Genomic DNA, 144179 nt, shown 5'->3' on the forward strand with positions numbered 1-144179 from the left:
CAGGCTCCAACTGGGCAGATTCTGGTAACCTTTGGAGAGGGGCACAAATACAGGAGGGCCTAGGCATATAATTCTCAATTTAAGCCTGCTAAAACAAGGCAACTAAGGGCAGAACTAAGGGCCTTTTCTTCTAGTGAATAGTTATCTTTCTTCCTGATGTATAAATGACATATAACACCATTTAAGTCTAAGGTATACAATACGTTGGTTTAATACATTTATATGTTGCAATATAAATAGGTGTATGATAGGGCTGTTAGCACTAATATATCTTGTCACATAATTGTCATTTTTGTGGTGAAACAAGATCTAGTCTCTTAGCAGTTTTGAAGTTTATAATATAGTATTGTATGCTGTACATTAGATCTCTAGGGCCTATTTATCTACTAGTTCCAAGTTTGTGCTCTTTAATATCTCCAACCTCCCACTTCCTCCCCACTCCAGCCTCTGGTAGCCACCATTTTACTGTTTTTATGAGTTTGGCTTTGTTTTTTGTTTGTTTAATTTTTTTTTAATAGAGGCATGTTTTATTTATTTATTTGTTTGTTTGTTTTGTTTATACATACACTGGGTACAGTCAGAAGCACGGGAGGGTGAGAGAATTCACCAGAGCCAGACCAGGGAGCAGAGCAGGCAGAAGGACCAAGGTACACTGCTGAGGGGAGCAGCAGGCTGCAGGAGAGGTCTGCGCGCCATGCGGGACCCTCCTCCAGTGGCCAGGGAGCAGCCAGGGATGGAACCGGCACCGCAGAGGCAGAGGCTGCGGGCAGCTTCGCAACCCAGCGCTCAACCGCTGCGCCGCCGGGGAGGCCCGAGTTTGGCTTTGTTTAGACTCCACTGTAAGTGATATTACATAGTATTTGTATTTCTTCCTCTGACATCTCTCTCTGCATGGTGCCCTCAATGTCCATCTATGTTGTCACAAATGGCAGGATTTCCTTCTTTCTCTTGGCTGAATAATAACCGTCTGTATACCACAACTTCTTTATCCATTCACATACAGATGAACTCTAAGGGTGTTTACATAGCATGGCTATTGTGAAAAAATGCTGCAATAAACATAGGAGTGCATATATTTCTTCAATACCCTGTTTTTATTTCATTTGGATATATAGCTAGAGGTGAAGTTTAAAGTTCCTTAAATTTTTAAGGAACCTCCATACTGTTTTCCATGTTCCAAACTAATTTACATTTCCAGCAGCAGAGCACAGAGTCCCTTTATCCTCTCATCCTTACCAATACTTCTCTCTTCTTAATGATAATCATTCTAACAGGTATTTCACTGGGGTTTTCATTTGCATTTCTCTGGTGATTAGTGATGTTATCATTTCATGTACCTGTTGGCCATTTGGAGGTCTTTGGTGTCTATTTAATTCCTCTGGTTTTTTTTTTTAATTTTTTTTTAGAGGCATGCTTTATTTATTTATTTATTTGTTTGTTTGTTTTGTTTATACATGCACTGGGTACAGTCAGAAGCGCGCGGGAGGGTGAGAGAATTCACCAGAGCCAGAGCGGGGAGCAGAGCAGGCAGAAGGACCGAAGTACACTGCCGAGGGGAGCAGCGGGCGGCAGGAGAGGTCTGCGCGCCATTGTGGGATCCTCCTCCTGTGGCCAGGGAGCAGCTGGGGATCGAACCAGCACAGCAGAGGCCGCGGGCAGCTTCGCAACCCAGCGCTCAACCGCTGCGCCACCGGAGAGGCCCTCCTCTATCTGTTTTTTAGTCAAATTATTTGTTTTTATTATTGAGTTAGGAGTTCTTTGTATATTTTGGAAATGAACCCCTTATTCAATATATTCCAATATTATCTCCCATTCCATAGGTAGCTTTTAAATTTTTGATTAATTCTTTTGCTATACAGAAACTTTTAGTTTGACATAGTCCCACTTGTTGATTTTGGCTTTTGTTGCTTGTAGTTTGGATGTCATATCCAAAATATTATTGTACCAGCGAGCTTGTTCCCTATATTTTCTTCTAGAAAATTCTCTTAACAGGTCTTGTGTTTAAATCTTTATTCCACGTTCAATTAATTTTTGTGAATAGTGTAAGAGTCCAATTTAATTTTTCTGAATATGGTTATCCAGTTTCCCTAACACCATTTGTTGAAGAGACAACAAAAGAACACTCATTGGTTTTCTTGGCAAATACAAGTTGGCTATATAAATAGGAGCTTATTTCTGGGCTCTCTATGCTGCTCTGTTGGTTTATATGTCAGTTTTTATGCCATTATCAATAGTTTCTATTTCTAAAGCTTTGAAGTATAATTTAAAATCAGGATGTCATAGCTCTCCTGCCTGCCTATGACTATGCAGATGCCTCCCTTTCTCCTTTTCCTAATAAACCTGTTCTTTTAAAATGCAGTAAAATAAAATAAAATCAGGATGCATGCACCCTTTGGATTTATTGGCCTTTTTGATGATTGCTTTGGTTGTCAGCGTTCTTTTGTGGTTCCACACAGACTTTAGGAATGTTTTTTCTACTTTTGTGAAAAATATAATTGGAATTTTCATATGAATTACATTTACTCTATAGATGACTTTGGTAGTATGCATACAATATTAATTCTTCTGGCCCATAAACATAGTTTATCCATTACTTATGACTTCAAGGTGTTATAGTTTCCATTGTACAGAACTTTTCACTTCCTTGGTGACATTTATTTATAAGAATTTTATTGGTTTGGATGCTATTGTGAATAGGATAGTTTTATTTTTCATATATTCCATTGTTAGTTTATAGAAACAGATTCTGTTTGTGGATTTTTATATCCTACAACTTTTAGCCTGTGTATCCTTACTGCTGAAGTGAGTTTGCCATAGGCAACATATAGTTGGATCTTTCTTTTTTTCTTCTTAAATCCATTTAGCCACAATAGACTCTTAGCTATATAAGAACTTACTAATGCCATCTTATTATTTTCAGGTTGTTTTGTATTTCAATTGTTTCTTTTCCCTCTTTCTGTCTACCTTTGTAAATTGGTGATTTTTCATGGTGGTATGATTTCCTCATTCCTTTTATTTTGTGATGCTATTCTAGTTTTTTGCTGTGGAGTATGAGACTTACATAAAAGATCTCAGATAAAATATCCATTAAAGTTCAGTTGCTATCATTAATCATCTACAAAAATCTTCAACTTTCTGCTACCCTCTCCTCCTTTTATATTGGTGATGTCATCATTTACCTCTTTCATGATTTTTCCCCTTCCCCCCTTTTACAATTTAACTCTATTGTTATGCATCAACAAATTATAGCAGTTACAATTATTCTTAATATTTTAACTATATTATGAAGTAACTATAGTTAAGGGGCAACAAAAGTCCTACTACAGTATTACAGTTTAAAGACTATGTTTACTTTGCCAGTGTGTTCTATACTTTCCCATATTTTTATGTCACTGGTTAGCATCTTTTCATTTCAGCTTAAAGAAGCAATTGGGATTTATTGCAGGCATACAAAACTGGCTCAACATTTAAAAACTAATTAATGTAATTCATTACATCAACAGGCTGAAAAAAATCACATGATCATATCAACAGGTGTAGAAAATTCATTTAACAAAATTCAACTCAAGATAAAAACTCAGTAAACTAGGACAAGAGGGGAACTTCAACTAGATAAATAGTATCTACAAAAAACCAACAGCTAACATCATACTTATAGTGAGAAACATGAAGCTTTCCCACCAAATTCCAGCTATAAGGCAAGGTGACCCTTCTCACCACTGTCTTTCAACAATGTACTGTAAATACTAGCTAATGTAATATGACAAGGAAAGGAAATAAAAGGTATACAAATTGGAAAGGAAGAAGTGAACTGCAGAGAGATTATCTATGTAGAAAATCGGAGTACAGAAACAATAGAAAACCTCAAGAACCTAATAACTGGGCCTCCCCGGTGACGCAGCGGTTGAGCTCTGGGTTGCGAAACTGCGCGCGGCCTCTGCGGCGCCGGTTCGATCCCCGGCTGCTCCCCGGCCACCAGAGGAGGGTCCCACATGGTGTGCAGACCTCTCCTGCCGCCCGCTGCTCCCCTCAGCAGTGTACTTCGGTCCTTCTGCCTGCTCTGCTCCCCGCTCTGGCTCTGGTGAATTCTCTCACCCTCCCGCGCTTCTGACTGTACCCAGTGCATGTATAAACAAAAACAAACAAACAAACCAGCAAACAAATAAATAAAGCATGCCTCTATAAAAAAAAAAAAAAAAAAGAACCTAATAACTAATTATAGCAAAGTTAAAGGATAAAAAGTTAACATACAAAAGTCAATTGTTTTCCTATATGTCATCAATAAACAAGTTGAATTTTAAGTTGAAATTAGCATTTGAATTTGAAATGCTAACCATTTGCAATAGCAAGTCCCCAAATATAATATTTAGGTATAAGTCTAAAAAATATATACAAGATGAACAGATGAAAAATTACAAAACTAATGAATGAAATCAAAGAACTACATAAATTCCATGTTCACAGACAGGAAGGCTCAATATATTCAATACATCACTTCTTCCCACCTACACCTATGGAATCAGTGCAATCCCAATCAAAATTCCAACAAGTTATCTTGTGGATACCATCAAACTAATACTAAAGTTTATATAAAGAAGCAAAAATCACAGAACAGCCAATACAATACTGATAAAGAACTGGAGAACTGAAAATGTCCAACTTCAGGATTTACTATATAGTTATCCAGACAGTATGGCATTGGCAAAAGGATAAACAAACAGATCAATTGAACAGAACAGAAAACCCATAAGTAGTCCCATATAAATATAGCCAACTGATCAACACATAAATATAACAAAAGCAACACAACAGAACAAAGTCTTTCAACAAATGGTTCTGGAAGAACTGAATATTCACATGCAAAAAATGAATCTAGACCAGGTCTTACAACCTTCACCAAAAATTAACTCAAAGTAGATCAGAATTAAATATAAGATACACAACCATAAAATTCCTAGACAATAATATAAAAGAAAACCTAAATAACCTTGGGTGTGGCGGTGGCTTTTTAGATACAACACCAAAGGCACAATCCATTAAAGAAACAATTGATGAACTAGACATCATTAAAATTAAAAATTGCTTTGTTAACAACAATGTGAAAAGAATAAGAAGATAAGCCACAGACTGGAAGAAAATATTTGCAAAAGCCACATCCAGCAAAGGACTGTTATTCAAAATACACAAAGAACACTTAAAACAATAGGAAAACAAAGAACAAACATATGTCATCACATATCTGCCAATACCAAGAGTGAATCCTAATGTAAGCTATGGACTTTGAGTGATTATGGTATCTCAATATAGGTTCACTGAGTGTAACAAAAGTACCAGTTTGGTGGGGATGTTGATAATGGGAGCTACACATGTATGGGGGTAAGAGGTACATGAGAAATCTCTATACCTTCTTTTAATTTTGCTGTGAATCTAAAAGTGCTCTTGAAAAATAAAGAGAAAGAAATTTAAATGATTACTGCCAACTAACTTTTACATAAAAGCAGTAGAGAAGGAAGAAATGAATAAAAAAAAAATACATGACATAGAAAACAAAACCCACCTATCAAAACAGTAAAATTTAAATTCCACTCAAACAAATGTAACAAACGATAAAATTCTTAGTAGTAAATTTAATGAATATAGTACCAGACCTGAACACTGAAAACTACAAACATGGTTGAAATTTTCAAAGAACTAAATAGTTTCCAAATTCATACACTAGAAGACTCAAAATTGTTAAGATGACAATTCACTCCAAATTGATCTGCAGATTCAACAAAATTCCTATCAAAATACCAACTGCTTTATTTTGTAGAAACTAACTAACTATAAGTATGGTCATGTAGATGAATGGAACAGAAGTGAGAATCTAGAAATAGACCCTTACATGTATAGTCAATTCATATTTTATGAAAGCAACAAAGCATTTAAGCGGGGAAAGGTCAGCCTTCTCAACAAATGGTGCTAAGACAGTTGGATAACCATATATAAAAAGATGAATTTAGACCCTTCACAGCATATATAGAAATTAAAATGGATTTCAAATCTAAACATAAGAAATAAGATTTTAAAAATTTGAGAAACTCCTCCCCTTCCTTTGCTTAGGCACAGTTTCTAGATGACACCAAAAGCATGACCCCTAAAATTTTTAAATGATAAATTGGACTTAAAATTTAAAACTTGTTTCAAGAAACACAATAAACATTGAGAGAAAAATCATCACAAATCTGATATACAGACTCATTCAAAATGTACAAAGAATTCCTACAACTCAATAATTAAAAAAAGAAACCACTTTAAAAACAGGTTAAAAAAAAACCTAAAGAAACACAAATGTATATAAACACATGAAAAGATATACAACATTAGAAAAATGCAAATTAAAACTACGATGTAGCATATCTTTGCATCTACTGAATAACTATAATAAAAGATAGACAATAATACAGTGATGATGAGGAGAAACTAATATTCACACATTATTGTGGGAATATAATAAATGACACATTTACAGTTGAGGTGATGGAAATATGCTAAAACAGAATTGTAGTGTTGCTTACATACTCTGTAAAAAAATTATCAGTAAAGTTGTTAAATAGAAAAACTAAATTTTCACTTTAAAACACTGGGACAAGTTAGACAATTCCATGAGGGGACAAGTTAGACAATTCCATGAGGACACAACTAGATAAACAATGTGAAGCATTCTGTAAAACAAATAACTTATAAAAACAAAATGGAGACTATTCTAAAATGAAAGACTAAAGATATACAACTGCCAGCATAAAGCACCAATCTTGATTAAGTTCTGCACCACAGAAACAAAGTGACTGGGGAAGACTGAATTTAGACTGAATATCAGTCTCTGTATGAGCTACTGATTTTGTTTTTAGATAATGAAAATTTTCTGTGATAATGATAATGTTTGTTTGTAGAATATCTTCATTCTTAGGAGATACATGCTGAAAAAATTAGGGAGGAACTACCAAGATGTCTGCAACATACTTTCAAATGATTTAGCAAAAATAAATGTGTATGTATTTATAAAAATAAGGGGTAATAGGTTAATCTAGTTGAAAGGTATTCAAAGAGTTCATTTTACCTCTTCAAAGCTTTCTTTAGGGTTGAAATTTTATTAAATAAGAAGTGGGGAAAACACAATTATATTCCTGTATATATACCAAGAACATTTTTAAGATATAATTCATGATAGCATCCAAATATATCATATACCTGAAGAGTATGTACACATACACACATCCTAGTTGTGTTGTATATTCCTAAGAATGGAAAGTCTTTACAATAAACACTGTTTGGACACTCTCATACCATATGCCAAAGGCAGTTCAGGTTCATAGGATGAAATCTGAATATGAGAAGGAAAACTATAAAACTATAAAGAACAAAATGTCAACTACAGTCATTCCCTGGAGAGAGAATATTTTTTTAATGAAATATAAAACATGCTAACCATAAAGGAAAATTTGATATATTTGAACATATTAAAATTAAGCCACAAATTGGGAAGTTTTGTAATAGAACTCATGAGTATCCAGTATATGTGTGTGTATATATATATGTATGTGTGTTGCATATATATAAATATACACATATACAAATATATATATCCTGAAAATTAATGAGAAATATGGACAAGAGACTTTAACACATAATATACTCACCTAAGATGATATTCAAATAGCAAATACATATGAAAGGTATCCAGTTTCATTTGACGTAAGGAAAATACTAATTAAAACATGAGATAATATTATATACCAACAGATTGCTCAAAATTAAAAGTCCAATACACCCTTGAGGGAATGTAAATCAGTCACAAGACTGGGAAAGAGTTTGGCAGGACCTAGCAAAGTTGAATCTAACAAAACTGGTACCTTTGTAGTTCTACTCTTAGGTATATGTCTCTTAGGTATTTTAAAAGAAAATGCATACTCACTCACTTACAAAATATCCAAAGCAGCACTATTTGTAATATCCCCAAACTGGAAATTCAGATGTCCAGAATCAGATGTATAAATTGCTGTATAGTCATTCAATGAAATAAGCAAACTACAGTTACATATTAACTATAAGTGAATCTTATAATGTTGACCAAAAGAAACAAGTCTTAGAAGTATACAATATAACTTGATTTATAGAAATTTCAAGAATAGGAGCTAAATTTTATGTTTACAGATGTATCTACGGGAAATAAAACTACCAAGAGCAAGAAATGAAGAGTAGGGATGGTCTTTAAGAGGAGAGAAGGGATTTGTGAGGTGGAGAATTGTGGGAGTACTTCTGATATGTAAAAGATAGATTATTCTATTTCTTTACTTGGGTGGTTACATGTATACTCATTTTATGACTATTTAAAATATATAAGTGCATATATGTCTGTGTATACAATGTTCCAAGTATTATCTATATAGCCCACATGAAAATATATAAATGGCCAGTAATGTGAAAAGACATTCAACCTCACTAATAATTAGGAAAGTGAAAATTAAAAACAGTGATCACCTATCAGGATTTACCTAAAATGTAAAAGACTGACAATATCCACTTTTGCCAGGGTTGCAGGTAAATAGGCATTTTCATATGCTGTCAGTAGGAAAGTAAATTAATAAAACCTCTTTGAAGGCACCATATAGAAATATGTCATGCATATGTCTTGTGAAATCAATTACAATTTTAAATATACAAATGAAATACTAGCATATGTACTCAAAACGTATGTACAAAGATGTTTACCGTTCACTACAGTGTTGTTTGCAATAGTGAAAAAAATGTATAAATTGTCAGTAAGGGAGTATTTATGTAAAGAATTATAATCCATACAAGGGAATAGTATGCAGCTATGAAAATTAAAATTTTTATGAACTGACAAGGAAATCTGTCAAATAGTAAGTGAACAAAAAAGTCACAGAACATATACATAGCATAATCCTGTTTTTAAAATATAAATATGTACATATATTTATATAGAGAAATTGTGGAAAAGATAACAAATTTATAGTTTAACCTGTTAGCAGTGATTGCCTCTGGCACACAGGGTGTTGAAGGGAGAAGCTGGGTAAAAAGGACACTTTCACATCTTAGTCTATATACACACATGTTCTATGAGTCTTCTGTAAGAACATATCCATGAACTACTTGTGTATTTTTAACAGGTGGTAATAACAAAACAACTGGATTGCTATTTATTCCATTCCAATGAGAACAACCTAATACATTTGGAAATAACTTGCTTTCAAAGCTAATTCTTTTGTTCCTGGAGGGCCTCTAGTTGTGTTATGGGCAGTCAGCCATCAACTGATGAATGCTGTATAGGATACTAAGTGACTTGGTCCATCTGTAGGCTTGCTCCTGAAAATATTTGCATACATTCTCATATTCTGGCTCATAGGCAATAGCAGTAATGTTTTCCCAAAGCACTTTGCTAAAGTAAATAAATTCTGATGCTACACATCAAATCACAACCATAGCAAAGTGTAGATGTGGCTGTCAAGATGCATGTTTAGATCCAAATTAGTAATCATATCCTTGACAAGTGACTTTTAGAATAAGTAGTTTGTATTTAGATTCACAAGGAAGAATCTAGATCCCACTAAATCACATGGTAGAGCTTTTTCTTTCTTCTTCCCTCCCCTGGTTCCATGATAGTCCTTCCAAACCAAACAATTTCATGTCAAAGTGGGAAAGCTGATCATGAGTTATTTGGAATTGGTAGTGAGTAAAAATGAAAAGTACTATCAGTATAATTACGAAGGAAAATCCAACTACATGCATACATTTTGGTGTGTATTTTATTTTTGATTGGAATCATAGCCATGAATGAAAATTGCCAAAGTATCCTTTACTCTTTTGAAAGGGAGGCCATTGCCTTGCCGAGTCAGAAGAAAGCAAAACTAAGCCAGTAATTCTAGAGGCAGAAGTTCCTGTTTCCATATACACACTGACAAAAGAAGGGTTGTCTAGGAAATGCCTTTTGATTGATGAACAGAGGAGGATCTATACACGTTAAATACAAATGGAAACACATCAGCACACGCAAGTCATTAGCCTGGTGCTCTGGCATCCACTGGCATGCATTTTTTCCCAAAGGATCTCTTATTCAGTGGTGTCAGTACTAGGTCTCATTATGCTTCTTGTCAGCAAATACCTTTTTTATTCCAGAATGGAAAACAAGCTAGGAATTAAATACATCCAATATTGATGCTTTATTTCCATAAGTCACCAATAAGAGAATGAATTTAATTTTAATACATTTATTTTATGTGATTCTTAATAAAACACTTTCAAAACATTCTGTACATTTCAAGCCACTCAGAACCGCATTACATTCTATAAATGTGATTTGTTGGGATGAGGTGCCAAGATGTTTCTGTACAAAGATGTACAATATGTACAGTCACTATAAGTGCAAGCTGTGCAAAGCAGTCTAGAACACTAATTCATGCCAAGGCTTAGAAAACATTTCAACACGTAAGACTAAAGCTTGAAACTGCGTTGTGTTTTTTTTTTTCCTGGGCAAACAATTACTTTATAAACAAATATATGTATATGTCATATAGAAAGAATAGTTTGACTCCTCAGCTCAGTCAGCACCATGCAGCTGACTGGACACATTACAGGACTGCTTTCCTAGCCTCTTCAGGGCGCCATTTTGCCACACTAAATGGTCGTCTCATCATTGAGCTGCTGCTGCAGCCACATTTGGCTGTACCACAGCAACACTAGGAGATTTAAATTTGGGGAGATAAAGGCCAAACTTGTTTTCAATGCCCGCAAAAGTGGCTGTGGCAAGTCTGTATCCACCAATGTGATCGGGGTTGGCAGGAGGAAGATCAGCAATGCGTGACTTAGGTGTTGGTTCTGAGCCAGAGGGTTTGCTGTTGATAGGAAAAAAACCATGGTTAGTGTGCTCAAGGCTGATGAGGATGGCACACGACTGAACATTTTCAGTCATGTGCCACAAAGAAGGGTGTTTGTCCAACCATTTCCTTGTCATCTATGCTGCATTAGTCATGATTTATAGCTGTTTGGGGAAAGCAATATATTCACACATTTGATTTAGAAGAGAAATGACCTCAATTTCAATGTTCACGTACATACATAAATAGAACAACAGAAAAAAGATTAGAAGAAAATACACTCAAATATCAATGTCCTCTGGGAAAAAGGATTATGATTTTCTATTTTCAAAAATTTCTACACTCTGCATAAATCATTAGAAGTTTGTATTTTTTAATTTTACATAAACTATAAAAAATTTAAATAGTAGACTCACGAAGTTATTAGTAAAAATTATATAAAGGGAAATAGATTCAGTATACTTTTATAAAATGTGAAAACATAGGAAAGCCTGGAATTCTTTTGTGGGGGCGGGGAGGATGATTTATTTATTTATTTATTTATTTATTTATTTGTTTGTTTGTTTGTTTGTTTGTTTGCTTAGAAAAGAAAAGCCCAGAATTCTAAGACTGCTATTCTAAGTTTCTTTAAGTCCCTTGGCTCAGCAGCAAATTCCCCTACTTGGTCTCTGAGTGGAAAAGGGTTTCACAGGTTTATGAAGTAAGGCTCAAATATGGGACTTTTGCTGAAAGGCTGATTATTGCTTGCTTTGGGTACAACCTTTCCCACCGAGCAAATTCAATAAGTAATTCTTCTCTCCAGCACAAGATTAAGTCCTAAGCTTCAATCTTGAAGAGACCTGCATCTCACCAGTGATTACATCCATGAGCATAACCTCTCTTTGAATCTTTTTTCTTTTTGCGATAAATTAACTTTCAGAATATCTGTATCTATCTAATAATAAATTATAATGAATATCAAAATCTGGGAGGTGTGAAAGGGCTTGATTAAGTCTTTGAAAGCTCACAAAACTGTTACTAATACAAATTTACATTACTTCTGTTGAAGGGGCCATTTAATAATCTCCACAATAGGACCTAAATCCATTACATCAAAAAGGACAATTATTCACTTAACATTTTAACTTTCTGCTTCCCTAAACTTTACCCAAGTGGCCACTTGGGTAAATACCACATGTACATGATGTCACCCTGTCTTACTAACTCTGAGGTTTCTCAAGTTCACTATTTGTTTCAAATGCATTGGTCTGTAAGAGTTCCAAAGGAGCATTTGTAGGCCAAACAAAGACTTGTTTTGGTTTGGGTGTTTTCCTTAGATAAGAGTTGAACTGCAATACTTACAGGCCTCCAAAATCAAGATAAAACCACCGCTGAAGAAGTTCATAGGTGACCAAAGTAACACCAAACTGGGGAGAGGATCGAAACACACGAGCTGCAAAAGGCAGACGGAGCAAGAGGGAGTACTTAACACCAGGATGACTGTAGCAAAGACAACCAGCAAGTAACAGGAGCAGGACCTAACGCCAGCCAATCATTCCATATGTCCCCAACCCCTACCTGCAGTCCCTTTCCAGAATGCTGAGGGCCCTTCTTCTCGGAGTATCTTCCTGAAACAGTCAATGACACCATTGTATGTAGTCTGTCCAGCGCGTGCGGCCACTTGCAGTCTTGTCTTGATGACGTCAGCAGGGGTCACCAGAGATGCAGCAGGCACACCTTTCCGGAGAAAGGCACATTTAATTTACCCAAAGCACCTGATTAAAGATAGAACTACTAACATCTAACAACACAATTAGCAACTGTAACTGCTTTAATTGAGAGCTTCTTAAGTAGATGCCTGGGCACTAATGGAAAATAGGATATATGTATCGATTAGCTGCGATAGTGTAATCAAGGCAAAATTCTTGTTTTTCTCTCTGAATTAGGAAAATCATTCTACACTGCATGATTCCAAGGAACTGTGAAGAAACAAAAGGACAGCAGTATGAGGATGATCCCCAAGTGTTCCCCTCTAGGTTTCAATTATTTTACATCCTTTTTTGTTTGTTTTTTACGTAAGATTTTCATGTGTAGTAAGAAATGGAGATCCTATCAATTGGATGGGCTAGTAAATGTATCTGACACAAAACTAGTTTCATTTTGTTTTGTTTTCTGACTCTTGTCACCTTACTGTGTGAGATGACTCTCAATACTAATATCCACTCGCCTGTATGAGGAGCTGACTTGAGAGTTGACTGTGATGCCTTTCACACATGCTCATATGACAGAAGTCATTACCACTAGAGCCGAGACCAGCCTACGGCTAAGGAACAACAGGGGAAGGGATCATCAAAAGACCGTATCATCCTTTCCCTGAGCCCAAGCTCCCTGGGGTCATGTTGAGATTGATAGGCAGCAGGGCACACAGACCATTTCACAACCACACCTTTTACTTATAAAGCAAAACAGGGAACAAAAGAGCAACATAACCACCCCTGGGGGAAGAAATTCAATTTGGTCTGAATATCACTGAATGATCACTAGGCAGATGGAGGCTTGTGGACTTGTGGGGGGCTCTGTTAGAGAATGATACAAATACCTCCCCTCCACAGGACTCTGCACCTTATTCAGATGAAACTAGGTAAATTGCCTGCCTTCCTATGTTCTGAATTCTCAATGTTCTCAGTGCCTGCCAACAAAGCTTCTTTACTGGTAAAAATTAGAAAATTCATCTCTTATTCCAAAAACTGACAGCAAATATCTGTAAACAAGAAGTTGTTGATACAGTTCTTTAAGAATGTTTACTTGATTCCATCAACCACTGGCAAAATGCCCACCCATGAATGTTCTTTGGCTGTTTTTGGTTGCCACTGGAAAATGCAGAGAAAAGGTTGGAAGGAAAATCTGCTGGTCCCCATGTAAAACTAGGAGACCTTGGTGAGTACCAGAAAGGGGCTGGATGAGCACTCAGTGCCAAGACAGAGCAGATAACTTTGCTGGTTTTCAAATGTGCAGTGGACTGAAGTTACAATAACTAGAGGACAAGGATTTGCTGAAGCTCGACCAAATAAGGGCAGTTAGCTCCCAGGGAGAGTTTCTTAATCATCACAAGTCACTCCTTGTCTTCATAGGTGAGAACAATTACATGGTTCACCCCAGACCCTCAGGGTCAAAGGCTCCTCCCATACATCCTCTCCACAACACACACACACACACACACACACACACAGTGAGCGTCTGTTATTACTATGGTCACCATGGAGGGAAGGCTAAGATGATGCTCCTGCCCTCGAAGAGCTCTCTGCTGAGTACAGAAGATCAGACAACAACCATTAATAAAAGACAGGAAGTATATGAACCAGAAGAGATGCCAATTGAGTTCAGGATGGTTTGTTGGGGAAGTATTGCTTACTTTGAATTAATGAGGATGACAGTAGAAGGAACAGGGGCAGCTTCATGAAAAAATTTCAATTTTAACTGAAATTGTAGAGTCCAACATACAGAAATAGAAGGGCATGCGAGACCTGTGCATCAGCACAAGGTGCAACAAAGCAACTGATTTGATGAAGGACTTTTCCACCTTAACCTTAGCTTGGCTGCACTCAAGGTTTCGGGGGCACAGGGGGCTAAGAAACACGTTAATGATGAAAGCCCAATTTAGATGGGCAGATCTAATTTGGCTCTGAGTTGCTAAGCTGCATTAAGCTGTTTATCCACATTATGCAAATGTAATTAACTCTCATCAGAATTACAGCACATCCCACAAAGGAGAAAAGGCAATCATATTTAAGCTAAGTCTGATACAAACAATAACCCTTCTAGAAATAAAGGGGTAAGTACAGAGAACTTCTATACTTCTTAAAGAGAATGGGGGTAGGATTCTTTCAGTTTAAGAAAAAATTGTAGTTACCTGCCATGGCTCCAGCTGTAAGGAGATTTAAACCTCCCACACGTCCATTTTCATCAGCCAGAAGTAGTTTGCAATGAGCATAAACAGGAAAATAGATTGCAGAGAAGGGAATGTCTCGGAGGAAACACGCTTTGGCACCCTGTCACACAGTGAGGAAATAGTGTAAAACATTTGTGTAAACAGGGTATGAATGCCCAAGAGAGATCCAGATGGTGAGTCTGAGGTGTCCCTCAAGCAGCAGTGGACTGACATGGACGGGAAAGGGGGAGGACTGTGGGGTACAGGAAACAGACATGGCTCAATGCTAGAGAAAAGCTGGTGGATCCTGGAGAGTAAGTTCTGACAACTAAGAATTTTTTGGCACTTTCACTGTAGATGAAGTTTTTTAGGTTAATAAAAATTCAACTCTCAAACCTCCAGGTTGTTCTATTTGGTTTTGATGGATATGGAGAGGGAAGTGGGGAGGGAGACAAAGATGGGAATAGAAATCAAACCCCAAGATTAACAGCTTGATTTCAAGCAACCATTAAAGGCAGCCCCAAAACTTAAACTACCAATCCAATGCAGACCAGCTTAGAACCCCTGAAGTGCCAAGTAGAAGTTATATGGTCAAAGCAGTAGAAAAGGAAAGTGATTATTTGGCAAGGGGGGAGATCCTCCTCATTCCCTGTGTCCTAAATAGCAGAGGATCCAGGGGAACCCAGCCAAAATATTTCAGCAGACAGTTGGCACGGGAGTAGAAAATTACCCAGGACAGCCAGTCTCAGTGAGTGAGGTGGCAATGAGCGCTGTCCTCAGTTTGGGCAGTGGCCCACACTATTCTACCGCCCAGGGCTTTACTAGACAATATACCCCAATTTTGGCATTTGTTTCCCTAAGAGTTTTCTGTTTTTAAAAGACAAACTCAAACATTAGAAAAACAAAAACAAAACCCCAGGGACTCTCTGAAGAATGAAATGGAAAAGAATATTAATAAATTCACCTCTCCAAGGGATTTCCAAAAAACGATGGAAACTGGGGAAGGGAATGTCTACAAAACTCTCTCAAGCTCAGCATCACTGGTTTACTGGTCTCCTAAGAGCTCAGGAGCTGCGTAATTCTAATCTAGAGAATTTCTAATTTCTAATTTGCAGTTACAGAAGCCAATTTACACATTTATACAGTGATGGATCTATAAATATCAGATGCTGTGGGAACACAGTTGCCTATAGCAGCTAAATTTACGTATTCTCCCCTTACACCAGACCAAAGAATGGAAAGAAAAAACTCTTCCTTGTTTAAGAAAAATAATAGCTTCTGCTCCATTACATCTGATCTGTAATGATGGGAGTAAGTATACCTGCAGGGAAGGAATCTGTTGACTGGCATTTTGCTAAAGTACAGTACACTGTTTTTTCTATTTTTTTTTTTTTCCTTAAATGGAATTCATTATTGACAAATCCCACCACTTAACTTCTTAAAGATCTGAATCCTACCAAACTCTACTACTGTTTCACTGTGGTCAAATTATTAAGACAAAGAGAAGCTCCTACTGGGAAGATAACAATAGAGATAACAGACTCAAAATAAACATAAGATTATTTTGAAGTCCTAAACTAGCCCAAAGAAAAAAAACCAAAGAAACTTTTCCCCAAACCTGCCACCATATAAAAGGCTGTGAGCCTAAAGCCAGCAGGTCTGTGGTGCTGGCCTCCCTGCCGGCAGCTTCATAAAAGCCTGAGATGACAACTAGAAGGCATGTTTGCGCATCCCACTGCCTCTAATAGAAGTGTCCTGGTTTTTTCTTTTTTGTTTGATTTTCTATTCCAGGGACTACCCTGCTGGACAAGATTGCTTTTCCATTTGGGGTGGGAGAAGTGTGGTTTCCACATTCTTTCACATTTCTGTTGAGTATATTACAACCTCTCTACTGAGATAACTGGAGAGAATCTACTGACCTTGTACAGACCAAAAAGTCCCAAGTCCCGCAGCACATTCAGGGCACTGACCCTGGGCCCTGTGGTGATCTCTCCAGCTACCTGAAGGCGAATCTTTACTATCTCCAGTGGGTTAGTAAAGATGACCTGAGAGCCGCCAGCCTGCAGGAAAGGGAGAAGAGACAAAAGCAGGTTTCTGTATCAGAGCCGGTAGTTTAAGCAAGAAACATTCAGAGAGGCCTCCACAGGTACCACTTTACATGAGAGCCTGATGCTTTGTCCAGTGCTGGAGGGGCTCACAGGATGGTCCCAAACTCTATGCCTGGATTTACTTCTATATGAAATGTCAAGAGATTTTCACACACTAATGTTTCCAGGGTCAACCCAGCCATATCCAAAATGGTAAAACTATAAACTCACTTGAAAAATAAAAGTGAAGCCAGATGTAGCAATGGGGAGGGCCTAATGAAAATTTAGAAGATGGTAGAAGACTGGTCTATATCTTTTAAGCTGAAGCTAAATTTCAGATGTACGGTGGTATCTTTGCTATGCTAAGCAACTATTTTCTTTAGCTCAGCCACCTGCTTTGGCCTCCTTGGATTGTATAGCAGCAACTGACACACCTTTGCCTCACAGATAGACCAGAAGTCACAAGGGGGAAGTTTCCTCTGCTTCAAATTCTAAAATGTAATTCTGAGCAAAACTCCAAAACAGATACACAGTTACACCCACACAAAAGGGCAGAATTCAGAATGGCAATTTCAGTATCATTTCAAGCAAAACCAGAAAAACTCTCTGAGACAGAACTGAGAAATGGAACATCTCGTTACCCTGAGTTGAACCCCACAGCCATCAGTGAGTGACAGAGATTTGAATTTGGATAATGGGAGTGTATTTTCTTTTCTTTTTTTTCTTTCTTTTTTTTTTTTTTTAAAGATCCATCCACTTATGCACACAAGAACTGGGGTACAGGCCAGAGATAGGGGGTGGGGTGAGAGGATCCACCAGAGACAGAGTAGGGTACAGAACAGGCAGACTGACTGAAATACACTGCTGAGGGGAGCAGCGGGCAAGACAGGAGAGGTCTGCCTCACCATGTGGGTTTTTCTCCCTGGCCGGGGATCGAACTCGTGCTGCAGAGGCTGTGGATTGCTTCATAGTGCGGTGTTTAACCCCTTCCGCCACCAGGGAGACCCATGGGAGTGTATTTTCATCTAAAATTTGTTAACTAGTAGAGGAGCAAAAAAGAATGCTTAACCAAACTACTACCAAACCTCTTGTTTAAATAATGGCTGCAAAGACTATCTTTAGGAAAATATGCGTTATGTGCTTAACTAAAGCAGATTTAAAAGAAAAAAAAGGAATAAAACCACATATTTTCATTATAATTTTCAAAATTTGCCACCACCAGATGTCAGGCCCTGGCTGCTACTCATTAAATGTGGACACTATGTTTAAATCAATAGAACGTTGAATCATTAGTACATAGAGCAGGAGTATCCCAGCCCTCAGCCCCTGCCTCCCAGCCCTCCTCTCACAGACTGCTTTGGAAATAATTGTCAGTTCATTGAGATTTATACTCTTTTACCAATTCTTATCTTTTTGAGTATACAAATAATAAATTCTCTATTAAAACTGTACAAATAAGAGAAGGAAATGACTACATTTTAAAATACACTGTCCCAACAGTGCATTGAACATAACTATAAAATTTTATATATATAATCTGAAAAGTGAACATGTAAACAGCTATGACACTATGACAAGGCATACATCTATGAGCCTGTTGCAACCTGTGTACTGTACTATATTTGAAGGAGGAAAACTCCCAGCAATTGCATAATCTATATTTGCTTTAAAATGAATGTATATTTTTAAAAAACTTAATAATAGGCCTTAGGATATGCAAACACTATATCAGAAACACTGAATAATTTTAGAAAAAATACAGATTGCTGCTTAATTTGTCTTAAACTTTGGAGGAAACATACATGGCAAATACTTTTTTAAAGTCTGAGGTTGGCCACAACCTCATACATACTGGGGACAAGGAAAGGAAGAAAGAAAAACTGCAATTAATTTAATCACTCAGGTAAAAAATCTAGTGACACAGGATTATAACGTTCTCATAGCCTTAACTGAGTATTTCCTCTCTGAAACACTCATTTTCCCTCAACAGTAAGACTCTACTAACTAGAGTTGTTATCATTAATAATAGCTTTTCACAGGGAAAAAAATATTGCTTACATTACATATAATCATTACATATATAGGATTTCAGAAGTATTAACTTGGGAAATAAAACATTGTAATTTTCCAATTAAAATACATGCATTTTTACAAATATGGTAATTTTGTCATTTACGTATATGTGATAGATGTGATTTCTATATTTCTTTTTCCCCTGCTACCATCCTTTATATCCCTTTGACCCTTTCTCCCTCCCCTACCCTTAACTTCAGAAATCTCACTCCATTTATTAGTGTCGGCTAGTTTTTGTAAGTATTTTGTTTTTTCAAATTGTCCTCCATATATATGTTCAATATTTGTCTTTTGACATTCTGACTTGCTTTCCTGCCCATAAGTCCCTTGAAACACCTTCCATTTTGCTGTAAATAACAACATTTTATCTTTCCTTAGGGCTTTATAGTGGATATACCACCTTTTCCTGATCCAATCTTCTATGAGTAGGCAGTGATGTTGTTTCCATGGACTGGCTATTGTAAACAATGTTGCAATAAACATTGCAGAGCATGTAATTTTTTTAGTTATTTCATGTTCTTTGGATAGTTGCTCAGAGTGGGATTACTGGATCATATGACATTTCCATTTTTAATTTTTTAAGGTAAATCCAGACCACTTTCCATAATGGCTGCACCAGCTTTCATTCCCACCAACACATCCTCTCCAGCAGTTATTGTTAGAGTTTTTTTTAGTATGTGCCATCTCACAAGTGTGAGATGGTATCTCATTGTGGTTTTAACCCGTATCTCCCTTATTAAAAGCCATGATGAACATTTTCTATGTCTCTGCTGGCCTTCTGGATATTCTCTCTTTTAGTGAATTGTCTTGTTCAGATATGCTATCCATTTATTTCATTGGATTGCTTTTCTATTGTTAACTATACATTTTTTCTACATCTTGAATATTAACCCTTTGTCAGTTGTTGTGATGTGAAAGTATTTTCTTCTTTTATGCAGTAGGATGTCTTTTTAATATGCCATATTTTCTTTCACTATATATATTTTTTTAATTTCAGACAATCCCAATTGTTTAGCTTTGCTTTTATTTCCCTTGCTATAGGGGTTGAGTCTCCAAAAATATCTTTATCACTGATGTCATAAATAGTATCACCAACATTTTCTTCTACATATTTTACTGTTGCAGGTCTTATATCTAAGTCTTCAACCCATTTTAAATTTAATTTGGGGGGGCATGGAGGCGGAGAGTGATCCAACTTCATTCTTTTACATGTGGCCATTTAGATTTCCTAAAATCATTTGTTAAAGAGGTTCTCCTTTTCCCACTGTATGTCTATGGCTCTTTTACCTAGAATTAAGTGTTAGCATATATATACACATACACACACAGACACAAACAGACTTATTTCTGGCCTTTTGTTTTTTGGGTTTTTTAAAGATTTATTTATTTATGCATACAAGAGCTGGGGTATAGGCCAGAGATGCAGGGGGGTGAGAGGATTCACCAGAGACAGAGTGGGGAACAGAACAGGCAGACTGACTGAAATATACTGCTGAGGGGAGCAGCAGGCAAGCCAGGAGAGGTCTGCTGCAACATGTGGGTTGCTCCCTGGCCAGCCAGGGATCGAACTCATGCTGCAGAGGCTGCAGATTGCTTCATAGTGCGATGCATAATCCCTTGTGCCACCAGGGAAGCCCTATTTCTGGACTTTTGATTCTGTTCCATTGATCTATGTATCTATATTTATGCCAATACCACAATGTTTTAATTAGTGTTGCCTTATAGTATAAAGTCAAGTAACATAATGCCTGTTTCTTTTTTTCCTCAGGATTGCTTATGCTGTTCTAGATCTTTTTTTTTTTTTTTTAAGATTTATTTATTTATACAAGCACTGGGTACAGTCAGAAGCGCGGGAGGGTGAGAGAATTCACCAGAGCCAGAGCGGGGAGCAGAGCAGGCAGAAGGACCGAAGTACACTGCTGAGGGGAGCAGCGGGCGGCAGGAGAGATCTGCCCACCATGTGGGACCCTCCTCCGGTGGCCGGGGAGCAGCCGGGGATCGAACCGGCGCTGCAGAGTCTGCGGGCAGCTTCGCAACCCAGCGCTCAACCGCTGTGCCACCGGGGAGGCCCGCTGTTCTAGATCTTTTATGCTTGCTATTATTTTAAAAGCAACAAAATTAAACAAAAAACTTAAAATTCTCACAGGACTCCCTGGTGGTGCAGGGGTTAAAGACACAGTACTATCAAGCGATCACATAAATAAATAAATCTATGCATAAATAAATAAATAGTAGATCTGCCTGTTCTGCTCCTCACTCTCTCTGGTGAATCCTCTCACCCCCTGGCACCTCTGGCTTACACCCCAGTGTAAGCCAAATAAATAAATAAATCTTATATGTACATAAGATTTATTTATTTATACATAAATCTTTGTATGTACATAAGTAGATAAGCATAAATAAATAAAACTTAAAAATAAAAAAACTTTAAATTCCCAATAAGGATATATATAGTTAAACAAAAACAATTATGATGCTCCTTATTTTTTTTTAAAGATTATTTATGCATACAAGAACTGGGATACAGGCCAGCGGTACGAAGGGTGAGAGGATTCACCAGAGACAGAGTGGGGAGCAGAATAGGCAGACGTACTGAAATACATTGCTGAGGGGAGCAGCAGGTGAGCCAGGAGAGGTCTGCTGCGCCATGTGGGTGGTTCCCTGGCCAAGGATCAAACTCGTGTTGCAGAGGCTGTGGATAGCTTCATAGTACTGTGCTTAACCCCTTGTGCCACCAGGGAGGCCCTGATGCTCTTTATTAAGCAATAAGATTAGGTTATAAGTTCATACCAATGTGACATAAACTGAACATAAAATATTAGTTATCCACTCATGACAAATATGTCAATATTTCCCTAAGTTTAACAAAATCAGAATGGCTGAGAGATGAAAACATTGGTAGCCTCCTGAAAAGAAAAATAAGTAACTAAGAAAAAGAATTTCAAAGCATATCCCATGTACCTTTTAAATTATGAATCATATGAATGGACTTATCTACTTAAAAACCAAAAAAAAAAAACACACATGAAAAAACAAGATATAAAACTGGTCTCAGAAATAGTGGCTTCTTTATATAGACTAGTTTCTCTCTCACACATTCTTCCCCATGGTAATTTTGGTAATTTATATACTTTAAATGCATTTTTAAAAACTAGTTAGCACTATATATCTGTGGATTCAAAAATTTTAAAAGGCTTATCTACATACAAACATAAAAAAAAAAACAAACTACACTAATCAATATGGCCAGTGATTTGAAAAAAATAGACATCAAGATATATACAATTTCAAGTTAAGTCACAATGATACACAGCTGCACAATCTTAAACACTGTCTAATTTGACATCTTGTTGCTGTTTGTACTAATGCTTATATTAGATAACATACCATCCCATACAATACTTTTGGTGAATTTTTCACTCACCAAATCTATAAAATTAGTCTCTAACCTGCTAAATTGTCCTCTTCAAATCTGCTGATTGTTTTATTTTTATTTTTTTATTATTTAAATTTTATTTTTATATTCCCCATACAATTACAACCCCCTTATTTTGACCCCTGCTGATTGTTTTAAAGGAAGGCATACATAAATATGGAAATTGACTTACATACTTTCATTTTCTAATATTGTCATTTGTTGGTTTCAGAACTGAATGACAAAAGATACAATAAAAGAAAGTAATCTCATTTTGAGTGAGGGTTACCATATACAACAGAAATTGAAAAACTTTCCCTTAATCTTGGTCACAGATATATTTTTTTAATAAGAATAAACCAAGTAAGGCTGACAACAAAAGTTAGGGGGAAAAAAGGATGTGACATTGAGTGTGCCCGAGGCCAAAGGGCTGCACACAGGATTAGGCCTGTTCAACCTCCTGCCCTCAAAATCCTACCCCAGGGGCAGAATACACAAAGAGACTTGTGCCAAGTCCCTGTTTTCCTCCTTCTTTGATCTGTGGTCTCCTATTTTTTGAAGCTATTTCCCTCCAACCACAAAATGTTCAACCTGAACAATTCATTATAAAGTCTTCCCTTATAGAGAGTGATGAAACTCTAACTTCAACTTGGGCCACATCAATTTTTTGAACAAATGTACAAATACATGCACTAAAAATAACCAAACTAATAAAAATTATAGAATTAGTACCGATTCAAGAGGCAATGACTATGTCACACACACCATTAACCAAACATTCTTACATATTTTATAAAGCAATAAAAAAATGCCATGTTTCTTTTAAAACAGCCTCAGGCTGATAGTTTATTCACTTTTTTTCTTTTTTTTTGTGGGATCCTCGCCAGCGGCCCAGCGCTCAACCGCTGAGCCACCAGGGGAGGCCCAGGTTGATAGTTTGAAAGGAATGAACTGCAAATTTTTCATTGCTAAGTGATGACCTATGCCAAAATGTGAGAGCATGTGAACAGATACACCAAGCGGAGTTAAGGGAAGAGTCAAAATCCCTGCATACGTGTCTTAATGCTCTTTTTTTTTTTTTTTAAAGATTTATTTTTATTTTATTTATTTATTTATACAAGCACTGGGTACAGTCAGAAGTGCGGGAGGGTGAGAGAATTCACCAGAGCCAGAGCAGGGAACAGAACAGGTAGAAGGACTGGAGTACACTGCTGAGGGGAGCAGCGGGCGGCAGGAGAGGTCTGCGCGCCATGTGGGACCCTCCTTCCAGTGGCCGGGAGCAGCTGGGGATCGAACCGGCGCTGCAGAGGCTGCAGGCAGCTTCGCAACCCAGCGCTCAATCGCTGCGCCACCGGGGAGGCCCCTTAATGCACTTTTAACATAAATGTGTAAGAACTTTTAACTTGTGTGCATATTTATACAAGCCTCATGTGTGTACATGTAAGTATGTAAGCTTAAAGTTAGGACCATGCTGATTCCTGGGAACAGAATTGGAGAAATTATTTATAAATGACTCGTTAGAGATGTGCAAACTCATCTTGCTGATGAAGACATGGCATAGTGAACTAGTTAGTTACAGATCTTGGCTCTCAGGATTAGTAAATCTTCCAACTATATGGGTGCACCTATATTGGTGAAGGGTGCTAAGAAAAAAAGGAGGAAATTTATAAAGGTACTCACACAGGCATTTATCCAGCTTCTCTGCAGGAACTTTATAGGCCAGTAGATAATAAAATGACATATTCAAAATACTCAAAGAGAAAAGCTACCAGCCAAGGATACTATATCTTACAAAACTTTCTTTCAACTATGAGAGAGAAATAAAGACTTTCCAGACAAACAGTTGCTGAAAGGGTTTGTCAATAATAGTCCTCACTACAAGAAATGTTGAAAGGAGCACTCCTATCTAAATCAAAAAGAACAAAGTTGACAAAAAATTGAACAAGGAAATAAATAGAATCAAAAAACTAAAGACAGGGCCACCCTGGTGGCACAAGGGTTAAAAGACAGCGCTATCAAGCTACTGCCAGCTACTACAGCATGAGTTTGATCCCGGGCTGGCCAGGGAGCTAACCCACATGGCATGGCAAACCTCTCCTATCTCGCCCACTGCTCCCCTCAGCAGTGTATTTCAGTACATCTGCCTGTTCTGCTCCCCATTCTCTCTGGTGAATCCTCTCACCCCCCTGCACCTCTGGCTCTGGTTCTTGTATACATAAATAAATAAATCTTTAAATTAAAAAAAAAAAAACTAAAGTCAACATGGCAGCAGCAAACTCTCACACATCAATAACTATCCTTGATGTAAATGACCTAAGTTCACCAATCAAAAAGCATATAGTCTTTGGTAGGATCAGAAAACAAATCCAACTTTCTACTGTCTCCTGGAGACAGTATTACAAATGGAAATTAAATAATTAATGGAACAGAAAGCACGTCTTAGAAGATTTCTGGTAAACATATGCATGTACTAAGGCGAAACTTAATTAGAGAACTTTTTAACCAAATTGAAACTGAAACCAATGAAAAAGAAAAACTATGATTTTCAGTTTCTCTCATCAAAAGAGATGAGGTAAAGGAAGAAGGGAAAGTATATTTTTGACCGTCTGTCTAAGCAAAAGTCTTATTCTATGTCCATTATTTGTTGTTCATGAAAAAAAAGAAAGCCAAAAAGGTTTACTTCCTGAGAACCCAATTGGGCAGCCACGTAAACATGCGCACATGTGCACATACACACGCAATCCCAAGTCACCTCTTCCATAAGAACTTTGGTTGCAGAAAAGTGAGGACCCAGGTATGTGCCAGGCTGACAAATCTCATCAAGAAGAAGTCAGGGCAGCCCCAGTCTCTGACCTTCAAGGCATCTTCTCTGAATTAAAAGCTGCAAAGGTCATTAACCTCATCACTTCAGGATCCAAAAGCACCCGAGGAGGGTTTAGCCAAGACTGTCAGCCAATTCAACTAGAAGTTATTAAGGTTTTCAGAAACAAAATGGACTAATTAAATCTCAAGTAAATAAAATATTACCAAATGTGAAATGAACACCACAAATAAAATTAGTTGAGCTACAAACTGAGATTTCAGAATTGGTCTAAATCCAATATTCTGTTCACATTAAAGACAAAAATCTTTGTGCTTTAAAGTTATTATGACGTGGATCTCTGTATCAAAATTGTCAATATCTTCAATATAGTTATGGTTGCTTGCTCTATCTTCTGGTCCTTAAGGAAGGAATATTATAATTATATCACAATGACTGACTCAGTCCTACACCTAAAATATAAGGGTCTGACTAGTCAGTCATATCACATTTTTAAAGGTTCCAGTAAGCTACTCTACCCACTACCCTATTTCCTGTGATACTTACAAATCAAAATTAGAATTTTAAGGAGTATGGAATATTTCAGGACCTTCTAAGAGACCAAGCAGAAAAATATACTACCTCTTTTCTGTACTCAAAACCAGCTGAATTATGCAATGAAATTTAAAAACTATTTCATATGACTGCTGAGAAAATTTGCTTAGAATCCCTTGAGTTCAGGGGTAATGCCTCCCAGGTATTGTATCTAATGTGCAAAAGGCTTAGAGTTACATATATTTGCCACAAGAAACATCCAGGATTACTACTTACACAACCTCCAGCAAGGATTTCTGCAAAAAGTGGAATGGAGCCATCTCTTCGCGTAAATTTGTCCCGTACAAAATCATTAACCTAATTAGAAAGACAACATTACTCAATCAGAATTCCCAACCAGTTTGCCAAGTCAGTAAAATGTTCGTCTAATAATAAAATTTAAAATTTTCAAATGTCTACAAACATATTTTAAATTTTACAAATGCCTCGATAAGTGTGCCAATCTTGATGGCATCAGTTTTAATATTTTGGTTTAATGAAAATCTAAACAAATGGAATAAATTCAATAAAAAAGAAACTTACAGTCAGTTTAATGGCCTTTTCTGGAGCAACCCCTATAAGTTGTGGAATCAGACCTAGGTAAATGGAGAAAATCATTAGCAATTTAGATGTACTAGACATGAATACTCAGGCCCAATAAGGAAAGGTTTTCTCCATATTATTTACCCATCAAACATTTTAGGGTTTTCATTAAAATAAGAAAATGTATTATCCTAAAAACTGTGTAGGTATGTAATTATTATTTATGTCAATATAAAGTTATGATTTCTTGAGGCTATAAATTCTTTTTGTAACCATGCTTCCTATAAAGCCTAGTCATCCCACATCTTTCAAAAAGTACAGGAGGAAGGAACAGAACCGTTGGTGTTTTCTCTTCCTGAAACACTGCCAATAGATAGCAATGTAACCAAATCCCCTCCCTTTACGACCAGCATACAAACATACATCAACACTTCAGAGAAGCCAATGCTGTATGCATGGAAAAGTTCTGCAAGCAAGGTATTAAGCAGACCCAGATTTTGCCACAGATGATGCTACCGATGTAATAATATACAGGTGGGTAGGTTATCATAGAATACTAACTCCTATAATTTTCTCTTTAGAGAAACCTAGAATTCACTATTCATTTATTTATTTATTTAAAAGGAAATCAAAACTGCAAAGAAAAATGCAGCTTTAAGTAGCAGTTAATGGTATCTTCTACAAGCAAAAAATATGCCTATTGTATTCTTATTTACTAATACATGTCAAATTTAAGACATGTCAAAAGCACCCTATAAAACAAAGGAAATCATTTCTAGAAAGTTAAATTTCCCAGGCTGGATGCAAACTGGAAAAGAAAAAATAAATAAACAATTCAACATCTGTAAATATTCACAGGACTCAGCTTTCTAAAGCATACAGATTATCCAAATTGATAGCATACATTTTTTGCATACCTTTTTAAAAGATGCTAACAATAAACATGTTAGAGCCTTTAAATCACCCAGCCAAGGGGAGCCATGTATGTGTTTACAAGCGCACTGCTGATCTAAGCCTACTTTGAGGATACTACTGAGTGATTTTCTATGAGTTGAGAGCCAGCAAGAAATCATACATACAGGCTACTGTCAGTCAAACTGAATTATCAATGACAAACACAAATCCACACACACCTTTAATGGGTAGCAGACTGATTCAAAGAATAAATCAGCAGATGGCAGTCTTAACTTTCTAACCTTCATGATTATCAGGTCCTATTACTTTTAATCTAATTCCCATACAACCATGTCAGCATGTGTATTTGTTTTACAACTTGCCTCAGTAAGGCTCGTGGAATTTTAATAAAGTACTGACTTATGTCATTTTATCATTATTGCCTGCAAAGAAATTTAGGCTAATCTGTCAACAATTTTGTCAATCATCTGACAGAATAATGGACCAGTTCTAAGCAATATATGACAATCTCAATAATCATAGTGTTCACATACAGGACTCCTACAATCTTCTTCCTAATACAAGAGTCTCTCATTTAAAGAACTGATTTTATCAGTTTGCATCCTGAATAAAACTAACGATTCCCCTGCTCTTTCCACTCCCAACTTGCTATATTGAACCCATTTTATTAACATGAAATTTGAAATGATTTCATGTAGGCATTCATCCATTGAGAAGGTTAAACTATGCCAGTATATATCTAGGTTTGTTCTAATAGAGGGGATTTTCTTTAAAAGTATACCAAGGAGGAGGAAAGGACATTATTCAACAAAGAAAGATGAAGATGTCAAGGAAAAAAGAAAAACCTTAGCACCACTCAACCCTCAGATTCACTATTAAATAAAATCTAAATGTGCTGTGTTTTTTTTTTTTAAAGATCTATTTATTTATGCACACAAGAGCTGGGGTACAGGCCAGAGGTGTCAGGGGTGAGAGGATTCAGCAAAGACAGAGTGGGGAACAGAACAGGCAGATCAACTGAAGTACACCGCTGAGGGGAACAGTGGGCGAGTCAGAAGAGGTCTGCTGTGCCATGTGGTATCTCCCTGGCTGAGGATCAAACTCGTGCTTCAGTAGCTGTGTGGACAGCTTCACAGGTTGTGTCCTAACCCCTTGCACCACCAGGGAGGCCCCTAAATGTGCAGGGTTTAATACAGCTTTAAACTAGTATTCAGAAACATGGATCTGCAGCCTGGACAATGGAGTATATGCCATACAGCTGAAATTTACATAGGCTGGAGATCAACAGTTGAACAAAATAAACTACACTTATTCTTGGGATCAGGGTATTTGAGACTAGATTGAATTCAGAATACACTCTTTTATATATAAAATGCCAAAATGAATAGCCACATGACCCTCTCCTTCAAATATAAGTGTATCAGAACTACATTTTTCACTTGAATATCTGCACATTTTGCCAACCAGCTATGTTTTTTCTCCTATCCATGAGCATAAAGCTTTGTTCAGACCCAGTCTTTCCTTCCCAGGAAGAAATTCTAAGCCAAACAGTTCAACAGAGCTCAGAATGAGCTAGGGATAACTGTGAGTGCAAACAAACAAGTACAGTAAATTACATAAATGCTCTGGACTTGTGCATGTAGAGAGTATTTTCAAAGAATTCCAAGTGGCGCCCAAAGGGATTAAAAAATTAATCTCTCTCCCAAAAGGAAACCCTAAATTCTAATGTGAAAACATGTACATGAAAGTCATTCCCTCTTGAAAAGACAAGTTCCTACAAAGCCCAAGCGGGCGGGGAAAATCCTACATGGGGCTGCTGCCTCTGACGCCGACAGCTCTGTGCTCAGGCTAGAGTCAGTGGTAACATTTCCTGCAAAAGAAAATCTCTTTGCTTTCACTCAGTGCCTCTACACTAGGAAGGAAAGGAGCAAGAATGAGACTTGGAATCCAAAGGTTTTCTTTTTCCTTTCTTTCTTTCCTTTTTTTAAAATTTCAGGTGACTAACTAAAAAAGATGTATGAATAGATGTCTAGGAAGAGAAAAAACATTTGATATTCCTAAACTCACCTTCAAGTGGCAGCCTAGCTTCTATTTCAGAAAGTGTTGTATCCTCTCTAATTCTTTGAGAAAAGAAGCTTTGTTTCTTAGCTGTAGTCCTTGTATTCCACCTGCAAACATGTATGTGCCTTAGTTTGTAGGAGCATGGTGACCACAGAACCTTGTTGGGACAAAAGGATTTGTATTCCAAGAAATATAAACAGCAGGAAGAGGAAAATGAAGAGCTTGTTTGAAGACTAATACTGCTAGTTACCAGCAACAAATGTTAAAAGAGAGACAAGTATCACAAGAAAAAAAAAATAAGAAGAAACAACCCTAGGTGAACAGACAGGCTATATATTGATTTTTATAGTGAGAGTTAAAAATCTTCTGTTGATGAGAGAAAAATCACTAATTTCAGCAGCTGAGATTTGCTTACTCACCCCGGTAGAGTCCAAAGAAGCCCTCATAACGCAAGACTTTCTTAAAACAGTCAAAGCTGTTTTTGTACATCAGCTCCCCCACAACAGAGCCAGTGCCACGCTGGTTTTGCATGCGAGTCTTCACCAGATCTATAGGATATACTGCAGTGGCTCCCACAGCTACAATAGAACAATTTTTAGGCTTAAAAGAGAGCACAATTAAATGGAGAATTATCAAAACAACGAATCTCATCTCAAAGAAGATAATACTAGTCTCAGAAAAAAAAAAAAGACTGTTGTTATTTCCCCTTCTCCCATACTCAGCTTTAGAATGACAGGCTAACAACCATTGGGATCCACAAACACAGCTGTTTTGGGAACAACTATGGTGTATTTTCAACTCATCACCAACATTACATAATCAGCACTCAATTTTCTATAAATTAAACCATTATATATGGTATTTCTTTACATTTCTCAGTAAACATCTTCATGTTATATCCATTAATCCTTACAATGACTATAGAGGTATACATATATATGACTATAATTTTTAAATTTAATTTAAAAGAACATTTTGGTAAATTAATCTTAGCGACAACCATAATTTTGGAAACAAATCTCAACATGACCCTACCTTTGTGTATATAATTTGGTTAAAGCAGAAAAAAAAAGACTAGGGTTTAAAATTCATGGGCTAAAAAATTTATAACATGATCTAGAGTATTCTATTTCAACTACTGAAGACCAAGACATGCTTTGCAACTTCTAAAACTGATACTGAAAAGAAAAAATAAATTGTTTCATCAGTCAGACTTGTTTTGAAAAATCATAAATATTTTAATCACAACTGCTAGGTTGTTCTCAAAAAAAGCAGATTCTACACATTTTCTATAGAGAGTATTTAAGCGAGGAGAAAAAAAAAGACTCTCAAATTCTGGCCAGGAACAGGGAGGGGAGGAGGATTTTATCACATAAACTACAAGCCTGGATATTCTCGAACTACAAGCAGAAAAGCAAAAGCAAATCACTTTGCGAGGTTGTTTTATTTGATAAGGTTATAGGATTTGTACCCCAAATCTTGATTTCCTACCTGTCCTTACCCCCAATTCCATAAATCAGTCTTGTTCTCCATTTCTTCATATTGGCTTTAACCAGTATAATTAAGTTGAGTGCAGCACTACACCCAAGACTTTCAGATTATTACAGAGGTTTTGTCCTGAAGACAGACTGGAGCCAGAGGGGCCACGGCTGTGCTATGACAAGTCCTCTGATCATAGGTGAAAATAAAGAACACTTCAGAAAGCCCTGCAGCAGTGACCCACGGGAACAATGAACTGCACCTTTGCTGATCTGTCCCAGTCTAGTGAGGTAATATTACACTGAGACAAGCTTGAAACAGCACATAGACATGTCACTCACCTCCAGCAACCGAGCCCAGAGTGAATCTATAAGCAGACTCGGCAATCTGGAGCCAGACAGGCCTGCCTACACCATGAGATTGCTGTGGGGAAGAAAAAGAAACATGTAAGAAATTTTGGAAAAGCATATAGTAAGTGAAAAATGCCGCAATTTGGTTATTTTAAGATTGTAAGATAGCTAGCTAGTTTAAAAATTATTTTTTAAAAACCATACACAGCCAAATTGTCACAGAGCGCCTCCCACTCCCATTTTTTTTATAGGCTTATTAACACCTCATTTATCTGCTACTATTTGGGAATACACTATCAATCTATAGAAGTGAATCTTTCAGGAAAATAAACATTTCAGGTATAAAATTCTTTCCCCTTCTTTAACTTAAATTTTTTATATCCTTCTAAAATGTACAAAAGCTATCTTAATTCTTATTATAAATCAGAGAATACTGATTACAATGCACCATCTCTAGTGACTCAAAGTCACCAAATTCATATGTCTGTCAGTTACTGCTTGGAGAGTTAATGCAATTGAGCAATCTTCCCATGTCTGACAACTATTACATCTTTAACCAACAGACTCCAATTTGATTTTGCCACCTCTCATCTATTAGGACTGCAGAAACAACATACCTACGATTATTAGAATTTCATGTAAAACAAAGTCAAGGGCTTATAATCAATAAGGTAAAAGCATATATTACATCCAAAATGGTAATTAACATAGGGAAAACCATCATAAGAAAAAAGCAGAAAATTATACATAGTAGGACTTATTCATGATCTTGTAGGGAATACATTATTCCTATCAATGAGTTAGCCCAAGCAACTGAGTCATCTGTCAATTTTGGTCTATATGCTATAACAAGATCACCATTTAGTTTGAGATTGATATTTTTACTAGAAATCTAAATAGGAAAGTCTGGGATATTTTAGCAAAACCTTGAGTATAAGTCTAATTTTGATTCATTCACAGAACAGCAAAAGAATGTGCCATCCAAAGAGATAACTACTTTTTGTACAGTTTATTAGTAGCAGTGTAATAATACTAATTTTAGATTGCTTAGAGACTTGCTCTTTCCCAAAGATGAAAGTACTTTACCAACCACTCAGGACCTGGGCCCTCATGCAGCCTCAGCATCTGATGTGTTTCAGCCTTCTACAAATAAACGCCCCTGTGAGACCATCAGAAGAACGCTGACTCAGCAATGCCACCAACGGTTAGACTGCACCATATTCATTTGTCAGACAGTCCAGTGTACATAAAAAGGTAAGATGACCATACTATGAACAGGACAGGTGACTTTACAAAGGTCTCACTGTGAGCAGAGGAATAAGCAGATAGTCCTGATCTCGTCATTGCATTCTCCATTATTCTTTAAGTCAAAAATCTCCACTAATTATTACTGAACACTCCAGGCAAATATTCTAAGTATCTAACCCCAGTATTTGATTTTACTTATAAATTATATGCATATTCCCCTATAGTCATCTATATAAAAATCTAAGTAATACATACTATAAAATTACATATAATATACATTTTAAATGTAGACAAAAACTTATAAAAGAATGAGGTGGAATGAAATGGATTTTTAATTTTGTTTCATTTATTAATGTAGAAGCATTTTTGGTATCATCTTATTAAAGTATTATATTGACTGGCTATGCTTCAGTTAGTTTTTTTAATGTTGATTAAACACAGTGAGGTTAACTAGTTAACTCTGATACTGCTTCAAAAACAAAATAGTTGAAAACATAAACACAATCTGTACCATCAAGGGAAAGATGATGCTAACATATTTTGAACAAATTCAAATCATGGCATTTTGGCCTGGGTTTACAAGCCTTTTAAAGTTATTGTGGCTGTTATGTTACCTATTAAACACATAGCATATTATTTTTAACTTCTAAAAACATGCATAAATTTTTTTTTTCAGAAATTGGAGCTCCTGGATCACAAAACTGGATGAAAATAAATCTCATTCGTATGAGTTTATTTTTAATCATGTCTCCTTTCAAATTCTTTAATTAATTCACAAAACGAAAAGGCTATGATTCCACATAAGAATCAGGTAACCATTAATTAATTCCCTTATTCACCTAAAAGGTTTCTCCTGTGTTCAACCACATATATTTTCTTTATACACTCTGCCTTTAAATAATGTTTATAAGTCCTACAAAATCTTATGAAAACTGAAGGATTATACTATGCTTTAATTCTTAGCTAAAAACATCTCTAACTATAAATACCTAAATGCCTTTTGAAAGAAAGGTCACCTCCACCCTCATTAAGTAGCAGTTATAAAACAAAACATACAATATATGGTTACTAAGGGGTTTGGTTTTTCTTTTTTTAGGCTTAGCTATCACTTTAACTTATGGTTCACTTGTATTCAGGTATGTAAATTAATGTAATTAATGCTATGGATTTCGCTTCATGAATATTCATAAGCAGAATGCTACTGTAGCTGTCATCTCTATTAATGACTGTGTACTGAATTTCTAGCATTTAGCCTGAAAGAAAATACTCAGCACTAAGAAGATCGCCTACCGTGAGTAAATGGGGCCAAAGGAAAAGGCACTCTTTCCCTTAAGGTTATGATTATGATCATGAAGGTGATATTTAACAAGATTAATTAAGTGTTTTTCAAAGCAAAACAAGAGTTGAGAGCCTTAAATGATTTTTAACCTGCTCCTTAAGCATATGTGTAAGATAGGAAATGATAGGAGTAAAACAGTAACTTTAAAATTAAAATAATAAAATTAAAAAGTACCCCATCCTATAAATGAAAATTAGATAAGGCAAGATCATGTCAGTTAACAAGTCAAGCAATCTACCCAAACCCAGCTGCCTCATGTAACATGCCAAACCAATAAAGAGAACTGCCTCTTCCAAATGGCACAATATCAATGGAAAGAAAAGAAGGAAGGAAAAGCAGAAATCTTATATTGAGCATAGAAGGAAAAGAAAAAAAAAAAGGCTAGATTTTATACCAACTAAAATATATGATTAGAATGACAAAATAAGGCTAGGAAAAATAAAATTCTTATGTCTATAGATCACATCTAAGAATTTAATATGCCTGGATTTGAATTTAATTTTTTTATTGAAATAACAAACATTCTAACCTTCAGGTGTGCATCATAATAAATCACTGTCTATATATACAACATTAAGTTCATTAGTAAAAGTAAGTCCCTTTACCATAAAAACATAACAGAGCCATTGAATCAGGCAAATCATCTTCCAGTCTGTCTTAAGAATTCAGAGCAATACCAAAATACACCGTCTTCCTAAGAACTAAGAAATCTGAGGGTACTGCATATGCAGATCACCAAAGAGTACAAAAACAATTTTCAGATATGGTCTCTGATAAAATTGCTAGGGATAAGAGAGGCAGGTGAAATGAAAAGTATGAGCAGCTGAAAAGCTAAGAAAGGAGGAAATGAATTGGGATTTTAAAATCAGGTTTTTAATAAGCTAAGTGAAATATTTACCAATAACAAATACTACAGATAGTCCCAGGGAAAGTTATATTAATAGATATGTGACACTTTAATGCCATTCTTCCAACTTCAGAAACAAATTTTCGTAACTATATAATAAAAAATTTATAATTAAATTCGGTAAGAGTCTTTTAAATATTTGAATGTCTCAAGTTTTTAATAATTTTATTAAAAGCCAACTGATTAGAGTAAATCCATCCATTTTTTTAAGGAGAACTTAACAATGGAAATAAACTTTGATGGCAGCAGATTAAGGTTTTTCTCACTAAAGTAGCTAAATTGCGATGAGTTACAGATATATTTTAACCTGCAAGATATTTTATTACACACCAAGCAAAGTATTACCACAATATGTAGATATAAAAACAATTATTTTCTTTTTTCAATTTACTTCAACCTGACTACAGAAGTTAATTTATTATGTAAAGTAGAATTGGAAATCCTAATTTGTTTTAGAGGGAGAATTACCATCCTTTGGAGCTCAAGTAGAAGAAAGATTTACTACCAAAACTTCCCAAAGTGAACTATACTTACATACCATGGTTTTCAACAGCATGTCTGGCTGTTCACCAACATAGCAGCAGTGAAGAAAACGTTGGGCTCCTTCTATAGCAGGCCCAATTAGCTTTTTTCTTTTTGTAAAGTTTTTTTTTATTTATTTATGCATACAAGAACTGGGGTACAGACCAGAGGTGTGGGGGGGTGAGAGAATTCAGCAGACGCAGAGTGGGGAACAGAACAGGCTGAAATACACTGCTGAGGGGAGCAGCAGGAGAGACAGGAGAGGTTGCATGTGGGTTGCTCCCTGGCCGGCTGGGGATCAAACTCGAGCTGCACAGGCTGCGGACAGCTTCACAGTGCGGTGCTTAACCCCTTGCTCCACCAGGGAAGCCCAGTTAGCCTTTTTCTATTGTCTCCCATTTTCTTTCTCCTATTCTCTTACCCCCAATATTCATGCCTTCCCCATGTGTCCTAGCCTCAAAGGGCATCAGTCTCCTAAAGAATCATGAAGGACACAGGCCTCATATCTATTAGAGCAGAGAAATACCAGGAGAACAATGACAAGCCCTCCTAACCCTCACCCTACCACACACAAAGTCGTGTGATCATTTGTTAAAACTGAAGTTTCCTTTAAGCACTACGGAAACAGGGATTTCTGCTTAAAGCAAGATTTTTTTTTTAATTGTCCCATTCCACTTTTCCTACCAACATATTTATTTTCCTACCAAGATATTATTTGGAAATAAGAAAATGGGACTGCATTAACTATTTATAGGGCTCAGAACCTATTTTTCAATCATCTATAATATTAAAAAAATAGTATTTTATCAAAATGTAATAGTAGCCAAGGTTTTCTTTCTGATTCATTAATTAGACAGTTTTTCTTTTTTATTGTTGCGATCTGTAAGACACAACCTCAGTGAAATATTTTTATTTCATTACAGGAATGTTTTGTATTTTAAAAACCCTATAAATATCAATTTAATGGTACAAAGTGAACTTAAATGTGACTAAACAATGAAAGGAAAAGACCGCTTGTTTTAGGGGGAAGTAAGCCAAGTATGTTTGCACACTTAATTTCCTTACCTTAATAAAGTAAAGGCAAAAAAATAAAAAAATAAAAAAACCATAAATCTATTTACCCTATAAAAATACTATATGAGGGTAGGGATAACAGTAGCTCTATAAAAGTAATTTTTGAGTCAAGTAAAATCTGTTTCTGGAAAGTAGTTCTAAATTTTCATAAAATTCAGAAGCTCGAGGCTGTCATGTACAAACTATTTCAGCATTTTTGAAAGTGATTCTATTTATGAGACTCCTACCTGTCTCTGAAGTTCTGCCAAGTTGTAAGGTAAGGCCCCCTCGGCCAACGGAGCTATTCTCTCAATATCTGCCAAAGTCAAGCGGCTTCAGGCAAAAATATGAGAAAGAAAGAACTGTTAGACACTTAACAAACTTTATAACAGATCATCTTTCTTCAGAGAAGAGGGAGAATTATGGTTTAAAAGAAGTATTTTTTTATTTATCACACACCTCATTTTAGTGAGAAAAAGTATCTTTAGACCCTATTTGCCACAACAAAAAATAAGGCTCCTGAAAAATAATATGGAAGACACAAATTTAAGATTCCAATGCTATTCAAATGAAGAAATCATTCTTGCTAGAAGCAAAGCATAGATTTTGACAGTTCATCCAACTAAATGTAGTCTCTTGTATTTTATGTATGCTGAATGTATTTAATATACCTTAAGAAGGCTAAATACAAAGCTGATAATATTTGTTGCCTTCTGTTTTACCCTAAACTTGCATTTTGAACCATGTGAACATACTACTTTTCCCAAAAATTTTTATTTAAAAGTAAATACATTCCATGAACCAGTTAGCAGCTCACTTCAGATCCAGTTTGAAAAGAACCTTTGGAAAGCATTTATTATCATGAAGGAGACTCAAAAAACCTGCTAAAAATGTGAATTCTAGAAGGATGAGACATGGCCTGTTATTTCAAGTCAATCACCAAAGACAGATCTGTATGTTTAATATTATCTCCAGCTCAACAATTCATTATAAAACATATACAATAGTGTAAATCAACAATAAATAAAATAAATGTAGATCAATAAATTAAAATTTGCAGATGGAAACAAGTCTCTAGCATGAAGGCAATAAATTACCCATGTATAGCTTCTATAGTTCTCATTTCTAGGGTTAAAATTTTTTCAGATATTCCTATATTCAAAAACTACTACATACAACTGAAAAAAAATCTAATCACTTAATAAGTCATAAATCCCCTAACCCACAGATCCTGTTAGGTACCCACAGATTAGAGTTTTTCTTTTGGATTTGCACAAGATCGCCAATTAAATACGTGATATGTACTTTGGCTGTTTAATCTATAAAATAGAGGCATAAAACATCTGAGTTTGTCTGTGATGGTAACTATGATGATAAGATTACAGGCATATTTCAAGAAAATGATACTTTCCAAAACAAAATAGTTTATACATTTAGTAAAATGATCATTCACGATGAACCAAAGAGTGCCAGTTTATTTTATAAATTTTGGAAAATTTCCACAAATCTTTAAAAATTTGTGCCACTTCTAGAAAATCCTGACTGAATTAATTTTTTTTAAAGTTTTTTTTTTCTTTCTTTTATAGAGGCATGTTTTATTTATTTATTTGTTTGTTTGTTTTGTTTATACACGCACTGGGTACAGTCAGAAGCGCGGGAGGGTGAGAGAATTCACCAGAGCCAGAGCGGGGAGCAGAGCAGGCAGAAGGACCGAAGTACACTGCTGAGGGGAGCAGCGGGCGGCAGGAGAGGTCTGCGCACCATGTGGGACCCTCCTCTGGTGGCCGGGGAGCAGCCGGGGATCGAACCGGCGCTGCAGAGGCCGCGGGCAGCTTCGCAACCCAGCGCTCAACCTCTGCGCCACCGGGGAGGTCCTGAATTAATTTTTTAAAGATTTATTTTATTTATTTATGCATACAAGAAATAAAATTAATTAATTAATTAATTAATTTATTTATTTATTTATGGGGTGCAGGCCAGAGGTGTGGGGGATAAGAGGATTCACCAGTGACAGAGTGGGGAGGAGAACAGGCAGATCTACTGAAATACACTGCTGAGGGGAGCAGTGGGCAAGACAGGATCTTCTGTGCCATGTGGCTTAGCTTCCTGTCCTGGGATCGAACTTATGCCACAGTGGCTGGCAATAGCTTAATAGCACTAGCACTTAATCCCTGCACTACTAGGGAGGCCCTTGACTGAATTAATTTTTACTTCTTATCATTTCCATCCCCTTCTCTCTCACTTTTCCCCTTTTCCCTATTTCCCTCTCATGAATCTTAACCCTTTATTTTTACCTCTCTCCTTCTCTCTCTTCTCTCCCTTGCTCTTCCACTTCTTTCTGTTCTTTCCTCTCCTGAGCTTTCCCTCACCTCTCCCTCCACCACCTCCCACTCAAACTGTCACCATGTCTCATATTATCCTCTGTCTCTTCCTCCCTGTTTCACATATCTTCCTGTCTCTTGGAATCGATATATGTAAACTTTTGATGAGATGAACTGAAAGCACACCACTGCTTCACACATGTTAAAAGAACTTTCCTATAATAGATATGATGAAAAATTATTGCAATAGTTACCCTGTAGCATTATACAAATCTGCGAGCTGGTATAGAATATCTATTTCTAGTGGGGTGACTTGTCCATAGCGTATAGCACTCTGGGCAAATTCCTCTGTAAGAGAAAGAAAATATTTTAAAATCTTAAAAGATTCTGAATATACAACAACCTTCTATCTTAACCAACTATAATCTGAAAGCTAAAGACATTTTAGTATTATTTAAAAAATTTACAAACGAATACCTAAATTCAACTGTATAATAACTATGAACTTCTGAAGGCTAGTAAAATAAAATCTTACAATAATAAAACAGCAATAACAGATAAATTAACTTCAGAAAGGTAAAACAATCTCCTTAGAATCATCTCTTATCCTGTTTATTCACTTTGGTCTCCAGAGTTACAAGATAAAAGAATTGGCTATTCTCCAGTCATCTAAAACATAGTACTACAATTCAGTAAATGAGTAGGCTTGCCCATCTTTCTGTGGCAATTCCTTCCTAGTACAAACAAGCTGCTGCCGGAGTGCCACTGACCTGTTTGACAGACTGGGCCAAGGTTCTTTTCAAAACTGTCAAAGCCACTTCTCTATTCCTGACCTCAGCATTCCATTAAATCCACCTGGATTTTTGGAGACCATTATGGTCCAAGTGAAGCATATACGTAGACATGGTAACATACTTTCTAGATTTGGCTTTTGTGTGGTAAATTTAACCCAATACCTTAAATGAAAAATGTGAAAATGCTGAGGTTCAAAGTAATATATATAATTTTTATATCTTACCCTTTGTGACTTCAACATCTTTCCTTGTGCCAGCTAGAGTGCTATATATCTTACGAACAAGCTCCATGTTATTCAGTAAGGAGTTAAATGCATTGAAGTAGGAGAAGCTAACCTGGTGTGAGATACTTCCTCCAGCTGCCTAGGAAATGACAACATAAAAAGGTAAAAACAAAAACAAAAACAAAAACCACAAAAGACACACTTATGGACCACTTTTTTCAAAGAGTCAAAGTCTTCATTCTTAAAATAATTAACAACCTGCCCATAAACACAAGGAAAGCATCGTACTGAAACACTCAGAGCATTTAATGCCCTCAGGGAAGTCTATGTAATTTAGATTTTAAGGAAGAAAGCAACATCTGGAAGTTGGACTTTATGGTTCATCTACATATAAGGTCAGAAACAACAAAAGTAATTATCACAGATCAAAAACAATGGTTATTTAAACAGGATTTTCAAGACCCTCAACTACAGAACTCCCACTAGTTCTGGTATAAGAAACCAAACATTAACGTACAATATAAGAATCATTTCTAAAACTTGTTTTTTTTTTCCCATTACATACATAGAAAAGCCAGTGGTAAATTAAAATTTTAAAACTATTACACTGTCAGCTTTCCTAATGCTTTCTTTTTTTTTTTTTTCCCTTAACACTTTTTTAAGGCCATTGTTATAATCAAGACATTTGATAGTCCATGTTGGGCTCAATCTATATCATGAAAGTTACAATTACCAAAACTAAAAAAACTGAAGATTAAATCTAGGAAGGATTTATTCACCATAAAGTAAAAGTATGGAACAGTACATAAAGGGTTCTCTTGTGCCTGAGGAGAGATGGGGAGCAATGTGGCCTTTATTTCCATTTGGAAATACATTCATAGAAAATATTTTTAATAGTTTACAAAAAACTAACTTCCAGGAGTCACAGGAACCCATATGATTAAAAACATTCTCTATTAAAAATTCAAACAGATGCTTATGGAAATACCAGTGTGACAACCTTAATCATAAAAGTCTATTAAAAATAGTATAGATGATAATGGGCAAATGAACCCACTCCCAAACCCCTCAAATATGTGATTTAACTCAAGAGTAGGTGACATTTGCATTACCCTGAATTTGGATACCAGTGACCCAAAAGCAAGATTCAAATTATTTAATACATTCGTCCAAGAATTGAAATGGCATTTGATAAATTGAGGCTATAATAGGTCTACCTAACCCACTTGGAAAAGATTAAGTGGATCCCCCTCACTCTAAGGTAGTGTGAGAATCTTTCCCTCTAGGATTTGTCTTTTCTTCTTCCCTCTCTCCCTCCCTCTCTCCCTTTCCTTTTCTCTTTTATACTTTTGGCCTAAATATAAGGTGAGGGTAGGGGAGTGGGAGATGGGTGACAAGGAGGTGAAATGTATAGGAGAAAGTGACATGCTCCATGTTCAAATTCACCAAAGAAAAAGAACAGAAGTTGATCTTTCTACCCCAGTCTAAATCAGGGATAATGATCTTCAGCTGAAACAACAAAAGCACTCATTGGCTTCCCTCCATTTAAAACAAGCAGCAATCAAAAACTTATACATAAGTACAGCGCATAAACAAGAAGACTGGTAAGTGAGGCAAGTTTCACCACTCTTTGTGAGGAAGTGGATGACATCAGTTTGCTATTGGTCCAGATGATTACTTTATAGAGATTAGCAGTTTGACAGAACACAAAACTGTGTCTGGTCCATGCAGACTGAATGCACAAATGAAGGACAGAGAGAGGAGTGAGCCACCAAGACTGATGCCCACATATTACCTCCCTACCTTCTGCCATGGCCATGGTTATTAAAACACTGCAGAGGCCAGTGACGAACCCTCTAGCAAATAGCACCCTGCAGGGAACAAAGGAAGGAGCCATCCTTAACAAGGCTTTGGGAGCCTGATTGGGCAGAAAGAGGTCAAGGTGAAAGCAGGACTGTCTGGGAGAGGCAATGCCCAACCTTGCCTAAAAACTTCCTTGTTTCCTTTAATTGGACTCTAAAAATGGAAATAAACAACTTGGAAATAATTGAGAACAAGATAGTGGCTCATACAAAAGCTATGATCTGGGCAAGAACTGTTTACCATCACCCCCACCTCTCTTACACCTATTTACCTTCTACCAACAAAGCATAAAGTTAGAATAGTTGAGAGTCTGACGGGTCCAGGGAAGCAATCCAGAACCCAAGAGTACAAAAAATTTAAGGAAATACTCAAAGTTGAATTACTTGCTTTTTACTTACTGAAACTAAGTTCTCCTCCACAAAAGGAGTAAGCATGTGAGACCGAATGGTAACCATTATGTCACTGAAATCCAGACCAGAAATCATGCCACTTTTGCTTTTGTCTTTCAGTGCAAAGGCTTGTCTTGCATGTTCTAATTGTAGCTCCTAGAGGAAAAAGTTAGAAATAGGATTTTAGATAGGTTAAAGCACAAACCCAAGTGCATTTTGTAGAAATGGAAGACATCATTCCCCTACATGCACTCACTACAGAAATGAACAGTGTTCTGCTCTGAATTTACAACAAAACTTTTCTTTTTAAAAAGCATGTGTTGAGGGCCTCCCTGGTGGCACAAGGCGTTAAGCACTGCACTATGAAGCAATCCGCAGCCTCTGCAGCACGAGTTAGATCCCTGGCCGGCCAGGGAGCTACCCACATGGCGCAGCAGACCTCTCCTGTCTCGCCCCCTGCTCCTCTCAGCAGTGTATTTCAGTCAGTCTGCCTGTTCTGTTCCCCACTGTCTCTGGTAAGTCCTCTCACCCGCTGCACCTCTGGTCTGTACCTCAGCTCTTATATGCATAAGTAAATAAATCTTTAAAAATAAATAAATAAATAAAAAGCATGTGTTGGGCCTCCCCAGTGGCGCAGCAGGTTGAGTGCAGCGCTGTGGAACTGTTCCCAGCCTCTGCAGCACGGGTTCGATTCCCGGCTGGCCAGGGAAATACCCACATGGCAAAACAGACCTCTCCTGTCTCACCCGCTGCTCCCCTCAGCAGGGCATTCAGTCCACCTGCCTGTTCTGCTCCCACTCTGTCTCTGGTGAATCCTCTCACCCTCCCACACCTCTGGCCTATACCCCAACTATTGTATAAATAAAACAAAATCTTAAAAAAAATTAAAAACATTTATTTTCAACTTTTTAATTTTGAAAGTCTGCCCCCTACCCTCTCCAACAGAGAACACTTTTAAACAATTTTTTTAAATGAACCCAGTAAGAAACTCTACTGACTGGTAAGTGAAATATTTAGCAATTCTAACATCAAAATGATAAATAGCTAATGAATAACTAGTATTCGACTATTGCTCTGATTTGGGGTACGGTTACTCATAAGCTGTAAAACATTCAGAATATCTGAACTTCAGAACTACTAGGTATCCAAAATTTGTAACAAGAAACATCAATAAAAATAACAAAGTAGACCTCCGTGGTGGCACAGGGGTTGAAGTCTCAGCTATCAACCTAGCTCCAGTCTCTGGAACATGAGTTTGATCCCTGGCCAGGCAGAAACCCACATGGTGCAGGAGACCTTTCCTGTCTCTCTCGCTGCTTCCCTCAGAACATCTGCCTGTTCTGCTGCCCAGTGTCTCTGGTGAATCCTCTCATGCCCTGGCACCTCTGGCTTACACCCCAATTCTTGTATGCATAAATAAATAAAAATAAATCTTTTTTAAAAAGTGTCATTAATACCATAAGTACTGTGCAAAAGTCAAAATTAGGGAATTTCTGCCCTGGAAACCCAAGACATAATCCAAACTAACATTTTACAACATAATTATGGCACCATTGGATGCAATTTTCACACAATTTGCAACCTTGGAAATAATATTCATATCTAATAGTGTATTATAAATACTATTGATTTGTATTGCAATTTTCACTAATATTTATCAAAGCCTACAATTCAAAGTTGCTTTGCCTTTTTCTGATATTTAAAAGTTTTTAATAGAAGCCTTACATTTTATTAATTTATTTATATTTTCCTATGAATTTTGTGCCATCTCAATGGTAATTCAAACTATTTAGTAAGTGTTTGTTTCTATTTAAACTATAATTTGTTTTATATGACTTTTCTGTATTTGTGTGATAGTAAACAATAATACACATTTTGAAAAGTTGTTTTCTTTTTCTTAGCAGGTTGATAGGTCAGAAACAATTATACTAAATCTTTCAGTAGTCTTAATGGAAAAAATTAAGTGATAACATTGAGGAAATCAGCTAAACAGTTTAACATCTATCATCCAACATCTAAACATTTGGATCTTCTTGCAAAAAGAGCAATGGAAATAGAAACACTATACTCAAGTTGAAAATATGTGTGACATAAGAGTACAAAAATAAACAAGCAGCATGATTTGACAAAGCTTTCTCTTCCCCTTCTACTTTTTTTTTAAATTTCAGCTTTATTAGGTTATAATTGAAAAGTCAAATTGTAATATATTAAAAGTATACATGACTTTATAGGCACACTGTGAAATGATTCCCACCATCAAGTAAATTAACACATTATCACCTCACATATTTAATATTTAATCTTTTTTTAAGAGAACACTTAAAGTTTTACTATCAGGAAATATCAATTATACACAAAAATATTATCAACATAGTCAACATTAGATATTTACACTTTATTTATCTTACAACTGAAAGTTTGGACCCTTCTTCCAGACTGTCACAATAACCACCCTCACCCACCAACCACACACACACACACACACACACACACACACACACACCATACACTCACACAGCCCTAGCAACCACTGTTTTGTTTCAATGTGGTCAACTTTTTGTTGTTAGATTATACATACAAGTTCATCTATATTATTGTAGATGGCAGAATTTCCTTCCTTTTTTGGAATGACTATTTCATTATATATGCACAATAAGTATTATATATATATTATATGTAATATATATAAATAAATAAATATATATATTTATATATAATGACATTTTCTTTGTCCATTCATTTGCTGGAGGACAATTAGTTAGTTTCTATACCACAGCTATTGTGATAATGCTGTAATATACATGGGTATACAGATTTATCTTTAAGATAGTGACTTTGTTTCTTCTGGACACATACCCAGAAGTAAGATTGCTGGATCACATGGTAGCTCTATTTTTAATTTCTTGAGGAACCTCCATGTCATTCACCATGGTGATTGTCCAATTTACATTCCCACCAAGAGGGTACAAGAGTTTCCTTTTCTCTACAATCTTGCCAGCATATATGGTCTTTCTCATAATAGAACAAGTGTGAGATGCTCTGTCACTTTTGATTTGCTATCCACTGATGACTGGTGATGGTAAGCACCTTTTCACGTACCTGCTGGTCAACTGTATATCTTCTTTGGAAAAATGTCTATACAAAGTCCCTTGTCTATTTTTCAATTGGGTTATTTCCTTTTGTTATTAACTTGTATAAATTCTTTGTATATTTTGGATAATAACCCTTATCTGATATAAGATTTGTAAATATTTTCTTCCATTCCATTACCTTTTCATTTTGTTAATGGTTTCCTTTGCTGTATAGAAGTATTTTTTTAGTTGCGTGTACTTCAACTCATACATTTTTGGTTTGGTTACCTTTGCCTTGGATATCAAATCCAAAAAATCATTGCCAAGACCAATGTCAAGGAGCTCACCTGCAGTTTTCTTTTAGGGTTTTAACATTTCAAGTCTTACATCAAGTTTTAATCGACATTGAGTTGGTTTTTTTGTATATGGTATAAAAGAAGAGTCCAGTTTCATTCTTTGAATGTGGATATCTAACTTCCCCAATTTATTGAGGAGATTACTATTGTCCCCATTATTTATTCTTGTATTTTATGTTGAAAATTGACCACACACGTATGTGTGAATTTATTTCTGGACTCTCTTTTGTTCAATTGACCTGTGTGTCTCTTTTTATGACAATACAACACTGTCTTGAATACTACCACTTTGTAATATAGTTTGAAATCAGGAAGTGCAAGACTGCTTTAGCTATTCAAGGTCTTTTGTAGTTCTAATATTTTTAGGATTTTAGAATTTTCCTTTTAATCTTTGTGGAAAATGTCACTTGAATTATGCTAGGAATTACAATGAAGATGTAGATTGCTTTGGAGAGTGTGAACATTTTAACAGTATTAATTCTTCCAATCTATAAACGTGGAATATCTTCTCAATTACCTGTGTCTTCTTCAATTTATTTTTATTAATGTTCTGTGGCTTTTACTGAACAGACCTTTCACCATCTTGGTTATATTTATCCCTAAGTATTTTTTTAATGTTATTGTAAATGGGATTTTTTTCCCTAATTTCTCTTCCTAACAGTTGTTTGTTAATTTAAGAAATGCAACAGATTTTCATATATTATTTTCTAGCCTCCAAATTTACAGAATTTATTAGTTCTAATAGTTTATTTTTGTGGAGTCTTTAGGCTTCCTTATATATAATACATTATCTGCAAGCAGGTACAATTTTACTTGTTCATTCCAATATAGATGTTGCCTTTTTGCTCTGGCTAGGGCTTCTAGTACTTTCTAACAAAGAGGCAAAAGCAGGTGGTGATCTTTATTATTGATCTTAGAGGGAAAGCTTAGTTTTTCATTGCTGAATATATTAGGTGTAGATTTGTTGTGTATGGCCACTATGTTGAACTATGTTTCATCTATACATAATTTGTTAAGAATTTTTATCACGAATTTTTCAAATGTTTTTCTGCATTTATATCCATTGAGAGGATGAAGATTTTTATACTTCATTTTGTTAACGTGGTATGTCATATTTCATTATTTGCATATATTGAACCATCTTTGCATGCCAGGAATAAATCCCACTTGATCACGGTATCTGATCCTTTTATTGTATTATTGAATTTGGCTTGCTAATATTTTGTTGAGTATTTTTGCATCTATGTTCATCAGGAATATTGGCCATAAACAAACCCTAGAAATCTATATAACCCAGCAATTCCAATAATTCCATTTACATGAAATATCCAGAAAATGTAAATCCATAGAGACAAAAGCAGATTGGCAGTTGTCAGGGGCTGGGGAGAGGCAGAAATAGGAGTGACTGTTCAGTGGGTATAGGGTTTTCTTTTGAGATAGTGAAATGGTTTTAGAATTATATAGAGGTGGTGGTTGCACAACACTGAATGAACTAAAAATTGTACATTTTTAAGTGGTTAATTCTGTGTTATGTGGATTTTACTTTAATTTTTTTTAAAAAGAGAGCTAGAGAATTCCAAGAAAATGAAATTAATATAATATTCATGGTGTTTTAAACATTAAGACAAGATTTTTATAACTGAGGCAGTTTAAGAATAAATCACAGCTTAATATATAGAAAACTAAACAAATAGAAATCTAGAAACTCTAATCATTTTAGTCACACATGACATTTATAAAATTATAGTCATTCACATATGATTACTGATAAAACTGAATCATGACATAACTATGGAGAAGGGGAGACAGATAATGTCCTAGTCTGTGGTAGAAAAGGAAAGTGAAAGAGCCAGTTCTAATCCTCAATTCAGTTCAAATTCAATCAAAAATATCTAAGGATTAAAATGTAAAAGTATGAGCAAAAGTTTATTACGTAAAGCTATGGATGTAAACACTGAAAGAAACAATTGAGAGTTTAAAGAAGTTGTCTCCGGGAGCAGAAAATGAAAAATGAGGTGAAATACCACAGGGATTCCTTTATTTTTGTATTAAACAATACATACAACTAGAAGAGAAGGAGGTGGAAGAGGATGGATTGTACTTACAATAGTTATAAAATGTAAGCTCACCTGGAGAAACTGTGTGAATTCTGTGTAGTTAAGATGCTTCTTCCGATTGTGCCCAAAATGTAAGCGGATAAATTCACAGTCCCAGTTAAAAGGGATATGATGATGAATAATAGTCTGTCCAAAAATTTCTTTGACATTTTCTTAAAAGGGAAAACAAAAATAAATAAATTATATCTGGAATAAGTAGTTTAGTCCACTGCAATGTTCCTACAGAAAGAAATTAAGAGAAATTTTAAAAGTCAAGATTATCTGCTTCTATTAACTGCAAATTTTTTGGTGCCCAGAAACCCATGCACAGGAACACAATTGATAAAATATAATTTTACACTTAAGATTGTGTACCATTACATATAAGGCCATGAGATTCTTAATTTTTCTTGATTTAATTTTAATTAGGAAGTGATTAATATTTTGCACTATAAATGGCTGCTACTTTGCATTTCAGTATAAAATCAATAGTGTTTTCCCGGTTCCTCAAGGAGTCGAATTAAGCCCTTTATCAGAAGCATGAATACCTAAATTACAGTATAATGCAATATTTGTCATACTAAGTATGGTTTGATTGAGACTTGATTATTACATTCACACTAGCCTGAATATGTCTATTGAAGATAGGTATAAGAAATACTACCAAAAGCATATCATTAGCTCAGCAGCAAGCACCTTATTAAAAGCTTCTGATATTGTCAAAAATATGGTCTTGACACAAAGCTTCAAAATTCCCATAAAAACATGATTATTAGTCTCAACTATTAAAATATTTTAAGATAAGTGAAATTAGTGATTCACTTTTAAATAAAGGACTAAACACAGCATACTAACTTTTAGATAGGAACTAGTCACACAGTAAAATAATACAACCAAAACCCTCTGACAGCTTGTCTTCATGCACTAACAATGTCATTCACTTTCTTACACAGTTCTACACTTACTATAAAAGTCAAGTCACAAATGACTGGTACTTTAACAAGCATAGACTGGATAGACTAATTTAGAAGCTCATGCCAAAAAAAAAAAAAAATCATTAACAAAGTTAAGAAAGCAGGAAGCCTATTTTACTGATATCTTAAGAACAAAATTATTTTCAAATTTAAGCCAATTGTATTAGTAAAAGGGTTTACCATCATTAGCTACCAATTATACTAGAGAGTTAGTAAATTAAAATTTAATGTTTCATAATCTCCTGCAACTAATTCTAATTTCTGCAAATTCTTTGAATAAGATACAAATCTCACAATGTAAATGGCTTAATGGATTCCCTCTAGTTTTATATACCTTTTTTACTTGCTAAAAGCATTGTTGGGGTAGAGAGAGGGGGGCAATGTTAGAATCCTGAACTGGCAATCCTACCAGTCTGGACTCAATACAATATCTAAATAGGTCACAGCAATCAGGTAAGTAGGAAGAAGGCATTGGATGTCACTGGGGAGATGGGATTCTCACTTTACTTTCAAATGGAATGTAGCATTTATTTCTTGCCTAAAGTAGCAATAGTGTTTCCAGGTTTTAAAATCATGTCAAATTATTATCACCTACCATAAACACAAAATAAATATATGGGGTTTTGTTTCTACTAACAAAGAATTGACTCAATAGCAATTCATGTGACCCTGATCAATACAAAAAGACACTTAAATAAGCAAGTTGTGAAATATGTTAAAGTTTACAAGATAATTGAAATTATAAGGGTTGCAAAAAGTCTTTCAAACTAAAAATGTTAAGGCAGCTCAGCAAAGATTTTTTTAGGATCCTTCTAATATAATCAATTAGCTGTTTCTATTCCCAAATTAATTAAATTGATTTCTTATTTTTAACACCTAGCAAACAAAGTGTTAAATAAAGGAAACATGAAGACATTATGGAAAGTAGAATAGGGTACCTTAACTTACTATAAATCCAGTTAAAATTAATTATTAAAGGGAAAAATTTAATTCAAGGATAACCTTTTTTTTAATGTTCACAACTCTCTCTTATTTGATGAGATGTATATATATATTGCTTGCTAGAGAAGTTTTATATAATGGTGAATCAAAAATCCCCTTTATATGATCAGAAAACAGCAGAATCTTAAGGGTCAAACTATATCAAATAAATCAAAGATCCAAAGGCTTTCAAACAATGAAAATTTAATTTATGAAAGTTGTTTTCTGTCACAAAAAAATAATTATAAACTAAAATTATAGTATATAATTTATATTCATAAAAATAGCTCTAATAAAAATTTTAGCTAAAATCCTATATTTTGTAAACTCCCTAGCAACCTTCAAATAAGATCACAGAACATCTCTGAAACACTTAAAATGATGGCCAAATTACTCATAGTATCCTACACAAATATTAATTGTCTTTTCCCATGAGTATTTATTTGTACATTGTCTATTCTTCCATTGTGGTCATTTGGCCATTTTTTAATATGGTGTATTATGACATTATCATGTGCTGTGGTTTATTAACTGCCCCGACACCTTTAATTATTTTAACCATGTCACAGGCTACAACTTGAGTTACTAGGACTAACAAAATTTCAAACCTACTTTGGCACCTCTTGATATAATTCCACTTCCCTTCTGTTATTACTTCCACTATCAACTGCCGAAGGCAAATTCAGGAAGCTAACAGAAATAATTAGTACAACTATTGTTTTGAAATTCAATTCATAATTACCACTTTGCTTTTACCAGGATGTGCTTATGAAGGAAAAAAAAAATGAACAAAAGCTCCAGAACTGGAGAGTTTATACTTGTGTGAGACAATAGCTCACATAACTGATGTACTCTTTGTCTTATCTGACTTTATCAGTTTTGCATCACAGAAAAGGGAAGACCAACAATCTCAAATATACCCAATCCATCTAACAAACTGCATAGTAAATTTTCCCTTTTTCCCCTCAGAGAGAATCCCGTCTTTCCAGTGGCAAACAAGGGTGCTTAGTTGTTCACAGCACTCTGTAGAGTGTTATTTCAGTGGCCATAATTTGGGCCTGGATGATAGGGATATGACAGTCACATTATTGGCAGCATATGATCTAGTGTTTTATCCTAGGTTGGCATTGCTAAAGGAAATAGGAATCCATTTGTTTTCTGACATATAGAAAACAATACACAACTTTTTTACTTCCTGCAGAGCATGGGCTTAGGAAAGAAATGGTTTATAATTCCTTTGAAAAGGGAATTGGGGTCAGATACAAAAGTAGCCTGTCATTATCTTCTCTTTGCTCAAGGGAGAGGAGCACATAGATTTGTCAGGAGGGTAGGTAATAGCGATAACTGTGATTAAAATGTTCAGATTATAACCTTAGTCAGTTAAGCTGTATCAGTCACTTATGATGATTGGACTAGACGAAATACACACTGAAGCATGTACATTACATAAATTTGTCTTAACAGAGGTTTTAATTTCCCAGTGGCCCACAGTGTGTCTCCCCATCTCATCCACCCTCATCCCTCCCCTAGTCCTTATGGGAGCTTCCTACTGGTCTTGTTCACCTTTCTGCAGTACAAAATTACCTCTGACCGGGGCTGGCACTCTTCTCCAAGACTGCCGCCATGCCTGTTCCATGAATGAGCCTGGAAGGAGCTGCTGTACCAACGGTGTGGCCAGAGAACTCCTCCTGTAGGTATACAAGCCATCAGCCCTGTGACACAGCCCACCTACCATCAGCCCAACGACATCCTGATTCCAAGGATTCCAGCCCAGCAGGAGCCACTGCTTCCAACTTACAGGCTTGAGACCAAACATTTTTATTGTCAGGGGAAAAAAAATCCTTAATAGCTGAGATTCACCAGCACTGTTCTTTAAAGTGAAGTCAGAGAAGCTTTAGAAGGACTCCCATCATGAACAATAAATATCCTTGTGTATAACTGAACAAAAACAATGGCGAGACTTAAGGAAGTAAAGAGTTTTTCAGTGGAGGAAAACTTGGGGGGAAAGAGAGGAACAACTAAGAGACCAAAAAAAGAAAACAAAGGAAAACAAACAACAACAACAAAAAGATCAACAACAGGAACTTGCAGAGGAAGTCCCAACCAACATAGCATGTAGACTCAGTTCCAGACTTCTAGGTTCTACCTCCAGGTAGGTCTTTAGTTCCTGAATGACCTCCTCTGTTTTTCATAAGTATTTCTAATAAGCCTTTACCTACCTCCAGAAGGGACTACTGTACAGTCAGTCAATAGGTAGTCCTGCTGCCAAATAAATACAAAGATCCATTTCTCAGGAAAGATGAGTTTACATTTAAAGATAATCTGTGACTACATTAGCTATATGTTTCAAAAGCCCATCACCATAAAAACTAGTAATGCCATATTCATTTATTTTTTTTAACCTCAAACACTAAGCTACTCAAGTAGCCATATTAATATAACCTTCTCTGCAATATCTGAAAATTCTTCCTGATTTAATTTTTACCCAGGTGAAGCGCTAACCAGATTAAACTAAGTATTTTTTAGCATTAGAATTTCATATTATACCATGTCCATAGCTTCATTTCCACTGAAGAAGGTGTAACATTTTTCACATTTAGATCAATCTAATGTGCCTAAAACACCCAACAGTCTTCCCTTTAGGGAAAAAAATCTACCTTACAGGCACAAAAGGAACACATTTTTTATTGGCAGTACACTCTGATGATCACACAGTACAAAATCAAAAGCAATTCCTACTTTTTGAGGGTTCTACAGTCAGGGGGTAAAGGTGTACCCTTAAAAAAGTTACTTTTAGAGAGTTCCCATTCCTACGCATACACTTTGGGACACAACATTGATAAAATTTCAATGGAAAACTTACAATGTATTTAACACTTTATATTCATTTATTAGTTAGTAGACTTTGATGGAACTTTTTTAGAATGATTACATCTCTGTTAAAGCAACAAGCTTTTTTTTTTAATTTGGAGCAAACGCATGGCAGCTATTGACAACACAATGTAGAATATAGCTGTACTTTACAATCTCAACTAATTTTACTGAGCAGAATATCCAGTACACTAGTGAGTAGTATTGAAACCAAAGCAAGTTTATACTGTTTCTAACATACACCACTCATGCAAGGGCCTCTACAAGGCTCATGCCACCAAGTAGTAACAGATATACAGCCATTAAATAATTATCCACAGCATGCATTAGAAGTTTTATTACGGGACTAGTAAAGAGGAAACAATTATCCAAAGGCTTTATTCACTCTTTTAAAAACTCCAAAACTCTCTCCTGAGCTTGTACATTCTGAAATGAATTACCAAGTTCTCAATGTAAGTCCTCTTCCCTAGAGTAGAGACACTTCTAACAATAAAAAAAATAAAACTTATCCAGCACTCAAGTACAAGTAAATGTTACTGCTATTTATATAAACACTTGCAAAGATGCAGACAATTTAAGTATATAATTTCATGTGTATAAAAAGGATACCTTTTATAAAAAAAGCACAGATGAGAACAATATATACAAGTACACAGAAAACATTATCAATATAGTCCATGAGGGACTATACCAAAGAGGGACACCGATGGCATAATAATCTCTCCCCACTCCAGTACACCTTGCATCCAACATTCTCTCCTACTTTTCTCTTCTGATGTATACAAGAGAAAACTATACTTAAATAAGCTTCAAACTAGAAAACATAAGACCATTTGGGAAAAAGGATTTAGAGTTAGAACGGAACTAAGATTTCCTCTTACCTAAACGTGTATGCACATACACAAGTACAATTCATTATTTGTAAGTGGGTACAAACATGAAAACTGACCTTTATCACTGATCCAAAATCTTATAAAAATAAACTCCAAGTTAATTATTTCCTTATGCTGAAATTCTATAGTCTTGAATACAAGGTAAAATTTCTAAGAAGATCTTAGAAATCTTGGTAAGTAGCATTTGTTACATTTCAATGATTTTCCTATTTTCTTGAGAATGTAAAATTAAACATCCAATCCTTCATTATGATTTTCATTCTGGTTAATAAAATTTGTCTAAAAATGGAATCTCGAAACTGGGAAGATAAGGTAGGAAGGAGAATAGGTCAAGGTTCCCAGGAATCAGGTAAGCAACATCAAGAGAACCATCCATCTGGCCTGGACTCCAGGAACAATGTCAAAAGCGGGTAGAGCTTTATCTCATAAGAATCTTCCTATCTCTAGATTATGAGGAAGAGTGAAAGCAGGATTCTGCATGGTTTATATGTTCTTTAGTTCATTCTGGATGCTATAAAAGCTAAATCTGATTTCTATGCTTTTTAAATCCCAATTATATTTTCTTGAAATCCTAACTCATAAATGACATTCTGAGGGAAAATCTACAAAATGATGAAGCTGGGATCAAATAACTACTAGCTCACATCTGCATGAAATAATAAGGTATACATAAACCACTCAGCTTCTTCCTACATCAGTTTAAACTACTCATCAACAATGGCATGAGTCTCTAATGTTAGTCTGTTGGATGAACTGACTTGAGTGATTTATTTTTTAAAAAACAGGGAAAAATCAATCAAATGGAGTGGACACAAGAATAATGATGCCAAGATAGGGGGGGACAAAATAAATTACCATTTGTTTTTGGGAAATCCAATTCTGAAACAATGAGCACGTGACAGAAGCACCAGGATACTGTCTCTAACCCAGATATTTGTATCAAGTTATTTCCCACTCATTTCTACATATTTGGAAATAAAACATGTAAGCATGTGTGATATCTATGGGAAAAAATGCAGCATTACTAATTGTACAGATTCAATGCTGAATGATGAGATGATAAAGGTTCTATGCTTTAAATTATAGAATCTAGGTGCTTCTGAGGGAAGTCAACATTCTTTAGGAGACAGAGTAGGCAGAGCTTGCTCCAAAGCAGGAAGAATGCCAAGATAAATAAAGAAACCTAAAGGACTCCGCATAGGTATTTATTTGGGAAAATCTTCTCATACAGAAGACAGCTGGGTCAGTGGCAGAAGGAAGGTAATGATCAATACCAAGTTAGAACATGTGTCCAATAAGATCACTACTGGTTCTTCAAGTACCAGTACCTTCTCATCATTCTTACCACAGCAGTGATACTTCTTCCTTCAGGTTTAGCTAAAGGATATTTGTTTTAGAATTCTACAGTGAATATTTAGCTCTGTGGCTCAGAAAAAGCCTGATTTTCAAGAATTTCTCTACCACGCATTGATGCCAATTCACAGGATAAAAGGGGCCCACATTCAGCTTTATAAGTGAAAAATTTCTAGAATCTGTTCCACAACAATATGAATATATTTGACACTATTGAACTGTACACTCAAAAATGGTTAAGATGGTAAGTTGTTTGTTATGTGTTGTTTTACCACAATAAAAAAATACAAGTATTTTAATTTAAAAAGAAGGAGGAAGGCTCAAGGTCCTTGAAAAGAATTTGTCTTTTCAATTAAATACATTGTTTTTATTGAAAAGCCTGTTGCAGGAAAAATTAGCTGATACATTTACTAAACACAAATTCACTTCTGCAAACACATATCTTTAAAAAATTACTATGTGGCTACAGTTGGAAATCTAATTTATTGGCTTATTAGACATCCACAATGTGATAGACTATATGCCAAGAGAATTTCTACATCCAACTCAGATGGCAATTTTAATATTTTAGTCTTTTGTTTCCTAAAACCAAAAACCTAAAATAGAGGTTCATAGAGTACTAGAATTATTATTGCCTTAACTCACTCCTTTATCCTATTCTTGGTGTTACAAAGTTCATGGTAGCAATTTTCCACAAGATGCTACAGAGAAGCTCTGAACTCTACCCAAAAACTCTTAAAGAATGAGACGAATACTCCATGTTGTTCATGCTGTTTCATAAAGAGTTTTGTCCAGGCTGGCCCCAAACAAGAAAATTTTACACCACCTAGTTTAGGAATGTGTAAATGACTCAATGAACTGAAGGATCAGCATTCCTAGATTCCTTCATTTTGGCAAGAATCTAATGCTTTAAAGAAAATAAAACCACTTTACCTGTGCAAATCCTTTTAGGAAATTAATACTTCACTTATTGACTAGGTCCTAAGTAAGGTCATAAATAATAATATATTCAGTTATTAGATTTAGTAGTTATAGACTGGAACAGCCTCACTAACTTCACTTATCACTTAAAATCTTTTTTTTTCCTTACCAAATGTCACCTCTCCATTTCCACTCTTGTCAAACAATTGGAAAGCCACTATGAACATGGAATCTGGAGCACATAAAACAGATTCAAATGCCAAAAACTCTTGATAGGAGATCAACCTGGAATAAAATGTAAAATGTGACTAGCTGAAAAAGAAAGGGGAAACATCATTTAACTTGCCTTTACATATGAGCTGTAGTTCAGGATAACCAATTAATTGAGGTGACATTTTTCTTTGTAAAGGTATTCCAGATAATAAAGAAAGAAGGAACAAGAGAATTAAGAGTATTACCCTTAAGTGAACCCCTAAGAGATTAATGAGCCTGAGCAATAATCAAATAAGCCCTAATATCACAAGAGAACTAGACAGAGTAATTAAACCTGAATCTGATCAGGTCTCTAGATTAGAGTTTCTCAATCTTGGGACTACTGAATATAAAGACTGTTCATTCTTTTTGGTGGGAGCCTCCTGCACATTGTATCATGTTTAGCATCATTCCTGTCCTCTACCCATGAGATGCCAATAGTATCCACCATATTGAAAACCACTGTTCTAATCTAATCATCAATTTACAGAAAATGCAAAGGACAAAGGAAAATGTAGGGAACTACAAAGAAAACATACTACAGTTACCAAAAAATAATTTTTAAAGACCTAAATGACATAGCAATTAATTACAATATACAGATCTTATTTGGATTCCAATTCAAAGTAAAACAAAAAAATTTTAACTTATTAGAAAATCAGGAAATGTAAATACTGATATAAACATACATACTTGATGGTCTTAATAAATTTCTGTTTATGTATTTTTTTAATCATTATACAGATATTAGGGCAGTAAAAACAGTTATAATATACTGGGTATCACAATGATCATCCCTAAAAAGCAACAAGTAGTACATAGTTTTAATCTGTGAACTAAACTAAATAGTATGGTATGATCTGAAAGTATGAGAATGAGTAACATAGAGTACTAAATGAGGGAAGGAGTTACAAAAGATCTTTATTTCTACACTACATATTTCTGACATACTTGAAATTCTTATAAAATGAATTATTTCTTGAATATAAGAATGACTTAAAGAATAAAAATAGAAAGTTGCTGGGCTAATTATGAGTTTTTAAAATACCCACAATATCCTGTTTTTTTCCAAATCAAATCCTAGGAATTAGACAGCAAAAATACAATTGCCCTGAAATATAGAATGTGTAGCTTTAAAACACATTTCAAGCCCTGTAGTAAAACTTCTTGTAGTTATTTGAAGTCAAAAACTTTTTCCTTAACTAGCAAAGGTCATAAACTGTCCACTGGCAGACTGAATTTGGCCCACAGATGTGTTCTCTTTGGCATACGAAGTATTACTTCTTAACCTCATTCTCTGCCAACATTAGGAAATCATAAGACTTCAACTAAATATCCAGTTTCTGGCTTCTCTTGATAAACTGTGAACTGGGGAAAAACTAGGTTTCTGTTTCCAAGAAGCATCAGCACCCAAAGATCACGAACTGGAGTAAAGAAACCACTGCTTAGTACACACTTTAAGAGTTTGTTTTCTTTTAATGAGGATGAAGGGGCACTTTCACTTTTGAACCACACCTGCTCTCTGACATTTTATGAAGAATACATATCCACTTTATAATTTTGATGTATTGAATAATTATGACTTTTTTTTTAAATCTTGTACTTAGTTCCTTTCCATTCATTGAATGGAAACTAACCGCAAAACATTAATACCTAAATTTTACAATTTTTAAAACTGCCAATATTTCTGCATAAAGAGCTCTCTATATGCATGGAGAATATTAAAGGAAAACACTTGTGAAAAAGCTAAAGATAGGAAAACTATAGTTCCCCACATTGTAGGAGAACAGAGCCTCTAGATGAAATTTTGACTAGAGTTAAATATAGAAACTCCAGTACTAGAAGTTAGTTTCAAACAAGCAACTGTCTAAATATTTGAGATCAGATCACACAATAATAGTTCCTAAGATCTGTATTCACTGCATAAAATCATTTCACTTTCCCTTATACAACCAGAACTTCAAAGTTTAAGCCACAATCTCACAAATACTTGGTGAATAGATGGTTTTTACTCTTAGACAACCCATCATGCTATTTATATCATACAATACTGCTTCTATGTGACTCTCCACAGAAAGTACCTGTATCAAAACACTCTTATTGTACTATTTATTGGAAAAAAGAGACTGCGTAAGAGGAGAAAGAGGGAAGTTTCCATACTAAGAAAACATGTCAGGGGGTGGCACAACACAAAAGGGTATGGTATTAAACCATTCCAAACCTACTTTTCCCATACACTTATCTAAATTATTTAAACTTGTTTATACTACCTCTAATTCAGATTTGATCTTGGGTAATTATAAACAATATTATAATCATATTCATGGTAATAGAAATAATTTTTAAAGTCTCCTTATTTCCTACTTTTTCATAGGAGCACCTCAACAGGTAGGAGAAAGTACCTGCATCCTCCTGGAAGTCAGGGGATGTCTCTTGAGAGTCACAGAGCAAGGCAAAATTCTTCCTAATTCATACAAATGTCACATTCACTCCATCATAGTCATATTTGATTTTAATATAAATATGGTATGCTTTTTCTCCTTTAAGTAAACTGACACTCTAGTAAGATGTACCTTGTTATTTCTGTTACTGCACACACCCAGGCTAAAAATATCTCCAAGACGGAGAATCACAAGCCTACAGGATACAGTCAATGTGTAGCACACAAGGGACCAGCTCCACTCCAACCACAGCTCCAACAGCAGCAAAGCTATGCACAGCCACACCGAGTATTTGCAAACCCCTCCCCATACACACACTGCCACTGTTCAAAACACACACTGGTACTTTATGCCACTGTTGTTCCTCTTTCCTAGAATTTTCCTCCCTACTTGTCCAACTACCGGAAGCTCCTACTAGTCTTGTGAGAGCTTACTCAAGCACCACCTCTATGATACTCCTGTCCTAACCACCTAAAACAGTTAATCATGCTTTCTTAGGTGCCCGCTGTACATTTTATATACTTCTGTGATAGAACCTGGATTCAGAAGCATTATTTTTTTGTTTTTCTTTGCTTACTCATCCTTTCTCACTAGGTCATGAGCGCCTTCTTAAGGCCAGGGATCCTATTTTATTAATGTTTATATTTCTAAGGTCCAATAGTACCTGGCAATAGTGTTATTCAGTAAATATTTGTAAATGAATAGACAGATAAATTGTTATTCATTAAATAGTTGTAAATGAGTAGACAGATAAATGAAAAAATACCACTCTTTAAATTCTTCTCTGATTTAATTTTCTTCATAGAATTTATAACAAGTTTTAATTTGCTTTTTAGTTTTGTTTCTGTGAATTCATTCACTGAAGTAGTTCAAACACTTAGAACAGTACCTAAAATATACTACATACTCAATGTTTACTGAATGACTTAATGAAAGAAATACACTTCATTGGGCCTCCCCTGGTGGCACAGGCGGTTAAGCGCTGTGCTTTGAAGCTATCCACAGCCTCTGCAGCTCAAGTTCAATCCCAGCCAGCCAGTGAGGGTCCCACATGGCACAGCAGACCTCTCCTGTCTCGCCCGGTGCTCCCCTTAGCAGTGTATTTCATCTGTCTGTCTGTTCTGTTCCCCACTCTGTCTCCGGTGAATACTCTCACCGTCCCGCGCATCTGGCCTGTACCCCGGTTCTTGTGTAAATGAATAAATAAATCTTAAAAAAAAAAAAAAAAAGAAATACACTTCATTATCTGAAAACTATTCTACTCAAATTATTTAATATGATATATGATTTTTCTCATGTAACTTATAAAAGAAATACATGTCAGTATCATTGATAATAGCAATAAATAACAGTTTTTATAAACTTCTAAGAAAAAAAAACAGGTTATTAAGATTACAGTGCTAGATGGTCATAGGTAACTTATGGTTCTTCTATTTTAAATAAGATATTCAGAACATTAATTATCAAAAAATGTATAAAGGCTTTTACCCATCCTTGGTTTGATCAGCGACTCCTGCCAAGAGCTGCACAATCTTCGGGTTGCTATTTGGATCATTATATAGTCCAAGATAGCGCTGGACAAAGTCTTCAGGGGTCATATAATGTTCTCCATCGACCTCAGTACTGGCATACTAAAAAACAAGTAAAAAATGAAATTATTCTGTATCTTTTTGCAGCTTATGTTTTGTGAAAAGATAAATGAAAAGCCAGTGTCAAGATCAAAGTAAGGATAATAAATGCAGAATTTTTCTATAGACAGTGAAACAACAAAACTCCAGGGCCTGATTTGAGAACACTGGTAAAATATGCTATCACATGTATGAACCTTAAAAACATTATAAGCTAAAGAAGCCAGACACAAATGGCTACATATTGTATGATTCCACTTAGGTGAAATGTCCATAATGGGCAAATCTATAGTGACAGAAAGTAGAAGAGTAGTTGGCAGGAGCTGGGAGGAAGGGGGAGGATGGAGAGTAATTACTGTAAGGTAGATGGGATTTTTCTCTTTGGGGATAATGAACATGGTCCAGAAGTAGTGGTGATGGTAACAGAACACTGAAAACACTGAAATGCATACTTGAAAATGGTTTAGATGGTGAATTTTATCTCAATTAAATATATATGAGAAGTGTGTGTGCATGTATATACACTAAGAAAAGGTAAAGAAAAGTGAAAGGGCAGCTAAGGTAACCAAGACCTGAAAGTGAGAAAATATTCTGCCTCTCAGAGGCATACTGCCCATAGGAATAGGGGGGAAACACAGGGCCAGCCAAACCATAAGAGTGTAATGAATGAGAAGAGCATAACAAACAAGACCTTCTAAAATAGGTATTGATTCCAAGTTCTAGTAGCTAGAAAAAAAACACCAAAAATATTCTACCAGTTATGTCAACAATTTTTAAAAGCAAAGTAATACCTGCCTAACAAGTAAATGCCTTATTATTAAAGGGTTTACATATTATGGCATGACCAAACATAAACAACCAAAGTGCTCCTCTTTGGGATGCAATTTAGCAACTTCAGTCATCAAATAGCAACATGAGAAATTTTCCCAAAATTGAAGAACACATGGGCGACTTGTGCCTAGCACAATATATTAAAACAAGCAAAACAAAATCCACAACAGGACCTGGCCCATTATCATAAAATTACAAAATATTAAAATAAAGAAAAACAGGTCACCTATAAATAATTTTGAATCTCGGGCATCATGCTCCTCAACAGAAACACTGGAAGCTTGAAAGGAAGTTCTTGAAAATTTTGAGAGAAATGATTTCCAAACTAGACCTCTAAAATGAATCAAACTGGGGCCTCCCTGGTGGCGTAAGGAGTTAAGCACCGCACTACGAAGCAATCGCAGTCTCTGTAGCACGAGTTTGATCCCCAGCCAGCCAGGGAGCAACCCACATGGTGCAGCAGGACTCTCCTGTCTCACCCTCTGCTCCCCTCAGCAGTGTATTTCAGTCATTCCTCCTGTTCTGTTCCCCACTCTGTCTCTGGTGAATCCTCTCACCCCCCAAACCTCTGGCCTGTACCCCAGTTCATGTATGCATACATATTTATTTATTTAAATAAATAAATCTTTTTTAAAAAAATGAATCAGACTTTCAAAAAATTGTCAGGGTAGGTTAAAGAACTTTGAGATACACATGTTCTCAACATTTTTTTCTATTTGTACCCTTTCTCAGAAAGCTAGAGAAGAATTTACTCCATGAAAAAGAGAGCATGAACCAATAGGAAGATACAGGATCTAGGAAACAGAGGCTCCAGCCCAGGAAAGTAGCCAAGGGAACTCCCGAGATAATTGTGTTGCAGGCCTCTGGGGTAGCTAGTCGGGGCTGGGCAGACAGAGGACTCCAGGAAGGAAAACCATTGGGGAAATAGAATGTCGGGTTATGCAAGGCATTTGGCTTATATGGAAAGTAACACTGGGAGGAGTTTAAAACTTGGCTTATATGTCACCTTCTCAATGAGACCTACACCCTTTTACCGTATTTGGAATTACAACTCATGTCTATATTTGTATTCCCAATGCTTTTATTCTCCTCTTCTCCCCATGGGACCTATCACATTCTAATATATATTTTACTGATTGAAATATTTATTGTCTACCTCCCAGCTAGATTGTGTCACAAGGAAAAAAATCTTTGTATTGTTTACTGATGTATTTAAAGCACCAAAAATAATACCTGGCACAAAGTATTTACTTAGCAAATGTTTGCTAAATTAATGAACTGGTAATGGATATACAAATAAGCAAATGAAAAGATAGGTAATTTTTTTTTTTTTAAATAGAGGCATGTTTTATTTATTTATTTATTTGTTTGTTTTGTTTTGTTTATACATGCACTGGGTACAGTCAGAAGCGTGGGAGGGTGAGAGAATTCACCAGAGCCAGAGCGGGGAGAAGAGCAGGCAGAAGGACCGAAGTACACTGCTGAGGGGAGCAGCGGGCGGCAGGAGAGGTCTGCGCGCCATGTGGGACCCTCCTCCGGTGGCCGGGCAGCAACCGGGGATCGAACCGGCGCCGCAGAGGCCACGGGCAGCTTCGCAACCCAGCGCTCAACCGCTGCACCACTGGGGAGGCCCAAAATAGGTAATTTTTAACTATAAAAAGTAAATTTTGAAAAAGCACTTTTGTTATACAAAAACAGTAAACACTATCATAATATACACAACCTGGCTCAAAATAAACATATAATTATAATGTATTAATTTAATAACAATTATAAATATAATGAGAATGGAAGGAGGAGAAAGGGGGAACAAGTACAGTATAAGGAAACTAAGGCTTCATCAGCTACTTTAGAAGAAAGTCAATAATGTCTGGAAACAACAGTACAGAATTCTGGAGGTAAATAACCAAAATATTAGCTAAAAGTTGTTAAGTGGTTGCTTCTGACAAACAAGACAAAGACAATATGGATCTGAGCAAAGGACCACTGGTTTGCTTTTTGGTTAAATATTTTAATGTTTTCCTTTGTAAATGTGACTACTATACCAACCTACCAGCTGTCTCAACAAGGAGAGAATTAAATTAAAAATGTTTCCTTTGTTGTATTCTGAGAAACACCACAGAGACTATCACAGTAAGTACTCTATGCACCTACAATAAAAAGTAACTCAATGTGGACTGTGAATCCTTAGAGAACTCCATTCTTGTCCCAGGCCTCTAGATATTTCATATATTGACAAAGTAAAGACTAAATAATCTTTAAAGTTTAAAAAAATGGATATGCAAACACAGGGTTAAGAAAAGAATAAACTGTATGGTATTAAATCTAAAAGTGAGTGGATTCTACCTGCCAATTGTTTCTTCTCTTCCTTGTTCTTCAATGTATGACATAATCTGACATGTTTTACCAAAATCACAAAACCACCAGAGTTAAAAATTGAGAAAGGCACAAAGGAAGCTTCCAGTCTTCCTGAAGTCTACTACAATTGGAAAGAGGGATCAACACAGGGAAGTATAAAAATAAAATTTAAAAGAGACTGACTAGAATATGAATACCAAACAATGGCATGCAAAATGTAGTATGAAAACCAAAAAACGAGTGATTCATTCTAAAAAAAAGGTGGGATAAGATGGAATGGGGGTAAGATGAAGAAAATTATATTCACAATAGATCTTGGAAGTAAATTTCAATTTCAACTTCAAATGGAGAGAAAACGTTTTTCAGATTTAAAAAAAGGATAATGTGAACAAATACAGAAATAAGGAAACACATTTTTTATTCTTTTTTGGTGGGTGGAGTTAACTTAAGAGAGAAATGGTAATAAAGAAGTTATACAAAGATGTGTAGAAGGTGAAGCTGAAAAGACAGTTTGAGACCAGATGGTGGAAGACTCTGAATGCTAAACTGTGGGCTGTGGAATACCATTAAAAATTTCAGCAAAGGAGAAAGATACCATTTGATCTGTGCTCTCCCTGGTGACAAGGTGAAATATGGATGGGAAAAGAGAAAAATTGGGGGCAGGAAGACCAAGCAGTGGCTGCTACAAAGATCTAGAGAGGTTGAGGCCTGAATCCAGGCAGTAGAAAAGGGACAGAAAGAAAATGATAATTTTTACCAACTGTTAATGGCTTTCTATTTTACTGTTTATTATTTTAATAGTGTTATAGTCATACCATTCAAAATTCAGAAGCTACGAAAGGATACACAGAGAAGTCTTCCTCCCACCTCTGTCTCCCAGTCACTTAATTCCCTTCCCCACTCCAAAGGCAATCAATTTTTTGCATATGCTTCCAGAGATGTTACATATAACAAACAAATTTTATTTAAGTATATTTAACTTATATATAATTTATAAGTGGATTCTATCAATTTCTGCAAGTTGCATCTTCTCTTTCTCATTCTTCAATGTATGAGTCTGTTTTACCTATATCTATAGACACACAATGAAATAGACAAATAAGGGCCTCCCCGGTGGTGCAGCGGTTGACTGTACCCAGCGCTCGTATAAATAAATAAATAAATAAATAAATAAATCTTTAAAAAAAAAAAAGACAAATAATGTGTGAATATTCTTATCTATTTCTCTTTTTTTTACACAAATAATGACAGACTGATTACACTGTTCTTCAAATCTTGCATTTTTCAAATTTGGTCCTTTTGAAAAGCAATTTGGCAACATATAAGTACATATACCCAAATACACATACATATATAAAGAGCCATTAAAAATACTACATACTTTGACAAGGAATTCTGGGCCTGACTTCTATGAGAAAATTTTTAATAGGGAACTAAACACAAAATACTAAATAAGAAAATATAAGATATGGGTTATGATGATCCTTGTTCTCTCTTTTCACAATTGCTTGAGTGATAATTTAAGTAGCAGATGACAATTTTCAAAACAGGAATAAAATTCTGAAAACATTTCAGAGTTAGTATAAACAAAATTTGGCAATTCTTGTCCAAAGCTTGTCCATTCTTTTTGCCACAGAGGTATTTAATGGATTTGATTGCCATACTACCACTATGCACACACATACACACACACACACACAGAGTGTAAGTATACTGTACCTACTGAATCACCAGTTTTTCACAACATTCTTGCCTTTAAAATGATCAGGAAATAGAGCAGCCTTAGCACAAATCACCAAGGACACAGCAGCCAACAAGGAAGACAAATGCTTTTGTTGACATGTACTGGAACAGGCTTTGCCAGTATCTGGGGTGTTATAAATGATGCCAGAGAATCACTTACCCTGGGGTATTTTACTAATGTTTTCCCCAGCTCTCTTAGACTATTTTAACTGAAAGATAAAGTGTATAGCTCAGAGGGAAAAAGCACAATTCTCAGCCACACAGAGTCAATAGTTGACTTCTACAGGAGACAGTTAACTAATTAACTCATTAAATTAAAGACAATTACTTGGCAATGTCACTGAGCCTGGTGCCTGAACAGACAAAGCAGATGAGGGAGTTTAAAACTGAAACTACAATCTACCCATGGTTAGTAAAGATGCTGAAACATTTTATGTGCTATGTTCACCAAAAAAAGCAGATGCCTCAAAAACTGGTGATATATTTAAAACTAAAGTTTTTAAAATGCTACTAAAATAAAAATGATACATTTATTTTAAACACTTTTAATGCAGCATATTTTAATTGACTGAATAGTTTAAAAAGACAAAAAAAAAGTAAATATGGCTTCGAGTAGCACATAAATCAAGAAGTAAGAAAAGGTAAATGTTCTTATTGAAAGCTTCTCTTTCTACTATTGAAAATGAATTGTGTGTTTGCACTAAAAATAATAAATAACAACTTAAAACAAGGTTTTGGGTCTCCCAGGCTAAAATTTTTATTTCTCAGGTAACTTAGTTGTACCATAATATTCTTTCAATTTTGTTCTTACCAGAGGGTGAGTTAAAGTGACTTTAAATGAAATTAACCAAATATCACATCCATACTCCAAATAAGTTTAGAGTTAATCACTTGACATTTCAAAGATGTTTCTTAAGCACTTGCAAATCCCTCTGGGCAAGGAGTCAAGGACACATGAAAGACACAGACAAGAAGTAGCTGACAGTATCTGAACAAAAATGGGTGGTCTATTTCTTGACTACACTTTTTCCTAAACCAAATTCAAGTATTTGAATGTAAAAGTGCATATCACTTTCCACGTCTTTCTAGATATTGCTAGAAATATTAAAGTTTACATTGTCTACAGTTCACATGTGTTTCAAAAAGCCTTGACATTATGTACCTTAAGAAATAAAATAGATGTTATGAAAGATTAAAATCTTTATACATTTAATCAATATTATTGCTGGTAAAAGATGGTAGGGTTTCATATACAATAAACGTTGTACTTATACTGAACTACCTCTAGCTTCAAGTAAGAATATCATATCATCTAGAAATGTTTGCCTATCTTTTCAACAGATCAACTTATCAAGACTCACTTGACTGGAGTAAATTAGATAGTAGTAACTCCTTTGCAATTTACTAAATTTAACCTTAAGTAAACTTTAGCACGTGTGCAATATACCACACAAGTCCATCACAAAGTAGATTTATTTACATATAAACCTAAACTTCCATTGAGTAAGGGGGGAAAAAAAGGTCAACTTAAACTTTAATGACATAAGGAGTAAAAAACCCAAAAAGTCCAAATGATAAATGCTACCTATTTTTTTTTTTAAGATTTATTTTATTTATACAAGAGCCGGGTACAGGCCAGATGCGCAGGAGGGTGAGAAGATTCACCAGAGACAGAGCAGGGAACAGAACAGGCAGACTGACGAAATACACTGCTGAGGGGAGCAGCGGGCAAGACAGGAGAGATCTGCTCGCCATGTGGGTTGCTCCGAGGCCGGTGGGGATCAACCAGCACTGCAGAGGCTGCGGACAGCTTCACAGTGCTGCACTCAACCGCCTGCGCCACCAGGGAGGCCCAATGCTACCTATTTAAATGGTTTAAGTTCAAAACAGATTCTTTGATGTTTTATATTTGTAGAAGATTTTTCAGAGATTATAAAGGAAAATTCTGATCTCCTGTGACCAGAAAGCTGTCCACTTATAAAAATTATAGTGCATCAAGATAAAGGATTTTATTTTTAAGCATTCACACCAAAACCAAACTAATATACTTGTGGCACTACTTTTTAAGCCAAAAATTTGTTAAAATCAAATATTTGAGGTTATTTTTTCATTCACTTACAAATATTTATTAAAGAACTATGACTGCAGAATTGAGGCTCCTGGAGGGGTCATGTGGGGAGTGAGAAGCAAAAGGGGTAGGGGGCTCAATGCACTATGGTGGAGGATTATTGGTGCTTTAATGGTGGGTGTGGTGTGGTTAGTTACATCAGCAGACTAGTGAACCTAGACAGCTGAAAGGTATGCAGTGTTGTAAACCAATGTTTCCTCAATTAAAAAAAAAAAAAAAGACAAATACTTGGTTGTTCCATGTATCTCAAAAAAGTACAATTACGAACCAACTGTGTGCTGTGTACTACCTCTGGTGCTAGGGATGCAGAGATCAATAAAACATAGTTCCTACCCTCAAATAACTCAGAGATACAGCATGATGGACATGAAGCCAGTGTCAGAAAACAGGTACTATATTTCCTGTGCCACTAACTAGTTGAGCAAAGCACACAGCTTATCCAAGCCTTTATCTAACAAGAAGCAGAGGAAGACAGCTGTCCTATTATGAGGGTGGAAAAATGAGATCTTGAACACCAACATACTTGGAAATTGTAACACTAATGCATATTGAAATAGGTTATTCCACTCAGAAAAGCACAGGATCTCAGTTTCCCTCCTTGCATATTCAATTTTTCTGCTTTTGCCCAACCATGAAGGAGTGGTTGTTCTAACTCTTCATCTTTCTCCAAACTAAGGTTTCCTTGGAGTTAACTTCTATTCTTGGTTTTACCAAGAGAGCGGCCCTAACTGGTCTAGGCAGCTTCCCCTCTGCTTTTCCCACATGTGGCTGTAATATGAGTCAAAACAAACTGTTCCTCCATGACTTTGTTCTAACTGAAAAGAACTGACATTTTCAGATCTTAACATCATTTCAATTTCAGTAACTCAAATGACAATGTCACAAAGTTTGGTAACTAAGATATCACACTGAGTATTTCCTTTATAGAAAAATGAATTACATGAACAATAGAAGAGGAGGACATGTACCAAGGTAAAAGCTGAACATGAGAAGTTAATTCTCTTGCTGTCCTTCACTACTACTGCTATTACTCCTAATAGAAACCAAATTTAGTCAGGAACGCATGCCCTTTCACTACACAAGCACTGTGCATAGTGAACTGAGACTACAAAAGATCTGACACACAAACCCTGTCACAACAGTATAATATGAACTTCATCTATCAAAAGCAATATTTTAATGAGAAATAATAATGGTAAACACATAAAGACACAATAATTTTAAAAATTCTATTGAGCCATATTAATTTTTAAAAACAGATATTTAAATTAGTGATGCAAAATTCTTCTGATACTAAAATCAACTACTCATGCATTAGGAAAAGACAGTTTTAAATATTTAGCATTTTCAGTTTCATATTTCACATACACTAGAAATGAAACTGTCTATTTGATTTTGTAAAGAAAATTCTCCAGAAATCTGTCTTTCTAACTAATATTGCTTCCATGAAATACTATGTGCTTACTTTTCTGTTTACTTTAATATTCTTAGTTTTTCTGTTCGTTATAGCAAATCCTGTCAGCTGCTAAGCAATGCTATTCCTAACAGAGTAGGAGTCACTGAAATCAGCTGAAGCTACTAAAATGAACCATATCTACCCAAGTTTCCCCCCAAAATTGCCAAAACCTTGGAAATAAAATAATGATCCAGGGAACTCAACAACTGCAACTAAAATGTTTCTTAGAGCCAAGAGGGTTGAAAAATTAATTTGCATTGTTCTTAAATACTTCAATATCTTCATGTAAGTAGTAACCATGGGAACATACAAGGAGCATATCCATAAGTCCAAACAAATCATGTCTTAGACAATCAAGGTGCATTTCCCAGGGGGAGAGAATGCTTTCATGTTAGTAAGCCTTGATTAAATACCAAGATTTTTGCCATAAAGAAAGAAGGATCTTAATCCTGGCAGGAAGTGGAAAATATTAAAAGATTTGAGAGACAGATCAACCAAAAATGAAGTATAGCCTGGCTTTGATCCTGATTTTAATAAAGCAACTTAAAAATCTCAATCAGGAAAACTGCAACACTGAATGGAAATCCATGCTATCAAGGAATATTTTTAGGTGTTATAATCATACTGTGGTTTGTTTGGTTGACTTCTCAGTGTTCTTATCTTTTAGAGATACATACTGAAGTATCTATGGACGCAGTGATATGATGTCTGGGAAGTACTTCAAAAAGTACATTATATGTACTATTGTCTCTAAATGTATGTATGTTTGAAATTTTCTATAGCAAAGGTTTTATAAAAGGGTACAGAAAATTACAAGGTGATTTTATATGTATTACCATATTTGTATCTCTAATAATATTACTCAGAAAAGGCAAATGCATTAAAATAAAAGCATCCTGGGCCTCCCCTGGTGGCGCAGCAGTTGAGCGCTGGGTTGCCTCGCCAGTTCAATCCCCGGCCACCGGCAAGGGTCCCACAAAAAAAAAATAAATTAAATAAAATAAAAAATTAAAGCATCCTCCAGTTACTATACACCCTTACGCAAGTTGCTTACTCTTTCTGGGGCTCAGTTTCCTATCTGTAAAATTGGAATACTAATCATACTTATAGAGTTGTTCTGTGGATTAAATACAATAAGGTGTATAAAATAGTGCCTGACACATAACAGAGACTCAGTAAATAAGCATTAGCACAAATCTAGAAGTCCAGTAACTGGTTTCAATGACAGATGCTTCAGAAATTTCAGCATTACTAAATAACAGAGAACTGGACAGAACAGGGAGATGATGATTAAAGAACAAAGTTACACACATAAAAAGTGAATTACAAGTCTCCACCAGAGGTCTTTATCTTGGTATTTGAGAGTCTATCACTGGAACAGTTTTTTCTTCTCTGATCCAGAATGAGCAGTTGAAGCATCAAAAGAAAAATCTGCACATACCTTTCACAGTCTCTCAGTATTAGGTCATTGCTAGTCCCCTTTCTCAGAACCTAGAGACTTGAGAGAAATTACCTTATCATGGTATTTCTGAATATAGGGATCTTTAGACATGTCTCAAGAATGAGAGTAATTGACTACATGTACATAACACTAAACACATATTAACATTTTAGTCACTTTATAGGTCCTGTAAAGTTACCTGAGGAAGACAAGCAACTCAGATCCTATTCAGGAAAGAAAAATGCTCACCTCATCTTAGAAGAGATGGAATGGAGACAAGGCACTAAGTTTTTATCAGTTCTCCACGTGTCATGCACCATTTATACATTGTATCATTTAACCTTTATAACATCCCTACCCTATATTATTAGAAACAGGCTCCAAAAGTAAGTGGACACCTACAAAGAGGGATCAAATGAGGATTCAAATCCAGGTTTGACTACAAAGTTCATGAAGGCTCCAATGACACTCTGCAGCTTGGTGGATGAAAAGGATTTAACTGAGACTCAGCTCAAGATGTTATAAGAATATTTTGGAGGGCCTCCCCGGTGGCGCAGCGGTTGAGCACTAGGTTGTGAAGCTGCCCACAGCCTCTGCAGCGCCGGTTCGATCCCTACTGCTCCCCGGCTGCCAGAGGAGGGTCCCACATGGCGCGCAGACCTCTCCTGCTGCCCGCTGCTCCCCTCAGCAGTGTACTTCGGTCCTTCTGCCTGCTCTGCTCCCCACTCTGGCTCTGGTGAATTCTCTCACTCTCGCGCTTCTGACTGTACCCAGTGCTTGTATAAATAAATAAACAAATCTTTAAAAAAAAAAATGTTTTGGAGAGGAAGAAATTAAATTGGAAAAAGTGATGTACTATCAAAGCAGTCATCCATGAAAAAGCATAGAAATGTATACAGTTTACATTTCAATATAATCTATTTCAATATGATCTATTTAAAATAGATTGAATCATTCCACTTCCAAATCGAAAGATTTTCAGTAATTTTCACGATGAAAGCAAAAAAAAAAAAGCAAAAAAAAAAAAAAAACAAAAACCAAACTTCTCCATGGCCTATAAACTAGGCCCTACTTGATATAGTTCCTTTAGTCTTATTTCTTACTGGCCATTCACCATTTATCATCACTCACTGACACTTCAGGCACTCTGGCCTCCTTTCTATTTGTAGAACATAACATGCCCAGCTCTCATGAACACCTAGGCTTTTAAATCTACAAACTGTCGGACCTCCCCGGTGGCGCAGTGGTTGAGCTCTGGGTTGAGAAGCTGCCCGCAGCCTCTGCAACACGGGTTCGATCCCTGGCTGCTCCCCGGCCTCCGGAGAAGGGTCCCACATGGCGCGCTGTCCTTCTGCCTGCTCTGCTCCCAGCTCTGGCTCTGGTGAATTCTCTCACCCTCCCACACTTCTGACTGTACTCAGTGCTTGTATAAATAAATAAATCTTTAATAAAAAAAAAATATAGTGTAAATTTAAAATAAATAAATAAATCTACGAACTGTCTATTTGGAATTCTCTCTACCCACCTTTTAGTTTTCAGCTCTGAAATCACCTCCTCAGAGGCCTTCACTGACCACCCTCTTGAAAAATGATGCCCTTTTCCATCATTCTGTTTATTTCCTTATTGAAGTTGTTATAATCTAAGGTTTTTCTTTTTGTTTTTTTTAATGTGTAGGCCTTATTATATCAGTCTCACCCCTATCCAGAATGTGAAGTCCTGCTTTCACTAAACTATACCCCAGGGGACCTCCTGGTGGCTCAGGAGTTAAAGACAACAAGCAGCAACCCACATTGGCAACCCACATGGTGCAGCAGACCTCTCCTGCCTCACCCACTGCTCCCCTCAGCAGTGTGTTTCAGTAGACCTGCCGGTTCTGCTCCCCACTCTCTCTGGTGGACACTCTCACCACTCCCACACTTCTGATTTAAACCCCAGATCTTGCATGCATAAATAAATAAGCCTTTTAAAAAATAATAAAAAAGAAACTACTCTCATCCCTCACTGAACTCATCTCTAATAAAGACAATCTAGTACAATGCCTGATCTGGTACATGGTACACAATTAAAAATGTACTGCTTGGGGTTGAGCGCTGGGTTGCGAAGCTGCCCGCAGCCTCTGCGGCGCCGGTTCGATCCCCGGCTGCTCCCCGGCCACCCGAGGAGGGTCCCACATGGCGCGCAGACCTCTCCTGCCGCCCGCTGCTCCCCTCAGCAGTGTACTTCGGTCCTTCTGCCTGCTCTGCTCCCTGCTCTGGCTCTGGTGAATTCTCTCACCCTTCCACGCTTCTGACTGTACCCAGTGCATGTATAAACAAAACAAACAAGCAAACAAATAAATAAATAAAACATGCCTCTATTAAAAAAAAAAAATGTACTGCTTGGTAGTTGAACACAACATGATATTTAATAACAGCAATTTTCTTATCTTTTTAAATCTTTCAATCCTTCCAGTGGATATAAGGATTCAAATCTCACTGTGGTACTAATATGTCCTTAATTCCTCATACTTTTTTCCAGAAAACTCTATATAGTTTATGGCAAATACTGTATAAACTGAAGATTCTAAAGACGTGGTGAAAATTCTTAACCAGAGCAGCTAAGAAACTACAGATCACCTTCTGTGTGTCCCATTCTGAGCTCATGCAATCCAATTTATTCTATGACGTTCTCTTAAAATTTTAGGTTCTGAATTGATAAATTATTATTTTTTTAATTATTCAATTTAAATTATGCAATTTTAAACTTAGTAATTATTCAATTATTCAACTGAACAATATTAAATTGTTTAACATTTAATATATGCACTTTTTAAAAAAAGATTTATTTATTTATGCATATAAGAATTGAGGTTAGGCCAAAGGTGCAAGCAGGTGGGGGCATAGGGGGGCTGTGAAAGGATTCACCAGAGACAGAGTGGGGAACAGAACAGAAGGATCTACTGAAATACACTGCTGAGGGTAGAAGCGGGCAGCATGTGGGTATCTCCCTGGTGGAAACCGAACTCATGACACAGTGGCTGGCAATAGCTTCATAGAGCTGAGACTTTAACTTCTGCGCCACCAGGGTGGCACGATACATACGCATTGAGTCTTTGTTTTTATTTCTCACTAATTCTTTCCCCTACCCAAGTCTTTTCTCACCTAATAGTTTACTGGAACCCCCTATAAATTACCTGCAATAAGCCTAACTCAATCGTTTCAGTATTTGTGTAATCCTGATGGAGCAAAATTGGGTCAATGACAGTGTGGGACTGAGAGAAGTAAAAATAAATAAATAAATAAATAAATAAATAAATAAATAACAGTTGAAGGATAGTAAAATAAAATCCTAGTTTGACAACTCATTGTAAAGTGATAGCACCGTCTAATACATAAGAATTCATTTGTTGCGTGCCAATTTTATAAATTGGAGGGAAAGGGGTATGAAAAGGCAGAATCCTAGTGAATAGTGTTGTTTTTTTTTTAACTAATAGAAAATAAAGCTCATCAAAATGTGAGAAACAATGAGCACAGAAAAAATAAATCTATTTCCTTACAATCAAAACAAAAAAGACTCTTACAAAGTCTTTCTTAGGAACATGCATACATAAATGTCATTAAATATGCACATACCAGTATTTTCAAATTAGAATATCTTTCTATTTACAAAACAAGTTACTATTTGTGAATTTAGACAATTAATGCCATGGATCTAAAGTTTACAAGAAGAGTTATCAACTGCATTCTAAAATTCAAAATTAAATCTTCTCTGTGGTGCTTAAATAGCTAAAACAGTCCTGAACTCAAGGAACCCCAAAATTCTATCAAAACCAAATCATACTAATAACAGAATAATCTATATATTTTGTCTTTAGCTATATCCTTGTGAAACTCTAAACTTCTATAGAAACACTCCCCTTAGTTCTCCTCTTCCTTCCTTTTTCAATAGTAGATATCATTAATAAATCAATCCCTATTCTCTGTGCTGTCTAGTTTGTATGTAATCCCCCAATCATAAGGATTTGCCTACCACCTGTACAAATTTGTCTCTATCTGAACTTGACTTTAACTTAGAAAGTCAAATTTATTTAACTTAGCCCCCCCAACTCCCCAAATAGGTGCTTATCAACTAACATCTATCCAAAATGCTGTATTTACTACTTCCTTTCCTCTATATTTAATACCAAATCTAACAGATTCATCCCTTACAAAATCCCTGATACTGTTCTTCCCGTCCATTTCCCCAGTCATTAGCCACTCCAGGTCATTATCTCCCACATATATTATTTCAATAGCCTCTTAGCTCATCGCCTTCCCTACTTTCAACCTCTCTACACTTTATCCAACATACACAAAGAGCTGGCAGAATTCCCCACTTTCAATTTGTCCACTCAGAAACCCACAGTGCCTCCCTACTGTTTCAAATCCAAACTCCTTGGACAAATGTCCTAGGTAGTTACAGTGCAAAGGTACTTTCTGTTTTTAATCACCTAAGTAACCATATTCTTATCCTTTAACTTCTTAACAAACATGGCTGCCAGTAGACTTTCACATACCTCTAGCTTTCAAATTTTACCATTTCAAGATCCTATAAGCGGTATTTGGTGTGAAAGTTAAGAGTATGGGTTCTGTAGTTTGATGAATTCAGCCTCTACTACTTATGAAGTAAGCAACATTAACCAAGTCATTTAAATTCATCTATTAAACAAAGATTCTCCTAAGGTAATAAAAATTAATATAATACCCTTAAAGCACTACATTGATGTTCCAGCACACTAAAGAATGACCAATAAATGTTAGCCATTGTCATTATTACATGGCCTTTCAATACAGGCAAGTCAACATGATTTCCCTACTAGTGGCGATGCATTTGCCTTCACTATTCTTGACTCTCTCAAACATAGATCAAATGGATCTCAGAGAACAGACAGTCACTACCATTCAATCTTGGCTCATTCTTCCCTGAGATTATCCAACTTGTTATCTACGATTAAACTGAACAGAAGTACACACACAACACACAGCAAAAAGTCCTCAGTAAATGTTTGTTGGATAAATATGTTAAGTGCTAAAGAAATAAGTAGTTAGTATGTATTTTTGCCTATTATTTCTAATAAGCCATTTACATCTATAACAAAATTGTTTCTAAACAATGCTTTATTAGCTTCAAGTAACTATAGTTTGAAGTACTCAAGACAGGAATAAGAAATGTAACCTATAACTTGGTAACTGTCCTCAAACTGATTCAACCAGCTCTTTTGTGTTTTTTTTTAAAGATTTACTTATGCATACAAGAGATGGGGTATAGGCCAGGAGTGCGGTGGGTGAGAGGACTCACCAGAGACAGAGTGGGGAACAGAACAGGCAGACTGACTGAAATACACTGCTGAGGGGAGCAGCAGATAAGACAGGAGAGGTCTATTGCACCATGTGGGTTAGCTCCTTTGCCAGAGATGGAACTCTTGCTGGCCAGAGGCTGTGGATAGCTTCATGTGCTGGATAGCTTCTTGTGCTGACACTTAACCCCTTGAGCCACCAGGGAGACCCTACAACTAGCTCTTTTGTATCTTTCTAGCTGCTCTATGCATTCCTGAGGTATTTATGCTCTATCTCTCTCTTTCCTATCAATAATTCTTATCTATCAGTAATATTTTATATGTAGTTAGTGCTAAAGAGAGTATGAATTCCACAAATTTTCAATATAAACATAAAATAAAGGCACCAAAATAATATGTAAGAAGAGAGTAAGATTTAAAAGTTGTCAAAAGCTAGACAGATTCCAAGTTGTCTCATTGTACTCCCTCCCACAGATTCACAGATTTTTTTCTATAGGATTTTTAAGGATGGAAGTAATTCAATTCCCATCTCTTTATGTCCTGCTGAGTTCTACACCAGAAGATAATGTCTACAAAGGCCAGATAGTAAGTCTAAGGATAAAACAACCAGTTTGAGGCAGGATTGGAAATTGAACCCAGTGTTCCTGACTCCCAGGTCAGTGCTCTTTTCCACAGTGTCATGCTTCATCTCTACTGATTTCTTCCATGCCGACTTAATCAAGAAAATAAAATTAACTGTATCACTTGAACTTCTCATAAAACAATTGAGTTAATCACATGGTGTGGTTAATACTGACATATTTTTGGCTGTTTTTAAGAAACTTGTGATGAATAAAGGTTTCAAGTCAGAAATAGAGCCCTTCTTTCACAATTACATTCATTGTGGAAATGATGCTTCCACTTAGCAGATTTTATAAAATTTAGGACTTACATTTTCACTGTTTTTTTTTTTTCATGAACTACACATGTATATGGTCATCTATGTAGCCTCCTCCCCAAGAATAATTTAAGTAATCCACATGTCTCTGATAAAAATGTCATCTATTCCAGGCTCATCAGCATATGTTAGAATCTGTTCCTAATATAGAATCAGACTTTTGGAGTTGGAAGGAACCTTGGAGATCACCTCTCATTTTACAGAGGAAACTAATACCCAGCAGGGACCTGACCAAGGTCATAGTTTCTATATAAAAACCCAGCTGCAGAATAGAAAGTTCACAAAAGACAATTTCTGAGAAAAACAGTATTTAGAGAAACATTTAGTTTGTCTCCCTTTACAACAACTTCTTAAGCACAACTTCCTGCATGAAGAAATTTTGAAGTTTAAGGGAAAAAAGCAAAACAAAAAGCTAAGTCAACTTTTTTTAAAAGTCTACAGCCAAATCACTGATCCCAAAAATTTAACAAAAGGTCAATCCTTGCAAGAATCACATACAGTAACATTTTACAACAAAAACCTACAGTTATGAAAGAAATAAGTAGAGGTAGGGAAGAGACACACAAATTAAGAATAACCACAATATCCTCACCTCTGTAACAAATTATGTACAGAATTACTGACACCTACAAAAGCTAAACATGCAACTTCAAGAAAAAAAAATTACACCATACTTATTAATTATAAAAGACAGTCAATACATTTGAAATTTTATCTTAGTCCCTTGTACTTAAGGGAAGATGGCAATTCTTTTTTGGTGTTCTTTCACATGTTTTAAGTAACATAAAAAACAATAATTTGAAGAGAATATTTTGTCAAACCTTAATAAAATAAGTATGATCTATTTGTCTAGCCAAATTTATAAGAATACAGGAAAAATGAAACGATCCTCAAAGTTAAGGCCTGAAAAGTACAAGACTTAATACTTTCCCCCCCAGTGAAAGAGCGCACAACAAAAGCTAATTTACCTGTAGGAATATGTTTCTTAACTCATGAGGATCACCTCGCCTAGTTGTCTGTACCTGTAAAAAAAAAAAAAAGCCAGTTAATGAGTTCATAATGCTTCACTATACCCACATTATCTCTATAGATTAGAGTTCAGAAGCTAACAATCGATGCTGTTATCATTTATAAAGCCATTTAGCTTAAAACAAACCAAAAGCACTAATACTGATAACACCTGTCCAGGTATTAAGTTCTGTAAGGACAGGATGGAAAGACCAGTGAGATAACCCAAAATAGAGCAAATCTACCAGACAGAGTTCCTCTGGACTGGAAAGAGAAGGGAGTGAAGATCAATCTCTTTATTCCAAATCTACTAGCAACGCTGTGGCAAACACCCACCTTCAAATTAAGAGGCCCACAAGAATAGAGCAACAGGAAAGTTGACAACACTGAAATTAATCACATGGCCTAGCAGCCTTTCTTCCCAAAGCAAAGCAGTCCTGAATATAATTATCTCCGCGCCCTTCTTTATTCACCCAGACTAAAATATGAAAGCTGCTATAACGTTTCCAAATACTTTCGACAACCTTCCACCTGCAGCACAAATGCCAACCATTGCCCCCGCCCCACGGAGGCCCCAAATTACCCAATTACCCACCCCCTCCCCCACCGCAACATACAGATGTCTTAGGCATCCCCGGCTTTACATGCCACTTCCTCCGCTCGCTTTCCGACGCCCTCCAACTCCAAGCTCACAATCCCGTGCCCCTAAGGCAGGACATTACTCTTTCTTCACTGACCTGTGGTCCTCACCAGCCCCACAAACTCACAATCCCTCTTCCCCTCCCCCAGTCGGGCATCCTCTCCCTCGGGTGCAAGCCCCGCACAGCAATCCCTCCCGCGAGCTGGAGCCCTAGGAAGCTCTATCCAAGTACAAGGCAAAGAAAGAAATGGGAAGAGGTGAGGGGGCTGCAGGCAGGGTCCCCAGAATGTCTCCTATGCAATAAAGGCAGCAGCAGAGAGTTGGAGTCACCTTGACCGCCATGCTGTGCTCGGAAGCCGGGGACGAGCGAGTGAGCGAGCAGGGCCGAGCTGTCAGCGCGCGCGCGCCTCCCCCCAGCCGCGCCCGCCCTCCCGCTCGCCCGCGCTGCGCGCGTCTCTATGCAAATAGGCTGGGGCGGGCAGGGCCGAGAAGGGGCTGGACGTCCTGGGCTGGGCCGGTGGCTGGCGGCGGAGCTGGCCGGCCCGCGACCCGCCAACCGGCCGTGCGGAGGAGGGAGATGCGTCTCCCTCGGGGAAGACTCAAGGGCCCGCCGCGGGATTCCGACGCGCCGCTTGGAGGCTGACAACTCAGTCACCGCCAGGAAAGCCCCAGATTTCTTAAGGCCTCTTAGTGGGTGTGGCTTTGGGCACCGGCTACGGGCGAAGTCGTTTCCCCCTGTGATTTAAAGGAACACTAGCGGCCTAGATTGGGCAAGATTTCGCAGGATCAAAGAACATGACCCAGTCATAGCAACTAATGGTGAATACTGACAATAAAAAGGATTGGGAACCACTTACTCTGGGGAAAACCTAAGTAAACGTTACTTGAAAATAACGCCCCTAAATTGGCATGTATATTCTTAATATAGTTTTGCTTCGTGACTATTATCCAGCTTTATTTGTAGACTCATTCCACATTCCTAATCACCCATTGCCTCCTCTGGCAACGAGGTGTGGCACAAATGCATGGGCGGAAGGCGGGATCCATTTATCTCCTGCAAGGCCTGCACTCAATCCTGGCCCAGTTTGCCCCTACAAAAACATTTCCAGCCATACCTAAGAAATAATAGCTCTAACTTGAACAAAAATAATGTCTCTAAAACGGAATCTTGCCATTATGACCATGATGAGCCACATATTGATTCATTCAGCAGACATTTACAGGGAAGATATCATATACCAGAGACATTTCTGCCTCTAAAGTATACAAAGACAGTATGTAGGTCCCTACCCTATAGGAATGTAAAGCTAGTCAATGCTTCCCCACAAAACCCTTAGTGTATTTTTGTTTGTTTGTTTGTATGTTTAAACTAAGTATGATACTGTTTCTTTTTTTAAAAAATCTAACAACTCCAAGATTTAATCTTATTGTCGGCTCACAATCCTGAAGCTGACCAATTTCCTTTTCTGTAGTATCTTTATTCCTTTCTTTAATCATAATATTGTACTAAGTACCCAAAGTAATAGAAATGGCAAATAACAATTATTGATGAGGAATGCTATATTATCTAAAATGAACTTTCCTGTTGCACTTAACTGTCTACCACCATTACATCTTTCTTCAGTCTGTTCAAAGCTCTTTTGACAATGTAACTGGACATACAGATTTACAAATTCATATTTTGTTCTATTAGCACCTTATGTCCTTGATACTCTGCTCTGTCTTATTTTCTGAAGTTTCTCTAGTCATCTAAGATGTTTAAGTTACTTTACAAGAGAAGGGTGTCAATTCAGTAACCCAAAGTCTCTCGATTTGAATAAAAGTGCTTAAGGGAAAGAAAGGCATTTATTTAAAATGAAGGGATTACTTTCCTTTAAAAATGTTGGTATTAACCCAATCCATATCGTTGAGGTGAACACTTAGGGTCAGACTGACCACTCTCAGAGAGGAAGAAAAAATTACAGTTAAAGAAAGCCTACCACAATAATTCAAAAGTATAGGCATGAAGCTGCAATGAAAATCTTCTTGAAAAGTATATCTGATATTTGAGCAAGTTCAAGGGTTTCACTGGCACCAATCTAGTTGCAGTGAAAATAATATAATTTTTTTAAAGATTTATTTATTTATTTATACAAGCACTGGGTACAGTAAGAAGCACAGGAGGGTGAGAGAATTCACCAGAGCCAGAGCGGGGAGCAGAGCAGGCAGAAGGACTGAAGTACACTGCTGAGGGGAGCAGCGGGAAGCAGGAGAGGTCTGCGCGCCATGTGGGACCCTCCTCTGGTGGCCGGGGAGCAGCCGGGGATTGAACCGGTGCTGCAGAGGCTGTGGGCAGCTTCACAACCCAGCGCTCAACCGCTGCGCCACCAGGGAGGCCCAATTAATATAATTTATAACAAAATAATAAGACTACTATGGGAGAAGTAGATCGAAGAGCTCAGCTACCCTAAATGTGAATTTTGCTAGATTTTTCATCTATAAGTATAATAACAAAATGCACAAAGTTATTAAAAGTATGTGCTATAGAATGAAGGAATATAAACACATATGAGTTAGAGCTCCTAGCCGAAAATTTTTGCAGCCTCTGCAGCACAAGTTCCATCCTGGCTGGCCAGGGAGCAAACCACATGGTGCCGCAGACCTCGCCTGACTAGCCAGCTGCTCCCCTCAGCAGTCTACATCAGTCTAACTGTTCTGTTCCCCACTCAGTCTCTGGTGGATCCTCTCACCTCCCACATCTCTGGCCTGTACCCCAGTTCTTATTATCATAAATAATCTTTAAAAAAAAAGTACAATCACTTTGGGGAAAGATCTAGAAGCTCTTATAAAACTAAACATACAACTACACTATGATCCAGCAATTCCATCTTTTGGTTTTACCCAAGAGAAATGAAAATATATGTCAATAAAAAGACTGGTACAAGAACATTCAAGACTACTTTATTCATAAAAGTAAAAAACTGGAGAGAGCCCAGATGTCTATCAGTAGGAGAATGGAAAAATAAACTATGATCTATTCACAATAAAAAAGAGCAAACTATTAATAAACTATTGGATGACTCTTGTGGAGTGTCATGCTAGAATGCTTACAAGAAATCATACAGAACAAAAGAGCACATACTGTATGATTACAGTCATGTAATGTTTTAGAACAAACAAAATTAATCTATGATGGAAAAATCAGCAGAGGAACTGATTGGAAAGAGACATAAGGTAACTGTCTATGTCTTGCTAAGGGTTTAGGTTACAAGTGCAAGCATTTTTTTAAAACTTAGTGAAAGTATATTTAATGTAAACACATAACATTGTACATAAATATTTCCTCAAAAATAAAAGTTTTTTCAAAAGAAAAAATATTGAACACTAAGAAATTATATTAAGTATTAAGGAGAAAAGTTGGTATTTTAATTTTACCTTGAAATGCATCAAAGGAATAAAAAGTTTGATGGATAGATGAATGGATGGAAAGATAGAGGAAGTGAGGGAAAAAGGGCAGTGTTGAGAGAGATTGAGAATTTAGTAGCTAACTGGAGGAAAATCATTGTACAAATCCAGCTTTCCTATATATTTGAAATCTTTATAATAAAATATTGGGAAAATTATGCTGGGGTTTGTGATACTAAGTATGACTTCAGGTGTGTTATTCCATGGTTTAGCTAGAAATTGTATTGGGACTTGTTTCTTAAACATTGATAAATCTCTGCATTGTTGTAGACTTAGGGGAAAAAAAACTGAAAATAATATATTTTGAACAGGGGAATCTGTGAAAACATTATTGCATCGAGGAAACAAACGTGTTTTCCTTTACATGGATTTAGACAGTAATTAAATCTCCCTGGGAGTTATGTTTGTATGTTTGTTTGGTCTAATAGTTACCCACAGGAAAAACTAGAGGAAAAATGTGAAAGTTCATTTGCATAAGATACTGACAGAACTCTTGGAAGCTACCAGATTTGGAATCTGGAAGCTGATTCTGGAATTCTCCTCCTTAAGTGCACTTAGTGTGTGAGTTGTGAACAATATTTAGAATCCTACCCAAATTAGTTCAGAAGGCTGGAAAGAGAGTGCCCATTCATGTGTAAATCATCAAACTACAAGATCCAAGATGCCTGGAATTTTTTCCCCTCTCAAATGAGGGGAGGTTCTCCAGAGTAGAGTATTAGGGAGTTCAGTAACCTTGGATTCGGGGAAGTGCAAGCGGATCTTGCTATGAAAGTACTATCCAATCTACCCCCTCTTCTGGTATTGTTTATGTGTATGTTTGGAATAAAAATAAACATATATAAAAGCAGTCAACTATCACCTGCACTTTTGAGGAAGCCTCTGGGTAATGCTGATCTGCTATTTCTTCCCTGGCTTTGGTCAAAGTCAGCATGGGTAATAAATTATGGAGTAACAGACCTACATGGTCTCTTCTGTAGTCCCAGACAGTCACTGTTTGCTCATTTTGCTCATCTATAACCCTTGATTGATTGATAAGTTTTCTGGATACTTTAGAATGGAAATGGAGAGTAAAATAGGGAGTCAGCAATAATGTTCCTTTGATCATTACCAATCCTTCAATAAAGCATTATATGTAAACAAGTTTTGTGTTTATGATATGGTACAAAATTAACGTTCAGTAGTAGGAAGCATAGCCTTCCTCATTTCACCCCTTCACTGAAATCCATGTGGCAGTAGCAGCAACATCATTTTATCAAAGACGTAGGTTCAGCGTTCTAGGTGAAAGGAAGCAAAATGAGAGTAACCCATGATAATGATGGATATGGGTCACAGTGGCAGGTGGGGCAAATCCCCCTTTACTCAAACATATGACATTACCTTAGAGGGATAGAGGGCATTTCATTATAGAATTATACATAGTTATGAAGTTCTAATTCATCTCTTGACATAGGGTGTGCCTTATTATTTATATCTTTAGTAGGAAATAGGAAGGAAACAATTATCCTTCTCTGTAAAAGTCTTATTTTTTTAAAAGATTTATTTACTTATGTATTCAAGGTCTGGGGTGTAGGCCAGAGGTGTGGGGTGTGAGAGGATTCACCAGAGACAGAGTGGGGAGCATAACGGACAGATCTGCTGAAATACACTGCTGCGGGGAGCAGCTAGACAGGAAAGGTCTGCCTTGCCATGTGGGTTAGCTCCCTGCTTGGCCCAGGATCAAACCCCTGCACCTCCAGGGAGGCCTAAAAATCTTATAATATGTTGGGAAGACAAAACTTAAGCAAAACCATTAGTATAATGTATATATTAAGATGCTTAATTGTGTGATAAATGTGAGCAATACAGGATTAAGAAAAGAAAAAATCAATGTAAACTGGATCACACCAATGTAAACTGGATTCACCACTTCTCTTGTTTTTTCTGGAGTGTGTCTTATCAGTATATCCTTGCTTTTTTCCTCTACACCCCCAACTAACACTTATCTCAGTGCCTGACATTAGGTATGAAGGTACTAATTGTTTATTGAATATTCCTAGCTAATTTCTCTACCACTAATCATAAGTTTTCTTACATTCCCTAAGTGAAGGCCATTACTATTGTCTTAGTTGCTCAAGTTAGAAAGTTTAGTATCAAGGCTCTTCCTTGCCCTCACAAGCAAGGAGCCACCCAGTTCCTTAATTTCTATTCTTTGATTATAATAACCTTTCCATTGCTCTCCAACTCTCCAGTTCTCCACTTTCTGCCTCCTGTCACTATCTTCCAATACATTCTCCACAGTGCTGTCAAGTGTTCCACGTAAGACAGAGAGAAATTAAATTTTGTTACTTCTCCATCTTCAGTTTCTCTCTACTGACATCATTATAAAATCCACACTCCTGGGGCCTCCCCGGTGGCACAGCGGTTGAGCACTGGATTGCGAAGCTGCCCGCAGCCTCTGCAGCGCCAGTTCGATCCCCGGTTGCTCCCCAGCCACCGGAGGAGGGTCCCGCATGGCGCGCAGACCTCTCCTGCCGCCCGCTGCTCCCCTCAGCAGTGTACTTCGGTCCTTCTGCCTGCTCTGCTCCCCGCTCTGGCTCTGGTGAATTCTCTCACCCTCCCGCGCTTCTGACTCTACCCAATGCTGGTATAAATAAATAAATAAATAAATCTTAAAAAAAAAAAAAAATCCACACTCCTTAGTGAAGTCAAGCAAAAGCTTTCTGATCTGTCTTTTCCTTTTATTGTATCTTATATCTTATGCATGTTTCTTTAGGCATAAGTATTTTTAGAATCTTTTTTTTTTTTTTTTTTTTTTTTAGTATTTTCGAATCTTTGAGCTAATTCCTTTGCTGGGAATATTTTACTACACATCTACTCCAATTTATCTCCTTTATGCCAGAGTTCAAGAATATCCAAAAAAACAAACCTAGTGCCCTTTCTCCACCTGGGGAATGCCCCACTCTGTGCATATAGTTTTGGTATCCCTAGCAATTAGCTAGCAATTAGCACAGGGCTAGATACATAGCAGTGATCAATAAAAATGCTTGCTAATGAATAAAAACAGCTCTCTCTGGCTCAGAACTAGCTTGTGGCTTCTTGGCCAAATGCACCAAGAATGTCAGGGTCATTGGCGAATTTGGGATCCATTATGATGTCTCCCTCAGGAAAATGGTGAAGAAAATGGAAGTCACCCAATTTGTGTTGCCAAGTACACTTGTTCCTTCTGTGCCAAAACCAAGATGAAGAGGTGAATTGTGGGAATCTGACATTGTAGTTCCTGCATCAAATAGCAATTGGGGTACTTGGGCCTACAACCCCACCTCTGCTGTCACAGGAAAGTTGGCCATCAGAAGTCTGAAAAAATTGAAAGATCAGTAGAATCTCCACTATTTCAAAATTGCTAGCTTATAATAAATGGGTTAAGTAATATAACAGAATAATTTTGATTTGCTAATTTTATTAATTAATGTTCTGATATGCATTGCATTAATTTTGCTTCTCAAAAGAGACTTGGAAATTAAAATCTTTGTAAGTTCTACTGGAAAAAAAAGAATAAAAACTTATGTTAAAGTAAAATGAAATAAAGTAAAATGAAAACATAGACATGCAAGCACAGATAGACAAAATTGGATGAGATTTAAAAACTACTGAATTTGAAGGGCATGATGAGATAGAGGCAGGAGACTAGTTATGAGGTCTTCAAAAGAAGACCTAATGTGGGGTCTCCTTGGTGGCTCAAGGGGTTAAGCATCAGCACTATGAAGCTATCTGCAGCCACTGCACCAGGAGTTCCATCCCCCAGCAGGGAAATGACCCACGTGGTGCAACAGACCTCTCCTGTCTCACCTGCTGCTCCCCTTAGCAGTGTATTTCAGTCAGTCTGCCTGTTCTGTTCCCCACTCTGTCTCTGGTGAATCCTCTTACCCCCCGCACCTCTGGACTGTACTCCAGTTCTTGTATGCATAAATAAATAAATCTTTAACAGAAAAAAAAAAAAAGAAGACCTAATGCGGTGAAGTCACCAATATCCAAGATCTGGTCATCAGTTCTACAGGTCAGAAATCATCTTGTAAGTGGCCCAAAGATCACTAAAGCTAGCCTAATTGATAAGATACTGATAGTCACTACTAATTAATATTACTGAATACTTGTTATTGTCCCACAATATTCTAAGTACTTTAAGAGAATCTGTCTTCAAAACACTCTCTGAGGTAGGTTATTTCAGGTTATTATCTCTAGTTTAAAGATGAAGAAACTGAAACACCCATAAGCAACTTTTCCAGGGTTATACAGCTAGTAAATGATAATTTAAAAATTAGTAAAGGATTGTAATTAACATTTTGTAAAGAAATAATTCTCAGAAAGCAATACACATAGAAAGGGAGGAAAAAGATTTAAGTATTTAAGAACTAGTCTATGAGCCCAATAACTGACTAGTAGGCATTCCAGAGAAAATAGATTTAAAATGAGGGGGAATAAATTATCAAAGAAATAAATATGATTTTCATATAAAAATGAGTTTTTGAGTTTCAAAGTTCTCTGTGTACTCAGAACAATGAGTGAAAAAGTTTCAATACCAAGGCATATTATGAAATATCAGAACATTGGAAGTAAAAAGAGGATCTCCTGTAGCCAGAATGCACAGCTCTATGAACAAGAGAAGTTAAATAAGTAGGTCTATGATAAAGGAAACAATAGAAGCAAGGAGCCAGTTTCCCCGCTTGTCAGGGAATTGGTACAATGTGGAGACCCTGTGTCAGCTCACCAAAGAAATTAAGAATGCATGTAAGACCACTGATGGCTGTCAATGTCAGCTAAAAAAGCAGAGATGATGAAAACAAAGTAGTTAAGTAGCAAGACTGATTTGTCCTCTATTCCTAATTTAATTCTCCAAACAGAGGAGTTAGCCTTGAAAAGGAAGGAGGGAGAAATATCCTAGAATTAGACACTTTGCCAAGGCCAGTCTTTAAGGGTTTGGAGAGGGAGAACGTGTGAAAAACTGACTTTATTTTACAGATTCCTGTGGCTATTCATCAGTGGCTACAAGTCTGACCAACAGTGGAAAATGTTATAAAACACTGAAAATTTTAACATAGGCTAAGCTAGACTTTGATAATTTAAAAGATCAGAAAACTAAGGAATCTTCCAGAGAGTTGTTATGTGAAAGGGGGTTTGAAGGAAAGGTATTAAAAAGAATACACTGGAAGCATTGACTACAGAAAAAAAAAAACAAACATTTTTTGTTTATATTCCGACCAAGGTCAGGTTCCTTAGTAACTTGATCACACAAAAGTAAAAGTAGCTAGTAAGTAGTTTATAACAAAGTTAAGTGAATAAGTAAGAACTGGAAATTGTATGTACATGGAAAGTACAATTCTGAGTAATCTGAATCCATTAAACAAAGCCTGGAGCAGATAACTTAATTTTCTGTAAATCGCAGTTTTGCATACAGTCAGCAAAGACTGTGTAACTAACCAAACCTACTATTATACTTCTTTTTGCCATTTATTTAAGATGTATAAATAAGTTTATTTAGTAAGATTGCTTTTCAAAAATCCATGTTGAATGATGGATAATTGACCACCTTCTGTGGACTTATAAATTATGGTCTTTTTTGGGGGGGAGGGGAAGTTTGGTTATTTTTGTTTTTGAAAGATTAATGCCACAGTAGCTCAAAGAAGAAAACTAAACAGAGTGTGATCTCCCAGTTCCTCCCCTTTCCATTAAAAACTGAGTATTATACTTGACTTTTCCCATTATCTGCAATCATTCCAGTTTGCAGGGAGTCCATACATATAATTGTTAATAGTGCAGATATTTCAGAGAACATGTCTTTGAGCCTTCTCGGGAAGATTCTTTTAGGCCCACCTGATGTGAAATCATCTACCCCTATTCTATCTCTAACTCCAATTTCTATAGCATGGCGTTGGTAATATCTGTATGAGGACTCTAATTTGTGAAGTCTTCCTCTCACATTGGAATATTTTAGGAAAGGGTAAGAATCTCCTGGAATTATTAATCTCATACCTAGAAATGCACCAACCTCTTCTTAATTCATTCCTGGTAAGTTGCTGGTAGAAATCTTTTTTTTAATTTCTTTATTAAAGATTTATTTATTATTATTTATGCCTGCAGGAGCTGGGGTACAGGTCAGAGGTGTGGGGAGTGAGAAAATTCACCAGAGACAGAGTGGGGAGCAGAACAGGCAGATCTGCTAAAATACACTGCTGAGGGGAGCCATATGCAAGACAGGGGAGGTCTGCTGTGCCATGTGGGTTGCTCCCTGGCAGGGTAGGCCAAGATCAAACTCACCCTATAGTGGCTGTCAACTGCTTGATAGCACTGTCTTTAACCCCTGCACCACCGGGGAGGTCCTCTTTTTGTTTTTAAATAGCAACTATACATGACCCCAATGGAAAATATACATGGCCTACATAGCATAAAAACCACCAGAGACTAGCTCCTTTCAATTATAGCTGTTGCAACCATGCACATCTGAAACTTATATGATATAATGCAATGTTATTTTAACTTTTCAACATTTCAGCTATTTTCTAAAAAAGATTTTATTTTTATTTATTTATACATATAAGAACTGGGGTAGGCCAGAGGTACAGGGGATAAGAGGATTCATCAGAGACAGAGCGGGGAGTAGAACAGGTAGATCCACTGAAATACACTGCTAAGGGGAGCATCAGGCAAGACAGGAAAGGTCTGCTGTGCCATGTAGGCTAGCTTCCTGGTGCAGGATTAAACTCAGGCTACGTGGTGATAGTCCTGAGACTTAAACCCTAGGCCACCAGGGAGGCCCCCATGACCATTTTTTTAATAATGTGTTAAAAAAAAATTTTTTTTTTCTGGAGGTTTTCAAGGCAGGATGACAAAATTTACAAGTCCATATGCATTTAAACCTGTATCAAACATACCTGCCATTGTAATGCTAGTTCATTCCTAACAGTGTAATACAGCCTTTTTCTCTGGCGAAAAAAAATACCTTCTCCAGATATTTTAATGTAGACTGAATATCATACTAATACCATCCATATTAACATAGAATTTTAAAGTTTACCAGCCTCTTTCATAAATAATTGTTTCATTTGGTTTTCACAACAACACATTGTGGTCACTGGATTTATTATCTCTACTTAATAGATGAAACAAGGTCACACAATCATGAAGTAACAGAACTGAAGCAAATAGAGCGCTGAACTTTCCACACTACTAAGCTGTCTCTTCCATATACAATCAGGACAGCATATCCCTCTTGTAGAGCTTTTTTCCCAAGGTGATAATATTCACTTCCTCAATCTCCTTTAGAACAAAATAAAATACAAATTTAAATAGAAGAGGAAAACCCTACAAAATAGCTCTTCCTTTTTGATAAATTTACCATTTCCTTTCTGAAAGAAATTATCCTTGTATCACTTAAACTGCACCTACACATACAATCTGTGATATTTTAACAAATATGTGGGAACAGTTCTAAGACAAGGAAATTTAAAGCTATAACCTCAGTTCTGCAAGCAGATCAAGTTAAATGCTAGTCCCATGACCTATAGGTTTCATATTATTCATATTCATCTTAGTACTTATTCATATTTATCATATAAAGGCTTTATCTTATTTTTTCTCTACTAATAATCAAAAAGTCATAGACCCAATCTGTTTTATATTTGCTGCAGGTAAGACAAATTCCTCTTTATCTCATATTAAAAGGATCATAGTTGTGGGTCAACTACTGGCTGATGTACAGATAAAATGGCTTTGGAAAGAAATGTCTTGCCATATTGAAAAAACGATTATTTAATTAAAAAGGTTTTACTTTTTTTTTTTTTTAAAGATTTATTTATTTATGCATACAAGAGCTGGGGTATGGGCCAGAAGAGGGCGGGGGGGGGGGGGGGGGGGGGGGGGAGGCGGCAATAAAAGGATTCACCAGAGACAGAGCAGAGCAGAACAGGGGAGCAGAACAGGCAGACCGACTGAAACACACTACTAAGGGGAGCAGCAGGTGAGTAAGGAAAGGTCTGCTGTGCCATGTGGGTTGCTCCCTGGCCGGCTGGGGACTCTGCGCTGCAAAGGCTGTGGACTGCTTCACAGGCTGCGTCTTAACCCCTTGCGTTACCAGGGGGGCCCCAAGTTTTCCTTTTTTGATCCATGATGTTATTAGTAGCATTGATTTCAATATTAACATTATTATCAAGGTAATTTCTTGTGTTTCAGTAAGGTTAAGAGAAAAAGGATCTGAGCATTCTCAATACCTTTTCTGATCTTCAAGAGGGCATCTCAATGTAGTTGGAAAAAATACTTGGTTGAATATCTGGAGAGGAGAACTGGGCTCTTGCACATACTGTATAGAGTGTGAGCTGAGCAATTCCTTTTTTCTGGGCTTTCCTTTCCTCATCCCTAAAATGAGGAGGTATATTAGTTCTAGATATCATCCTAAAGGTTCACTTTAGCTCTAGCTCGTCATCGTAAAACCTATTAACGTTTCTTGAGACAAGATATTCTAGAGTATAGACAACACTGGGAGTGTGTGGACACCTAAATAATGTTTTATCGGCTGGGGCAGTTACAACTACCCAATACTAACAAGCCCTAGGATCCAAATCAGGTAGCATCCGGTAATGCCGTTCAAGTCATAGCCCTTAGACCCGTGGGGCTGTTATTAGGTCATTTGAAGGATTAGAGGTAACAATTTCAGTGCACTAAATGGTTGCCTGAATCACTGTCAAGGATCCCTGAGAGTGAAAGCAGGGTACGTGATGTTTAAAAAGCACTTACAGCAAAAACAGAAGCCAATAAAATAAGAAGTGAATATTCCTCCGTAGTTGCAACTCAGTCCCTACATTTTACCTACGTAAAACCAGGAGTTTAGATCTACTCTCAAGGCTAAGGGGAAAGTTTTTCCACCAGTTTCCAAGACACGGCTGAGGGTCAGGAGAGGAACCAGCATACAAGATCTATAACGTTCAAATCAATTCCAAAGACACTCTCCCGGCCACCGCGCGTCGCGGTACACAAAACCGCATTGGCGGCCTCCCGCTCCCGCTCGGGCCTACAAAGCCGCCGACGGCACCGGCGGAGCCCAGACCACAGCCCGAGCCTACCCGGCCGCGCTGGCCCCACCTCTTGAGGCGCTTCCGCCGCCCCGCGCCTCGAGCTCCTCCTCTCATTGGCCAACCGCAGCCCAGGGGTGGGCGGGGGAAATGCGTCAGTCAGTGCGCTCACTTCCGGCCAGGGAGCGCGCGGGTTGATTCGTCCTTCCTCAGCCGCTGGTGCTCGCAGCTCGGAAATGGCGGGTAAGTTCCCGGGAAAAGTTTACCGAGGGGAGGGGGCGGGCAGGTCGGGGAAAGAACGTCGAGACGGTGGTGACAGTGCCCGCCTGGAACTTTCCGGCCGTAGCCTGGGTTCTGGAAGGCCTGCTCCAGCCTGGGAGCCCCGAACTCCGAATCCAGCTCCTTGTCCGCCGTGGTTCGCGCCCCCGCCCCCAACTGCCGGGGGTTCTGCGCCTTTTGCGAGGGATTCGGCCCTTGGCGAGGGCCGGAGAGGCTGGGGGAAGCGTCGCAGTTTGGTCTTGTAAGGTGCCAGGTGCCAGGAAGCTTGCTTCTCGTCGCCTTCATCTTGCCCGACACTGCCTCAGCTACACTGCTTCTGTCTACTTCCCGCCAGCTGATTGTAATGCTCGGATCCTCCTCCTCCAGGTTTCCCTCCACCTTCCGCTACAGGCACCTCGGAGCTAGCGCCTTGCAGGCTGGCCCTGCGCTGGGACTGCCACTTACTCTCACTGACTTCGTAATCTTCTCCTTACTCTCTCACTCTTGAACATTCCTTGGCTCTGTTTAGATTTCCCTTGAAAAAATCGATTCTCGCATCCTTTCTTCATCTAAACTTTCAGAGTATGTCTACTATAATATAATTCTCTTGTGTTCATTCTATTCTGCCCTTTTCTTTACTGAGTTCTCTTCATTTTACAATACTAAATTTGTCATTGCTATTCTTTTGAATGTGTATGAAGACGCTTTGGGTATATCCACCCCCCCCCCCCAGTTGCGTATCTTTTAAACTGATGGATGGTTTCTACTTTATCTTTTGCCAGTGTCTTCAGAGTAGTCTGATTACATTTTTATGGATGTACTGCATAGACAAGCTCTATAACTGTAGGATCTTGGGAATACTCTGGTACCGTAAAAGGGCGGGGGTGGGAGAAAACACATATTTTGTAAAATGTACATATAATAAGAATTTACACCTAAAATGAATCTTAGCTTCACCACTTGGTTGTTGGATGCCTTTAAACAACTAAACCTCTTTCTAGACTTTTGATTTTGAATATGAAGTTGGACAGATGATACCTATTTATAGCATTGTGGGGATTAAACTAAAGTATAATTTCACAAGTTAAATTTGATTGCTTGTATTATACATAAGTTTCTTGAGATAGATTCTTTTGTCTCAATTTTGTATGCTGTGGTCAGAGAATCAATAGTAGCTCCATTTCACAAGTCTGGTAAATAAATGGTGACACCTGTATTTGAATCTGAGAATTGTGACTCCAGACCATTAATCTATACAACTTGTGTTTCCCATTCCCCTGTGCTTTAAGCACTTATTAAATTTATGGTATCCCAATACCCCTTTTGTTTCTGCTCATGATCCCCTCCCCCCTGAATTTTTACTAATATTTGTGCTCATGTTGTCAGGAGTTTCACTGTCATCTTTACTTGGAAGTTTCTCTTGATATATGACTAATTCCATTGGTAATTATGTATGGTAGCCACATACAGTAAAACCATTTGGTCATTCCCCTCGCCCATATTTTGACTTTACACTCACAAGGTAAAAAATAATTTTAATACGGAAAAATTTTCTGTCCCCACTCCTGTCCCTAGTACCCATTCCTTCTCTCTTAGCTTAGAGGTGACCATAGTTAACAGTTCTTGTTATTTGTCCTGAGATAAAATATGCATTATCAGCGGATGGTTTTTTAATATTTTATATGTAGAATTTTTCCAGTGGTAGAAATAAAATGCTGTTGTAATTATGAAAGAATATTTTCAATTTGTTTCTTAGTGGAACAGTGGCATCCTTTTTATTTTTCTTTTGAAAAGGCTACTTAGCTATACATCCTATCAGGTAATTTTATATTAGTATTAAATATTTGGAAAAGTCAATCTGTGAGGTTAGTTTTCGGTTTACTCATTTATGTAAAGCAGGCCTAATTCTAAGTCTCTCAAAAGTGATGACTTTTGTGGTTTGTAATGAGGCATTTACTCAGTACATTTATGTGGAGTATATGAAAAGTGAACTGTACTTGTGATCTGTTGGATTGTTTTGAATCTTATTTTAATTCATTTTGAATAAGAACCCTACTGTAAGTTTGACTATTTCAACCACTTCCAGCAGATCTTTAAAAAGCCTTTTCTCTTAGGATTTGGTGCTATGGAGAAATTTTTGGTTGAATACAAGAGTGCAGTGGAGAAGAAATTGGCAGAGTACAAATGTAACACTAACACAGCAATTGAACTAAAATTAGGTATGTATGCCATTTCTAAGTGATAGTATATATGTACTGTTTGTGTATGTATAATCTTTATAAATTTAAAATAGAATCATATGTAAGAGTAGTTTATGTAAATGTATGGTGTTCTGTACTTATAAAACATGACTTTTTTTTTTTAATTTTTTTATTTATTTATACAAGTACTGGGTACAGTCAGAAGCGTGGGAGGGTGAGAGAATTCACAGAGCCAGAGCGGGGAGCAGAGCAGGCAGAAAGACGGAAGTACACTGCTGAGGGGAGCAGCGGGCGGCAGGAGAGGTCTGTGCACCATGTGGGACCCTCCTCAGGTGGCCAGGGAGCAGCCGGGGATTGAACCGGCGCTGCAGAGGCTGGGGGCAGCTTTGCAATCCAGCGCTCAACCGCTGCGCCACCGGGGAGGCCCTAAAACATGACTTTTACTCTTGATTTATGTCATTGAGTGGATACGTGTTTGAGAGGTGGCAGAGTTTACCTATAAGAAGTACACTGTGGCAAAGGTTATAGCCTCTGCCTTCCCTTTTTTGCTTATAAAAATAATAAACAACAAATGTTGCTGAGTCTAAATTTACTGTATGACCCAATGAGTCTACACCTAGAAAATAAAAATGCATATTGATACAAAAACTTGTACATGAATGTTCATAACATTTTTCACAATAGCCCCAAATGAAGACAACTGCATTCTGTCAGCTGGTACATGTACCAGTTGTGTGTATGTGTACATGCATGTATATGTATATACATACATGATGAAATATTATTTGATAATGAAAAGGAATGGAGAGCTGACATTTATTATGAGACAGATGAAATTCAAAAACATCCTAAGTGAAACAAACCAGATGAAACCCTCCACATGTTGTATGAGTTCATTTATACACAATGAAAATGTTTAGAAAACACAATTACATGGAGCTAAAAAATGGATTACTGGTTGCCTGGGGCTGAGTGTGGTTGTACATGGGCATGAGATTTCTTGAGGGATGATGGCAATGTTTTAAAATTAGATTGCGGCAGTGGTTGCATAATTCTAAATTTACTAAAAATCATTGACTTACACAGTTAAAACTAGTGCATATTATGGTTTGTAAAGTATGCTTCAATAAAACAGTTTAAATAATAATTACATGCTCATGAATCCTGATCCCATCATGTTTCTTGCTTCAGCTTCCTCATCTTTATTTTATTTTTCAAAGGTTTTTTTATTTATGCATACAAGAGCTGGGGTACAGGCCAGAGATACGGGGGGTGAGAGAAAGAGTGGGGAACAGAACAGACCGATTGACTGAAATACACTGCTGAGGGTAGCAGCAGGCGAGACAGGAGAGGTCTGCTTCGCCATGTGGATTGTTCCCTGGCCAGCCCAGGATCGAACTTGTGCTGCAGAGGCTGCAGATTGCGTCATAGTGCAGTGCTTAACCCCTTGCGCCACCAGGGAGGCCCAGCTTCCTCATCTTTAAATGTAATTAATAATATTTCTTGGTGATTGTAAAAATTAAATGTGAGATTAGATGCTAATAAAGTGCTTACACAGTGACATTATAGGCAATCTTACTAAATGTTACTATTTTTTTAAAGATTTATTTATTTATGTATTCATATAAGAACTGGGGTACAGGCCAGAGGTGCAGGGGGTGAGAGGATTCACCAGAGACAGAGTGGGAAACAGAACAGGCAGATTGACTGAAATACGCTGCTGAGGGGAGCAGAGGGTGAGACAGGAGTGGTTGGCTGCATCATGTAGGTTTAGCTCTCTGGGGCTACCCATAGCTTCATAGCGTGTGACTTAACCCCTTGCGCCACCAGAGAGGCCCAGCTACTATTATTTTTTAAAACAATGCACTTAAAACAAGTATATTAGAAATACAGAGAAGGTGACAAAGAAGGTAATGGTCCCCTGAACTCTCACTACAAAGGTTATACTGAGCTAGATTTTTATCTTATGCGTGTATTGATTTTCCTAAAACAAGGGTCCTGTTTTGAGACTATTTTGTTATTTACCTTAATGTATTAACTATCATTCCCTCTAACTCCATATAGACCTACTTTATTCTTTTAACTTATGTAATAAAGTGTTAAATAAAGAGATAACTGAGGCACATTCAAAATTGTCAAAAATGAGTTTATTTGGGAATATAAGAGAAATTGCATTCAGGACATTCAAAGTATTAGGCTCTAGGTAAACTGTGGGATAGGCTGTATTTATGGTCAGGCAATGTAAATAGGGAAGAATTCAGTATGAAACCAACGGAGACCAGCCCTGAAAATTCCCGGAGCAAACAAAACTAGCCCCGTCTAGCTCATGTTATGAGACCAACCCAACCTGCATCATCTATTTATGCCTTTGGGAAAAGTTGTCTGTAAATCATTGATTTATGGGAGATCAGTCTCTCAGTTCTTTTCCTATTTTCTTGAGGGCACATGTGTGAGATTTTCCATTTTATAGTCTCCATTTCCATCTTAAATTGAAATTCTTTCATAGCAGTATGACTGTATCATAACTTATTAAGTGTTCTCTATTGGGGATTTTTAGGTTGCTTCTCCTTTTGGTGTTAAAAATAGTTCTCTGATAAATATCCTGTGTGTATCTTTTACCAACTTGTTCAATAGACTGTGTATCTAGAAATTGAAATAGTAGATCAGTTTCTCAACTTCAACACTATTGACATTTTTGGATTAGATAATTCTTTGTTGTAGGGTGCTGTCCTAAGCAATGTAGGATGTTTAGCAGCATCCCTGGTCTGTACTCCTAAATGTCAGTAACATTCTCCTAAAACCAAACTGTCTCCTGACAGCCAAATCTCCCCTGCAGGGGTGAGTAATGCCCCTGTTTGAGAACATTTATGCTAGGTCAAAAGGAGAGGAACATATTCTACTTTCGTAACTTTTGCCAAATTGCCTTCCAAAAAAGTACCCATACTTAATCCAGAATTTTTTGTGATTGCATTTTTACCTTTATCTTTGTTGGTATCACATATTGTCATTATAAAGCAAAACCCTGCCCTTGGACTGGGAAAAGGTGCATTTTGCATTTTGTTTAATGATTAGAGAGATTCATCAGTATTTCTTTTCTCTTTTTGGTCATTTTTATGCCTTACATGAATTGGTTCTTGAAATAGACTTTTTATTTAATTGTAGGAAAAAAATAACAGTATTTTTACTATTTTTAAGTGTATAGTTCTGTAGTGTTGAACATATACACATTATTGTGTAAGGGATTTTTAGAATGTTTTCAACTTGTAAAACTGAAATTCTGTACTCCCTAAACAACTCTCTGTCTCCTCCACGTGACCATCATTTTATTTTCTATTTCTAGAATTTGATTACTTTAGATAATTCAGTGAAATCATAGTGTTTGTCTTTTTGTGACTGAAATTTCACGCATCATAATATCCTCAAAATTCATCCATTTTATATGTGACAGAATTTCTTAACTTTTAAGACTGAATAATATTCGATTGCATGCATCCCCCATATTTTGTTTCTCCATTCCCAGGTTAATAGATACTTGGATTGGTTCCAGGTTAATAGATACTTGGATTGGCTGTTGCTGTTATGAGCCTATTGGGGGAGTGTGCAAATAGATATTCAAGATTCTGCTTTGAATTCTTTTGGATATATATATGCACATAAGTGGGATTGCTAGCTCATATGGTAATTAATTTTTAATTTTTTTTTAAGAATCACCATGTCATTTTCCATAGTGGCTGCACCATTTTACATTTCACTAACAATCACAAAAGTTCCATTTTCTCCATGTCCTTGCCAACACTTGTCATTTTGTTTTGACTGTTTTTTGGAAGTTAAAAATTTTTATCAGAGAAGTATATCCTTTATATTGTAAGAGAATTAGCCCTTTTTTTGGGTCGTATATTGCCAGTACTTTTTCCTAGATTTGACTTTTGTGACTTTGTTACATTGAACTTGAAAATTTTTATCTAGAGCAATTTGTTTTTCTTTTATGAGTTTTAATTATGTCTTATAAAAAGGTCCTCCTCTTTCTAAGATTATAAAGAAATTTATAGTTTGTTTTAGTATTTTTTGTGTTTAAAAAAAACTTAAACCAATCCAGCTTTATGCTTTACCAGATGAGTTAGCCCATTATCCACCTGCCAATTTGATGTCTTTCAATGATAAAAAGCTTAGCTTTTATCACACTAAAGAACCGTGTAGTCTTAGGTTCTTTTGGGCCTTTTTTTTCTCCCTGGCTGTTAGCTATAATACATTTTGTGATTAAGATAGGGTGTGATTTGTTCCCACTCATTACTTTTTCAGTATTTTCCTACATTTTCTCCAATGTTTATTCTTTTAGATGAACACTTTGTCAAGTTCCAAAAAGACTTTTGTTGTTTTTTTTTAAAAAATAATAACTTGTGTATAACAAAATCACTTATGTCAAGACTGGATGGGCCTCCCAGGTGGCGCAGCGTTGAGCGCTGGGTTGCGAAGCTGCCCGCAGCCTCTGCAGTGCCAGTTCTATCCCTGGCTGCTCCCCGGCCACCGGAGGAGGGTCCCACATGGCACGCAGACCTCTCCTGCCGCCCGCTGCTCCCCTCAGCAGTGTACTTCAGTCCTTCTGCTTGCTCTGCTACCCGCTCTGGCTCTGGTGAATTCTCTCACCCTCCCGCGTTTCTGACTGTACCCAGTGCTTGTATAAATAAATAAATAAATAAATAAATAAAATAAATCTTAAAAAAAAAAAAAAGACTGGAAAGCCACATGTAAAAAAATGGAAGTTGGATTACTAATCCATGCCAAACATTAATTCAAATGTATTAAGGATTTGGATATAAGTCTGCAACAATAAAATATATAGAAGGAAACATGGTCTATATATTCTATTACATTAGTGCTAAAGATATTTTTGGAGATTTGGCCCCTTTGGCAAGAAAAATAAAAGCAAAAATAAGCAGTCGGGATTACCACAAATTAAAAAGATTTTACATAGCAAAAGAAAATATAAATAGTTTAAAAAGACATGTTACTGAATAGAAGAAAATATATATTATATAACTGTCAAGAGATTAATGTATAGAATTTAAAAAATGTATGCAGTTTAACAGAGAAACAAATAAACGCAATTAATAAATGGCAGCAGATCTAAACAGACAACTTATCAGAGAAGATACTTAGAAGGCCATTAAACACATGGGAAAATGTGCATCATCACTTTAAATAGGGAGATGCAGGTCAAAATCATAGTGGAATACCTCATATCCATGAAAATGGGACATAGTAAAATCACCCCCAAGAAGTGCTAGAGAGGATATGGAGAAAGAAGAAACCTTGTTACACTGTTGGTGGGAATGTAAACTGGTGCACCCATTTTGGAAATCAATCTAAATTTACCTTAAACTGAAAATGGACCAGCAGTCCCACCCATGGCATGTATCCAAAGGACATAAAACTCTTTCCTATTGTACTTAATGGATTATAGCCTGTCATTACTACTGCCATTACTTTGGTGCTGAAATTGTCCTGTCTTGGCCAGTGGGAGCTCAATTCAATTGTCTTTTTTTATGTGTCCTCCTCATTCTTTTATTACTTCATGCTTTGATTGCTTTCTCAAACACCTTGTTCCAGGATCATGTGAAAAAAGGTATTTGAAGCCAAGATCTAGATGCCGGGTGAGCTCAGTGTTGTTGCACTAACATTAAGGAGAGTAGACCCTCTCAATAGACAGAACTTTGGCTCCTTAGCTTAGGTAATTTTGTCTTTTTTAAAGGAATTTGCCCATTTTAAATTTAAAATGACTGAAATAATGTGGTGAAATCAGTAACAGTAGCTGGTAAAGCCCCAAATATTTAGACAAATATTTGGACTTGACAAAATGTTCATCTAACTTTCTTGACAGAATATTCTTCATAATACTCCTCTATTACCTTTTTAGTGAATGAGTTTATCAGTCTTTTTTTCTTTATAAAGATTTTTATTTATTTTATTTATTTTGCATAGAAGAATTGGGGTATAGGCCAGAGGTCTGGAGTGGGGCATGGAGAGGTGGAGAGGATTCACCAGAGACAGAGTGGGGAGCAGATCATGCAGATCTACTGAAATACACTGCTGAGGGGAGCAACAGGCAAGACAGGAGAGGTTTGCTGTGCCATGTGGGTTATCTCCCTGGCCTGGGATCGAACTCAGGCAGCTGTGGTAGGCCATCACAATGGAAGCCCTGAGACTTAACCTCCAGGCTACCAGAGAGGCTCTTGAGTTTATTAGTCTTACCAATATTTTTAATAATTGCTTTTCTTATTGTCTTTTTAAAATTTTGCACACTTAGTCTTTATTATTATTTAAAGACTAAGTGTGCAAAATTTTAAGACTAAGTGTGCAATCATTTCTTTAAATGATAATTACAGTATAATTATTTATTATTTAAATAATAAATAATAATTTTCTCTTTAAAAAGCCCCCCCTTTTTAGGTAGATCTTTATATAACTGATTTTAAACTTTGCCTTTTTAATGCTAGCATTAAAATTTACCTCTACTGATTTTGTGATATTGCACCAATTCTTTATTATTCAATTGAAAATATTTTCTAATCTCCCTTGTAATTTCTTCTTTGACCTATTGATTATACAGAAAAGTGTTGCTTAATTTCTAAATATTTGGAGCTTTACCAGCAACTGTTACTGATTTCACCAGATTATTTCAGTCATTTTAAATTTATTGAGACTTGTTTTATATAGCCCAGCTTTAAAACCTGTACTTTATATATATTGCATGTTTTGGTGAATATCCCAAATGCACTGGAAAATAATTTATATTCTGTATTTTGTACAATGTCTATAATGTTAATTGGCTTAATGTTCAAGTCTTCTATATTTTTATTGATTTCTGTCTTTTTAAGACAGTTAAGAGAAAACTGTTGAAATCTTCAGTGTAATTGTGAACTTGTTGATTTATTTAGTATCAAATTATGCTTTCTGTATTTTCAAGCTCTAATATTAGGTGCACACAGATTTAGACTTGTGTCTTCTTGGTGTGTTTGCCTTTTAATCATTATAAAACGTTCTCATTATCCGTGGTCATGTAGAATGTAGATTTTTCTTTCTCTCTGTCTCCTCTAATTCTTCATGTTGCCTTGTATTGAAGTCTGCTTTGTCAGATGAATATTAAATTGAGAGTTTCTTTTTTTTTTTTTAAAGATTTATTTATTTATGCATACAAGAACTGGGGTATAGGCTAGTATGCGGTGGAGGGTGGGTAAGAGGATTCATCAGACAAAGTGGGAGCAGAACAGGCAGATCCACTGAAATACACTGCTGAGGGGAGCAGCGGGCAAGACAGGAGAGGTCTGCTGAGCCATGTGTGTCAGCTCCCTGGCCAGGGATCGAACTTGTGCTGCAAGTAGCTGCAGATTTCTTCATAATGCTGATGCTTAACCCCTGGTGCCACCAGGGAAGCCCCTAAATTGAAAGTTTCTTAAGAATGGAAGAAATAACAGCGTATTTGGTATGTGGTTGCCTTTGGTTTGTCATAAAAGGGGAAAATTGATACATGAGTTGGAAGGGTAATCTTTGTGGAGTGATATACTTGAGAATATGAGAGGGGAAAGGATCTTACCTATCTGTGGACATGTAAGTCTTAGAAGTTTGGAACATTTTTCTACCATTACAAGAAGACAGAGTATGTGATAGTGATTGCAAAAAAATTAGAAAGTGTAGAGGTATCAGTCTGTACAGGTTCTCTTCTGAATGCTTCTGTTTCCTAGTTGTTATTGAAGATTTGAGGAAATAGTTATCTTGTCAAAAACAAGGGGTGAGAGGACTTGAGAACTATGCTACTATTGTCAGATAGCATTAGTGCTCACACTTTTAAGTAAGTACTCATGAATAGAATGTGTGGTCAACCACATCCAATGCAAAGGCAAGGCAAAGAGTTGGCATATAGTCAGAGTTAACTAGAGTTGGGGTTTTAGCAGACTAATATGATGAAGATGGAAGCAAAGGAGTTGAGAATGTTGACAAAGGAGTGGTAATTATTGGTCATGGAATTCTACACTGGAAAGGGGATAGAAAGGAGGGGAAGGACTGTGAAAATGTGCTGTTTAATGCATTGTAAGTCCTGGTAGGGTTTGAAGAATTGTTAGAATTAGGTATTACAGGGAGTGAACTAGGAAGAGATAGTGCTAAGATTGTACAATATTTGAACAGATTAAGGGGGGTATGGTTATTGGTAATGATAAATAAGTATATGTTACGAGAGTAAGAGGCTAAACATACAATGAAGTGAAGATTTTTAGAGGAGGGATCAAGAAATGTAGTGGCTGGGTTAATTAATGTTCATCAATTTTTTTTAACAGTATTTATGCATACAAGAGCTGGGGGACTGGCCAGAGGTTGTGGGGTGGGGGGCATGAGGTTTCACCAGAGATAGAGTGGGGGGTTAAGTCTTAGCACTACCACCATGATAGCCCACTGGAGCAGCCTGATTTTGATCTCCAAGATCAGGAAGCTACCCACATGGCACAGCAGACCTCTCCTGTTTCGACTGCTGCTCCCCTTAGCATTGTATTTCAGTAGATGTGCCCATTCTGCTCCCCACTTGGTCTCTGACGAATCCTCTCACCCCCCCCCCACACCTCTGGTCTACACACCAGTTCTATGCAAAAGTAAATAAATCTTTAAAAATAAAAAAGTTGAGAGAATAACAGTATTCACCCATCTAATTCCTAAATTCAACAATTGACATTTTGCCATATTTGCTTTAATATATGTGTATTTTTGCTGAGTTATTTGAAAGTATGTTTCTGAATATCCTGACATTTTTCCCTCATAGCATAGGTCTAATATGAACATTCACATTTATGACCATAATGCTATTACCACACCTAAAATCTTTAGTGGTAATTCTTTGATATCATGTAGTCTTCTGGTTTTCCTGGTTGTCCTCAAAAACCTTCAGTAGCTTTAAAAAACAAATCATTTCAGCCAGAACAAATCAAGGATTGTGATTATATTTGGTTGTAATATTTCTTTCCTCTTAAACCAGAACAGTCCCTTCTCTACATGGAACTTTTCCCCTCTAGGACATTGATTTATTTGGAAAGAGTAAAGTTATTGTGTAGAATTATTACACAAATCTACATTCTAAATGTATTTGTTTTTTTTTTTTTAATAGAGGCATGTTTTTATTTATTTATTTGTTTGTTTGTTTGTTTTGTTTATACATGCACTGGGTACAGTCAGAAGCGCGGGAGGGTGAGAGAATTCACCAGAGCCAGAGCGGGGAACAGAGCAGGCAGAAGGACCGAAGTACACTGCTGAGGGGAGCAGCGGGCGGCAGGAGAGGTCTGCGCGCCATGTGGGACCCTCCTCCGGTGGCCGGGGAGCAGCCAGGGATCGAACCGGCACCGCAGAGGCCGCGGGCAGCTTCGCAACCCAGCGCTCAACCGCTGCGCCACCGGGGAGGCCCACAAATCTACATTCTATATTTGTTTCCTTTTGGTAATATTTAACTTGTTCCTGTATCCTCTCTATTTTCTGTAAATCTGAAGATAGAAAGATGGATTAGGGCCTCCCTGGTGGCGCAAGGGGTTAAAGCACTGTACTATGAAGCAATCCCAAGGCTTAGCAGCATGAGTTTGATCCCCAGCCGGCCAGGGAACAACCCACATGGCGAGGCAGACCTCTCCTGTCTTGTCCACTGCTCCCCTTAGTAGTTTATTTCAGTCAGTCTGCCTGTTCTCTTCCCACTCTGTCTCTGGTGAATCTTCTCACCCCCCGCATCTCTGGCCTGCACCCCAGCTCTTGTATGCATAAATAAATAAATCTAAAAAAAAAGATGGATTAGATCTAGGATAAACATTTTTGGTATGATAATGTCACAGATGATGTTCATTGAACTAGAAGGAACATAGTGCTGTCTATACAACAGGGTGTGGTTCTGAATTAGATTACTTGGGAGAGGTGTGTTACTGCAAATCTCTACAGAGAAAAGATATCTTTCCTTCTGAAAAATCCCTTTTTTTTAAGATTTATTTATTTCTATAAGAACTGGGGTACAGGCCAGAGGTGAAGGAGGGTGAGAGAATTCAGCAGAGACAGAGTGGGGAGCAGAACAGGTGTATGTACTGAAATACACTGCTGAAGGGAGCAGTGGGAGAGGCAAGAGAGGTCAGCCGCGCCATGTGGGTTGCTCCCTGGCCAGCTGGGTATCAAACCTGTGCTGCAGAGGCTGTGGACAGCTTCACAGGGCCGCGATCAACCTGCTGTGCCCCCAGGGAGGCCCCTGAAAATCCTTTTTTTTAATGAAAATCTGCTAGATAATAATTTGGCACCCTGAGAATGACCTGTTGGGTGGGGACAGTATTAGAAAGTTTTCACCTACAAGTTACTTGCCTGTTCATCAATTGCATAGGGATATTTATTTGTTTATTTACTTGTTTGTTTGTTTGTTTATACAAGAACTGGGGTACAGGCCAGATGCGAGGGAGGGTGAGAAAATTCACCAGAGACAGAGCTGGGAACAGAACAGGCCGACTGACAAAATGCACTGCTGAGGGGAGCAGCAGGCATGACAGGAGAGGTCTGCCACGCCATGTGGGACACTCACCGGCCGGCAGGGATCGAACTGGCGCTGCAGAGGCTGCTGACAGCTTCACAGCGCTGCGCTCAACCGCCTGCGCCACCAGGGGAGGCCCTGCATAGGGATTTTTTTTGGTAAAATTTTTCTTCATAAGATAAATTATATTGGTGGGCCTCCCCGGTGGCTCAGCGGTTGAGCGCTGGGTTGCAAAGCTGCCCGCGGCCTCTGCAGCGCCGGTTCGATCCCCGGCTGCTCCCCGGCCACCAGAGGAGGGTTCCACATGGCGCGCAGACCTCTCCTGCCGCCCGCTGCTCCCCTCAGCAGTGTACTTCGGTCCTTCTGCCTGCTCTGCTCCCCGCTCTGGCTCTGGTGAATTCTCCCACCTTCCCGTGCTTCTGACTGTACCCAGTGCATGTATAAACAAAACAAACAAACAAATAAATAAATAAAAGCATGCCTCTATTAAAAAAAATTTTTTTTTAAATAAAAAAAAAGATAAATTATATTGGGAAAATACCTAATAATGACAGTATCATAATAACTGTAAATAAAAATAACATGTGGGTCACCTCCCTGGCTGGGGATTGAACTCCTGGTGCAGTGGCTGCAGATAGCTTCATAGTTCTAATGCTTAACTCCATGAGCAACCAGGGAGGCCTGGTGTAGCTTTTCCTATTTCAAAATATCTTTTTCAATGTTGTGCTTTCTTTTCCTCTGCATTTTGTATAAACATATGGAAGAAAAACTGTCAGATGCCTCTGCCATACCTACTTTCCTAGTTCATAGAATCAGTAGGGTTTTGATGATGAAGTACTTAGTGATATCTAGTTCATTGCTCACTTGTCTCATGAGATTAGTGTAAATCATATAATGGAAATGTGACATTTTAAGTAGGAAAAATGTTGGCTGTATCCTAGTTATAGTGAAATTTTTGAATTGAAAATATCTGTCACCTTTAATATCTTCTAATATCTATATTTCTTATTCTTTTAAACAGTTCGTTTTCCTGAAGATCTTGAGAATGACATTAGAACTTTCTTTCCTGAATATACCCATCAGCTTTTTGGGGATGAGTAAGTAACTTAGTAAGATGTTTACTAATTTTTATAGTGAAAGAGATGCTTAGTAATTTAGTATGGAAACAAATCCATTTTTTCTTTAAGATCTAGAAATCATAGTTTATTTTTTTACTTTTGTTTTTCATTTGATTTAATTTTAAATTTATATTGAATGGTCTTTTTGATAGAGACACCAATCTACATAATACCTTTCATCACAACAGTCTTAGTGATGGTGTATCATTTGCTACTTTATAGATTGGTGGGACTGGCTAATTGCTTAAGGACATATGGATGCTGAAGTTCAGATTCAGGCAGTATCATAGAACCCCTATTGATAACTACTATTTTTTTCCCTACCACTTTGCTACTTCTGGAACAGAATATGCTCCTGTTAGCTAGAAAGCTCAAGTTGTTAATTCTGTGACAAATAAAAAAGCAACTTAGGAAAATTTATTTTTTAAAAGCAACTTTGAAAATATATCTTGGGATATTCAACACAATTCTTTAATTTCCTATACTTTTATTACATTATTAGAATAGTTACCTTTTTACTTAAAATTTCCATTTTGCATTGTTTCAAGAATAGTACTATAAACTGTGTATTCTTTATCTAGATTAACAGTTGTTAACATTTAGTTATATTTGCTTTATCAGTCTCTCTTTTTAAATATATTGACAATGTTGTTGTAGTTGAACCATTTGAAAGCACTTGCAAATATGTCTTGATCCCCACTCCTAAATTATTCAGTATACATTTCCTAAAAACAAGGACAGTCATCATAGTATAATTATCAAACCTCAGGAAATTTAACATTGATACAGTACTATTTTCTAATATATGGTTCATATTTCAAATTTTGAGAACTGAATTTCAGTAGTTCTTTTTTTTTTCCTTTTTTTTTTTAAATAGAGGCATGTTTTTATTTATTTATTTTATTTGTTTGCTTGTTTATACATGCACTGGGTACAGTCAGAAGCGCGGGAGGGTGAGAGAATTCACCAGAGCCAGAGCAGGGAGCAGAGCAGGCAGAAGGACCGAAGTACACCGCTGAGGGGAGCAGCGGGCGGCAGGAGAGGTCTGCGCGCCATGCGGGACCCTCCTCCTGTGGCCGGGGAGTAGCCGGGGATCGAACCGGCCCTGCAGAGGCTGCGGGCAGCTTTGCAACCCAGCGCTCAACCGCTGCGCCACCAGGGAGGCCCAAATTTCAGTAGTTCTTTATAAAACTTTTTCCCTGTCCTTGATCCAGTCTAAAATCACATACTGCATTTAGCAATCATATCTTTTTAATCTCCTTTAATTTGAAACAGTTCCTCAGCTTTTATTTTTTAATGATGTTGCCTTGCTATTTTTATAGAATATAGACTCATTTTATAAACCAACATCATGTATTAGTTTGTTTCTTTATCACTAAGTTCAGCGAATATATATTTTTTTAGTGCCATTACAGAAGTTGCATATATCCTTCTGGTGTATCACATCTGAAAATTCATGATACTAGGTTGTCCCATTGTTATTCTCTTAGTTTAGAGGAGTCTGCCAGGTTTCTCTGCTATAGGATTTATATTTTCCCTTTGTAATTTATATGTAATCTGTAATGTATATATAATTTATATGTAATCTGGGAAGATACTTTTGAGACTGAAAATATCCTTTTTCGCATCAAACTTTTACTTAGTAGTTTTAAATCCATTGATTCTTGCTTGATGTTAATGAGAAATTATCAGTAAATTTATTTTACTGTGATTGGTGAGAAATTACTGTAATTTATTTTACAGTAATTTTACTGTGATTGTAACATGGTAATTTTCTGTGTCAGGCCTTCTACATTTATTGGTTGGCATTCTACTTTATTTTTATTTATTTTTTTTTAAAGAGGCACATATTTTATTTATTTATTTATTTGTTTGTTTGTTTGTTTATACATGCACTGGGTACAGTCAGAAGTGCAGGAGGGTGAGAGAATTCACCAAAGCCAGAGCTGGGAGCAGAGCAGGCAGAAGGACCGAAGCACACTGCTGAGGGGAGCAGCGGGCGGCAGGAGAGGTCTGCGGGCCATGTGGGACCCTCCTCCGGTGGCCGGGGAGCAGCCGGGGATTGAACCAGCGCATTGGAGGTCGCGGGGAGCTTCGCAACCCAGCGCACAACCGCTGCGCCACCGGGGAGGCTTTGGCATTCTACTTTAAAGAAGAGTTTTTCTTTTTCCCTTTATATATTTATTTGTTTATATCAGAAATTCAAGGATTCTTTTCTAATTCAGTGAGCTGATTAATGCTGATGCTCAGATTATTGTAGATTCAATAAGTGGCTACTCTTTCACTGTCTTTTGAGTCCTTTTGATATATTTTGGGGATACTTCTCTTTCTAATGCAGTAAGATGTTATGGTTCATCTTGTATTTTCTCTTTTAGTTCTTTAGTAGCTATTTTCTGTGGGACCTCTGGTTGATTATAGTAGGAAAGGGTATTTAGACAGTTGATATGTAGAATTATTTCCCTTCATGGCTGCTTACCTTGTACAGTATGTCAACAATGTTTTAATGATTTAATGAGCTTTAATGTTTAACTGATTTAATGAGCTTTAACTTGACAAATCTCTTTATGGAAGAAATTTACTGATAATTTCTCAATATATATTAATATATCAGAGGAGTATTTTTTGGCTTTTAAATATAATTATATTTTATTATATTGATTTGTGCCTTTATTTTTGAGGCAATAATTTTCGCCTATATATTAAAGCAGTTTTTATTTTATTATAAAAAATTAATGTTTTCTCTTTGGACTTCTACCTTTGAGGAGATATTTATTTTATTTTAATCTCTTCATGTGGTGGTTTTTTTTTTTAAGATTTATTTTATTTATACATACAAGAGCTGGAGTGTAGGTCAAAGGTATGGGGGGAGGTGAGGGGATTCACCAGAGACAGAGTGAGGAGCAGAACAGGCAGATCTACTGAAATACACTGCTAAGGGGAGCAGTGAGCGAGAGAGGAGAGGTCTGCAGTGCCATATGTGGGTCACCTCCCTGGCCGAGGATTGAATTCAGGCTATAGCTGTGATAGCCCTGAGATTTAACCCCTAGGCCACAAGGGAGTCCCTGCTTCTCTTTTATAATGTATATAACTTTCAGAGTCCTGAAATGAACACTACTCGTATTTTATGGCAGCAGAGCAAATACCTGAAAATGATACTGCATCTTTCAAGCACTCTTCTTTCAGAATTCGTATTTTACAAAAAGCTTTATTGAGATTTAATTTATGATACAGTAGTAACTATTTAGTAACTAAATAGTAGTTTATTTAAAGTGCACAATTCATTGGTGTTTGTTTATTTAGTTATTTTATTTTATTTTTTTTTTGTGGGACCCTCGCCGGTGGCCGGGGAACAAACCGGCACTGCAGAGGCTGCGGGCAGCCTCGCAGCCCAGTGCTCAACCGCAGCACCACTAGGGAAGGCCCTCGTTATTTATTTTTAAAGATTATTTTATGCATAGAAGAACTGGGGTGTAGGCCAGAGGTGTGGTGGGTGAGAGGATTCATCAGAGACAAACTGGGGAGCAGAACAGGTGGGTCTACTGAAATACACTGTTAACCGGAGCAGCAGGTGACACAGGAGAGGTCTGCTACATCATGTTGGTTAGCTCCCAGGCCTGGGATCGAACTCAGGCTGTAGAGGTGATAGGGCTGAGACTTAACCCCTAGAGCACTAGGGAGGCGTCCAATTCATTGGTTTTTAGTAGATTCAGAATTTTGCAATCATTACCACTATTTGAGAACAATTTCATCTCTCACCAGAATCCCCGTTACTAATTAGCATTTGCTCCCTTTTTCCCCTCACCATCCTCAGTCATAAGCAATCATTAATCTGCTTTCTGTCTTCATAAATTTACCAATTCTGGATATTGTAATACTCACTTTTTAGAAGTCTCTTTTTAAGCTATTAAAGGAATAGCAGTGAATAGATAGCAGGGGGAAGGGTTGGAAAAATAATAGCTTCAGATCTGCTTTCTGAGTTCATAGAGCGTTGTAACTAGACAGGTACCTATCACCACTTTTAGCAGCTCTAAATGTTGGTGATGAAAGTGAGTAGTAAGTTGGAAAGACTGAGCCAAGGCTATTTCTTAGCTGCCTTCCTAGCTTGGTCCCATTTTAACATTACTTGTCTCTGATTTGTGATATCTTCTAGTAATTACAGCAGCAGCAACAGTAGCAGTTGTATGGTTTATTATTGAGTAATTGTATAGTGTACCAGTCAGTGTTATAAAGGTCTTTACATGTATGACCTTGCTCTTTTAACCCAAACAGCATATCTGAGGTAAGTATTTCATTCTTTCTCACTTTATAAATGAAGGAAACTGAGGGCCTTCCCTGGTGGCGCAGGTGGTTGAGCGCAGCACTGTGAAGCTGTCAGCAGCCTCTGCAGCGCGTGTTCGATCCCGGCCTTGCTGTCGGGCGAGTATCCCACATGGCACAGCAGACCTCTCCTGTCGTGCCCGCTACTCCCCTCAGCAGTTTATTTTGTCAAGTCTGCCTGTTCTGTTCCCTGCTCTATCTCTGGTGAATCCTTTCACATTCCTGAGCATCTGGCCCATACCCTGGTTCTTGTATAAATAAATAAATAAATATTTTTGAAGAAATGAAGGAAACTGAGGCATAGCTTTATTACAACTATATATATTTTTAAAAGATTTATTTATTTGTGCATACAAGAGCTGGGGTATAGGCCAGAGGTGCGGGGGGTGAGAGGATCCACCAGAGACAGAGTGGAGAACAGAGCAGGCAAACTGAATGAAATACACTGCTGAGGGGAGCAGGGGGAAAGTCAGGAGAGGTCTGCTGCGCCCTGTGGGTTGCTCCCTGGCCATCTGGGGATCAAACTCCTGCTACAGAGGCTGCAGATTGCTTCATAGTGCTGTGCTTAACCCCTTGCGCCACCAGGAAGGCCCACAACTACATTTTTTTAATGAGTTTAATTTAAAATCTCAAAACTACAAGTTAAACCTTTTTGTATTCAGGGGTTAATATTTTGTAATGATTTTGCAAAGATTTGTTTTGCAGTCTGAGATTATTGCTGTTTTCTCCCCTTTCAGAGAAACTGCCTTTGGTTACAAGGGTCTGAAGATCCTGTTATACTACATTGCTGGTAGTTTGTCAACAATGTTCCGTGTTGAATATGCTTCTAAAGTTGATGAAAACTTTGACTGTGTAGAGGTAAGAACAGAAAAAATTTAATTTGTTCTTTCAAAACCCTTTATTCTCAAAAATCTGCTGCAGGTAGGGAAGAAATTAAAATGCTAACTCAAAAACCATCCTAATATATAAACTGATTTTCTTAAATAAAATTCCTGATATTTTCCTGGTTTATGTTTATATTTTAGTGTTTCATGCTGAGGTTTATTATGTGAGTGTTTTTGGTTTTGCTTTTATATTCATTTTGCCAAGTATCTATCTTTTTTTTTTTTTTAAGATTTTATTTATTTGTGCAAGAACCGGGGCACCGGCCAGAAGCGCAGGAGGGTGAGAGGATTGACCAGAGACAGAGCGGGAAACAGAATAGGCAGATTGATGAAATACACTGCTGAGGGGAGTAGCAGGCGAGACAGGAGAGGTGTGCTCGCCATGTGGGTATCTCCTTGGCCAGCGGGGATCGAACTGGCACTACAGAGGCTGCGAACAGTTTCGCAGCATTGCGCTCAGCCGCCTGCACCACCAGGGAGGCCCTATCTTTTTTTTTTTTTTTAAGATTTATTTATTTATGCATACAAGAGCTGGGGTACAGGCCAGAGGTGTGGGGGGTGAGAGGATTCACCGGAGACAGAGTGGGGAACAGAACAGGCAGATTGACCGGAGTACACTGCTGAGGGGAGCAGTGGGTAAGTCAGGAGAGGTCTGCTGCGCCATGTGGGTAGCTCCTTGGCTGGGGATCGAACCTGTGCTGCAGCGGCTGCTGATAGCTTCATAGGTTGCATCTTAACCCCTTTAGCCACCAGGGAAGCCCCTCTTTTTTTTTTTTTTAATTGTATTTTTTAGAGTATGTGGTAACGGTTTACCACACTATATGGTTCTGACACGTAGTTTCACTCCTCTTCAGATGTATATTGTATGTTATCATACAACACCCACTACCGAGGCACCCATAGTCCATTGGGCCTCCTCCTCCTGCCCTTTGCTCTCTGCTCCCCCTGCCACACACACACACTCACAAACCCCATAGCCTCAATTTACAGTCAGATTTCTAGGGTTTGTTTTGGTTTAGTATTATCTGGCACTTGTTCTTCCAATTGACTTTGCTTATTGTTAATCCCCTCAGGTTCCATCCATATTGTTACAAATGGTGAGAGTTCGTGGTTTTTTTATAGCTAAGTAGTATTTCATTGTGTGTCTATGCCACATCATCTTTATCCATTCATCAGTTTTTGGACACTTAGGTTGTTTCCATGCCTTACTTAGTATAGGTAGTACTGCAGTGAACATAGTGCATATTGTCTCTTTGAATTAGTCTTTTTGCGTTCTTTGGGAATGCTAGAAGTTGAATGACAGAATTATGTGGTAGATGTATTTTGATTTTGTAAATTTATTTTTTTCCTCACTGCCATCCCTATGTCCCATATCCCCTTGTTGCTTTCCTTCCCCATTCTCTTTAACCTCACAGTGTTTTTGATGTCCAGATTTGTTTTTAAAAGATTTATTTTTATTTATACAAGAACTGAGGTATAGGCCAGAGGCCCTGGAGGGTGAGAGAATTCACCAGAGACAGAGCGGGGAGCAGAGCAGGCAGAAGGACCGAAGTGCACTGCTGAGGGTAGCAGCAGGCAAGGCAGGAGACGCTTGCGGCGCCATGTGGGTATTTCCGTGGCTGGCCGGGAATCAAACCTGCGGCACTGCACTCAACCTGCTGCGCCACCGCCACCAGGGAGACCCTGATGTCCAGATTTTTGCAAGTGTTTTGCCTTATTGAATTGCCTGCTATATAAATGTCGAATATTTTTTTTTTTTCTTTTTAAGATTTATTTATTTAGGGTCTCCCCGGTGACGCAGTGGTTGAGTGTTGGGTTGTGAAACTGCCTGCAGCCTCTTTATCTTTATTTTTTTTTTAATTTATTTATTTATACAAGCACTGGGTACAGTCAGAAGCGCGGGAGGGTGCGAGAATTCACCAGAGCCAGAGCAGGGAGCAGAGCAGGCAGAAGGACCGAGGTACACTGCTGAGGGGAGCAGCGGGCGGCAGGAGAGGTCTGCTCGCCATGTGGGACCCTCCTCTGGTGGCTGGGGTCGAACCTGCACTGCACAGGCTGCAGGCAGCTTCGCAACCCAGCGCTCAACCACTGCGCCACTGGGGAGGCCCAGCCTCAATATACTACAAATAATTTTCTCAAGCTCCATCCATTTTATTGAAAATGATTACATGTCATTCTTTTTAAAACTAATATAGTGTAGATATTACCAATCTTTTTGATCCAGTAGTCTATTTGGGTTGCTTCCATGTCCTATTGTAAATAATACTACTATGAACATCGTGGAATGTATGGATTTTTGTATTGATGGTTTTATAGTCTTTGGATATATGCTCAAGAGTGGGATTGCTAGGTTGTCTGATAGTTCAGGCTTTTAAGGTGAATCCAGATTGTTTTCCATAATAGTTGCACCAGTTTACATTCCTAGCAATGATATAATAGGTTTCCTCTTTCTCTCCATCCTTTCCAGCGTTTCTTGTTAGGAATCTTTTTAATATGTGCCATTCTGAAGGGCATGAGATGGTATTTCATTGTGGTTTTAACCTGCAGCTTTCGTACTGGAAGTGACGATGAGCATTTTTTTCACATGTATAGGTGCCCTTCAGGATATCCTTTTTGGGGCATTGTCTGTTAGTATCTCAGATCTGTTGCCCATTTATTCATTGGGCTCCTTCTTTTTTTTTTTTTTTTGTTGAATTGTGTGAGTTTGGTTTTTTTTAAACTTATTTTGGATGTTAATCCCTTATCAACTATATATTGGGTTGTCAGTAAAGTCATGATGTATTTTTTTCTGTTTTCTATGAAAAAATGCATCATGACTTTTCTGACAATCCAATATTATTTGAAAATTTTCTCCTATTTAATAGTATCTTTTTAATTATTGTGTATTTTCTTTCACTGTATAAAAACTTTTTAACTTGAAGTAATTCCAATTGTTTGTTTTTATTTCCCTTGCTATACGACTCAAGTCACCAAAAATATCTTTATCATTGATGTCATGGAATATATTGCCAGTGTTTTTTCTATACACTTTATTGTTGTGGGTCTTATATCTAAGTCTTTAATCCATTTGGAGTTTGTTTTTGTCTATGGAGTTCGCGAGTTACCCAACAACTTCTTTCACGTATGGATTTCCAGTTTTCCTGGCACCATTTCTTAAAGAGACTGTCCTATCCCCATTGGATGGTCACAGCTGCTTATCATAAATTAGGTGCTGTTATGTACATGCATTTATTTCTGGGTTTTCAATTCTGTTCTGCTGATCCATGTATCTATTTTTGTGCCAATACTGTGTTGTTACTACTGTTGTTTTATAGTAGAATTTGAAGTCAGGTACTGTGACACCTCTGTTTTGCTCCTTTTTTCTGAAGGCTGCTTTTGCAATTTGAGACCTTTTGTGGTTCCATATAAATTTCAGTATTTTTTGGTACAATTTCTTTGAAAAATATTGCTGTTTTTTTGGTGGGGGTTGCATTAAATTTATGTATCATTTTAGACAGAGTATTCATTTTGATTATATTGATTCTTCTTGTCTGTAAGCATGAAATTTCCTTCCATCTCCTTATGTCACATTCTAAATCCTTTAATAACATCTTGAGGTTCTCATTGTGTAGGTCTTTCAGCTCCTTAGGTTATTTCCAAGGTATTTAATTCCTTTGGATGCAATTATAAATACAGTCATTTTCTTAATACCTTTTGCTTTTTCATCGTTTGTATATTAAAAGGCTGTGGATTTTTGTGTGTTGATTTTGCTACCTGCCTCTTCGCTGTATTCATCTCTTGTTTATAATAACTTTTTGATGGAGTCTTTAGGAACTTATGTATGTACTATATTACTTGCAAATACTGATGGTCTCATTTCTTTTTTTCCAACTTGAATTCTGGTTATTTCCTGTTTTTGTCTGAAAGGTCTGGCCAAAATCTCTAATACTAACTTAAACAGAAGTAGTGACAGTGAGCATCCTTGTTTGGTTCTTAGTCCTAAAGAGAATGCTTGCATTTTTGCATCATTATTATATTGACTGTTGGTTTGTGATATGTCCTTTATTATATACTGAGGTAGGTTCTTCCTTTTCCCTTCTTGTTTGGAGTTTTTATTGTAAATTGTTACTGAGTCTTATCAAATACTTTCTCTGCATCTATTGATATTGTCATATGATTTTGTCATATTGTCATGATTTTTTTTAAGATTTATTTTTATTTATGCATACAAGAATTGGGGTGTAGGCCATAGGTGCAGGGGTGAGAGGATTTACCAGAGACAAAGTGGGGAGCAGAGCAGGCAGATCTACTGAAATACACTGCTGAGGTGAGCAGGGTGAGAGACAGGAGAGATCTGCTGCACCATATGGGATATTTCCCTGGCCTGGGATCGAACTCATGTTGCAGTGGCTGGCAGTAGCATGATAGCACTGAGACTTCAACACATGATTTTTATCTTTACTTGTGTTGATATGATATATCAATGATTGTTTTGCATATACAAAACTGTCCTTGCAACACCAAGATAAATCCCAGTTCATCTTGGTGTATAATCCTTGTGACATACTGTGAATTTGATTTGCCAGTATTTTGTTGAAGATTTTTGCTTTGATGTTCAGGGATTTTTGTTTTTAATTTTCTTTTCTTGCCTGTCATTAGGGAGATCTACTTTATTATTTTGAGAAACCTCTGTACTATTTCCCATAGGAGCTGGACCAGTCTAAACTCTCACCACAGTTTACTAGGGTTCCCTTTTCTCCATATCCTCACCAATACTTCTTTTTTTTTTTTTTAATCAGAGGTTATTCTATCAAATCAATAATAAAAACAATATGGTGTTGGCATAAAAAAAGATAATGGACCAGAGGAATAGAATTGAAAACCCAGAAATAAATCCATATACATAACAGTATCTAATCTGTGATGTAAGGTGATATCTCATGTGGTTTTTATACGCATTTCCCTGATCATAAGTGATAATGAACATTTTTTTTATGTAACCTATTGGCCAATTGTATGTTATTTTCCTTGAGAATGTCTTTTTAGTTCTTCTGCCCATTTTTTGATTGGGTTGTTTTCTTTCCTTCTTTCTTTTTTTGGAGTTGTGTGAGTTCTTTGTAGATCTTGGATGTTAGCCCCTCTTAAGATATATGAAGTGCACATATTTTCTCCTATTTTAAAGACATTGAAACCTTTCATCAAGAATTACTTCACATAGTTGATTTTTTTATTAAATGCATTTTTATCACCAAATACATTTAGAAAAGTGGAAATTGCATTGTTGTAGTAAAATCTCTTGTTCTGTGGATTTATATTCCAGCAAGTTAATAATCTGTCATCATTAATAGTACTGTGTTACACACAACTAGGCAGAAAAAAATGTAGGAAATAGTCTTATGTATTACTACATACTGAATATCTTACCTTTGTTCTCTAGAAGTAGCAGTTCCTAAAGCATTAACAATGAAACAAACTTTTCCAAGCTTTAAAACTGAACTCTAATCTTTAACTTTCCATCTTTTACCAACCTTATGCTCCATTATCTTTTTGTGCAACTTCCTCTGATTACTTGGACTGGTTGACTTGGTACTTTTTATTATTTGTTTTATTTTATTGTAAAGGGATTGCCCAAAGTCACACAACTAATAAATTATCAAGATTGTATTTGGAAATGATTACTTAGTCGAAGTATGTGCAGTATAAACTATTTAAAGATGTTAGGACTGTTTATGACCTGTTCTAAATGCACCCCAGCTTCTGTATTTGTTAGTTTTGATTTCTGTTTTTTCAATGTGTATTTATTTTTTTTCCACTCCCGTAAGTCTATGCTATTATCTACCAATTTACTGCTGTTGTTGTGGGGTGCTTACCTCTTATAAGCAGTCTCCTTGTGTAGGTAAAAATACCAAATTGGTAAGCTTCATGCAATTGTAGAATGAATTATATATAGCATGAAGGAGGTCTGAGTCTCTTATATTTGATATTCAACTTCAGTGTCTTATTAAATATTTTGAGTACCAATTTCATTTTGTTCCCAGATCCCAACTCTTTTAGAAACAGACTAAGTTTGTCAGAGAAATAATATATAACTACAGTTAATATTTGTTTTAATCAGTGGCTTGTATATAAAAGTACAGATATAAAAGTAATTCTGAGTGATATTATAGTTGTGGTAATTTGATGTTTGAAAAGATAATTTTAGATAAACTAGCATTTAACATGGGTTTATTAAAATGGGATTTTTTTCATAATCAAATCTCTTATTAGATTGTTAAATTCCCTAAGCCCAAGCTCGGCTGGATAGTCTTATTAAAATTATAGATAGTGTTTTTCCTTTTGTTGTATAAAATTCACTGTTACTTGAGGGTCTTTTTTTTAAAAGTTCTACCTGATAGTGCTGAATTGATATCTTCCAAAGAAACTGTTGATTTAGTTATTGATAAATCTTTCAAATACTATGTGCAGTGAAAATAACTACATATTTGCATTGCCTTCTAATTGTTCCATTCTTTAACACCAGCTTTTTCCATTTAGAAGTACTATGTTAGAAGTGAAGAATCAATCTTCTGTTATGTTTTTTTGTAGGATTATTTATTTATTTCCTGGTTGAAGATCATTTATTTAAATTACATGTTGAAGACTCCCCCCCCCCCCCTTTTAAAAAAGAATGGATAGTAGATGTCGGGGGAATGGACTTTACTCTTCAGTTTGCAGTGAGAATGTTCATTTCACAATGCTTTCTGTGTTCTTCATGCCAGGGATATAGTTGCCAACAGTATCCATGTTCTCATGAGCTTTATTCTAGTCAAGAGGAAGAGTCAGTAAGCAAATAATAAACAAATTAGAGTCAGACAGGGTTATGAAGAAACATTTCATTAGTTTCCTGAATGAAGAAGAGCCAACCATAATCAGAGGGAAGAATTCAGTAAACAAAAGGACCAGCATATGCAAAAGGCCCTGAACTGAGAGTACTGTGTTTTTGTAGTACAGAAAGTTCACTGTCATTAAATCATGGTGATGGAGAGAGAGTAAATAGTTGAAAGGGGTGGAAGAACTAGAAGCGCTAGCTTGTGGGGTAAGATGGTTGATAGCCTTAGATGTTTTAAGTAGTTGGGATTCATATGATATCGTTTACATTTTTATAAGACGATTCGTAGTTGTTACAGAGAACACACTGTAGGCAGCAAGAGTGAAAGGACATTGTAGAGTTATAGGCAATGAATACTGTATTATTTGTTTGATTGAGATATTTTGGAGACAGTCCTGTAGGGTTTGCTGTTGAATTAAAAGTGATGAATAAGGAAAGTTGAGCAAGGATGACCTCACTGCTTAAGCATTAGTGGTGATACTAACGAAAATAGGAAAGACTGGAAAAGTAGATGATAAAGGGTGAAAAAAATCAAGATTTTTGTTTCAGATGTATTAGATTTGAGACTATCATATGTCATATTTGAGTTTTGTAGGCTATGCTTTGTAGTGTTCTTTTGGTGTATGACAAAATAACTGTTTTTGAGTGATCAGAAGCTTCAGCAAATCTGCTTAGAATTAGTTTGTTTATTAGAATTTTTCCATCACATTCTTTCATCACTCATTCTTTTCTAAGTTGAATTCTCCAATTGCACCTAAAAAATTTAGTAACAATTAAGATGCCTATAAAACATCTCTACTAGCCATCATCTTTAAAGGCAACATAATTCTGAATTTTTAAGTACAATAAACTAGATCATTCAGACGCTGATAGTTCATCTTATGTTGTCCCTGACCTTTTACCAATACCTCCTGCCCTCTTCGAGGGAATGTCATTATTTTTTTAATGTAAAGATTTGTAATTAATGTTCAGTTTTGCTAATTGCTAGCATTTCTGGGTAGGTTGGGTAGAGAAAGTTGAAGTACATAAGGTTTGTATTACATGTGAATTTCAATCATCTATCTTGTCTCCCATTGTTATGGATTGAATTTGAAAGTAGATGAGAACAAGAGGAAATGCAAATGGCCAACAGGCATATGAAAAAATGTTCAACATCACTTGTCATCAGGGAAATGCAAATCAAAACTACCATGAGATACCATCTTACACCAGTGAGAATGGCACCTATTAAAAAAACTAGCAACAACAAATGTTGGTGAGGGTGTGGAGAAAAAGGAACTCTTCTGCATTGTTGGTGGGAGTGCAAACTGGTCCAACCACTGTGGAAAGCTGTGTGGAGATTTCTGGACCTACTAAACATAGAGCTTCCATATGATCCAGCAATTCCACTCCTAGGTATTTACCCAAAGGACACAGAAACATCAATTCCAAAGAACACCTGCACCCCTATGTTTATAGCAGCACTGTTTACAATAGCTAAGCTTTGGAAACAACCCAAATGCCCAAAAATAGATGACTGGATCAAGAAGATGTGGTACATATATACCATGGAATATTACTCAGCATTCAAAAAAGATAAACACATGCAATTTGCAGCAACATGGATGGCGCTGGAAGGGATCATGCTCAGCGAAATAAGCCAAAAAGAAAAAGAAAAATACCGGATGGTCTCACTCATAGCAGGAATCTAGAAAACTTAAATAAGGGACCAGGAAAATGAATAACTATAAGAAAGTGAAAATCAAAATCAACAAAAAACTATGAACCAGAGACACTTTTAGGGGGGCGGGGGCGGGAGGGGAGGGATTGGGGTCAGAATGGGGGGGCTGCAATTGTATGGGGAATATAACAATAAAATTTATAAAAAAAAATAAAAAAAATAAAAATAAATAAAAAAAAAGAAAAGAAAAAGGAACTCTCCTACACTGCTGGTAGGAAAGCAAACTGGTCCAACCACTATGGAAAGCTGTGTGGAGGTTCCTCAACCTACTGAAAATGGAGCTTCCATGTAACCCAGCAATTCCACTCCTAGGGATCTACCCAAACAACACAAAAACATTAATTCAAAACCTCCACCCCTATGTTTATTGTAGCACAATTTATAATAGATGAGATATAGAAACCATCCAAATGCCCAAAAATAAAAAAAAAAAAAGAAAGTAGATGAGAACAGATTTTAAAATTTTCCTGGATTCCATAGCTTCTTATAGAAAAATACTCTGAACTTTTAAAAATTTAATCTTAAAAAAATGAAAAATAATTTTCAGTAAACTAGTAGTATTTCACTACTCTTTTTTGATAATTGTGACCATGTTCTTAATGAGTACTGTTTTTATGAATATAAATGCATTGAATTTAAGCTTTAAAAATTACATACTGAGATTTTTTTTACATATAGAATTTTGTTTGTGAGCAAGTTAGCAAGACACTAATCCAGTAAATATAAAACTTACTTTTCCAGCAGTGAAAGGTTCACGCTGTTATTTTCTCTACCAATACTCAAATTGATACAGCTTGAATATTGTCAGAAAATGTAAGATTTAGCAGATTACGTAGACATGGAATTTTTTTGCTTATTTTTGTAGCATATCAGGTATTTTTAGAATTATTTTTAATACTACGTCTCTGCCATGCTAGCCAAGTAAAGGACATCATGTACCACCTACTTAACATGATTTTAAAATTGCTTCTTCAAAAATAACTCACCATAGACAAATTTAGACAAATGGTGCTATTTAGGATAAGACACTGAGGAGGTAATTTGGTTTTCAAATGTGTATAAATACAAATATAAGTTAGAACATATTTATATTATAGCAGAATACCAAGTTATTCTCAGACACATTGCTTTATGCAGTGATGAGGAAAAGCAAAAATTGCCTCATAGCAATGTCTTCATATGTAACCAAGTATAGAACATTGGACGTTGAAGCCACCATAGTGAGACAAGTATATAATCTAAAACATTTCATCATGACTCACCTGACATAGGATAGTTATGTTTACCTTTCTTTTTAAAAAAGAAATTGCCATATGTTAGGACAGCATTTTCAAGGTATGTCAGTATACATCATGTATTCTGGATTCTTGAATTATCAGCTTAATTTCTTATCCTGTCTATAACTATATAGTCATATAATTTTAATTGACATTTGGAATAATACTCTTGACTGTAGGAAATTTTTCAGTCATCTTCAGATATCTAATTCAAACTTCAACCACAAGCTTTGGAACTAAAAGGTTTCAGTCAATTTTTAATTCTACATTAAATTAAAAAAGGTTAGATTGGTTTTTCTCTGGTGATGATTTTATTTCCTGGCCAGTAATCCAGTATGAAAAATGAACACAGTATTTAACTGAATGAAAATATATTTATTCTTGGGGCCTCTCGGGTGGCGCAAGGGGTCAAGTCTCAGCACTATCAAGCTATCAGCCACTGCAGCATGAGTTCGATCCCTCACCAGGGAGCTAACCCACATGGCACACCTGACCTCTCCTGTCTCACACTCACTCAGCAGTGTATTTCAGTAGATCTGCCTGTTCCGCTCCCCACTCTGTCTCCGGTGAATCCTCTCACCTCTCTGCTCCTCTGGCTTACACCCCAGCTCTTGTATGCATAAATAAATAACTCTTAAAAAAGAAAATATATTTATTCTTTTAGAAAAAAGTGCAAACTCTAAGACATGGTAGTTATAGGATCTTTTTTTTTTTCTTAAAGAAGAATCCATTTAATAGAGAAAAGCAACATTTTTCCTTCAGTGAAGCAAAGTTCTGAATTCTAGGTTTGAAGTACAGTACTAATTGGTTTTAAGTTGGGTATGTTATATAATATACCAAATATATATTTTCTCTACCATTTATATAGAACAAATTCTTTGTTTTAAAATTTAGCCTTCCACTCCCTTGTAAAAGTTCTTAAAAGTAATATGTAAAGTTGCTTGGAACAAAATATTTATTTGAAGGTACTTATTACAGTAAAGGTATCCTTTGAAGGCTAAAATTTAAACATTTGCTTTCTTTCAAGTGTTCAGCTCAAACTTTTGGGTTGCTCTTTTACCAGAACTGCTACTTCTGAAGACCTGAAACTTACAGTTTCTAAGAAATCTTTGAAGTACATTTAATGCAAGATATGTGAAGTTATTTGATCATGTTTTGCAATGCCTTGTGGAGAAGGCAAGACATAGGGAAAGTTTTTAAAGGTTAAAATTATATACACTGTAAATGTCTTGAAGTGTTTTTTTAAGCTGATAGATTTTAAATCTTTTTATTTAAAAATAGTGTTCTTGCCTTTTTCTTGCCTTTTTAAAAAACTTGAACTAAAATTACACTGCTTTACCCATTACTATTTTGAATTTTATTTGCCACACAACAGTTCTATTAAAACTGTTCTTTATTATTACAATTTCCTCTTTTAATTGTTGAAATTGTACAGATTCTGTAAAATATGCTTAAGATGGTCTCTTCACATTAGATAGTAGTTTCAAGGAAAAATATTTATCAAATAGTATTTTTAAAATAAGCAAAAATAGTCCTATCAAATGCATTTTATTTGATCTTGATGGTGAATGGATTGCAAGGACTGATATACATATTAGAAATAAGCTTTTGGGCAAAAAGAGCTATGTTTTAAGTAATAGCTCTTTTTTTATATAGCTATAAACAAGTTATATATAAATGTTGGTGGTACCAGAGCATTGAAAATTAAACTTGTTTGTGATAAACTCCATCCTTAGTTCTCTATTCTAAAATGTAACTGAATGATAATAAAGTGCTATTCATCTGCAGGTGCATTGCTTCTACTTAGTTAAAAGATGGTTGAAAGGACAGGAATTAGTAGCATGTTGTATTAGCCTTTTGTAGTATATTTTGTCCTAAGCATCTTAATTTCCCTGTTTTGAATGCTAAGTAGCAAGGGTCTTGGTTTAGAACTAATACCCATCATGCATGTAAACGGTATGAAAGAGCTGCTTAGTAAGTTAACACAAAGTGTTCTTGTGTCAGTCCTTGTGGAAATAGATACAATACAAACATTACAGCTGAACTCACGGCAAACTCCATTAAGTAAAAACCTGGCCTCATTGTTCAGGAGAAAGTTCGAATAGAATGCAAGCTCATTTTGTTGAATGTAATGTCAGGCTTTTAGGGACTGTATTGAGGGATAAGGTTTTGTTAAGTTGAGACCAATTCATTAAGTTTTATTGCCTGGTGAGAAGCAGTAATACTTTATTGTAAGACTTCATCAAATATTCATGGTTAAAGAGAAGTAGTAAATGTATTCAATCAAGTGGTCTTTTGGGGTTTTGAAAAGGATTATGAAGTCTGTTCAGCTGATAGTTTTAACATTCATCGAGGTTGTTTAACAAGGGTAATTTTAATCTTTGAGTTTAATTTTGTTGTCCAGGCTTGTCTCTCTTTACTCTCACAAATCCAATATATAAACTGTGTCACAGTTATAAGGATGACTAGATAATACATCCATTCATGTAATTTATGTATTTCCTAAGTGGGTACATTTTTTAAGTTATCATCTTAATTTTAAGGTGTATGAGGAAGTTATGAACTGTTTCCTTATTCATTGTGAGGCTATTATTCATTTGATCAGACTCTAGCCTCACATCACTAATGCTTTCATGTCTTGGATAGTACGGTCTTTTTGACACATAAAATATAATAAGCACCCTTTTGTTTTTGCCAGTTCTGATTGTCCTTAAGAGATATAGTCAGCATTTTCTGCATTATTTTAGAAATTTCAGTAACATTGCCCTTACTGTTATACTTAATTTCAGGCTACCTGCCTCCTTTTTTCATTTCTATAATGTATTAACTTATGCGTATCTCAGATTTGTGTGGCAGTGTGTTTTATACATGAAACTCATCTTTTCTCAGTTCCTTCTTAACTACAAAGTGAAGTGATGATTTTGCAGGGATTTGTCTCCTTCAAAGAAATTAAATATATTCAACTAATAGTCAAAGTTTTTTTTTCTTCTTATGTTCTTTAACATCTATTTCTTAGGCAGATGATGTTGAGAGCAAAATTAGACAAATCATTCCACCTGGATTTTGCACAAACACGATCGATTTTCTTTCTTTGCTGGAAAAGGAAGTGGATTTCAAGCCATTTGGAACCTTACTCCATACATACTCTGTTCTCAGCCCAACAGGAGAAAATTTTACCTTTCAGATATACAAGGTACAGATAAATCTAAAAATTTCTTGGGTAAAATTGCTCCCTTTGCTTAAAGCTTTTATATTTTGTTGTATTATTTTCAGTGATTTATTCTAACTTAAGGAAACAAGTTTTTGTCAGCATTAAAAACAGATCTATTTTGTATGTGTATGTATGTACACATCTTAATCTGAGGTTTCTAAACATTTTCCCACAGGATAGTTTTGTGTGTTACAGACTTTCAACTTACCTCTGTGATACATTTCACCTGACTTTTCCTGGCTTTTTCCCTAGGCTGACATGACATGTAGAGGCTTTCGAGAATATCATGAAAGGCTTCAGACCTTTTTGATGTGGTTTATTGAAACTGCTAGCTTTATTGACGTGGATGATGAAAGATGGCACTACTTTCTAGTGTAAGTACAGTTCTAAAGCAACAGTAGACCTTATTACCTCCACAAAGCCAGCATTTTAATTGTGGCAGCCCAATTATTGGGACAGTATAATGATATTTTTCCCAGGAAAGAAAAACTATTGTTTATGAGGCTTGAGTTTTCCTTCATTATGCTTTGGGGGACCTTGAGAATAGAGCTGAATTAAATGCTGTTGTCCGTTAGGGTCCTGAATGTAGGCTTAAACAGTAAAATGAGCTTTGCCTGTGTTTTCTTTTACTTGCCACCTATTCATCTTTATAATAGGCAAGTGCACTGAAGTGATGTAAAGAGGTCTGATTTATCCAAGTTGCTGCACACCAATTAAGTGAATTGTACATTCAGAACATAGCAGGTGTACCCATTGGGCCCTCACAGAGTAGCTTGCTGACACTGAAAATTCAGTCAGAGAATGGAAAAGAAAATGGACACTGCATGGGAGCGCGACTGTAATTGACCTGCTTGGCTTTCTGTTTTATCTGCAGATTTGAGAAGTATAATAAGGATGGAGCTACGCTCTTTGCGACCGTAGGCTACATGACAGTCTATAATTACTATGTGTACCCAGACAAAACCCGGCCACGTGTAAGGTAATTGGCAGTATAACACGTGCCTTGTCTTTTATTTCAGAAGAAGGAACTGCTGAAGTTTCCAATACTTGTTATAATAGTGTTGATTTGTTTAAAAAAATCACCATTATTCATTGACTATGTACTAATTTATTTCATTGTTCCCTTTGAAAGTGGAAGATTAAACCAATTCTGAGTATCTCAAAATTTTTTTGGATTTCTTGAAGGTTGATTGGAAAAAAAAAAAAGCTTTAAAATGTTCATAATACTATAGTGATTTGCAGTTTTTAAGCTAGTCATATTATGATATTTTAATTTTAAAATAACTTCTTTATTGTAGTCAGATGCTGATATTGACTCCATTTCAAGGTCAAGGCCATGGTGCTCAACTTCTTGAAACAGTTCATAGATACTACATTGCATCTCCTTCTGTTCTTGATATTACAGGTATGTAAGTTTTGGTTGTTACTGAAAGAAATTTTCTAAAACTCTCTTCTTACCTGGTAGATTTTGTTTTTCTGAAATAACTATTCTATAAACAGCATTCTGAATTCTGGGCCCTTTTTGGAACAATCTAAAGATGGCTTAAAGCTATATTTTATATCCTAAGTCTTTGTGGGATTGGATTGTATTTCTAAGTGTAAAGTGCTTATTAAGTGAAGAAATTGAAGATAGTGAACTGGATATATACTGGGAAGACTTTGCCAGACATTACTATCTAGCAAATGTAACTTATTTCTTCAGTTTATTTGGCAAATAGTTTTATTGCTGAGAGACTACTAGTGCTCTTTTTGCAAAAAGTAGCAGAACATTCTGGACTTTACTGACAAAAAATAACCAAAGTAAGTAATTCCTGAGTAGAATACACATTTATTGAAGCATGTGTTTTATAGTCCTAAAAGTCATGCCTTCGTGTCAGTAGTTTCTAAGATGAAATATAGATCTATTTGTTTTAGAAACATCTTTTAGTATGAATTATCCATAAAAGTAATATGAATGGGATGCTCAGGTAAAGGAAAGAGACTACTCTTTAAATGGAGAAGTCACTTCAGGAATTACAGATAATACTATATAAAAACTTGTGAACTAACAAAGAACAGTGGCCCGAGATATTTATATTGTCATTTTTTTCTGCCTATTTTGAATTTATTATTCCTAAAGTTTACTGATTAAATTGAAAGACACCTTTTTTAAAATGCCAGATATTAACTACCAAATTAGAGATTAAATTTTATTCTATAAGAGTTTTAATATGTCTTCAAAACTGCAATACTTAATACATGTTTAACTTGTTGTAAAAAGTACTGTTTTGCAGTTTCATTTTATCAATTTGTTTAAAGATACCAAAACCCCAAAATAATGAACTTGGGGCTAATAATATGAATAGGCTAGTAGGCAGGTTATTGGTTTCTTCCTTTTCAGAGTGTAGTGGTTTTGCTTGCTTAGGATAAATAAAATTACCCAAACCAGATTTTGAACTAATCCTGTAGTTTAATAAATTGGAGGGAAAACATGTTGTGTTGTCTTTAAAGGGGAGTTTCATGGTTTGGAGTTGAATTATCTTTTCATCTGACTTTCCTGCTACTGTCAAATGGTTTAGAAACTCAGGAGATAAAGAAGTTGTCCTTAAAGTTAGTACTGTCAAGTTACAAAGTGTTTGTGATAACTTCACTAATTTAGTGATTTATAAAATTATAAAAACAATGCAAATGATATCACTTCTTTTCAGTTAAACTGAAAATTGTGTAGCTTTTTTTTACTTATAGAGCTTGGACTTAGTACTACATGAAGCAACTTTTTTCTGGTGAATTGAATCTGGAGATTTAGAGTTCATATAAGTAGTCTTTGTCTTCTCTAGTGGGTAATGTGCCAGCAGGGGTTGTTTCTATGAAGCCTCTTAGCCACTTTCTTCTGTCTACTCCAGCCAGTAAGGTCCTTGATACATAGTACCAATTAGCAGATAAAGAATTTTATTTCTTAAATCTTAGTGAAGAGTCATCAATAATGTTAGTGTCTATTCATTGCAAACTGAAGTCTCTAAAAAGAAAAGGCTAAACATACTAAAGGACTTCTGGATTTGAGAACTGGGTATTGACCTTTATTTTCAGCATTAACATTAACATCTCAGGATTATAAATTACTAAAAATGCCTTATCAGCTTTCTTCATTATTTCTCTTAGCTTTTCATATCTCTAAAAATTATAGAATTTTCCACTCTTTAGTTATTTTAGTCTTCTATTTCTCCATTTATTTTGTATGTATTTTTAAATTTTGTTGCCCTTTCATAGACATTTGATGTTCCTTTGCAATCTTGGATGTATTTAGTGAGATGACCCTTTGCTTACTTGACATATAGTCAGATATAGTAATAATTAAAACTTCCCATTGAGGCCTAGGTTAAAGGATATGTTTTTGTGGTGTAATTGCCAACAGTTTTCCTTTTTTTTAGTACTTGTCTTTAAAGTAAAATACTGGAAGACAGTTTTTATATCATGTACCATCTTCTTTTTGAGGATGTCAGTATCTTAAGATATGTAGCATTTGAATACATCTCAATTAATTAATAGACTCAAGCATTGTTTCTTCTAGAAGAGTTGGATTTGGCAATAGAAACTGATCTTAGGCCAGCATACATACATATATATATATATATATATATATATATATATATATATATATATCTCAGTATTACTAAATCTATCAGCAGTATATTTAATGCTAATTATATATGTCCTTTAAATGTCCCTTATTGTTCTGGAATATGTTACATAGCTTTTTAGAATATTATATGTAGATTTTTTATACTGAGCTTATTTATGCTATCTTATTTCTCTTCAGAATATTTATGTTGTTAGATACATTTAATATGAGGAAACACTCAATTTTGATATCACCTATCATTGTAAATTTATATCCCAGCAGATTTTATCTTGTAAGTGTAATGCTTATCCATACAGCATAGAAAGAAAAGAATGGACAGATGTCACAAATATTGGATGACAACATTTTAAGTTCTTTTTCAGGCTGAGACAATTAAAGTACTTAAAGATTGAGTGGTGACTTTGCCCCTTTATAAAGCTGCCAACAATATTTTCAATGTCCAGCAGCTTATTTAAAGCTAAATTTGAAAACTCACCACAAATGTGAGCCACCCAGCAGGAAAGCGGGAGGAAGAAGGAGAAAACAGGGAGGGAAGAGCACAATGGACTATCATGGAGAATTATGGGTGCTGTGGTGGTAGGAGAACTATGGTGACTACACCTGAGGGGACAAGTCCTGTATTGTGAAAAAATTAACAAGGATGTAAAATAATGGCATTTCATTGAAAGATACATATACATACACACACACACATATACACATCTATATAGCTAAATGAAAATTTTTTTCATTTTTTTCACTTTATGTGAAAATTTCACATATGACAGTGACAAATTTTTTTATTTTCTTGGTTGTAATTTTTTTCTTGATGATTTTTTTCTAAACTTCTCTGAGGTTATATTAGTTATTTAAACTTATACTAAGTTTTGTTAAACTGAACTAAGAAAACATTTCTTTTTGTAGACCAGTTTAGAAAAAGGTATACTTAGAAAAACTGACAAGCTTTCCCTCATCTGGTAGTACTTTTAAACATTTAAAGAAATGCTTGCAGGGGCCACTGCAGCACGAGTTCAACGATCCCCTACCAAGGAGCTGACCCACATGGTACAGCAGACCTCTCCTGTCTTGCCTGCTGCTCCCCTTGGCAGTGTATTTCAGTCAGTCTGCCTGTTCTGCTCCCCACTTTGTCTCTGGTGAATCCTCTCACCCCCCTGGACCTCTGGCCTACACCCCAGCTCTTGTATGCACAAATAAATAAATCTTTAAAAACAAATAAAGAAATGCTTGCTTAAAAGTTTATACTTAGTAATTATATAATTAAAGCAATTTTACTAAGTTATAATTTCCATACCATAAAGTTCACCGATTTTGTTTTACAGTTCAGTGATATTTAGTACATCTGTTCAGTTTTGCAGTTATCACTACAGAACTGCCTGTTTTAGAATATTTCCGTTATAAAAAATCTCATGTCCATTTGTAGTGAGTCTCCATCCCCATTCTCTTACATTGAGGTGTCTATGATTTAATCTTAATGTCTGATGTGAGATAAATTTCTAAATTCATCTTTTTATATGTGGTTATGCTGTTGTCCCGGCATCATATTTTGTAAAGACTATCCTCTCTCTTACTGAATTGCCTTGGTACCTTTGTTGAAAATATGTTGACCATAAATGTAAAAATTTGTTCTGGTCTTTAATTGATTTATATATAGGTCTCTCCTTACACACTATCTTCATTAGTTTACTGTAGCTTGATTAGTTTACTGAGTTGGCTTTTTTTTTTCTATGAGAATATCAAAGTAAATCTGCCAAATACATAAGTTGCATTTGTGGACCATGTTTTCCTAGGTGCTGCAGAATAAACAAAAGTTTCTTGAGATGATCAGTGGGTGGGATTAAAAATGGGTACTGGCTGTGGTCAGGTGGTTATGAATGGGGTAGGGAATTTTGTTCTTGATTACATGAATTTCCATACAATTTTAGAATATTTGTTTATTTCTGCAATAACTGCAATAAAACCCCAGCTGGTATTTTGATAGGGACTGCATTGAATAATTGGTAAAATATTGATGTTATAAGTCTTATGATCCATGACCTAGCTCAGACTTAAATGTTCTTTGTTTCAAGCCATCTGCTGATCAGAAAAACAAGTGCTTAGAGAAGTAAGGTGACTTGTTCAAGGTTCTGCATCTATGAATGATGTTCTCTGTGTAGTATCTTTTTACCCATCAAGTTTTGATGTTTTCTTTGTCCTCTCGTTAGTTTCACATAGATAACAGACAACATAAAGGAAGATCTATGCTATTCATAAGCAGTGAAGAAAGTATCAAAATCATATTCTCATTTTCTAAATTAAAAAGATTGCTTTTTTTAAAAAACTGGCTAAAAGAAGTCTAGCAGATTATAATGATTCTTAGATAAAACGAAAAGTTATAAATTGAGCTCTGGGAACTCTTATCTATGAGAAAATACTTGCTTTTGGAATTGATTTTCTAAACTTGAATCTCTCGTTTATATGATTACTTTTTTAAAAAAAAAAGATTTATTTATTTATGCATAACAGAACTGGGGTATAGGTCAGAGGAATGGGAGGTGAGAGGATTCACCAGAGACAGAGTGGAGAACATGACAGGCCACTGCGCCACCGGGGAGGCCCCCTATGTAACTACTTTAAATGAAAATATAACTGTAATCAAAAGTTTTATATTTGAAAGGGTTAACTCTAATTTCACAAATAATATTAATGTCTTTGTATACAAACTGCAACTATAATTTTATTTGGCAAAGATAATAATGCTTTTATTTGATTTATAAGGAATAATTCTTTCACACTGTACATACAATATATATACTATATATTGTATAATCCTTTCACACTTTTGTATAGGTATATGTCTTTTTAAAATATTTACCTTTGTAACCTAACAATGTATATTGAGATTGCAAATGATGAAGAAATTATGTTGGGTAATGGAAATGTTATTCTGCTTATTTCTTTAGCGGAAGATCCTTCTAAAAGCTATGTGAAGTTAAGAGATTTTGTGCTTGTGAAGCTTTGTCAAGACTTGCCCTGTTTTTCCCGGGAAAAGTTAATGCAAGGATTCAATGAAGATATGGCAATAGAGGCACAACAGAAATTCAAAATAAATAAGGTATTTTTATTTTGTAGAAGGAAAACATTTTAAATTTGAACTTTTTTTCTCACTTAAATTACATAACTTAAAACACTGTTAAGTTCATTAAGAATACATACATGAGGAGTAGCAATGGTTAAGAGTACAGGTTCTGAAATCATATTGCCTGTGTTCAAATCTGACTCTACCACTTGTTCTCTGGCTTAGGGCGATTTAGTTACCTAATAGATTTTGTGGCTATATTAAATACAACTAGCAGAACAAAGATGAATTGTAGGATCTTATATTTATTTTTAAGAAAATGTTTATTTAAACTGGTAAAGCAGTTAATACCCTAGAGACTGACTGGTGGGAGAAGGGTTGGAGTAAAACAATTTTTACTTTATGTCTGTGTTTTATTTGTAAAGCAGTAAATAAATTAGGTGCAGAAAAAAACATGGGAGTTCAAAGGAGGTTAATTCATTAACGCACGCAAGGGAATGAAAGAGTATTTCATGTGATCTAAACCTTAAAGCAAAGGGTAGGATTTGAATTATGAAAGTATGTGAGATAAATGGTATTCCAATAATAAACACTAAGCATTTGATAAGTACACCACCTAGGCTTCAAAAATGCCTCGTGTTGCATTCATCACTGTGATCATCTGTTTTGAGATACTTTCACTGGCTTCTACTCTTCTGTATGTTCCGTAAATATAATTCTTCCCAAAGTTCTTCATCATTTCTTTTCATCCTACTCATTCTACCAGGAAAATCTCACCTAAATCTCTATAATCTGATTTTGCTTCTTAATTCCAAAACTATATACCAAAGGTTTACTTGTTACTGACCTTTAATAAACAACTCAATTTGAAATAAAACTGCATATTCTCTTTCATGACTTTAAGATAAAATACATATTTTAGAGATAATTTATATTTCCAGATTATATTGTACTTTTATTTATTAAATGAGAATTTATTATGAGAATTTATTTAACAGCTGAGCTTTTAAGAGAACGGGAATATGAACACATTATTTCTACACTTGATCTTAGCCAAAAGGCCGAGAAGTAACTCACATTATTTTTAAATATCATGTTTTTTCCTTAAAGGAACTTAGCTCCTTAGCATGACATACAGAGCCCATCATAATCTGGACCCTGGTTACCTTGCTAAATAACTTCCACTTCCTACCATTTTCCTATTTGCTCTGGTTTTACTCAACCTCTTGACATATCTTTGTTCCTTTTGCTTTCCTTTACATATACTATTCTCTTCGTCCTGATATTGCTTCTATTTCTCCATCTTCTTCTGGACAGATAGTACTCATTTATTTCAGGCTTAGCTCCAGAAAGTTCAAATATCATCTTCCTAATCTACCCAGATATAACTGAACTCTCCTCCTTTCCCCAATAAATATGTAAGTGAAATAACATGAACAAAAAACTTTAGGATATTCCTCTGACTTCAGTGAAACCAAAGCATCCTGGTTCTGTTATTTCTCTGACTTTTTTCTTTGTTCTCTATCTGTCCTTTTATTTGTCACTACACTACAGGGTTCTTAGCTGTACCCTCTTTTCACTGTGTATGCTTTCCCTGGGTGATCTTAACCAACCTTGTGGTTTTAACTCTTGTCTATATACTAATATTGCTTAAATACCCTTAGACTAGAATTTCCTTAACTGTCTGTATTCTCCTGACTCCTAAATCTCTCTTACCTGTGAAAAACTATCATTTTATACCCTTCTCCACAACCAACCTTTTCTCTTTTCTATTTGTAGAATCCTTGCTCCCTTAGCATTCTTCTTCTGTTATACCCTTCTCATTTTCTGCCTGATTTAATAGCTCAGCTTCCTAAGCAGTCTACCTGTCCTTCTTTTTTGCTACCATTTATTTCTGTGTAGCTGAGAAAACGCTTTATTTAAAACTCAAATCTGTGCACTTGACTCATACCTTTATTTAAATTGGCACCTAATAAGATAAAATCCCAGCTCTTAAACTCAGTTTATAAGGCTCTCTGCTCTTATGTCATTCTCACGGTACTCGTACTCCTTATTTTATGCTCTGACAATATCAAACTACTCTGTACCACACACACATGTATACATGCATATACAGACACTCAAATATATTCACATTCACACAGTGCTCTCTCCTCTTTCTAGAATGCATAATCCCTTCCCTTTAAGGTTCAACCCAGATTTTATTCCCCCAGGAACCCTAACATTTCCCTAACTCCCAGGCTTTGCTACCATAACATCCCCTGCAGAGTTCTATCATTAATCATAATTCAGCCATTTGTTATCCACTAGACTACCAGCTAATTGAGGGCAGACTATATTTTATTGCTTGTTGTCTGGTATTTAATACAATTCCTAGCCCATGACAGTTACTTAATATTGTGGGGGGTGGGTTTTGAAAGTGTCACTGTTTTATAATTTGAAAATGGTCATTTTGTTGTTTCATTCATTAGCAACATGCTAGACGTGTTTATGAAATTCTTCGACTACTGGTAACTGACATGAGTGATGCTGAACAATACAGAAGCTATCGACTAGATATTAAAAGAAGACTAATTAGCCCATATAAGGTAGGACATTCAATAGTCTTAAGTGTTAAGTTGTTGTTACTCTTTAAAATATGAAGGTGAGCAAATGCCAGTGCATGGGAAGGCCAAATCACTGCTAAATAACTTTTACAAAAGTGAAGCTATTCTTCCAGTTAGTTGTAAGGATTATCACTGTTATCATTTTCTAATCTAAGCTATAAATCTGTTTTCATTAATTTAAAAACTAACCCCAGGGCCTCCCCGGTGGCTAGCGGTTGAGTGCTGGGTTGCGAAGCTGCCCGCAGCCTCTGCAGCACTGGTTCGATCCCCGGCTGCTCCCCGGCCACCAGAGGAGGGTTCCACATGGTGCGCAGACATCTCTTGCCACCCGCTGCCCCCCTCAGCAGTGTACTTCGGAATAAAAACTAACCCCAAGGATAGTCTGCCGTGGTTAGTTTTTCCTTTAAATTGTATGGATCTGGGCCTCCCCGGTGGCGCAGCGGTTGAGCGCTGGGTTGCAAAGCTGCCCACAGCCTCTGCAGCGCCAGTTCGATCCCTGGCTGCTCCCCGGCCACCGGAGGAGGGTCCCGCATGGTGCGCAGACCTCTCTTGCCGCCCGCTGCTCCCCTCGGCAATGTACTTCGGTCCTTCTGCCTGCTCTGCTCCCCGCTCTGGCTCTGGTGAATTCTCTCACCCTCCCGTGCTTCTGACTGTACCCAGTGCTTGGATAAATAAATAAATGAATGAATCTTTAAATAAATAAATAAATAAATAAATAAATAAATAAATAAATAAATTGTATGCGTCTTTTGAAAATCTGGGTTTTTCCCTGAAAAATTACCTTGTTTGTTTTTTCCTCTTCTCTTGTTTTCCCATTTTTCATGTATATTCAGTCTTTTCTTCTTCTTTTTAAATATAGCCTTGATTGTCATTTGTGACTTCTATAATTTACCATAGGTGAGGTTGCAACTTAAGTGTTCTTTACCCCCCTTTTTTCAACCTTCATTCTGCTTTCCCTTTCCCCTCTCCCTCTCTAAAATCCCCTTTATTTTCCTCTAACTAGAAAATTTCCCCTTCCAGATCAGATTTGACATCATCATCATTTGGTCATTATCAAGTAGATAATGTCCATGCCAACATGTGTGCACAGGACTTGCTATGATAGTTGCAGCTGGACAGTAAGCTGATGGGGAAGAATATTTGTTAATTTATTCAACAAATCATTATCAAGCACCTAACATGGTTGCTACATTTTAGAATACTTTTATTGAAGTAACACTGGTTTATATAATTATATAGGTTTCAAATATACTGCATTATAAATCAACATTTGTATATACTCCATTATGTTCACCATTCCCAGGTCTAGTTTTTATTCCTCAACATACAGTTAAACTCTTTTACCTGACTTACCCAGCCCTTTTCCCCCTTCCCTTCCATAACCACTGTTTTGTTCTTATAGTTCAAGTTTATTTTTGTTTTGTTTATTCATTTCATTTTTAAAAAAATACTTATTTATGCATATAAGAACAACTAGAGTGTAGGCCAGAAGTACGGAAGAGTGAGAGGATTCACCAGAGACAGAGCGGGGAACAGAACAGGGAGACTGACTGAAATACACTGCTGAGGGGAGCAGTGGGCGAGACAGGAGAGGTCTGTTGCACTATGTGGGTTAGCTCCCTGGCCAGGGAATCGAACTCATACTGCAGTGCCTGCCAATAGCTTGATAGTGTCTTTAACCCCTGCGCCACCAGGGATGCCCTTGTTTCGTTTATCTTTCACATATGAGTGAAATCATATAGTTTCTTCTTCCTCATCTTATTTCACTTAACATAATGCACTCCAGTCCGTTCATGTTGTTGTAAATGGCAAGATTTCATCTTTTTTTTAAAAGATTGATTTATTTATGCATACAAGAACTGGGGTACAGGCCAGAGGTGTGGGGAGGGGTGAGAGGATTCTCCAGAGACAGTGGGGAACAGAACAGGCAGACTGACCGAAATACACTGCTGAGGGGAGCAGTGGGCAAGGCAGGAGAGGTCTGCTGCGCCATGTGGGCAGCTCCCTGGCTGGCTGAGGGATCAAACTCGTGCTGCAGTGGCTGCAGATAGCTTCATAGGTTGCGTCTTAACCCTTTGCGCCACCAGGTAGGCCCTCATCTTATTTTTATAGCTGAATAGTATTCTATTGATACTGTGTATTCACAACACATGTTCTTTATCCTATCACCCACCGAAGGGCATTTAGGTTGTTTCCAACTCTTGGGTATTGTGAATAATGCTACAATGAAATGGTGGTGCATATATCTCTTTGCATTAGTATTTTCACATTCTTCTGGCAAATACCCAAAAGTGAGATAGCTGGATCATTGGGTATTTGTATTTTTAATTTTTAATTAATTTATTTATACAAGCACTGGGTACAGTCAGAAGCACGGGAGGGTGAGAGAATTCACCAGAGCCAGAGCAGGAAGCAGAACAGGCAGAGTGATGAAATACACTGCTGAGGGGAGCAGTGGCTTCGGCAGGAGAGGTCTGTCGCGCCATGTGGGACCCTCATGGCGGCTGGGGATCGAACCGGTGCTGCAGAGGCCGCAGGCAGCTTTGCAACCCAGCGCTCAACCACTGCGCCACCAGGGGAGGCCCTGTATTTTTAATTTTTTGAGCAATCTCCATACTGCTTTCCAATTTAGATTCCCACCAACAGTGCACAAGGATTCCATTTTCTTCACATCCTTGCTCACCCTTGTTTTTTATTTTTTGGATAATAGCCTTTCTCACAAGTGTGAAGTGACATCTCATTGTTTTGACATGCATTTGCCTAATAATAAGAGATGATGAACATTGTTTCTTATAACTGTTGGCCCTATATATGTCACCTTTGGAGAGGTGTCTATTCAGATACTTCACCCATTTTTAATAGTGCTGGTTTTTGTTGCTGATTTGCTTAAGTTCTTTATATATTTTGGATGTTAACCCTTTGTTGGATATATGGTTTGCAAATACCTTCTCCATTCAGTAGGATGTCTTTTCATTTTAATGATTGTTTCTTTAGCTTTGCAGAGCTTCTTAGTTTGATATACTCCCATTGTTTATTTTTGCTTTTGTTTCCCTTGCTATTGGAGTCAAATACCCGAAAACATCTCTAAGACTGATGTGAAGGAGGTTTTATTGCTTTTGTTTTCTTCTATGTATTTTATGGTTTCAGATCTTATAAGTTTTTAATCTATTTGGAATCATATTTTCTGTGTGGTAAAAGATAGTCGTCTAGCTTAATTCTTTTGCTTGTAGCTGCCCAGTTTTTTCAACACCATTTGAAGAGATTTTCCTTATTCCATTGTATACTCTTGCTCCTCTGTTATAAATTAGTTGTCTGTACATAACGTGGGTTTATTTCTTGGTTCTAAAATTCATTAATCTTTGTATTATTCCAGTACCAGATTGTTTTGATTACTATTTCTTTGTAGTGAGATCGTCTTGGCTATTTGGCATCTTTGGTAATTCCAAATTTGATTTTTCATTCTATTTCTGTGAAAAATGCTGTTGGGATTTTGATAGGGATTGCATTGAATTTGCATATTGCTTTAGGTAATAAGACCATTTTTATTTTTATTTTTATTTTTTAAAAGATTTATTTATTTATACAAGCACTGGGTATAGTCAGAAGCGTGGGAGGGTGAGAGAATTCACCAGAGCCAGAGCGGGGAGCAGAGCAGGTAGAAGGACCGAGGTAAACTGCTGAGGGGAGCAGTGGGCAGCAGGAGAGGTCTGTGTGCCATGTGGGACCCTCCTCAAGTGGCCGGGAGCAGTTGGGGATTGAACTGGCTCTGCAGAGGCTGTGGGCAGCTTCGCAACCCAGCGCTCAACCGCTGCGCCACCAGGGAGGCCCTGTACCACATCTTCTTGATCCAGTCATCTATTTTGGGGCATTTGGGTTGTTTCCATAGCTTAGCTATTGTAAATAGTGCTGCAATAAACATAGAGGTACAGGTGCCCTTTGAAATTAATGTTTCTGTGTCCTTTGGGTAAATACCTGGGACTACACTACTGAGGTATGAAGTAATTTTTATTTATTGATAGTAAAGCTCACCAATTCCGTGCTGCATTTATTTGAGGTATCAAGTTTACATATCAGCTTAAACATGCTCTCCCATTAAGAAATTAGTTAGAAATTGAAGTTACTTGTACCTTGCTTTAAAAAGTTCTTTAAATACAGATAATTAATTTGTATCAGTGCCAAAAGAGATAAAAATAGCCTGTATTCATTGGACTCATTTTTAAAATTTTTTTTAAGATTTATGTATGTATGTATGTATGTATTTATTTATATAAGCACTGGGTATAGTCAGAAGCGCGGGATGGTGAGAGAATTCACCAGAGCCAGAGCAGGGAGCAGAACAGGCAGACTGACGAAATACACTGCTGAGGCAGCGGGCACGGCAGGAGAGGTCTTCACGCCATGTGGGACCCTTGCCAGCGGCCGGGGATTGAACCGGCACTGCAGAGGCTGCGGCAGCTTTACAGCCCAGTGCTCAACCACTGCGCCACCAGGGGAGGCCCTGGACTCTTTTTGTTTTAAAAGATTTATTTTATTTATACAAGAGCTGGGGTACAGGCCAGAGGCACGGGAGGGTGAGAGGATTCACCAGAGTTGGGAGCAGAAGAGGCAGACAGACCAAAAGCACTGTTGAGGGGAGCAGTGGGTGAGACAGGAGAGGTCTGCCACGCCTTGTGGGTATCTCCCTGGCGGCCAGGAATTGAACCTGCCCTGCAGAGGCTGCATACAGCTTCACAGCACTACACTCAACCCACTGCGCCAACGGGGAGGCCCCATGGACTCATTTTTTAAAACATAAAAAGAAACTATATCTAGTACAGAAGTAATTTTCAGGTCTTCATGAAAACATAAATCTGAACAATTTGGCTAAAATTTAATGCAGCTGCTTGGTTTTAGCATTAAAGCGTCTATATTGTTTCACAGGCATATTTTAAATTCATAATTCATTTAAAGATATAAAATTTAGAATCATTGTTTTAATATTATTGGATCTGGAATCAGGAAACCCAGTTTTGAGGTTCTTTAACAAATTGTATGGCTTTTACAGTTTATTAACATTTGGGTATTAGGCTCCTCTTCCATAGAATGGAAATACCTCCACAGAGAGGAACTGAACAGAAAGAAATACAATACAGTGTACATATAATTAAAGATGTTTTTGGTGAAGTCATTGGAATTCATATATCTCCATGTCATTTTTAAATTCTTAAAAAAGAACATTATCTCTGTACTTCCCAAAAGAAACTATTTCAGCAGATGGAAATTAAGGCACAGAGCCCTTAGCAGCATAGCATTTTTGAAATTATATTTGAAAATGCTTTTGGAATATGTGAAACTAGGCAAGAATAAAAGGTTATTTTCTGAAATGGATTCATAAGCCAAATGTTTATATTAATAAATTGACATTATTATCTTAATTTGTCTGCATTAAAAATTATCAATAGCCCTTGCCTATGAAGAAAGTAAATTTTTTTTTTTTTTTTGGAGGGGCTGAATATTTTGAAGCCAATAGAATGTCCTTTACAACCTTAAGGAGTTCTACCTTTCAGGATTTCATTTCTATTTCCAATGTCACTTGCTAGATATGGGTGTTCCCCAAATCTGTGCTTATTTTGTTTTAACTTTATTTTATTTACACATACAAGAGCTGAGGTGTAGGCCAGCGGTGCAGAGGTCAGGGGGTGGTGAGAGGATTCATCATAGACAGAGTGGGGAGTAGACCAGGATCTACTGAAATACATTGCTGAGGGTAGCAGCCAGCAAGACAAAAGGTCTGCTATGTCATGTGGGTTAGCTCCCTGCCCAGGGATCCAGCTCATGCTGCAGTGGCTGCTGATAGCTTCATAGTGCTGAAACTTAACCCCTTACACCACTAGGGAGGCCCAAATCTGGGTTTTTGAGGTTTTTTTTTTTTTAAAGGTTGTTTTTTTTCTTTTTTAAAGAGATTGATTTATCTTTGTATGTGTATAAGAATTGGGATATAGGCCAGAGGTGGGGGGGGTTGGTGAGAGGATTCACCAGAAACGAGTGGGAAGCAGAGCAGGCAGATTATACTGAAATACATAGCTAAGGGGAGCAGCGGTGAGACAGGAGAGGTATGCTGTGCCATGTGGGTTAGCTCCCTGGACAGGAATCAAACTCAGGTCGAGGTGGTGATAGTGCTGAGATTTAACCCCTAGGCCACCAAGGAAGCCCTTTTTAAAGTTATTTTTTAAAAATGTATTCTATAGGGGCCTCCCTGGTGCTGTTAGGGGTTAGGTCTTAGTACCATGAAGCAATCCGCAGCTAATGCATCATGAGTTCGATCCCCAGCCAGGGAGGTGACCCACATGGCGCAGCAGACCTGCCTCGCCTGCTGCTCCCCTCAGCAGTGTATTTCAGTCAGTCTGCCTGTTCTGTTGCCTACTCTGTCTCTGGTGATCCCCCACACACACACACACCTCTGGCCTGTACCCCAGTTCTTATATGCATAAATAAATCTTTGAAAAAATAAAAAAAATAATATATAATATTTATATATACCCCTCTAAAGAACAGCTTCTCAGACTTAAATGTGCACACAGAATACCTGGGAACTAGGTAAATTACTAGTAATTTAGAAAAAATAGCTTATATTCCTGTCACATAGCACAATAATTTTTAATGCATGATCCTTTAGTTCCTGAGCTATTTCCTCAAGTAAGATTCTCTTCCATAGGGTAGCCATGCCTCTTGGCAGGGTAATTAACTTAGAGCACAAAAGCATTTATCATCTACATGATCAAAGAGTAAGACTACACTGTCCTTCCTTCCAGGCCTTAAAAGCAATACATCTGACTTCCCATCAGTTACCTAGGACTAATGTTCAGTGTGGTCAGTGGTCAGTAGATCAACAATATTAACAGCACCTGGTAACTTGCTGGAAATGCAGATCTCACCCCATCCCTACTACTGAATCAGAACCTGCATTTTAACAAAATCTCCAGGTGATCTGTGTGCACATTCAAGTTTGAAAAACAGTGCTTTAGGGTTCATTTTATATCAATGTGATTAATGATTTTTCTTTCTGATTATAGTAGTCTCATTTACTTCACCCCATGAATTTAGGTCTAATCTTTTTTGTAGTGTAATAACTTAATTCAGTAAGGACTTACCTCCAAACTTTGTTGCCTTGTGTTAGAAATATTTGTGATTATAAATATAGCCTGATTTTGAGCTTTTTAAGGAGTAATCATGACATTTTGCTCAATAATTAAAATTATTACAGTTCCTTTTTAAGGGATTTTTTTAAAGATTTATTTATTTATGCATACAAGGACTGCGGTACAGGCCAAAGGTGTGGGGGGTAAATGCATTCACCAGAGACAGAGTGGGAAACAGAACAGGCAGATCTACTGAAATACACTGCTGAGGGAAGCAGTGGGCAAGACAGGAGTGGTCTGCTGTACCATGTGGGTAGCTCCCTGGCCAGGGATCAGGCTTGTGGTGGGCTACTGATAGCTTCATAGAGTTGCATCTTAACCCCTTGCGCCACCAGGGAGGCCCCCTAAGGGATATTTTATTAGTTTTTAGGGTTTTTGTTTTTGTCTTCTGAAAGGCAGGTAATTGTAGGGACTAAGAATAAAGACTTCAAATCAAACCTTTAGGGTTTGAATCCTGTCTTCTCAGTTTACTACAAGTTATTAAACTCTTATATTCCTTATTTTCCCTCTATCAATTTAAGAAAATTATAATACCTATCTCATAGAGTTGTTAGGATTACATGAGTTAATATATGTGATTTCGTATCTCTATGTAAGATTAGCTCTTTATTATGTGCTCTAATAAAAGAGGATTGATATAATATTCTAGAATGGCTTATCTGAAATGTATAAGATTTTCATATAGTGCAGTGTTGTTGCCACCCACCCAGGAACCTTGGAATCTGTCTTCATTCTTCCTTCTCCACATCATCCAATATTTTCTCCACTAAATCTGCCCCGTCCCCTCCTCCATCTCTGCTGTTACTGACTTAATCTAAGTATTCATCATCTCTCACTTGAACTCTTACAGTAATTGCTAACTCGGTCCTTTAGTCCCTTCACTATTACTAACAGTATTGTTCTGCCGCAATGTCCAGCTTAAAATTTGGACTCTTCATTGCAAACTCCTCATTGCAAACTCCATCTTAGTAAAATAGGAAGTGTTTAATAATATAATGTAGTCTGAAGCTTAATACTTAATATGCGCTAATAAATAAGTGTGACCATTTTTGGTTTATCTTTCTGAAACTCATCCGTCAGTTCATGTTAAAATTAATGTATGTTCGGGCCTCCCTGGTGGCTCAGCAGGTTGAGCGTCGCACTGCAAAGCTGTTCGCAGCCTCTCAAGCGACGGTTCATTCCCAGCCGGCCAGGGAGAAACCCACATGGCATGGCAGACCTCTCCTGCTTCACCCGCTGCTCCCCTTAGCAGTGTCTTAGGTCCATCTGCCTGTTCTGCTCCCTGCTCTGTCTCTGGTGAATTCTCTTACCCTCCCGCACCTCTGACCTGTACCCTAGTTCTTGTATAAATAAATAAAAATCTTTTTAAAAAAATGTATGATCCATAAAAATATCCCTGGGTAAGGAAACTAGAAGTGAGCATATTGGCAGGGAAAATCCAGCTTAGAATTAAAAATTGATTGACTGAATATTGAAATGAAGCATAATAGCACTTCATTTTAGTTGTCTTTCCTCAGTTAATACATTTTATTTAGGGCCTCCCTGGTGGTGCAAGTGGTTTATTTAGGGCCTCCCTGGTGGTGCAAGTGGTTAAGTCGCAGCACTATGAAGCTATCCGTAGCCACTGCTGCATGAGTTTGATCCCAGCCAGGGAGGTGACCCATGTGGCACAGCAGACCTCTCCTGTCTTGCCCTCTGCTCCCCTCAGCAGTGTATTTCAGTAGATCCGCCTGTTCTGCTCCCCACTCTGTGGTTAATCCTCTCACCCCCCGCACCTCTGCCCTGCACCCCAGCTCTTCTATGCATAAATAAATAAATCTTTAAAAAAATACATTTATTAAAGTAATATTTGAGTGACTATACACTATTATGCTTTGGAGAGGGGGCTATTAATTATACCTCTATATTTACCATTAATTGATACGTATACCAGGTCTTTTGGTTAACTCCTTCATACTTAACATTATGTTCAGGCTTCCTTGAGGAAAACTGTATGAGACAGATTTGGGCCTAGTCTATTATTATTTTTAACATTAATGACTTAAAATTGTAAGAATGTAAAATGTATCAGCTTTCTTAGTCTAACCAAAAATTGTATTTGTTGCTTAGAAAAAGCAGAGAGATCTTGCTAAAATGAGAAAATGTCTCAGACCAGAAGAACTGACAAACCAGATGAACCAAATAGAAATAAGCATGCAACATGAACAGCTGGAAGAAAGCTTTCAGGAACTCGTGGAAGATTACCGACGTGTTATTGAACGCCTTGCTCAAGAGTAAAGATTATACTGCTCTGTACAGGAAGTTTGCAAATTTCTGTACATTGTGTTATGAAAAATCTAATGATGACTTTAATTTTAAAATCTTGTAACAATTTAGTTACATTAAAAGTTATCTAATCTTTAGTTGAATATTTTCTTTTGGAGAGATTGTATATTTTAAAATAATGTTTAGAGTCTATACGCATATATAACATTTTAAAAAAGATATAGCTTCTGAAACACCACTGCAATTGCTTTCCTTCTTAAACAGTATAATAAATGCTTAGTTGTGATATGTTAATGTGTGATATGATTCTTAAATACTTATGATAAACTTTTCCAGTCTGTTTTATAAAACCTTAGATTTTAAGCTTTTATCATTCCTCTCATACTTTGCCCCTGAGATTTTATGACTTTTTAAATACTTCTTTCTTGTAATCTTGTTTTTCCTATATGATTTTTCTAAATAGGAAATACTTCTAGTATAGGTTTTGTTTGTTTTGTTTTAAATTACCTATTAACTGCTTATTGGTGACAAGATGGGCAAGAGAGAAGTTAAACTAAATACAACCTAAAATGTAAATGTTTGGCATCAGTATTATTAAGGTAATTTAGAAATGAGCATAAACATTTCATAAATAATAATGTAAGGCAAAAATCCACTTTACTATTATTGAAATATATCTGTGTACAATAAGGAATGTGTGTGTATATATATACACACATGTATATATATATACATTCCTCAAAAATATATATATATATATATCTCCTTGTTATAATTTGTGCTAAGGTTACAAAGATGGTTGAAGTCCAACAAGAAAAAAACCAAAGTAATAATAAATTGCTTAATATATTTTATTTTTATAGAAGTAGAGTATAAATTGCTTGATATAAAATTATTAAAAGTAAAAGCTTGCTATTTATAATGTGTGGCAGTAAATCAGGTATTTTATAACATCAAAAAGAGAATGTAAGTTAAACTTTACTTTTAAAATCTGATTTGTTAATGCTTAAGGTAAAATCCCAATTTGGACAAGCACTAGCTTGTCCTTGGTCAGCTTTTCATCAGTAAAACCTGTTAAACATACAAACAAAATAATTGGTACCCTCTGGGGACAAAATAATATGAGTGCCAGCATACCAGTGGTACTAGGCCTCCCCTCATTCTAAATGAGTGTTTCAAATATCTCAAACCATCTCATCTCAGAAGCTTATATACAGATAAGACTTGATTTCTGAGAGTGTGTATATGTATGTATGTACATAATTTGTTACAGATAAAGTGAACTTCATTTAAAATCCTTTCTGAAGCTATGAAAGCCATTTGTTTTCCATTTGAATTAGCTAATAATTTTTAAAGTTTTTATTGAAAACTCACAATTGATACCTAAAGATGAACTCTAAGGGGGAGGGGAAGTATAATCTTAATAATCTTTCAAGATACTTTTTATGTGGAAACCAGAAAAAGCCAATATGACACCAATTTGTCTACTTTTTTTTTTTTTTTTTGACAATGTTCCATGTTCAGTTTGTGAATAAAGATCTGGTTTAGTATTAATCTTTGGGACTTAAAAGGCTCTACCTTCATTTGGACTTAGGTGCACATCCTATGTATGGTAATTAAATAGGACAGATGGGTAGGACCATGTGTGAAATCCAACACAGCCACCCTTTACGGCTTAGTGGCCACTTTCCGTCCCTAATATGGTAAACTTGGTGCCATTTATCATCCAAATATACATGAACTATATTTACTTGTTGCTTTTACCCTTCTTTTTTATCCTCTCCCCCCCACCACATCCTTAATTTATTTTTCTCATCCTCTCCAAATTGCATTTTCTCAACATGTTTGAGAAAACACCTTTCTGAGCATCAATTCTTCATCTGTAAAATGAGGTTGTACTAGAATGATTTCCCTGTTCTGAGATCTATGCTTATCCTTTTTATATCTTCTCAGTCTTGTATTCAGATGTAGGTATAGATATGGGGTAATGTCTAAAGTAAGCCATTTTTATAAATCACACAAAATTGATAGTTTATATGTGAGTTTGTATGAGAGGGAAAAAACCACTATATGATGCCCCATCTTGCTGTTCCAGAGCATTATCTATTCTGAAGTTTGATCCATTACCACATCCTTGCCTAGTAGAGGAAAGCTAATAGCAAAGCACTGAACACTGTATCAGATAATAATTAGAATCACAGACCTTAGAGATCAATTGGTTTAATTCCTTAAATTGATTTTTAAGATTTTTCTTAGAATTTAAAAGCCAATTTAACAATATCAAGCAATAATTAATATAGCCATAATTCTTCTAAATTATATTTTTGTATTATCTCAGTGTATACACTGAACATATACTTTATTTTTGAAAAACATTTCTAGGGTCAAAATGGTTTTCATAGGTGTACAGTACCTCACATTGATGTGTCCATTTCAACATTTTGTTACAGACAATATTCAAATGAATCAGTGTCTTTATATATATTTTATTCTGTCTGATCATTTAAGATAAATTTCTGGGAAATGCAGTTGCTGAGTCAAAGGGTAGGAATGTATGGCTATTACATGAACATGCCATATTTTCTAGACTGGCTTGTGTATACTGGTTTTAACAGCATTTCATGGCACTAGATGTTCATTTTGTTGGTTCAGTAGGTACAAAATCACCAATTTATATTCCGTTTTACTAAGGCTAAGTATTTTTCATTTTTTTTAAGATTTATTTTATTTTATTTTTATTTTATTATACAAGCACTGGGTACAGTCAGAAGCGCAGGAGGGTGAGAGAATTCACCAGAGCCAGAGCGGGGAGCAGAGCAGGTGGCAGGAGAGGTCTGCGCACCATGTGGGACCCTTCTCCGGTGGCCTTGGAGCAGCCAGGTATCGAACCGGCACTGCAGAGGCTGCGGGCAGCTTCGCAACCCAGCGCTCAACTGCTGCTCCACCGGGGAGGCCCCTATTTTTCATGTTTTTATGAAATATTTTCCCTCATATGGATTGTCCACTTTTTTAAATTTTGTCTTTTTGGATCTACACTTTATAGACAATAGATTGAGAGGTTCACTTACTATGAATTAGTCGCAAAGCCAGAACTTCTGACTTCCATGGCTCCATCTCATCATCCATCATGGAGGTCAGCCAAGTCTTAGTGGGTAGAGC

The 144179-nt window shown here is 36.6% G+C and overlaps 2 protein-coding genes across 2 annotated transcripts; one reads left to right on the forward strand and one right to left on the reverse strand.

Annotated features, from left to right (window-relative positions):
- Positions 1–10690: 10690 nt before the first annotated feature.
- SLC25A12 (solute carrier family 25 member 12) lies at positions 10691–77793 on the reverse strand (the record flags this gene model as incomplete). The annotated part of the gene is made up of 18 exons (XM_084258382.1): positions 10691–10892; positions 12216–12306; positions 12432–12590; positions 14764–14902; positions 16701–16841; positions 25988–26068; positions 26294–26346; positions 29689–29847; positions 31090–31171; positions 36416–36500; positions 38743–38836; positions 39507–39645; positions 41768–41914; positions 47315–47454; positions 55444–55559; positions 59456–59598; positions 76772–76825; positions 77782–77793. 18 exons carry the CDS (start codon positions 77791–77793, stop codon positions 10691–10693), a joined length of 2037 nt encoding a protein of 678 aa, XP_084114508.1.
- Positions 77794–90083: 12290 nt separating this feature from the next.
- On the forward strand, positions 90084–141032 carry HAT1 (histone acetyltransferase 1; the record flags this gene model as incomplete). The annotated part of the gene is given in 12 exon segments (XM_084239710.1): positions 90084–90123; positions 90126–90176; positions 92306–92410; positions 103945–104020; positions 109096–109216; positions 122103–122279; positions 122550–122671; positions 123172–123276; positions 123596–123702; positions 128856–129007; positions 131443–131559; positions 140865–141032. Coding segments are annotated over 12 exon segments (1341 nt in total).
- Positions 141033–144179: the final 3147 nt, after the last annotated feature.

The sequence above is a fragment of the Talpa europaea genome (assembly GCF_964194135.1).
Source record: "Talpa europaea genome assembly, chromosome: 1".
NCBI lineage: Eukaryota > Metazoa > Chordata > Mammalia > Eulipotyphla > Talpidae > Talpa > Talpa europaea.